The 140,888-nt window shown below is 50.9% G+C and overlaps 3 protein-coding genes and 2 long non-coding RNA genes across 6 annotated transcripts; all 5 read right to left on the reverse strand.

The window, feature by feature from the left end:
- Positions 1–41,273: 41,273 nt before the first annotated feature.
- On the reverse strand, positions 41,274–44,194 carry LOC137467642 (uncharacterized). 2 transcript variants are annotated; one of them, XR_010995577.1, is made up of 3 exons: positions 44,058–44,194; positions 41,971–42,095; positions 41,274–41,837 (listed from the first exon to the last, which is right to left on the reverse strand). It is a non-coding gene; the product is annotated as an uncharacterized lncRNA (long non-coding RNA). The 2 variants fall into 2 exon arrangements; XR_010995578.1 differs by lacking the exon at positions 44,058–44,194 and adding an exon at positions 43,944–44,004.
- A 13,488-nt stretch (positions 44,195–57,682) lies between these two features.
- Positions 57,683–58,764, reverse strand: LOC137467641 (uncharacterized). The gene is made up of 3 exons (XR_010995576.1): positions 58,645–58,764; positions 58,373–58,493; positions 57,683–57,774 (listed from the first exon to the last, which is right to left on the reverse strand). It is a non-coding gene; the product is annotated as an uncharacterized lncRNA (long non-coding RNA).
- A 319-nt stretch (positions 58,765–59,083) lies between these two features.
- Positions 59,084–76,050, reverse strand: LOC137467637 (hydrocephalus-inducing protein homolog). The gene is made up of 15 exons (XM_068179097.1): positions 75,135–76,050; positions 74,056–74,192; positions 73,294–73,415; positions 73,028–73,206; positions 71,063–71,222; positions 70,786–70,958; positions 70,434–70,629; positions 69,659–69,758; positions 69,018–69,117; positions 68,362–68,530; positions 67,837–68,075; positions 67,140–67,200; positions 66,333–66,523; positions 59,807–59,954; positions 59,084–59,347 (listed from the first exon to the last, which is right to left on the reverse strand). Exons 1-15 carry the CDS (start codon positions 75,731–75,733, stop codon positions 59,084–59,086), a joined length of 2,838 nt encoding a protein of 945 aa, XP_068035198.1. The 5' UTR covers positions 75,734–76,050.
- Positions 75,934–87,097, reverse strand: LOC137467638 (hydrocephalus-inducing protein-like). The gene is made up of 8 exons (XM_068179098.1): positions 87,090–87,097; positions 86,662–86,783; positions 85,048–85,261; positions 83,322–83,481; positions 81,847–82,170; positions 80,861–80,989; positions 76,715–76,892; positions 75,934–76,208 (listed from the first exon to the last, which is right to left on the reverse strand). The coding sequence occupies exons 1-8, from the start codon at positions 87,095–87,097 to the stop codon at positions 75,934–75,936; spliced, it is 1,410 nt and encodes a 469-aa protein (XP_068035199.1).
- Positions 87,098–88,645: 1,548 nt separating this feature from the next.
- Positions 88,646–99,114, reverse strand: LOC137467644 (hydrocephalus-inducing protein homolog). Its single transcript, XM_068179103.1, has 8 exons — positions 98,991–99,114; positions 97,377–97,576; positions 97,151–97,269; positions 95,630–95,834; positions 92,615–92,807; positions 91,432–91,531; positions 90,140–90,258; positions 88,646–88,953 (listed from the first exon to the last, which is right to left on the reverse strand). Exons 1-8 carry the CDS (start codon positions 99,099–99,101, stop codon positions 88,726–88,728), a joined length of 1,275 nt encoding a protein of 424 aa, XP_068035204.1. The 5' UTR covers positions 99,102–99,114; the 3' UTR covers positions 88,646–88,725.
- Between the last annotated feature and the right edge of the window lie 41,774 nt (positions 99,115–140,888).

The raw sequence follows: 140,888 nt of genomic DNA on the forward strand, positions 1-140,888 counted from the left end.
GGCAACCATACCTCCAAGTGGGTTATTCAATTGGACATTCTGCGTACTGCCTTTGTGCAATGCCTCACTGGCATTTGGCTAAAAGGAAAAAGATATTTTCTGTAAAAACTTCAGCCTACTCTCCATCACTGCTGATTAACTAGGCCCTTCACTTTAAACAAGAGCTGTATTTGCGAAGGCTTGCTGCACATCACTAAAAAGGGCTGCTTTGACACAGTTCTCCCTCTGCAAGCAGCCGGCTACAAAACTGCCCTGAGAGAGCAACCCTCCCTTAGCCTCTAATGCAGCCAAGCGTTCAAGTAGCAAGTCATCCATTCCCAATTGCTGGAATTTATAGGCACAGGCTTCCCTTGGAATCAAGTGCCTGAGTACAACTGAACTGGCCAGTGTTCAGCTAACAATCCAGGTGAGAGTGGTTGACAAAAATACAAGAATTTTGGACACGACCTGATGCTGGGATTGATTTGGTACTAAGGAAGCACATCCTGGAGTCAGCTCCAAGAAGAATTTCACCTGCATAAGGTGAATTTTGACTCTCAACAGGCATGAGAACCCTTTCTCTTGTCCTCAGCTCTAGATGCAATTCTTTGCAGGTGTGAAATGGAAGCAGTTTATCCTAGGTTAATCAGATATTACAAAATTTGGGTTGCTTGGCTGATCTCATCATTTAGTACAGAGTGCATTGCATTCCGCTGGAGGTTAAAATGTTCATCAGCCTAAGTACATTTTTTAATGAAAACAACTACTGCCATCCAACTGCTTCATTCCGTAGGCAAAATTGCCTGAGAAAAAATCTGAAAAGCTATGATAAATGGACTGAAAGATGTGCACTAATTACCATGTGAAGGGAGACATCAATACCGAAGATAGAATATTACTTAATTGAAGAAATGATGTTATTTAGAAACAATGAAGATTCATGTCTTTGGCTGCTAGAAATGCTGAAATTTCTTTGTTTGGAAAAGCTTTGAAAGTGGTGTGCATGTAGCTGGAGCTCTCCACTATGCATCACAGCTGAGAATAAAGAAATGGCTACTCCTAATAGTAAAAAATACTGTTAGAGCGTTTCCTTTCTCCTGACATGTTCGGTGAGTGCAGGGCAAAGACAGAACAATGAGAAATCTATGCATTTTGACCAAGAGCCATGCCCAGAGCATGAATTTCCTGAGTGTCCCAGCATGGAGAACATCTGACTTTCACCATTGGCACCTCCTCAATGACATCCCTGAGAACCCTTTCCATCAGAGAGCTTCCCACTTCCGCTGGCACCTCCTCCGTGTCATCCCTGTGAGTCGTTTCCACCGGGGCAGCTGCCTCAAAGGGGCCCTTGGAGCACCAGTGGGGCCCCAGCCCTGCCCGACAGGTCCCGCGGGCTCAGCAGCACCTGACACCAACACCACGGCCAAGCCCCCACCCGCTGGCAACCCGCAGAGCCCGACAGCTGCCCCTCACCTGTTGGTCCTGGGACCCCTGGGTCACCCTGACGGGCATCGCAGTGCTGTTGGGGGCCCTGCGGGACGCCGTGCGGGTTGGGGCCCTGCGGAACGCTCTGGATCGTGCCCAGGCCCACAGCTCCGCCATCCCGCTCTGCCTCGGGTGCTCTGGCTCCCACACAGCCACTGATCCTGCTGAAAAATCTGCAAAACGCAAAATATTTGTTAGGAAAATGTGTTCTTTGATGTTTCTCCTTTGTGGCTTTCAAGGCTCATCAACAAGGAGGGAGATTATTCCCATGAAACAAGAAGTAGCCAACAAGCTCTAAGTGATGGCCAGGCCTTTGAAAGGCAGGTTGCTTCTGGGCTGAATGGCCTTGTGGAGGTGCAGGGCTTGACAGGCTTCAGTTTCCTCAGACACAGGGGAGGTTAGCAAGGCTTGGGAAGAAGGATGTACCACTAATGGTGGACACAAAGAATGGAGAATTTATGGGCACAAGGACATTTGGCAGAATCCCCAAGGAAAGGAACAAACTGATAAAGCCAATGCAGAAACTGTGCTGAATCACCTCCTGTGAGGTAAAAGGCCATTCCAGCAGGGGCAGACCACGGCTATCTACTCAAGAAGCCTCTCACTAAGAAGAAGGGAAAGTCTGAGCATGCAGACTATTGAGCATGAGAAGTGAGAGGATCATTACCCAACAGCAGACAGAATACTAATTATGAAGAGAACTAGGGAACTTGCAGTCAGTGAACACTAATTCCTTTCTTTGCTAAAATGTAGAAATACAAAGACACTCTGGTTCTTTGTGTGCTGGCTTTGTGATTTTGTCCCTGAACCCCCCCCTTTCTGCACAGAACTGTAAATAATTACCTCCACTCAGTGTGTGGATCAGCCTCTTGAACAGCGTGTGCTAGAACCAACCAAGCTGGAGCAACACTCGCTATCGCTCTGACACCTCCGCTCTCGACGCAGCTGCTGAAGGGTCTGACCGGTCCTGCTGTGTGCTGGTGACAATGGCCACGTGTCCTTGGAAACGGGGAGTTCCGTGTTCCAGGCTGGGCGGGATGTCACTGAGGAGCAGGACGCGACACAGTCGGGGCACAGGGAATTCACAATGGGCACACGTGGGGAATGCCCTGCCTTGTCCCATGACTGACTCCACTCATTTCCAAGTGCAGAAAGGGGTGCTCTGGCCACACCAGTTGCTGCAGTAGCTTTGCAGACCAGGGCTAATGAAGTGTTTCTGCACACAAGTGCTGCACTTGGCCCTCTCTTAGGCAAAGGAGCAGCTTAACACCCCTAACCAGGGCAGCAAGGTGCAGCCCCCTCCTCCCCCAGCACTGGGTGATCCTGTCGTGGGCCAGTCAGTCTGTGAGGCTTCCAGCACATACACGGTCACTCAAATATTATCTCTTTGACAAAACCCCCCAGCCTTTCCTCATCCCAGTCTCCTAAAAGGAAACAAGCCAGCAGCAAGCCCAGGCCCCCATGTGCTGTGCAGGAGGAGCTGACGTGGAAAGGCCCACGCTGGCCCTGAGCACAATTACAGGCTGATAATTGTGCTGACTGCAGCTGGACATTGGAGTTACTGACACATGTAGATAAACATTTTATACTCAGTTTATGATGGTTTCATTGTCATTTCCCCCCTACCCAAGATTATTCCTGATTTAAGTCAGCTGGCACCAAAAATAAGTGTTGTCCAGTCATTACAGGGAGAGGGAATAAGAGCATGCAGTTGAGAATGTGTTGAATATTACCATCCAAAGAACATTTTCAATGACATCCTGCATTTGTTTTCAAGACCATCTCTATACCTACTCATGTCTGATTTCCTGGCTGTCCCAATCACAAGGACAGTGCAGTTTGGGGAAAGAAAGGGAGGAAGCAATTTGTCAAACACCAGAGCCCACAGCTGTGTCCCTTTTTGGGAATGACTGGATGGTGTTGATTATGGATCCCCAGTTAGGCACTATTGGAAAAGCCTGTGTAGGAATCATTAGAGGAATCCATGGAGGTGTTACACTGGACTTCAGAGTGTCCAACAGCCTTTCTATATCTTTTAAAGGTTATTGGTGACAACCCCTGCTCTGCAGTTACCAGATTTGACTGACCCCTTTGCACTGCTCACACGTGAGTGCCTTTGCCTTGCACAGTAACTCCATATTTAGCTCCAAGCATGAAGGAATGAAGGAAGTAACCCTGTGGCATTTTGAGCCTATTTCTCAAAAAAGATCTAAACAATGTACTAGAGGGATGGCCAATGCACCTCAGAGCAGGAGCCACCATGGTCCTGATTGAGAGAATGTACTTGAAAATAAATGGGGAAAAAAAGTGACAGTTTATGTGCCACACATGGTTTGTCTGGTGTAGAGCAAAAAGGAGGTCACTGGTTATCCCTGAGCAGAATCTGAAAGTAACAGGTGGTGCTCCTGGAACAAAAGACCTTGAGACCCAGGCCCCTCAAAAACTTTCTTTGTCCTTGCTGCCTAGAGTGTGCCTGGAGTGACATGTGGGTCACCTTCCTGCCAGTTCAGTATGTGCAGGGGCAGAGGGGGGAATGTCAATAAGTGATCGGTTGTCCTGAAGTCCCTTTTGCCGGGGCAGATGCCATGGGGGTCTCTCAGCCAGAGAAAGAGCCAGGACCCGCAGGGCAGATCCTGTGTCCTGGATCCGGCCAGGACAGGGGTAATTTTTGCAGCAGCCAGGAGGAGCACGGCCAGGACCTTGGGGTAACTGGCTATCACCTGCCACGTGGCAGGGGGAAATGGAAGGGGTTTGTTCTTTTCTTTCTTTTCTTTCTTTTCCTTTTCTTTTTTTAAACAAAGTCTTTTCCCATTCTTTCTATTAGAAACCATTAACATTTTGTTATAGCCTTTCCTTGTAACCATAACCATTCCAGTATTCTGCATTTCCTTACTTTTCAAAAGTTACTTTCTCCAAGCAGAATCTTTGCAAGCTCACTTTGAACCCAAAACTGGTGGTACACCTCCTGCTCCAGCTCCTGTTCCTGCTGCTGAGGGTAAGTCTGCTTTTCAAGCAATTGCAGTCACTGGGATGTGGGTCCCCAGCCAGCATCTCCCTTCATGCTGCACGGCTTCTGTAGGCAAACAACACTTAAATATAAACATCAGGCGTAGGAATGTGGCCCCTGTTGACGGAGTAAACAAGTTACCCTTTGTCTCCTTAAAAAAGGAAAAAAGCCCAGAAGGTTCTCTCCTCAGTTTGGTTAAAAGACACCTCATAGGACCTTGGGGACTTCACCTCAAACTTAAGGATAGCTAATTGGACAGGAGCCAAAAAGTCCCACCTAAGCAATTCCCTAGAAAAAGAAGAGAACAAAAGAGTTCATCGCTTTTGTGAAGTGTTTTCGCAGGAGCAAGAACCTCTTGCCCTGGCTCGGGTTTTCTTGGTAAAGAGCTTTTTTATTTTGCCTTTTATTAAAACTTTTTGTTTCCAACACTGTCACAGGAGCCATCCTGCTTCTTTATGCCACCTGAGGTAGCTGAGCTACCAAGGGTATAATGCTTATCTCTGAGAGCTTAGGAGACCTGGCTTGAAGAGAAAAGCATTAATAAGGGAACATTAAAACTAGTGCTAAGAGAAACGTTTTCTGAGCCTTTTTTCAAAAGAGAAAGGGGATGGTGAAAGCTAGCACAGGGCTTAAAATTACTACAGTAATGTTATTTTTGGTTTTTTTTTTTATATTAGTCCCTACTTCCTTGGATATATTTGGTTTTAGTTTGGGTTTGGTACCTTGGTTGGTTGAATTATTTTTGTTTTGGGGAGTGATGGTGGTGGATGGGTGCATGTTTGGTTTATGGTTGTTTTTGGGTTGTTTCTTATTTTACTATTTCATATATCTTTCTTTGTTAGTTTTTTTTTTAACCAAAGATTTTTCCTTCCTTTATATTATAAACCAACATTTGTAACAGCGTTTCCTTGCAACTACAACCATTTCAGTGTTGAGCCGTTCCTTGTTTCTTAAAATGAAAACATTTTTGAGGTTGAAAATTACTTTCTTGGGATAGAATCTTTTTGGGGTCGAATTGGACACCAAGTAGCCAAAGCACCTCCTGCACATGCTCGTGACAGTGACGGTAAGTCTCCTTTTCAAGCAATTGTGGTCCCGGAGCCCTCTGTGGTCCCTGCCTCAGCCCCGCCACGCTCTCGGCAAAGCCCCAGCCCCCTTCAGTTTCTTCAGCCCCTCACAGTCCTCTCAGCCCCTCAGTCCCTTCTGACCCATCCCGTCCCCCTAGCCCCGCCACCCCTCGGCCTGTGCCACTTCCCTGTCACCTCAGTGCCACCATCGCCCTCGGCTGCCCCACAGCCCTCAGCCCCAGCAGCACCTCAGGGTCACCATCCCTTCAGCGTCACCGCCCCCTCAGCCCCCTCAGTCTCACCGTCCTTCAGCAGCTCCTCAGGGGACACTGCCTGGGGCCACCGGCAGCTCCCACCGCTCCAGGGACACCCGGGGCTGGAACTGCTGCTCCGCCCGGCCCGGCCGCCAGCTCGGACCCAGCACAGGGAGAGGGGACACAGGGGGCACGGGGGAAAAGCAAGAGGTGAGGGAGGAAGCAGAGCAGGGGAAGAGGTTAAAAAGAGGCCTATACCTGTACAGATATCAATCTATGTAACTAAACCCCCATATATCAATATAAATATGCCTATCTACAAATATAACTATTTATATGTAAATATAACTGTACACATATATAAATGCAACTACGGACATCTACACCTATAACTGCACATCTAAAAATATAAATATATACACCTAAAACTAAAAATAAAATAACTGGACAAATCTCTGTCTATGTAGATAGATAAATATAACTACATAAACCTATAAATACAACTACATATATCAATAAATAGAACTATACACATCTAGAAATATAACTAGAGACAGAGGAATTCTACCTGCCCAATGGTCACAGGCTCTCCCTCTGTCTCTTCCTGGCACACAGGGCAGCCCTCCTGGACATGTTGATCACACGGGATCTGGGAAGCAAAGGGAACACTGAGACAATACTGGCCCTTGTGCAAGCGCCCCTTGAGCACCAATTGTCCTTCTATCAGGGACATTAAAAGATGGCCTGAAAGGCAGACTCTCACTTGGCAATTTGAAGCCTGCTCTATAAAGAACAGGGATCCTTCCAAGTTTTCAAAACGGAACTGTGTAAATATTTAAGTATTCTAATAAAGTCTCAGCACCCACAGTGCAAATGGCACCCACGAGAGCTTGAAACACAGACAGTCCCAGTGACAGAGAGACCTCAGTCCTCACTGAAATGGCTGAAGGCTGCTGGGGGCTGAGGTATGAACCAGACTGGGACACCCAGCTTGGTGGCACAACTCCCACAAGGTCAGGTTTATTCCCTGCTCTCTTGCCACAGCAGAGGACTCAGTGCCCAAGCCTCTGGCGAAGCGTGGAGGGCAGAGCTCGGGCAGGTTGTGCATGTGCCTTTGAACTAAAGGCACCAGGAAGCACCAACCCTGCAGACAAGAGCTCAACTCTTCTTGTCTCCCTTCCTGCCAGAGGCAGGCTCAGAGCAGCCGTCTCACACCTCTCTAAACCAACGGGGCTCTGTCCTTACCAGGCTCCTCGGGCTCTGGGGAACTGTTCTCGCAGCTCTCGGTGCCAGATGAAGTTTCCTCTGCTGCAGCCCGGTTCACAGGCTCCCCTCCTGAAGACTCAGGGGCAACATTCATATTGCCCTTGAAAGAACAATAGAAAAAAAAAAGAAAACTAAAGATCATTCAGTATTTTGCTGGAATCACTTCAAGGATATGGTTACTCTCCTTCTCCATGTAACAGCGTTCAAAAGCTTTCAGCCCAGCCTCTTCCATTCCCCTCCAATGGGTTACCTGAGCAGAGGGAGACCTTTCAGGCAGGGATCTCCTGATCTCCCGGATCATTTGCTCGACGGCAATGCCAAGATCCCCTGGTGGCAATTGCTCTTCACCAGGTGCATTCCAGGCTGAGCCGGAGGCCGTCGATGCTGCACAACCTGCACTGCCAGGTGGAGCACTGGGGGCTGAAGTGCCCGAGGTGGCTGCAAGAATCCAAAGACATTGGTCACACTCCACAATGTGGCTCTGGGACACAGATCTCTGTTGCTGCCTTGGATCAACCATCACAGGAAGCAGGCAGGAAAACCAGGCAGAGAATCTTTTGCCTTTCTAGGTGCCCCTTCTAAATAAGCTGGAGAATTTTGGGCCAAGAATGACAGAGCCTTGTGGAAAAATACTTCAAACAGTCACTTTTCAGGACCTTTTGGGGAAAAGCAAGGCTACAACTCTTTTCCTACCTCGCGGGTCGTGTGCTGGGGGCTGCTGCTCCCTGTGGAGCTGCTGGGAGCCGCAGGGCTGGATCCCGAGCACCTCCCGGTCGATCAGAGGCAGCTGCCCCCCGTAGAGTTGCTGGAAGCGGCTGCGAGGCCCCTCCCGCCCGAGCGGCAGCAGCGGCTCCCCGTAGAAACCGAAGAAGCCGCAGGGCGGGATCCGCAGCAGCTCCCGCTCGGCAGGCGGCAGCCGCTCCCCATAGAGCTCCTGGAAGCGGCTCGGCCCCTCCCGCCGGGCCGGCACCGGCCGGTCCCTGTGCAGCAGGTGGAAGCCGCTGGGCGGGCGCCCGGGCGGCAGCGACGGCCGCTCCCTGGAGAGCGGCTTGAAGCGGCTGCACCCGTTCCGCCCGTGCGGCAGGGGCCGCGCCCCGGGGAGCTGCTGGGAGCCGCGGCCCTCCCGCCCCGCCGCCGGCCGCTGCCTGTTGGCCGCGCTCTGGCGCCTGATGCGGAGCAGGAGGTCGGGGCCGTCGCGGCGAAAGCAGGGGTTGCTGTAGTGGAGCCAGCTGTCGGCATCGCCCGGCACAACCGAGCCAACCCGGCCCGGCACCCTGTGGAAGCCGTAGCGGTAGAGCTGCCGCACGAAGCTGCGGAACTGCGTGGCCCTGAAGGTGTGTGGGGCCGGGCCCCGGGCGTCGCCCAGGTTGAGCAGCTCCCGCTCGAAGAGGGAGCGGTGGATGAGCAGCCCCCGGGCCCGGCTGTCCCAGCGCACGGAGCGGACGCGGGGGCTGTTCACCAGGCGCCACAGCTTGGCGGGGAAGGCGCTGGCTCTGAGCCCGGCGGGCAGCGGCAGCTCCGCCATGGCGCTGCTCGCCGGCTGTCGCCACAACGGCCCCGGCGCAACGGCCGCGTGGGGATACCATAGGGACAGAGCCAACGCGTGGATTTGGAGCCTGGGGGTGTTGGCACCAAAGTCCTGCTCTTGAGAGGGGTGCAGGGACACAGGGGCTGTCAGAGGACAATGAGAGACAGGGGACAGGAGGCCATAATGGGCCAGGCAAGATCCTGCCCAGCATGGCAGCAAAGACATTTCCTCCCCGTGGCCTTGGCACTCCAGGGCACCCCAAAAAGGGCCGAGGAGTCCTATGTGTAACCAGGAGGGATGACTGACATCACTGTGGGTCCCAGCATTCCCCAGTCCCTTGCTGGCCGTTCAGTGCACACTGGGGCCGCTGGGCATGTGTGGAACATGGGGATGGGGTGCACAAAATTAAAGGGGGACCCCAAAGGGGAAGGAGTGGAATCCAAAATCGCTGGGTGGGTGGAGACCCCCAAAACGGAGGTGTGAAATCCCAAAATGGAGGGAGGAACCCACAAAATTGGGGCAACGCCCCAAAAACCACATGAAGCTGTTCTCTCCCTCCATTGTTTACCAACAAGATTTCCATCTACCAACTCTAATTTCAGCAAAGAATTCCAAGTGTTTTAGCTGAAACTCATTCTGAGCAAACTTTGTAGAAGTGATCACAGAATCACAGAATGTTCTGTGTTGGAAGGGATCCACCGAGTCCAATTCTGAAGGGAATGGCTTGCTGGCAGGGTCAGCACCAAAGACACCCACCCCAGCTTAAGGAAGAAGTGTCATTGACTGTAGGGCAAAGCAGCACAGAAGTACAAAAGGATAAGCTAAGCAATGCACCTGATCATTACTAGAAAAGAGTGCCTGTAGGGATTCAGAAAGATACATCACCAGTTACCCTCATACTTGACCATTGTCCTGACACACACGTCAGCTGGGGATGCCCTGTCACACCAAGGGATTGAAGAGCACTCCCAGTCACTGGGAATTCCTATGTGGTTCGCCCACCCTCAGGCGAGGCCGCCAACTTTGCTGTGAGAGGGCCCAGATTTTATACTGTTGAATAAACAAGCTACCATAACTTCTAGTGCGGGAAGATCTGGTTTCATCCTCCTCTTGGCCAGGGCTCAGGGAGGAACTAGGGGAGTTTGCTTTGAGCCTACACCTTCAAACAAAGCCAGATAGAGATGTGATAAATGAATATGATTTGTGCCAATAATTGTAACTATATCGATATTTTAGAAAATATTTGTTAAAATGTAGTAGAGGAAAGTGATATGTAATTAGCATCACAAAACAGCTGTTTGCAGATGTTCATGAGATCCAGGATGGAGTATTGAGATATTATAGCACAAACGGCCTTGGGAAGGACAAAGCTGGGAAAAACTCCAAGAGTGGAATTGACATTGAGACGAATGAAAGTCCAGGAAACTTCTTCTTAGGCAAGAATGGCCTTGTAGACAATTAAGCTGCCCATATGGCCCTGGGCGCAAGGCTGGTGCCCCACAGGACATGGGTGCCACCCACGGTGGGGCACAAGGGGAAGGCTGAGGAAGCAGAGCGCAGAGACTGTTTGGAAGAAATAACAACAATTTATTTTTCTAAAAAGAAGGAGTTGAAGAGCCTTGCTAGTTCTACTGGCAGGGGGGCCTCTTGCAGGGGTGGGGAGAGTTGGAGGCCTTTCTCTTTAGGGACCGCCGGGGCCACCCAGGCAAGCAGTGCCTGCCTTGGGTGGGACCAGAGGGTCTGAGGCTGGTGCTCTGGACAGATGGATCAGAGGGACCTGCCTCATCCTGGGGCTGGTCCTGCTCTGGGGACACCGGCACAACTGGGGGATGGCTTTGACCCCTGCTGGGGGTGGCCTCCGTTGTGGCAGCTTCCTCTTCTTCCTCTGTGGGGACTTGAGGGCTGCTGGGTAGAGTCCAAGAGCTGGGTCTGGGGCTGTTAGAGCTGGAGGAGTTGGGGTTGTTTGGGCTGGAGGAGCTGGGGGAACTGTGGCTGTTGGGTCTGGAGAGGCTGGGGGAGCTGGAGAAGATGGAACTGGAGCTGCTGGAGCAGCTGCTGGCTGCTGGGCTGTCATCCTCATCTGCGGCAGCGTGGGAGTGCAGCAGACTCTGCGCCCCTGAGCTGCAGTGTCTCACAGTGATGTCGATGGTGCCCTGGACCAGTGGCACTGTGTGTTCCTCCAGGAAGCCCTGCAGACTCTGGATCATGTCCTGCTGGTCTGGCCCACACACACAGAGAACATACAGGATGGCACTCTGTGCTCCTTGCCATCCACCACTGCTTCCTTTGGATGGCCTCCATCCTCTGGTTCAGCCAAGTCCGCACAGGGTCCAGAAGTTCCTGTCGTCGACGGAAAAGTCCTGCCCAGACCTTGGGCAGGACACCGCCGACAGCTCTGGCTGGTGTCTCCTGAGGAGAAGAGGGATGGGCCAGCACAGGGCCCTGGGGGCTGATCTCGTCCTGGCCGCCGGGAGCTCGCTCTGATGAGCTCGTGGCTGCTGGCAGCTGCTCAGGGGCTGTGATGACAATCTCTAGAGAGTCACCGGCATCATCAGAAAACCTGATAGTCTCTACTGCTCCTCTGCACAGTGGGCATGATGGATTTGTCTGTGCCCACCACAGGATGCAGCTCCGGCAGAACTGGTGGCCACAGGGCAGAGTAGAAGCCACGTCATCCCAGGTGTCTTGGCAGATGGCACAGTTGCCATCTGTCTCTGTGGCCATATTTGGCTGCTGCAGCACGTTGGGGAGGGCTGAGGATCTGGAGCTGCTCTCTGTTGCCGGTGTCACAGCCTGCAGGAGAGGGGAGGAAGGAGGACACCCTCCCACCTCCCTAAAGCCCTGTCACCTGCCCACGTCTGACCAGGGGACGTTTCCTCTCTGTGCTGCAGGTACGCTCTGCCCCAGCCAGGCAGGGCTGGGGAAACCCTGCTGGTTGCTCTAGGACTGGCACTGGGACCTGCCAAGAACAGGCACCACTCAGCACCAGAGAAACCTGGCTTGACCCTCACACCTTGCAGTCAGGCTCGGTAGGATTTCAGGCCAGAGCCAGACTGGCACCGGCTCTGCCCACGTCTGTATTTAAGCAGCGAGCCGGGACATGTCACAATCCTGCGCTCGGTGATGTCACCCTCCATCAGGAGGCCATGTCCATGCCAGTGCATGTTGATAGGAGAAAGAAGAAAACTTCTGCACTTCCATATTGCTCTGCCTTGGCCACCTGTGTCATGTGTCCATGGCCGTGTCTCATCCCTGCTCCTGACACCTTGCCAAGGTTTTCTGTGAGGAGCGGAGTGGTGGGAGCTGCCAGCATGAACGGCCTGTGGCTGGATGATATCCCCTCCTGTCACTGCCTTTCCATGGCATTGCTGGGAGTTGGAGAACCTGGGTGCTGGTGGCCAGCCCGGGGTGAGAGTGTCCCCCCCCCGTGGGACAGGGTTGTGTCCCTGCTTCAGGGAGAAGCAGGAAGGAATGTTTTTCTCCAGCCCCATCCACTCCCACTGGCACTTGCCCACAGTGCCGGGTCCCTCTCCACTTGCCAAGTTTCTGTGTTTCTGGAGTTCAGTGCCTTTGTGCTCCTTTCCAGAGCCTCAGGAAGGACCTGGAGTTGCTGTCCCAGCAGAGTGGGGTACAAGGGCCAGAGGAACCCTGTCGTGACTCTGGAGAGCCCAGGACCCATCACCGTGTGGGCCATGCTGTGCCATCATCCCTTCCTGCCTCTGGCTATTGTCATCCCTGAGAGTCATCAGCCCAAGCAGTTCTTTCTTCACTTGGAACTAACTTCTCCTGGTTTGAGGCTTGGCTGGTGTGAGGCAAGGATGCTGTGTGCAACCACCATGTGGCTCTGCCTCAGGGTGCAGAGATCTCTCTTCAAACCTGTGCAAATGGAGGATGTCCATTGCCATACTTTGGTGCTTAACAATACACATGGAAAAAGACAGAAGTTTGTTCATCAGGACTTCTTTGTCTTGTTATGGGGAGGGTGTATCTCCTTGCTTGAGAAAGTGCCTCCTAAAATATGCAGTTATATTCCATTTCATTTGGAATTGGACTTTTAACGGTCTAAATGTGCAGGCAGCAGCTGGAATTTCAGAGTACCAAAATATTCCCTTTTCCCTGGGGTAACTAATGCACCCCAGGAGGTGCATTTCATGCTTCAAGAGGACTCTTGGCCAAGGTGCTGGTTTGATCTTGACTTCCTTGCACATCTGTGGCCCAGAATATCCCCCCATTAACTTGCTGCCATGATCCCATTTCATTTCTTTTTCTCTCCTGTCCCGTGGGCCCTGAAATGATGAAATGACAGAAAGGGTGGGGATGGAAGGGACCTTTAGAGATCATCTAGTCCAAGACCCCCGCTATGCTCGGGGCCACTCTTCACTAGACCTCGCTCCTCAGACCCTCATCCAACCTGACCCTGAGCACTCCCAATGAGGGCACATCCACAACAGCCATGGGCATCCTGTTCCTGGCTTTCCCTCGAGCAGAGGGGCAGAACTCCCTCCCTTGACCTGTTGGACATCCCTCTTTAGACACAGCCACAGAGGGCTTTCAGGGCTGCAAAAACACAGCTCATAGCCAATGTTTCCTTCTCAAGGATCTCCCAGTCCTTCCCCACAGGGCTGCTCTCAATCCATGCATCACCCCTGCTGTTCTGCTAAATTCTGGAATATGCCTTTCTAAAGAGCAGGCATTTCACACACTGGGAAAAAAAGTTGTAGGTCTAAGGAAAGGAGGCTGAGCCAAGTGGTGGCATAGAAATACAGGTGAGGTAGACATTCCTCTTTGATGAGAGGAATGGTTTTCAGGTTTGGGGTGCAAAATGTAACATTTGGGGAAGGAGAAAAAGGCACAGAAATTCAGGCTTTCAGCAGCTGAGAGGTGGCAGTATTAGAACACGCAGCAGTTGGTGAAAGCCATCTCTCTCCTTCAGGTTCCTGCTGGGTGGGAAGGTGCTGGGAGTTGTGGTGGCTGCACTCACCCTTTGCTGGGAGGATGATCTGTACCAGGGGAGAGCAGAAAGCTGCCATGGTGAGCAGAACATGCGCAGAGCATTGCAGTTCAGAGAATGATACTGCCCCTGAAGAGCAAAAAGCTTGAAAGCATCTAATTCTGTGCAGCACTGGTGTCCAAATTTTCTCTTTTAGAACATGCCCCTTTTCCTATTCTGCAGATGAATTATCTGGTTTTTATTGAATACATGGGGTATTTTTCTTAAGGTTTTTGGGAGAACTCTCAAGTTTATTTTTATTTGCAATTTACATCCAGCATTTATACAGGTTTTTTAAATCGTTCCTTTGTAAATACTTGGAGAACAAATACCCAACCATTTTTTATTCCTTTGGGATATTGTGATTAGTATTCTTAGAAAGAAAACTTGCTGAACAAGTGTGATAACACAGAGAGCGGGAAAACAGAGATTAAAAGGAATGAAGATTGTAAAATTGCGCTGTGCAGAAGAGACCCACAGACAACCACTGTAAACACAGCTGAGAGATTCAGCCTGGAGTAGAGTGGAACTCATTCACTGAAGATCTCTGGTGCACAGGAATGCAAAGACTGAGGAGAAAAGGAGAGTCGTTCAGTCATTTAGACTCCTGGAAGCATTGTCTAGAGATCTAAAAAGCTATTACATTACAAACCTAAAACATCCCCAAATGGATTGATAAGTGTGATGTGCACATCTCTGCTGTTTTCAGAGTTAATGAAACTGACAATTAGGAATGGGAACCCAGATGTTTATCTCCATTACTCTAACAACACCTTAACAAGGCACTTGAGGAGCTGAGCACTAACATTCTCACCCTGCTCTATTTCCTTTACATTTGAATACAGGCTGGTAGAAGAAGAGATCTGGCTCTAATTTCTCCCCAAGTTGGCTGTTGCACTTTCAGGTTAGGAGTACATGTAAAATTCAGCTAATCACTCTCTCTATCCATGAATATTCCATTACTGAACTGACATGCAGAAACATCCTTTTTCTCTTTGTACCTTCCTAAGTGGTGCCCTAATTAACAGGAGATTTGTGTAAATCACACAGGGAATCACCAAAATTGCTGAAATTGACTCTCAATTTCATTAAAAAGGCTTCTGAGAAAAGGCTTGACAGGATCACTAAACAAACTGAAACTTGGAAGAGAAACATGCATTTTAGCACTGATCAAGAGAAAATAAGAATAAATCCTGTCAAAATTCAAAGTAGAAGATAAGGAGAAAGACAGGAAGCACAGGGAGAAAAAGGCACTGTCAGATGACCTGTGGAAGGTAACTTGGTGCCCCAGCACTGTTGAGGACGTTCCCTGCCATTGGTGCAAGCAGCTGGAGACATAAATACTGATGGATTTGGGGGCCACAATCTTGGTAGAGCAGTGTCGCCGTAGAGCAGGACAGGAACGAAAATTACTCCAAATCAAAGGCAAAGAGAATGAACTCTGATTTATTTCAAATGCACCACTCTACTTATAGAGAACATCGTGCGGACTAATTTCATTGGTCCTAGAGTAAAAACATCTCACACCATTAGTGTGCAGTGAATGACGCACTGTGGCAGAACATATCTATCAACCATGTGAACAACAAGAGAGATTAGAGAATTATTTACATTCTCTCCCAACTGTCTCCCAGGCTCTCGCCTGGTTAGAAAACATTCTCTTTTTCTCTCTGACTGAACTGAGAATATCCACAGAGGACATCGTTTGGGACCAGCTTCTCTTCCAGCGGGGGATGGTGTCAGGTGGGTCCCGTCTGCTTGGCATGGTGGGATCAGAGCTTTGGGGAGATGGCAGCGAGCACGGGAGCATCCTGCTCTGGGCAGCTGCTGAGGGCTGGATGTGCCGTGGCCGGCTGCAGGCTGGGTGCATGTCCTGCCCTCCTGCTCTGCTCCCACAGGCAGCAGGGATGGGCAGCTCTGGGCACAGCTCTGGGCACGGCCAGCATGGCCTGGGCACCGCGGACGGCTGGGACAAGGGGACAGGAGCCTTCAGCTGACAGGCCCTTTCTGGTTTCTCTCCTTGCAGCCGGGCTCTGCGGGTGCTGAGGCTGCTCTGGGCTCTGCCAGGGCTCTGCTGGAGCTCAGCACCGGGCCGCAATCAGCCAAAGAAGAAATGGGGTGACCTGCAGCACAGACCTGCTGGAGCATTTCAGCAACACAGCTCAAGGTTGCAGAATGTACACCTCCCAGGGAAAACATGACACCACCCAAAAAATAAACTTGTTCAATAGCTTCTGAAAGGAAATCAATCTGGGATGACCCCAAATGACATTTTGCAGCTTGCTCATGCTGTATCTCAGCCCTTCTCTGAACAGTTCTCTCCCCCACCTGCCTTGTACTTCCCAACTGCTCCCTCTTTTCCCCCAGTGAGTTCCCAGCCCATGGCAGTCCCCATCACACTGTTGTTTTCCTTGATGCCCCTTACCACGAGGAAGGCTGAGCCCCAGGCTTAGGGACTCATCCTGTCACTGGCTGAGGAGCAGCAATGTCTCAGAGGTGCAGTGGGATTTTAGTGTCATTCAGAGCTGCTCTCCAGCCCTCAGCTCTCCTCATTGCTGAGTTCCCACTCCCTTTTCCTTGTCCTTGCAGCAGGATGAGCTCTGTGAATCCCCTTGAGCCTCCCCACTCTTCCCAGCCCACGCACCCCCCTCAATTAGGCTGAAGCTGCAGCTTCTCTGTCTCCTCTGGCACACCAGTCCAGTCCCCTGTGCGGGGAGCCCCAGCCCCAGAGCACAGCACTCAGCAGTGCACTCCGGGCTAGAGCAGCTGCCCTGCAGCCCTGGCTTGGCTGTTTGTGGCAAGGGAATGCTCCCTGTTTGCAGCTGTCCCTGCAGGATGGCCCCAGGGCAGAGCCCGGCCGGGCTCCCACTGCAGTCCCTGGAGCTTGGGGCAGACAGTGGTCCCAGAGCTGAGGTTCATGGGGAGCACCCAGAGCTGTGGCTTGCAGTCAGTGTTGGCAAATGTTGTGTTCTAATCTCCTGCAGCCTGTGGGGAAATCAACCTGTGCTGCCAGGCCTGTGTGTGCCAGGGGCTCTTGGATGTCTCTGTACCCATGGACAGAAGGCTCTGTGTGTGCCAGGGGCTCTTGGATGTCTCTGTACCCATGGACAGAAGGCTCTGTGTGTGCCAGGGGCTCTTGGATGTCTCTGTACCCATGGACAGAAGGCTCTGTGTGTGCCAGGGGCTCTTGGATGTCTCTGTACCCATGGACAGAAGGCTCTGTGTGTGCCAGGGGCTCTTGGATGTCTCTGTACCCATGGACAGAAGGCCCTGTCTGTGCCAGGGTTTCCATAATGTCTCTGTACCCATGGGTATGGAATAGCATGGACACTGAATGTGTCAGTCCTGTTGCTTGCACGCTCCTTCCTTTGTATACAAGACACATCCATGCACACCCCCATGTACAGATACATTCAAACGTCAGGGAGGGAGAGAGATTTCCCACAGAGCTCTAACTTGGGCATAACTCACCTTTTAGCCGGTGGCCGGGAGATTTTTTTCCCATCTCTGTGTGAGAAGGTGTCCAGGAGCTGAAGGAGCAGCATTTAGAAGCAATTTCAGGATTTCTAGGCAGGAAGTGGAGCTGACAACCATCCACGTAACTCGCCGTATTCATCAGGATGTGCTGCTGGTTCTTTGGGAATATGGCCCAATGGAGACACGAGCCTTGGAAAAATCCCAGCGCTCTGTGGATTTGTGCAAAGGGGGAGCAGCAGAAACACTTTGTGTCTGCTCTGGGGACACAAGGCCCAAGGAGCTGCGGTGGCAGAGGGTGACCTGGGCTGGTGGCAGGTGAAGTCCTGGTTCATGACATCCCAGAGTGGCACAGGACAAAGCTCCAAGCACTCCCAACCCCACTGATGAAGTCTTTGTGATGCTGCACATCCTATAGGAAAAGCTGCTGTCACACAATGCACTGGGATTTGTAAGTTTCATTTTCAATACTTTAGGTCCAAGTTTCAAACTGCAATATTTTTGTTCTCAAGACACAGTTGTGCACAATCCATCTCTCATCCTCCTATTGCTTCAACTCCAATTTAAAAAAAAATAAATCTTAATATAGGGAACAAAACCAAAAGTCTTTAAAAAACAGATGCTGAGGTCAGTCCGTAAGATGGATCCAGGCCATCAGAACATGCACAAAGTAAATGAGTTCTCCTTTTAAATAGATCAGTTACCTCTTAATCCAAATTACAAAAGATTTTCACTACACATTTGTTTCTTTTTTTTCTCTTTCATATTTTTCTCGGGTTTTTTTTTCTTTTTTCTTTTTCTTTTTAAGCAGATAACACGTCCTGAAAAAGAAATGTTCAGCAAAATGAGATACATTTCTGATAAACAATGAAAATATTTACTCCTCCGTTTACTTTTCTCTGGATACCCCGAGGTAAAAAAATCTAGCAGATATGAGCAGAGGTGTCAGGTGTTTGCTTTGGACTAAGCTGGAGTTCAGCACTGCTGACATCCCGGTCCAGCCAAGAGTTGCAGAATTCTTTTGCACATCTCGAACCATGTGTTTGCAGGCACATCACCTGCAGAGCTGACACACCCGTGCACGTGAATAACTCTGTTACTCCCTCACAGCATTTGGGCTCTGCCCCAGAACGAGGTGCTCCAGCCCTTGGCTCCTGGTTCCCGTGGGGAGCAGCTCCCTTCCCTCTGGCTGAGCTGCTCAGGCAGAGCCCGGCAGCTCCTGGCCCTGCAGGGCTGAGGCTTTTCCCCGTTGCTGGGCACAGACTGATGGAGCAGCACTGCTAAACACGGGGGCACACAGGGGGACCAGCAGCAGCGGCCTTTGGCCACCTGAGGCTCCAAGGCCCAAACTCAGAGCAGACAGGGCTGGAAGAGACTCGCAGGCTCCCTGCTGGCTCTGCTGCCCCACTTGTGCCCACCTGGGAGCCCCCAGGGCCGGCAGGGACTTGAGATGGCAGCCCTGGGCTCCTGGAGCTTGTGCAAGGAACGGAGCTGGGGACTCCCTGTCCATGGGGAGCTTCCAGATGGAAAAGGCAGCTCCAAGGGCAGAGAAAGGAGGGACTCGACCCCTGGATCCGTGCCAGTCCCACAGTCCTGGGCAGCAGCCACCGAGCCCTGGGGGAGCAGAGGGCACAGCAAGAGGGACAAAAGCAGGCAAGGTCAGAGACTGGAGAGAGCCAGACCCGGCAGCAGGAACAGCTGCTCCATTGCACTCTTGGAGAAAGCTCTTGGCTGGTTCAAAGCGCTGAAAGGCGTGCAGGGCAGAGAGGAGTCCACACCAAACACTGCTCCTGTTTCCACAGCCTCCCCTCTCTGTGTCCCAGAAGGAATTGGATGGACTGTGTTCTTCTCTCCGAGTCGTCTGGTTCAGCACGAGCAGCTGAGCACCAGGAGCTGAAGGAGCTGAAGCCTCAGGCCACAAGAGCTGGGCCTGAGGAGACTTTGTGAGCAAATGAATGCTGCTAACATGGACCTGGCTGAATGCAGATAGACTCATGGAATTGTTATGTGTATTTTAGATAATTCGTGCTTGTGAGAAATAGATGTATGAAATATGTTATATTGGTAAGAAATATTCTGTAAGTTTTTTTAAGCACCCCACCAAGGACGGGAAGGTTGCTTCACAGTATTTCAAACCCGCAGCTGGCAGCAGGGAGAAAAGGACCTAATTTGCAAACGAATGGACGTGGCCGGCTCGGAGATGGGTGCTTTTCAGCACTGGTGGGTTCCTTTGTCTCCCTGGTGCTACACTGCAGCTCCTGGCATGTAGATGTTAGCAAAAAGGATTCTCTTTGAGGAAAGATCGAATACTCAGATCCTTTGGCATTCATCATTTTTCAAGTATCTTATGTTACATTTTACATATTTGTCGTGGTTTGACATGGAAGTGAATTTTTTCAGGAAGTTGGGTCAAACCAATCAGTGGTCAGGTTTGGATATTGGCACACTCTTTTGAATTCTTCTGATGAAAAGCACCTACTTGGCTGCAGGCTCTTTACTGCCAAGCTCTCAGCAGGGTGGCTGGCTGGAGGTTTGCTTTGTCCCTCATCAGCTTCAAGGAGAAACCATCTCACCACCACAGTGACTGCTCAATGTCCCAGTGCAGAATTTTTAAAACACGGGGCTTCTGTTCCCCTCCTATTCTCCAGCATTAGCCAAGGTATTTCAGAATGTTTGTACTGATTTGCTGAATCCCTCTGGACATTTAGAAAGTAAAACATTACTGAACTGCTTTGCTGGCTGCTTTTGTTTTATTGGTAGCTGCACATTTGAGCTGGTAAAACGGTTTGCTGTTGCTATTCCAAAATTTGTTCACTAACCTACCATGCTATTCTATATGCTAATCTTTTTGTTTCTCTCTTCATTCTCTTTCCCTCACGCATCTCCATTCTCGTCTTTTTCTCATTTTATGAGCTAATTCCCTTTCTCTAATTCCCTTTTTCTGCGTCAAATCCCATATATAACAAAGTGTCCGAGATTTTACTCTGCAAGTTGTTGTATGTAATAAACTTCTGTATATCTTATCCAGCTGAACACAATGGCACCACTTACACGCCCTAAGTGACAGGTACATGTTTGGAACGCCCAACGAGAAACACGCTGTAAGTAGTTGAGAGTGAGATAACCAGAACCATCAGGGAGATACATCTGAATACCGAACTCCAGGAGCACGATCGATCGGACGGGTTCTGTTCAACTTGCCACAGTGAAGGAACTCCACATGAATAGATGCAGCCCAGAAAAGAAGAAAGAGACTTTGCCTCAGGCAAGAAAAACCATCTATAAATCACTTGGACAGAACAGTCAGGGTGAACATAGGGGACCCTATGCTGCAGTGGTCAAACCTGTGTCTCACCCAGCGCCGATCCCGGGCTCGGCACTGACCTTTTTTTGATAGTGGCTTTTCGTTGTTATTCTCTAAATTTATATTTGGACAATTTAATAAATTTTCTTTAATTAATAAATTGGAGCATTCATTTATAACAATCTTGAATCCATCTATAACATACTAAAAATCCTAAAGCCTTAATTTCTTACCCATGTGACATACTAAACTCCTCTCTACAATCTCTACAATCTATTTCACACTTTTGTGGTTTCTAGTTTACCTTGAGGCTTTGGAAGTTTTCTCCATGAATGAGGGTCAAAGTCAGTGCTCCCCTGGGGGTCAGGACACCCCAGAGCAGACAGAGAAATACTCCCGGTGTCCTGGGTTTCCACAACATCCCTTCCTCCTTTATTCATTATACACAATTCACAAAGTTCTATTGTGACATTTGGGTCTTGGCCAGTCCTTTTCTGTAGGGTATTCAGTGTCACAGTGAGCAGCCAAAGGTGACATATTAGCATTGTCAGCCTTATTTCACATTATCAATTTTTAATTCTATCTGAAAAAAATGTATAATCATGTTCTATTTTTATATAACTGTTATTAATGATGATAATAATAATATTATATTTCACTTGCACAAACGAACCTGAGCTCAAGTTTTAACCTTCCTCTGTCCCTCCATGTGGGAGCATTCCAAAAGCAATTCATCCTTCTGTTGGTGCTGTTTCCAGTGTGCCATTTACAAACTTCACCCACATATTCCCAAACCCACATTTCTTTTCCTTCTTCCACATGCAATTTTTGGATGCATTTGAAGACATCCAGGGGTTCAGCCTCTTTTAACAGAGTGCCCCACTGCTCACAGGGTGCTCTGACCTCAGCCCACTCCAGAGCCAGGGAACTCCAGGGAAGGGCTTCCCATCTGGGAATTTCTGATGGGACTGATTCCTCACATTTACATTTAAAAAGGGACATTTTGTTGTGATCTGGCCAGACTGTGCCAGTTTTGTTTCCCCAGTGGGCAGGGTCAGCACCAAAGACACAGACACCAACTGAAGGACTCAGTGTCATTGACTGTAGCTCAAAGCAGCAAAGAATCACAAAAGGAACAGCTCGGCAATGCACCCAGCCATCAGCACCAAAGATTGCAGCAGTGATTAAGAAAGATCCAGCAGCAGTTACCCTCAGGCTTTACCATGCCCCAGATCCACACAGCAGCTGGGGAAGCTGGCACAGCCAAGGGCTGCAGAGCCACTCCTGGACACTGGGAATTCCTGCAGGTGCCTCCAGCCACAGGTGGGGCTCCAGCCTCGCTGGGAGAGGGCCCAGCTCTGACAGTGCTGAATGAACAAACTGACAGCGCTGCTGGTGCGGGAACATCTGGTTTCATCCTCCTCCTGGGTTCCTCCCAAAGCCTGGCCAGGGCCCCAGAGGAACCAAGGGAGGTGACTTTGACCATTCAGCCCCAGACAAGGCCAGATGTCAGATTTCATGGCCTTGCCTGGCTTCTAAACACAGAAAGGTCAATCCATGTTTCACTAATGAGTGGATACATCTATCACAGTGCTAATGACCATGCATATTTCATTAGTGAACAGATACAAAGATAACCTTTGGTTGGAAGGTTCATCCCGAGGCCACCTTTGGCTCAGGGCCTCACTCAGGGCTGTTGTCCAGGCCTTGGCACTTCAGGGACGTGGTTTAGTGCTGGGCTCGACACTGCTGGGTGACCGGCTGGACTGGATGAGCTCAGAGGTCTTTTCCAACAGAAAGGATTCTGTGTTTCCATTATTCCATCTGCTGCATTCAGCCAGGTCCATGTTAGCAGCATTCATTTGCTCACAAAGTCTCCTCAGGCCCAGCTCTTGAGGCCTGAGGCTTCAGCTCCTTCAGCTCTTGGTGCTCAGCTGCTGGTGCTGAACCGGACGACTCGGAGAAGAGCACAGTCCATCCAATTCCTTCTGGGACACGGAGAGGGGAGGCTGTGGAAACAGGAGCAGTGTTTGGTGTGGCCTCCTCTCTGCCCTGCACGCCTTTCAGCGCTTTGAACCAGCCAAGAGCTTTCTCCAAGAGTGCAATGGAGCAGCTGTTCCTGCTGCCGGGTCTGGCTCTCTCCAGTCTCTGACCTTGCCTGCTTTTGTCCCTCTTGCTGTGCCCTCTGCTCCCCCAGGGCTCGGTGGCTGCTGCCCAGGACTGTGGGACTGGCACAGATCCAGGGGTCGAGTCCCTCCTTTCTCTGCCCTTGGAGCTGCCTTTTCCATCTGGAAGCTCCCCATGGACAGGGAGTCCCCAGCTCCGTTCCTTGCACAAGCTCCAGGAGCCCAGGGCTGCCATCTCAAGTCCCTGCTGGCCCTGGGGGCTCCCAGGTGCCTCAGGCTGCTGTGACTCCGCTGCACACGGGAGGCAAGAGTGGCAGGGGCTGTGCTGAAAGTCAGCTCCATGTGCTGCTGCTGCTGGGGGTCATTTGTCCAGCCCTGCCCCAGAGTCAGGGATCAGATCCAGGCCCTGCTGCTGCTCCCTCGCGATAAGCCCCAGTTTGGGTGTTGCTGTCAGGGCCAGCAGAAGCGGTGGCTGGAGCAGCGGGTGCTGACAGTGCCTCAAGCCCCGGGGCTGGAGGGGTCCCTGGCCTGGGGCTGGGAGGGAGCTGCTCCAGCCCGGAGTGCACTGCTGAGTGCTGTGCTCTGGGGCTGGGGCTCCCCGCACAGGGGACTGGACTGGTGTGCCACAGGAGACAGAGAAGCTGCAGCTTCAGCATAACTGAGGTGGGTGCGTGGGCTGGGAAGAGTGGGGAGGCTCAAGGGGATTCACAGAGCTCATCCTGCTGCAAGGACGAGGAAAAGGGAGTGGGAACTCAGCAGTGAGGAGAGCTGAGGGCTGGAGAGCAGCTTTGAATGACACTAAAATCCCACTGGACCTCTGAGACATTGCTGCTCCTCAGCCAGTGACAGAATGAGTCCCTAAGCCTGGGGCTCAGCCTTCCTCGTGGTGAGGGGCACCAAGGAAGGCAACAGTGTGATGGGGACTGCCATGGGCTGGGAACTCACTGGGGGAAAAGAGGGAGCAGTTGGGAAGTACAAGGCAGGTGGGAGAGAGAACTGTTCAGAGAAGGGCTGAGATACAGCTTGAGCAAGCTGCAAAATGTCATTTGGGGTCATCCCAGATTGATTTCCTTTCAGAAGCTATTGAACAAGTTTATTTTTTGGATGGTGGCATGTTTTCCCTGGGAGGTGTACTTTCTGCAACCTTGAGCTGTGTTGCTGAAATGCTCCAGCAGGTCTGTGCTGCAGGTCACCCCATTTCTTCTTTGGCTGATTGCGGCCCGGTGCTGAGCTCCAGCAGAGCCCTGGCAGAGCCCAGAGCAGCCTCAGCACCCGCAGAGCCCGGCTGCAAGGAGAGAAACCAGAAAGCGCCCGTCAGCTGAAGGCTCCTGTCCCCTTGTCCCAGCCGCTCGCGGTGCCCAGGCCATGCTGGCCGTGCCCAGAGCTGTGCCCAGAGCTGCCCATCTCTGCTGCCTGTGGGAGCAGAGCAGGAGGGCAGGACATGTGCCCAGCCTGCAGCCGGCCACGGCACATCCAGCCCTCAGCAGCTGCCCAGAGCAGGATGCTCCCGTGCTCGCTGCCATCTCCCCAAAGCTCTGATCTCACCACCATGCCAAGCAGACGGGACCCACCTGACGCCCTCCCCCGCTGGAAGAAAAGCTGGTCCCAAACGATGTCCTCTGTGGATATTCTCAGTTCAGTCAGAGAGAAAAAGAGAATGTTTTCTAACCAGGCGAGAGCCTGGGAGACAGTTGGGAGAGAATGTAAATAATTCTCTAATCTCTCTTGTTGTTCACATGGTTGATAGATATGTTCTGCCACAGTGCGTCATTCACTGCACACCAGTGGTGTGAGATGTTTTTACTCTAGGACCAATGAAATTAGTCCGCACGATGTTCTCTATAAGTAGAGTGGTGCATTTGAAATAAATCAGAGTTCATTCCCTTTGCCTTTGATTTGGAGTCATTTTCGTTCCTGTCCTGCTCTACGGCGACACTGCTCTACCAAAATTGTGGCCCCCAAATCCATCAGTATTTATGTCTCCAGCTGCTTGCACCAATGGCAGGGAACGTCCTCAACAGTGCTGGGGCACCAAGTTACCTTCCACAGGTCATCTGACAGGGCCTTTTTCTCCCTGTGCTTCCTGTCTTTCTCCTTATCTTCTACTTTGAATTTTGACAGGATTTATTCTTATTTTCTCTTGATCAGTGCTAAAATGCATGTTTCTCTTCCAAGTTTCAGTTTGCTTAGTGATCCTGTCAAGCCTTTTCTCAGAAGCCTTTATAATGAAATTGAGAGTCAATTTCAGCAATTTTGGTGATTCCCTGTGTGATTTACACAAATCTCCTGTTAATTAGGGCACCACTTAGGAAGGTACAAAGAGAAAAAGGATGTTTCTGGATGTCAGTTCAGTAGTGGAATATTCATGGATAGAGAGAGTGATTAGCTGAATTTTACATGTACTCCTAACCTGAAAGTGCAACAGCTAACTTGGGGAGCAATTAGAGCCAGATCTCTTCTTCTACCAGACTGTATTCAAATGTAAAGGAAATAGAGCAGGGTGAGAATGTTAGTGCTCAGCTCCTCAAGTGCCTTGTTAAGGTGTTGTTAGAGTAATGGAGATAAACATCTGGGTTCCCATTCCTAATTGTCAGTTTCATTGACTCTGAAAACAGCAGAGATGTGCACATCACACTTATCAATCCATTTGGGGATGTTTTAGGTTTGTAATGTAATAGCTTTTTAGATCTCTAGACAATGCTTCCAGGAGTCAAAATTACTGAACGACTTTCTCCTTTTCTCCTCAGTCTTTGCATTCCTGTGCACCAGAGATCTTCAGTGAATGAGTTCCACTCTACTCCAGGCTGAATCTCTCAGCTGTGTTTACAGTGGTTGTCTGTGGGTCTCTTCTGCACAGCGCAATTTTACAATCTTCATTCCTTTTAATCTCTGTTTTCCCGCTCTCTGTGTTATCACACTTGTTCAGCAAGTTTTCTTTCTAAGAATACTAATCACAATATCCCAAAGGAATAAAAAATGGTTGGGTATTTGTTCTCCAAGTATTTACAAAGGAACGATTTAAAAAACCTGTATAAATGCTGGATGTAAATTGCAAATAAAAATAAACTTGAGAGTTCTCCCAAAAACCTTAAGAAAAATACCCCATGTATTCAATAAAAACCAGATAATTCATCTGCAGAATACGAAAAGGGGCATGTTCTAGAAGAGAAAATTTGGACACCAGTGCTGCACAGAATTAGATGCTTTCAAGCTTTTTGCTCTTCAGGGGCAGTGTCATTCTCTGAACTGCAATGCTCTGCGCATGTTCTGCTCAGCATGGCAGCTTTCTGCTCTCCCCTGGTACAGATCATCCTCCCAGCAAAGGGTGAGTGCAGCCACCACAACTCCCAGCACCTTCCCACCCAGCAGGAACCTGAAGGAGAGAGATGGCTTTCACCAACTGCTGCGTGTTCTAATACTGCCACCTCTCAGCTGCTGAAAGCCTGAATTTCTGTGCCTTTTTCTCCTTCCCCAAATGTTACATTTTGCACCCCAAACCTGAAAACCATTCCTCTCATCAAAGAGGAATGTCTACCTCACCTGTATTTCTATGCCACCACTTGGCTCAGCCTCCTTTCCTTAGACCTACAACTTTTTTTCCCAGTGTGTGAAATGCCTGCTCTTTAGAAAGGCATATTCCAGAACTTAGCAGAACAGCAGGGGTGATGCATGGATTGAGAGCAGCCCTGTGGGGAAGGACTGGGAGATCCTTGAGAAGGAAACATTGGCTATGAGCTGTGTTCTTGCAGCCCTGAAAGCCCTCTGTGGCTGTGTCTAAAGAGGGATGTCCAACAGGTCAAGGGAGGGAGTTCTGCCCCTCTGCTCGAGGGAAAGCCAGGAACAGGATGCCCATGGCTGTTGTGGATGTGCCCTCATTGGGAGTGTTGAGGGTCAGGTTGGATGAGGGTCTGAGGAGCGAGGTCTAGTGAAGAGTGGCCCCGAGCATAGTGGGGGGCTTGGACTAGATGATCTCTAAAGGTCCCTTCCATCCCCACCCTTTCTGTCATTTCATCATTTCAGGGCCCACGGGACAGGAGAGAAAAAGAAATTAAATGGGATCATGGCAGCAAGTTAATGGGGGGATATTCTGGGCCACAGATGTGCAAGGAAGTCAACATCAAATCAGCACCTTGGCCAAGAGTCCTCTTGAAGCATGAAATGCACCTCCTGGGGTGCATTAGTTACCCCAGGAAAAAGGGAATATTTTGGTACTCTGAAATTCCAGCGGCTGCCTGCACATTTAGACCGTTAAAAGTCCAATTCCAAATGAAATGGAATATAACTGCATATTTTAGGAGGCAGTTTCTCAAGCAAGGAGATACACCCTCCCCATAACAAGACAAAGAAGTCCTGATGAACAAACTTCCGTCTTTTTCCTTGTGTATTGTTAAGCACCAAAGTATGGCAATGGACATCCTCCATTTGCACAGGTTTGAAGAGAGATCTCTGCACCCTGAGGCAGAGCCACATGGTGGTTGCACACAGCATCCTTGCCTCACACCAGCCAAGCCTCAAACCAGGAGAAGTTAGTTCCAAGTGAAGAAAGAACTGCTTGGGCTGATGACTCTCAGGGATGACAATAGCCAGAGGCAGGAAGGGATGATGGCACAGCATGGCCCACACGGTGATGGGTCCTGGGCTCTCCAGAGTCACGACAGGGTTCCTCTGGCCCTTGTACCCCACTCTGCTGGGACAGCAACTCCAGGTCCTTCCTGAGGCTCTGGAAAGGAGCACAAAGGCACTGAACTCCAGAAACACAGAAACTTGGTAAGTGGAGAGGGACCCGGCACTGTGGGCAAGTGCCAGCGGGAGTGGATGGGGCTGGAGCAAAACATTCCTTCCTGCTTCTCCCTGAAGCAGGGACACAACCCTGTCCCACGGGGTGGGGGACACTCTCACCCCGGGCTGGCCACCAGCACCCAGGTTCTCCAAATCCCGACACTGCCACAGAAAGGCAGTGACAGGAGGAGACATCATCCAGCCACAGGCCGTTCATGCTGGCAGCTCCCACCACTCCGCTCCTCACAGAAAACCTTGGCAAGGTGTCAGGAGCAGGGATGAGACACGGCCATGGACACATGACACAGGTGGCCAAGGCAGAGCAATATGGAAGTGCAGAAGTTTTCTTCTTTCTCCTATCAACATGCACTGGCGTGGACATGACCTCCTGATGGAGGGTGACCCGCGGAGCCAGACTCTAAAACTCAGAGACAGAGTGAGTTTTAAAGTAGGTATGTTTATTCGGCCGGACGCATGTGGGACATTTCCCAAATACATGCGTGCCCCTTGCTTACACACGTGTTCTTTTATCCCCTGGAGTGTTACATATGCATTAAGTTTCCCCATGGGTCATTTCCTGGCTCCCCTCCCTCTCCGCTCTCTATGCTAATCAGCTTGTCGGTCCTCTGCGCCTGCGCAGCTGTCTCTGGTGGTCGTCCCAGGCTTCGGGGGTCATAAAAGGGATGAAGTAAGAATGGTCTTCTTCAGGCTGACTTTTCGACCCCACTGCTTTGCACATGCCCATTGATTCCTTGGCCACGGTCCAAGCCAGGGGCCAGGATCCATCTGTTTCCAGAACATAAGGGGCCCCATTTTCAGTTGTCTTTACACCCTGTATCCTCTTTTCCAGATACATTCCTTCTCCTTATCAGGTCTCTCCTTGCTGCTCGGCATGTAGTCTCTTCCTTTCCCATAGGCCAGGATACGGTATATTCTCATGTAACATAAGGATGTGGCCCTAAGCAATATCCATTATTTTATATGCCTATTACTATTCAATACCTTCTAATTTCTATGATTAATATCTTCTAGTTCTAACCCCATGTTTCAGGGTGACATCACCGAGCGCAGGATTGTGACATGTCCCCCCTCGCTGCTTAAATACAGACGTGGGCAGAGCCGGTGCCAGCCTGGCTCTGGCCTGAACTCCTACCGAGCCTGACTGCAAGGTGTGGAGGGTCAAGCCAGGTTTCTCTGGTGCTGAGTGGTGCCTGTTCTTGGCAGGTCCTAGTGCCAGTCCCAGAGCAACCAGCAGGGTTTCCCCAGCCCTGCCTGGCTGGGGCAGAGCGTACCTGCAGCACTGACAGGAAACGTCCCCTGGTCAGACGTGGGCAGGTGACAGGGCTTTAGGGAGGTGGGAGGGTGTCCTCCTTCCTCCCCTCTCCTGCAGGCTGTGACACCGGCAACAGAGAGCAGCTCCTGATCCTCAGCCCTCCCCAACGTGCTGCAGCAGCCAAATATGGCCACAGAGACAGATGGCAACTGTGCCATCTGCCAGGACACCTGGGATGAGGTGGCTTCTACTCTGCCCTGTGGCCACCAGTTCTGCCGGGGCTGCATCCTGCGGTGGGCACAGACAAATCCATCATGCCCACTGTGCAGAGGAGCAATAGAGACTGTCAGGTTTTCTGATGATGCCGGTGACTCTCTAGAGATTGTCATCACAGCCCCTGAGCAGCTGCCAGCAGCCACGAGCTCATCAGAGCGAGCTCCCGGCGGCCAGGACGAGATCAGCCCCCAGGGCCCTGTGCCGGCCCATCCCTCTTCTCCTCAGGAGACACCAGCCAGAGCTGTCGGCGGTGTCCTGCCCAAGGTCTGGACAGGACTTTTCCGTCGACGACGGGAACTTCTGGACCCTGTGCGGACTTGGCTGAACCAGAGGATGGAGGCCATCCAAAGGGAGCAGTGGTGGATGGCAAGGAGCACAGAGTGCCATCCTGTATGTTCTCTGTGTGTGTGGGCCAGACCAGCAGGACGTGATCCAGAGTCTGCAGGGCTTCCTGGAGGAACACACAGTGCCACTGGTCCAGGGCACCATCGACATCACTGTGAGACACTGCAGCTCAGGGGCCCAGAGTCTGCTGCACTCCCACGCTGCCGCAGATGAGGATGACAGCCCAGCAGCCAGCAGCTGCTCCAGCAGCTCCAGTTCCATCTTCTCCAGCTCCCCCAGCCTCTCCAGACCCAACAGCCACAGTTCCCCCAGCTTCTCCAGCCCAAACAACCCCAACTCCTCCAGCCCTAAAAGCCCCAGACCCAGCTCTTGGACTCTACCCAGCAGCCCTCAAGTCCCCACAGAGGAAGAAGAGGAAGCTGCCACAACGGAGGCCACCCCCAGCAGGGGTCAAAGCCATCCCCCAGTTGTGCCAGTGTCCCCAGAGCAGGACCAGCCCCAGGATGAGGCAGGTCCCTCTGATCCATCTGTCCAGAGCACCAGCCTCAGACCCTCTGGTCCCACCCAAGGCAGGCACTGCTTGCCTGGGTGGCCCCAGCGGTCCCTAAAGAGAAAGGCCTCCAACTCTCCCCACCCCTGCAAGAGGCCCCCCTGCCAGTAGAACTAGCAAGGCTCTTCAACTCCTTCTTTTTAGAAAAATAAATTGTTGTTATTTCTTCCAAACAGTCTCTGGGCTCTGCTTCCTCAGCCTTCCCCTTGTGCCCCACCGTGGGTGGCACCCATGTCCTGTGGGGCACCAGCCTTGCGCCCAGGGCCATATGGGCAGCTTAATTGTCTACAAGGCCATTCTTGCCTAAGAAGAAGTTTCCTGGACTTTCATTCGTCTCAATGTCAATTCCACTCTTGGAGTTTTTCCCAGCTTTGTCCTTCCCAAGGCCGTTTGTGCTAAAATATCTCAATACTCCATCCTGGATCTAATGAACATCTGCGAACAGCTGTTTTGTGATGCTAATTACATATCACTTTCCCCTATTACTTTTTAACAAATATTTTCTAAAATATCGATATAGTTACAATTATTGGCACAAATCATATTCATTTATCACATCTCTATCTGGCTTTGTTTGAAGGTGTAGGCTCAAAGCAAACTCCCCTAGTTCCTCCCTGAGCCCTGGCCAAGAGGAGGATGAAACCAGATCTTCCCGCACTAGAAGTTATGGTAGCTTGTTTATTCAACAGTATAAAATCTGGGCCCTCTCACAGCAAAGTTGGCGGCCTCGCCTGAGGGTGGGCGAACCACATAGGAATTCCCAGTGACTGGGAGTGCTTCTCCAATCCCTTGGTGTGACAGGGCATCCCCAGCTGACGTGTGTGTCAGGACAATGGTCAAGTGTGAGGGTAACTGGTGATGTATCTTTCTGAATCCCTACAGGCAATCTTTTCTAGTAATGATCCGGTGCATTGCTTAGCTTATCCTTTTGTACTTCTGTGCTGCTTTGCCCTACAGTCAATGACACTTCTTCCTTAAGCTGGGGTGGGTGTCTTTGGTGCTGACCCTGCCAGCAAGCCATTCCCTTCAGAATTGGACTCGGTGGATCCCTTCCAACACAGAACATTCTGTGATTCTGTGATCACTTCTACAAAGTTTGCTCAGAATGAGTTTCAGCTAAAACACTTGGAATTCTTTGCTGAAATTAGAGTTGGTAGATGGAACTCTTGTTGGTAAACAATGGAGGGAGAGAACAGCTTCATGTGGGTTTTTGGGGTGTTGCCCCAATTTTGTGGGTTCCTCCCTCCATTTTGGGATTTCACACCTCTGTTTTGGGGGTCTCCACCCAGCGATTTTGGATTCCACTCCTTCCACTTTGGGGTCCCCCTTTAATTTTGTGCACCCCATCCCCATGTTCCACACACGCCCAGCGGCCCCAGTGTGCACTGAACGGCCAGCAAGGGACTGGGGAATGCTGGGACCCACAGTGATGTCAGTCATCCCTCCTGGTTACACATAGGACTCCTCGGCCCTTTTTGGGGTGCCCTGGAGTGCCAAGGCCACGGGGAGGAAATGTCTTTGCTGCCACGCTGGGCAGGATCTTGCCTGGCCCATTATGGCCTCATGTCCCCTGTCTCTCATTGTCCTCTGACAGCCCCTGTGTCCCTGCACCCCTCTCAAGAGCAGGACTTTGATGCCAACAGCCCCAGGCTCCAAATCCATGCGTTGGCTCTGTCCCTATGGTATCCCCACACGTACTTGATGGACGAGAATACCCCTTAATTAATCTCATAATTGATACCTGGGCAGCAAGATAATGACCCATCTCCCTCACTGGTTTGCCCCCTCCTCCCTTCCTTCTTTTGGATGCCGAGGCAATGAGATTGTGCTTGAGCTATGCTGAAAGCTGTAGCTGTGCAGAAAGAAGTAGTTACTTTGTACCAGGGGATGGGAATGAAGCACTTTCTAGAAATCAGCAAATTTAGCAGAACAAGCTAACTGCAAAAGGCTAATTAACCACTGGCTATTTGAGCAGACAATCTTGTAGAGCATGTGCAGAAACAGAGGTAAAAAAGTTGAAGACACAGGAAGCCTTGTGAGCCTTCATCCAAAACGACCACCAGAGGCTGACAACTGTCACCATTAAGTCCTGAGTGACACAAGCTCACCAGAGACTGAATTGCAGAAGAAGAAAGTTGAATACAAGTGCTCTCTCTGTTATAGACAGGTTTGACACATTCTACTTGATTGGCTAATTAACAAAAACATCTTTCTCACAAACAGTCCTTGAGAAGAACAGAAAAACAGAATAGACAATTGCACCTGCAAGTTGTTTATACTAACAAAGTTACCATCATTTGTACAACTCCCTAAAAGGTCTCACAAGCTGCTGGGAGAAACGAATGTCGTTTCTCTCTCTCTGACCAGGCTGTCACCCACAGATGACCACCTCGTGAAGAAACTGTACATGTGCTACCAGGGCTTACATAATCATGTCATTAGAAAATATGTTGCAATATGAAGGTTAGGAAAGTACCATGTGTACATTAAGTTGAAAAAGTTTAAAAGCTTGTACTGTGCAAGGAATGGACAAGTGAGTTTGTGGTGGAGCTATTGCCCTCACTCTGCTGTCAACTAAACCAAATACCTGCTCTACAGGCCCTACACTATGGAGTACTGTTTTCTGGCCTACTTTTTGGGGCATCATAATCACAGTATGTCTCTATTCTCTTCTTAGAACCTTCTAAGAGTAAAGTGAGTAAGACAGCAAGTTGTGTATTGACAAGGCCGAAGCAGGGTAAGTCAGGGCAGAAGAAACATTTCCAAGTGCCCTCCTGGGAAAGGAAAAGTTGGGAAACAGTTCTGGGGAAGGGCGTCCCTCCCAGAGCCCTCAGCGCTGCCACCACGCACAGGATGGCGGCCGGGGCTGAGGCAGCCACGCACAGGATGGCGGCCGGGGCTGAGGCAGCCTCTGAGCGAGCTCTGCGGCCCTGGTGGCCCAGCCCCGGCCCCCGAGCAGCACAGAGCTGGCAGAGTCCCCCCTTTCCACCGCCAGTCTAAATGGACATTAACAGAGAGCCGGGGCACGGACACAATGTGGCACCTTTGGTCTGTGCACACAAACATACACCAGCCAGGTTGTAATGTCCGGGGGCAGTGTTTTGATGTCAAGGCAGTTCAAGTAGGTGAAAGTAGGAAGAAACTCCAGGGTTTGAATGTTTTAAAATAAAATATTTTATTTGCCAAAAAAAAGGACCAAAAGCAGAAAGCAGCATCGCAGCCTGTCTCTTCCATGCAGGAGTCATAGCCACTGTGAGGTGATGAAGACGGAGATGAGATCTATGAGATCTACTTGGAGCTGTGCAGTGGGTGCTCGCCTGGAATGTGTACCCCTCAGGGTACCTATTTATTTAGAGCACTATGAAGACTGCCTAGGAAGGGGAAAACAACCCAAACTGCAGCAGGAAGTCCGTTGGGGTTTTAGTGAGATTCTTCAAGTTGAGCACAGACTTTCTGTTCAGCAGATGCACAGGCAGGGGCTTCTTGGGCCACTACTTTGGCAGCCATAATTTTGAGTAGGGGATTGCAGGAAAAAAAGAAGAGAAGCCCATCAACTACTGAAGAGAAACAGCCACTGACAGGAACCGGTGGGTGAAGAAATGTAAGGGGAAAAAAGGCAGAAAACAGGAGATGACAAGTTGTCTTGGTTTAGGGTAAATTTGGAAGAGAACTTTTGAAGGGGTTTTTTTAGAAAGCAGATTTAATTAGCGGCAGTTTTTGTTAAAGGTTTTAGGACAGATTTTGGCTCCCGGCTGTAGAGTAGAGTACGTTTTTCACATTTGGTCTTGTTTTGATTGGGTTGAGGGTTATTGTCTGTTTAGCTGCAGGCTTAGATTCACTGTTTGGTTTAGCTAGAACCTGAGTAGCTGGGGTGTTGGCTGCAGCCTGAGTTACTGGGGCAGCTTTTGATTTGTCTCCCTGCCCCCTGCTTCTATCTGCTGTTCTACAGTATTCAGCAGTGTGCGATAAGCAAAGGCTAGGGCCTGGCTTTTTGCAAGGATCTTTTTCTCCGTAAAGTCATCACGGTAGCTCTCTTCTAGATACTTCCCCACCTCATCTGTATTCTGAATTTGTTCACATGAAGATTCCTAGGCTGGGGGATCAGAAAATTCTTTCAGGGTTTGACTCATTCTCTCTTATTTTCTACGCTACTCAGAATTCTCCCCGTTTGGGTCGACTTCTGGGTTAGGGGTCACATCAGCTCCTCTGGACAACTCAGCCCTCCGTCTAGAGAAGCTGTAGACTGTATAGAGGAACCTTACTAGATTAAATGTGAGGAAAGTGGTCTCTTTAACATTCGGGGAAGCCAAACATTTTCAAAAAGGGACGCAACAGATTCAAAGGAGAAGAAGGAAAGGAAAGGCTGGAAAGCTTCATCCCTTGTTTTTCCTCTAAGAAACTGGGTGTAGTTTCTAATAAACCCCCAAAACATGCTACTGGAACTGGGGCGTAGGGTAGGATGAAGAAACTATAAACCAAATACATCTTGAACAGCCCTCAGTCCTTTTGTAAACTCCCTATAAATTATTATTACTGAGCCTAGCACAATAGCTATTCAAACCCATGCCCCTCTACTGTAAAAGCTATGTGTTAGAACAATAGTGGAGCTAGTTTTAGATAAGAAAATAATCCTAGTGACTAGAAAGGTATTAAAACTTCAAACAAGCCTTGGGACTAGAAACACATGAAGGCCCCCACCCGAGAGTCATTACCACTTCAAGTAACATGGGTACTGACTGCTTTGTGCCACTGCACAGTAAGCACAACCAAAATGCAATCAGTACAGGTTTTTCTTCTTTCTTGGGCCTCACATTGGGTGCCAAAAATGGTTGGTTTAGGGTAAACTTGGGAGAGAACTTTTGAAGTGGTTTTTTCAGAAAGCAGATTTAGTTGGCCCATCCCCCAAACGGTATGGGAAAAAATACTTCTTTAGGGAGAAGTGACAATAAGAGAGGGAGTTAACGATAATGCAACTTCTTTATTGCTAAAGTTCAATACTGAATGCTGTACTCTTAGGCTAACTAATCCTATGTTTTGGACAAATAATCATCTACTCAATCCTAACTGGAAGAATCCTCAAAACTTAATATTCTTTCAAAATCCAACAGCCCGAGTTCATCAATGTTTCCTTGCTGAAGCAGACAACTGGTGCCAGGACTGCACTTGCTGCTTGCCAAATTCAGATACTCCTTGCTGAATGGGGGACAGCTTTTTGTGGAGGTACTGGCACCTGCTCTTCATCTCAGAGTAGCTTGGGCCACCCTATGAAGGAGAAATCAAAAGAAAATTAGGGTATGTCAACATTTCGGCAGAGCTTAGAATTTCATGACCTTTTCTTTAAAATAGCCTTGAGGCAGACTCAGAGGTTACCAAGCCAGGCCAGTCTAGTTTTATTCATGTAAACCAGTAAAAATACTCTCAGTTTGACTTTGGAGGCATTTTTCTCTGTGAGCCACCATCCTTCTGAGAAGTTTGCAAACTGAGGCTGTTGTATTACAGACCTAAAAACAAACTCTGGACAAGTCTGAAACCACAACAACAACAACCCCAAGCACAGCAGCTCCTAAAGAGGGCAAAACTCATTAATGCTTAAAGCCACTGAAGGCAGTGAAACCTTCTTCAATCCCTTCTCCCTCCAATCAACAGGTGTGAGGTTTATCAAGCTCATGATACAAATCCAAGATGAAGTGGCAATGAGAAGAATAGATGCCACATCCCAACACTGTCACACCAAAGCTTCTGCTCCTCTGGGCCTGAAGATCTGGTTCTCTTTGGAATGACAAAAACTCATTCCACGTGGGAATAAACACTTCATACCATCCTGAGATAAATACTTACAAGCAATAAATCTTTAACAAGTTAAAATTCAGTACAAGGACAGAAAACAACATATGCCAGGGATGCATCCCAGGCCAGATGCACCTGACTGCTGTGCAGGATAAGTTTGAAAAGAAAACCACAGATGCCTTTCAACATTTTGAGAGGTTCCCGAGAAGCGGGAGCTTGGACTACTGGCCCCTGCCCAGTGACATTTGCTAGCAAGAGCCCTAGCACAGGCCTCACTCCACTGCTCCCCTGCAGGGCCAGGCTTGCCCTCAGCCTTCCACGGAGCATCCCTGGCTGTATCCAGTGTGACCCAGGGCCCTGCCGCGCCTGCTCCAAAGGCCACGGCTGCCCCAGAGCCCCAGAGCTGCAGGAGGCCTGACTGCCCTTGCCAACATCACTGCTCTGACACAAGCTGGCAGCAGCTTCCAGTGTTTTATACCACACACACACACACACACACACACACACACACAATTCTCCCTCCCCTCCTGCCCTGCAAATACGATGAGGGGATGCAGCACCACTGCTGCAGCTGAGCCTGTGCAACTGCACTGCAGGAAGGGAGGGCCCGTCTGGGCACAACCCACCTCGGTGTTCATCTCAGCACTTCTCCCCACCTGGCCCATCTCCTCCTTTAGCTTTCTGTCTCCCTAGTTCACATTTACTATTAAATAATGTCTGTGCTATTGACTCTGGCATATGGTCTTTCTTGCACCTGAATTCATGCAGAGGCTTCTCTTAATCATCAAATCTTTACTCCATCATTATCCACACTGGAGTTAGGAAAAGCTGCACATTGATACCTTCATTGAGATCCAAGGGACACAAGTGCTTCAGCCTCCCAAATTCTCTTCACATCTTTTTTGACATGGCAGTCTTCAGCACATGAGTGCTGTCATTGTAGAACTCAGAAATTTGTGTCTTTCTTGAACCTAAAGGGTGCAGGGGAAATGGAGCCGACATTTGGAGACAGGCAGGAAGTAGAATGGGATGTCAAAGCCAGCACCCAGGAAGAAGAGTGGCCACCAGGTGCTGGCTGGAGGTAACTGAGCTACTGCTCAGTCCTCTGCTTCTTGCTCATCACAGGACTGGTCAAGCCAGAAGCCCAAGGCCGTTTCTAGAACAATAACAAAACAATTCATTAATCTCTGACCCGGATCAGGTTTTGCTCCTGTTCTAAAGAAGCAGGATTTGTGAACTGGCAAAGGTTGAAAACACATGTTTTTTAAATAAAAATAGCTGTCAAACATGGAAGACCTCCAGGTAAATATCGGCTCTATTGCATTCCTAGTTTCTCATCTTAGCACATAGCAAGTCCTTCTCCAAGTCTACTGCTAAAAGGCTTTGGGAGGTAGACACTCCCTTCAGCAGCTCCAGCAAAGCCTCCCCCAAAGGGCAGGTCCAGTAAGTTTTGTCTAGGTCCCAGTTTCTGCTTGCACACACCAGGAAAAGACTCAGCTTTTGCTGTCAAACACCCACATGATTTACTGAAGAGGCACCTGGCTGTTTTAGAGTCTCATGTGTTAGAAACGAGATTAGTGCTTCACTATTAGAACCCAGGAGTACAGGGTGTGATGGTTGGTTGTGAATTCTCATCAAGATTAACAAAGACAGCAGCCACACGTCAAGAAACTCTTGTGCTTCTAGGTACAGTTGTCTTAAATCCAGCAAGAGTACAGGGTGTGATGGTTGGTTGTGAATTCTCATCAGGATGAACAAAGACAGCAGCCACATGTCAAGAAACTCTTGTGCTTTTAGGTGCAGTTGTCTTAAATGCAACAGGCTACCTGCTGTGCAGACTCAAAAGCTGTTGGCTAACAAGCCCTTACATCTGTACAAGAGAGTTTCACAAGGGGTCACCAAGGAGCCCTCACTGTTGCTCAGTGCCCTTCAATCATCTCTCAGCTCCTCCCAAGGACCTTCTCAAAGCTGCTGACTCACAAGCCACAACACATAGCCACAAGCTCCCCACACCCCCAGCAAACTTCCCAACTGAGGATGGAGTAGAACAGGACAGCCGTGTGTGCCCTGGCAGAGTGAGGGAGGAGAGAAAGAGAGGCAGAGGAGGGACTGAGGGAATATCACCATTCTGCAGATCCTGTGTTGGTGCAGCCACGTGGATAGTGCAGAGCTGGAGTCAGCAATGAGAGTGACAGAGAGACAGGGACAAGAGAGCGAGAGGGCCCCATCTGCCCCGCCCTGGTGCAGCCTCTTATGGACAGGAGATTTTTCCTGCAGAGCCAGCCCTTGGAGGCCTTCTCCAGGGAATGGGTTGAGGGGGGGGACTGAGCTCAAGTCTTCAGGCAGAGCAGAAATTTGGCTCAGGACAGTGCTGCTCCACCCCTGCAGGATCCTCTCATCACAGCCTTCCTGTCACAGCACTCAGAAAGTCTGAGGCAAAACACGCTTAGGCCTGGTCCTGCACATTCACATCACAGCTTTTATACCACCAGCAAGTCTGCTGAAACTTCATACAGAGTACAGCATGTTAAAAATGCACAAAATACCTGAGCAGGTCTTGCTGGGGCATCTCTCTCAGAAGGCCCTGGAGATGTCGCTTGGCTGCTGCTGGTGGGGTTCTGAGATGGAGCTGTTTTTCTGTAAGGATGGTCCAATACTTCAAGTTACAAGGCTGAAATATCAACTGCCATAGTCCTTTCCTTGCAGACCTTCAGTGCCAGGACTCAAGGAAGCAGCATGAGGCTGAGTTGAGGGAGCTTTAGGCAGGATATCAGGAAAACATTTGTGCCCCAGGGGGTGCTTGAGCATTGCAACAGGCTCCCCAGGCCAGTGGCCACTGCAGCAAGGCTCCAGAAAGTGTTTGGACAGCACTCTTGGGCACCTGGTGTGATTCTTGTGGTGTCCTGTGCAGGGCCAGGGTCCTGGCAGGTCCCTGCTATCTCAGCATATTCTAAGAACCTAGGCTTCATTTCCCAGGGCTTTCTTCTGAAAAGGCTTTTTTCCTTCCCAAAAGACTGAACTTACCTAGAAAGTATTAACTTCAAATTCGCTCGATCGGTTTTACTGTAGCCAGGCCAATCAGTCTGAAGGGCTTGAAACAGATGTTCCTTCAGACTGAAGGAATTATCCTTTGCATTCAGGTCGGCAACCTACAGGCAGACATTTCGGAGAACAAATGTTCATGACACCTCTATGCAAACTACAGAAATCTAAATGGGCTACTTCAGTTGGGATGGCAAAACATGGCTCTCATTATATTGTGAATGTCTTCAGGGGGAAAAAATCCCTGCCACTGCCCTGGGCAAACACAGCAACAAACTTCACAGGGTCAGGCAATCAGTTCCTTAAAGCCACTGTAGGATCAACTGAAAGTGTATCCATGTGGAATTGGAGTCCTTTGACTAGGTTCCAAAATGCTTTTCCCTAGCTAAAGAGGAAATATTCCTATTTGATATATTAATGCTTGCATTATTCAGCAAAAGCCTATGTGGATGGGGAATATTTAGAAAGGAAGGAAGGATCGACTGCATCTTTCAATGGGCGTGCATTGTACGAAAGCCTATGAGAAGGAAATCCCAGTGGAACTTAACTCAAAAGAGTATTGGAAAAGTCTCTAATTTAAACAGGTGAGGAAGCAGTAAAATGATGAACAGCAGAATAGCATGATGGAAGAGGTGCTGGCACAAGTTCTACGATCTCACCTCTTGAAGGATTTTGCCCAGGGAATCCTTGTCCTTTTGCCTGACTCCATCTCTCTGCAGCCGAGCGAGTAACTCTGGCTCCTTGTAATCCCTCAGAGCAAGTAAATGAATCACCCTGTCCCTGTAGGGTCGGCCGTAAACAGCAGCGCAACCGCTCCAGTCAATGTCTGCAAGTCTCACAGACATCATCCTCTTCTTCTCAGGCACAGGACCTGAATGGCTTTGTTGGGCTCCTCTGACCTCTGCTTTTCCTCCTAAAGTGAGGGAAAACCAGAAACCAATAGTTCAAATTGGAGGTTTGGAGAAGGCAAGGGAGTAGATTCAAAAGGATGTACCAAGACTTTTGAGCCTCTATTTGTTCGGCATTTACAGATCTCCAAGAATCCAAACAGTAAAGCATTAAAAAGAAACAGTCATTAAAAGCTGGTAAAGGAGTGATGCTGGATGGGAAGGTTTTATGAAAAATTATTTTTATGCATGATGCTTTAATATGATTTCCCCAGTTTGTAAGCTCAAGCACTGAGCTATGTCTAGAATGACACAGACAGTGGGATTAAGTGCACCCTCAGCAAGCTTGCCTAATCCAGAGGCACGGGATGCCATCCGGAAGGACCAGGAAGTGGGGCCCTTGCAACCTCATCAGATTCAACAAGGCCAAGTGCAAAGTGCTGCATCTTTGGGGTTGGGGCATTCCCTGGCACCAAGACAGGCTTGGGGATGAAGGTGGGGAGGACTTGGAGGTGCCGGTGGATGGGAGGTTAGATATGTCTAAAAAACCATACAGATATCCAGTAAAAAATGAAATGGAAGCATATCTAAAAGTGGTCCATCGCTTTAATACCCTTTGCACTTGGACCGTGTGACTCCTCTTCTGCTTGGGTCCTGCACTCTCTGCTCATCTCTTTGTCTTTGCTCATGGCAAGCGAATTCCAAAGGATGGAGTTTTTTCACTCTGTCTAACTCTGTTTTCTCACCTTTGGAGTTGGGAGTCTTCCCCTGCACCCTGACAGGCACTGGGATTCCAGACGGAGTCCGAATTTTATCTTTCTCTTGTAGCTCACGGGTGGAGGTGGAAATGGAGCTGACACTTGCAGACATGTTCAAAGGTGAGCAGGATGTGGAAGGCAGGTCCAAGGAAGAAGGAGAGCGGCCACCAGCTGCTGGCTGGATATCACTGGGCTCTTGGTCAGTCCTCTGCTTCTTGGTCCTCACAGGACTGATAAAGGCAGAAGCCAGAGGCTGTTTCTGCAAAGATGATCCCAATTAGTTTTGCTCTGAAAAAGCAGCATTTCTGACCTGGCAATGGTTGAACACACACCTTTCTTACCTAAAACGGCCTGTCATACAAGGAGGTGCTGCAGCTAAATATGTTCACTATTTCATTCCTACTTTCTCACCTGAGTATTCAGCAAGTCCTCCTCCAACTCTGTAGTTAAATGGCTTTGGGAGAAAGACATTCCCTTCAGCACCTCTATCAAAGGCTTCCCCAAAATGAGGAGCTCAGGTTGGCTTTATCTTGCTCCCTATTTCTGCTTAGACACACCAGGAACACACTCAACTCTTGCTGTCACACACCCACACGATTCACTAAAGCAGCCCCAAGAAGCCGCCGGTGCGGTGCTGATCACAGCGTGTCCAGTGCAGAGATGATAACAACAGAGAGAAGCCCCAGTCTGGCTGCAGGTCTCATTCCTGCTGCTCTCCAGAGGAAACCCTGGGTCACAGCCTCTTCCCTACCAAGCACACGCTGCTCCCACCCGTGCACATCAGCAGCTCAGAGCAGGACTGCCAGACACGGCTCTGTGCCAGCCTGCTGATAGAAATGCGGTGGGCATGGAGATAGGGCATAAGAGGATGCTGGGCCCTGCAGCATTTCCTGCTCTGGCTGGGAAAAGAGCTAGGGAAAACCAGAGCTGTGTCCTCCCTCCTGTTTAAAGAGAATTCTTTTAAGGTATAGAAAATATGCCTTTCATGCAGTGTTTTCCAAGATTCTTTCAAACCTTTTTCCTTGCCCTCTTGTACTGGCCATCTCTTGATTTTAAGCCTGACAAATCCAAGTTATTCCGTGATGATTCAGAGTCCCCTCCTCACACATGGGATAGCCTGAATCAAAATGGGAGCCTAAATGCTGCTTAGGACAGAAAAACAAGTTTCCTACAAATGCCTCAGTACTGGAATTTGTCCTCATGCTAGACTTCCCTAAGATTTCTCTTCAAACAGTAGCACTGGCATTACCGTGCATGATTTAGGTACTAGAGCTGCCATATCATCAAGAACCCTGCACAGACACAGCTAGGTACCAAAAACATGTCCACATCTTGTCCTTAGCAGAGTTTCCTATGCACCATAAGAAACAAGTCATGTGTGCAAGCTTGTTGCAGGCTTTGACATTGTAAGCATCTTGAAAAGTATACAGGAATCCCATTAGAAGTACACACTTCAGGTTTATAGGATATAAAGACAACACTACTGCTTCATATCACAGCTTGGACCCCAAGAGCAAGTGGGATAAAACATCATCTAGGGTAGAGAATGTTTAAAAATTCACAAAATACCTGAGCCGTCCTCGGTGGAGCATTTCTTTCAGAAGGTCCCAGAGACGGTGACTGGCTGGTGCTGGTGGCATTTGGAGATGGAGCTGTTTTTCTGTAAGGATGGTCCAACATTTCAGGTTACAAGGCAAAAATATCAGCAGTCATCGCTCTTTCCTCACAGCAAGAACAGACCTTAATTTCCCAGAGGGTTTTTTTGAAATGGCTGTTGTCCTGACTGAACTTACTGAAAAAGGGTCACCTCCAATGTCTTTCTATCTCTTTCACTGTAGCCAGGCCAATCAACCTGAATGTCTTTGAAGAAATGTTCCTTCAGGCTGAAAGAATTCTCATTTGCATCCAGGCTGGCTACCTACGGGCAGACATTTAAAAGGTCAATATTCACTACACCTAAAGGCAGACTACAGATGTAAAACTGGTAGCGCAAAGCTAAAGCAAAGCTGAAAAGAAAATCATGCACCAGTTTTCCAGGACTTTTGTTTGATGTGAAGAACAAAGCAGCTGTCATGTAAGACATGTAAACAAGATTAAACAGGTGTGGTCCATTTGGGCTGTAGAAACTTGGATGTAAGAAAAGGCCAAAGTGCTGCAAGCATGGAAGAAAAGGGACGCTCTGAAAACCTCTCCCTGCACCAGGGATCCAGGTTTTTTGGTCTTTAACGCAGCTTTGAGAATCAAGGTACACTATGCCAGAACTCTCAGTCTTCACCATTTGAAATACATGGAGGGGCCAGGTTTTTCCTTCCTGTTTTCATTTTCTTTTGAGTAGGACCTGGAGAACATCATCTCCATGAGCAAGTCCATATTTTTCCACCCTCAGGAGGACTCCTGCTGCCCTCTTGTTTCACCCAGCTACATTGCCATGGCAGAGCACAGCCTGGACCTGTAACGGGGCATGTTTTCATCATCCCATGAAGCACCACAGGAGGCTGGCATTTGTCTCTGCAAACAGAACTGCTTTTCTTTCTCAAGTGTCTGCTCAGAGGAAACTACAGCTTCCTATGGAACTCTTACAGGAGAGAACCTACCTAGAGCTACACTTCAACAGCTTAAAAGTAACAAAGATACCCAGAATCAGGAATTCACTTCTTAAAAGCAGAACTAAGGCTGTGTTGGAAGAGAAGGAGGGCTGTGAGTATAAGAGCTCAGCAAGTTCTCCCTACTGGTTTTTCATGTATAGGAAAAATAACACAACCTCCCTATGAAGTTAAGAAAAATGTGAATAACCGTTTTCAGGATGCAGTGCTGTTCACAAAGCCCTTTCAGAATGCAAACCAGTATCTTGAGGAAGTTCACACTGCAAACAAGAAACTACTCCTTCAAAATCTCCTTAAACATTAACAAGAAGAAAGAGAAAGGAGAATTTTCTTTCATCTCTTGCCCTCTAAGGAGCTGAGCTTTGAAATCTTACCATCGCTTTTTTCCTAGCTAAAAAGGAAATATTGCTGCTTGATACGTTAATGCTTGCATAATTCAGCAACAGCCTACACTGACGGGGACTATTGAACAAGGAAGGAAACAGCCACTGCATCCTTCAGTCAATGTGAATCGTATGAATGGCTGTAATAAAGAAATACCAGTGGCACTCAAAGGACAACTGGAAAATTATGAGAAATAATAGGTGCCAAGGAAGTTGAAGACTCAATCCACACAAGAGCAAAGAAACTCTGTGCTCAAAGTTGGGCCACCACCTTTCTCATGTAGGATTTGCCTGGAACACCCTTCCCTGGAAGGCAACCCCCACAGACCCCAGTAGAAGCAAATACCATTGAGAGGCCACCACGTCCGTTCAAAGGAAATACTGCCCTGTGCAGCTACCAAAATTCTCTCCTCTGAAACTTGTCCCAGGGTATTTAAGGACCTCAGCTAAATGTTTCACCCAGCTGAGAGTTTCACCCTGTGAAGTTACTTCATGAAGCAGTTTAACAGTGCAAGGAAAAGAGGAAGGGTTCAAATAAGACATGAGAAGCAACAACATTACAAAGAATTAATCACTGCCAGCTATTCTAGAAAAACAACAACAAGTTTTGAGGATTTCTTTCTTTTTGTCACATGGACTTGCAGTTGGGTGGAAACTGGGTAAAATTGATGGGAAAATGTAAACAAGGAGCATTTCCTAAGCCTCTCATTAGATTCTAATTGAAACCTGAAGTAAGGCTGCTAAGAGTTAGCATTGCAGGCAGCAGCTCCAGGATCTCACCTCCTGAAGGATCTTTCCAAGGGATTCCTTGTCCTTTTCCACAAGTCCCTCTCTCTGTAAGCAGGCGAGTAGCTCTGACTTCTTGTAATTCTTCAGAGCCAGTAAATGAATCACCCTGTCTCTGATGGGTCGTTGAGAAACAGTACTGAAAGGTCTCTGGAAGAATTTTGCAGGGTTCGTGGGCATCGTTCTCTTTCTCTCAGGCACAAAATCTGGAGAGCTGTGTGGGGCCCTCCTGAGCTCTGGTATTTTCACTTCAGTAAAGAAAAAACAGAAAACAAATTGTCAAATGGGGAGTGGGAGGAAGCAAGGTAGTTGACTCAAAAGGATGTACCAAGACTGTTGAAACTCTATTTGTTCAGAATTTATAGATCAGTACGAATCCAGACAGTAAAGCATTAGGAAGGAAGAGTCATTAAAAATACCATGTAAAGGAGTGATACTGGAGGGGAGGTATTTATGAAAAACTCTTTATATGCATGGTGGTTTTCATATGATTGCATATGATGTCCATAAGAATGATATGGACAGTGGGATTAAATGCATTTTTGGCAAGTTTGACAACACCAGAGGCCTGGAAAGCCATCCAGAGGGACATGGAGAACCTTGGCAAGTAGGGCCCTGGGAACCTCATCAGATTCAACAAGGCCAAGTGCAATGTGCTGCATCTTTGGGGTTGGGACATGGCCTGTCCCTGCTGGGCAGGGATGCTGCGATGGGATGGGGCGGCTGGGATGAAGGTGGGGAGGACTTGGGGGTGCTGGTGGATGAGAGGCTGGGCATGAGCTGGCAACGTGTGCTGGCAGCCCAGAAAGGCAACCGTGTCCTGGGCTGCATCAGGTGAAGCATGGCCAGCAGGTCAAGGGAGGGGATATGACGCAGCAGGCGCTGTTTTGAAACCAGGAACTCCTGCTTAGTGGCTGATGGAGACTTCATGCGTCTTGGTGAGAAATCCGGGAGCTTTGTCCCTGCCATCACACACACGGAGACTGACCTTTCTTTACACGCTCCTTCAGTCTTTCAATGTTGGTCAAATTTTTAATGCCTTTCTCCACTTCCTGTTCCTTGGACCATGCCTCTCTGGTATTTGTCTGCAATCCTAATTGCACAAACATCACACACTTCAATTATTGAGAACACTGTAAACATGCCAGTTGTCGAGTGAAGACACTACTAATGTTTGAGAAGTTCAATCCAATGTGGATGGAGAAACTTCCCACAGCATTCAAACAAAACACCTCCTAAAACCATACCCCTGAAGGACTTCTAAAGAAAATTACCTGAAACCGTAACCAAGCATTCAGATGAAAATTAGGTAAGAGCTCTTCACCCAGAGGGTGATCAGGCATTGGGACAGGCTCCCCACAAGGCTGCTCATGGTACCAAGTCCACCAGAGCTCAGAAAACATTTGGACAAGTTCCACAGGCACCTGGTGGGATTCTTGGGGACAGAGCTGCACTTGCATGTCCTTGTGGATCCCTTCCAACTCTGATTCTGATTCTCTGATTCTGTGACAAAGCCCAGTCCCTAACTGGTACTGCATGGAGCATGTTCAAAGGCACCCTGTACCCTACCAGCAACCAGACCTTTCTCACCTGAGTTTCTCTGTGCCAGCCTAAAGCCAAAGCGGCACCAAGTTCCACAATTGTCTCACTACTGCCAGTCCTCACACCCCAGTTACTGAATGTTAAGTATTCCCTTAGGATCTGTGTAGACCACCACCAAGAATCACACAAATCATCATCCACATGTGAAACAGAACGTCCCCAGGGAGAAATCTGAAGTTTAGCTTTGTCTCTCCGGAAAGCCACCATGATGCTAGTTTAAAATGCTCTGCGCTAGGCTAAGGCAGAGCAAGAGCTGCACCTGCAGTGGCAGGGAAGTCCCTGCAGGCAGGTGACTGCAGCCACAGCCAGGTGAGAGCCTGCTTTTCTCAGGGCAGCTGGCTGTACCTGGCTCAGCTCACTGCTGCAGGCAGCACCACTGAGTGCCTGTACGGGGAATGTGCACCTCGAGTCTGCCTGGAGCCAGGCTCCTTGGGGAAACAGCACTGAGAGCAGATCAATAACAAATGACATCACCCAAGCACGTTGTGCTTTGTGGGAAATTATGGAATCCGTGGGGAAGATGACATTAGTATCTTCCTTTCCATTTCCTTGAAAAGAACCCAGCACAGTGTTGTGGCAACACTCGCTTATCAACGACCAAGACAAAAAATTAAATCAAGCGAAGTTTCCCATGCTGACCTTGTGAAATTCTCTACGCAACTTCCTCAAGGTCATTTTCTTTCAATTTCCCAATTAAATTTAAAGGATAATGACAGTGCCTAGATACTCCAAAATCAAAAGCTTAGCTACCAAGGCAGTGAATTTAGGTGCATGGAGCGATCCAAACCTTGACCTCAATGCTCCAAATTGCATCCCATCAAGCAGTATGGGAACAAGGAAGGACTGGCAGGCTTTCTCAGAGGAAAACAAACCAGTGGCTACATGCAGTGACAAGAGACTGCAAGCTTGACCTGAGGGCATACCACCTCCAGTTGAGATCTCTGAACACAAGAGATCCCCTGTCCCGAGAATATGCTGCAAAAATGAATTACCAAGTTGAAAGTCTTACAGATATTGAGCAAAATGTGAAAGGCAACCATACCTCCAAGTGGGTTATACAATTGGACATTCTGCGCACTTCCGTTGTGCAATGCCTCGCTGGCATTTGGCTAAAAGGAAAAAGATATTTTCTGTAAAAACTTCAGCCTACTCTCCATCACTGCTGATTAACTAGGCCCTTCACTTTAAACAAGAGCTGTATTTGCAAAGGCTTGCTGTCACATCACTAAAAAGGGCTGCTTTGACACAGTTCTCCCTCTGCAAGCAGCCGGCTACAAAACTGCCCTGAGAGAGCAGCCCTCCCTTAGCCTCTAATGCAGCCAAGCGTTCAAGTAGCAAGTGATCCTTTCCCAATTGCTGGAATTTATAGGCACAGGCTTCCCTTGGAATCAAGTGCCTGAGTGCAACTGAACTGGCCACTGTTCAGCTAACAATCCAGGTGAGAGTGGTTGACAAAAATACAAGAATTTTGTACACGACCTGATGCTGGGATTTATTTGGTACTAAGGAAGCACATCCTGCAATCAGCTCCAAGAAGAATTTCACCTGCATAAGGTGAATTTTGACTCTCAACAGGCATGAGAATCCTTTCTCTTATCCTCAGCTCTAGATGCAATTCTTTGCAGGTGTGAAATGGAAGCAGTTTATCCTAGGTTAATCAGATATTACAAAATTTGGGTTGCTTGGCTGATCTCATCATTTAGTACAGAGTGCATTGCATTCCGCTGGAGGTTAAAATGTTCATCAGCCTAAGTACATTTTTTAATGAAAACAACTACTGCCATCCAACTGCTTCATTCCGTAGGCAACATTGCCTGAGAAAAAATCTGAAAAGCTATGATAAATTGACTGAAAGATGTGCACTAATTACCATGTGAAGGGAGACATCAATACCGAAGATAGAATATTACTTAATTGAAGAAATGATGTAATTTAGAAGCAATGAAGATTCATGTCTTTGGCTGCTAAAAATGCTAAAATTTCTTTGTTTGGAAAAGCTTTGAAAATGGTGTGCATGTAGCTGGAGCTCTCCACTATGCATCACAGCTGAGAATAAAGAAATGGCTACTCCTAATAGTAAAAAATACTGTTAGAGCGTTTCCTTTCTCCTGACATGTTCGGTGAGTGCAGGGCAAAGACAGACCAATGAGAAATCTATGCATTTTGACCAAGAGCCATGCCCAGAGCATGAATTTCCTGAGTGTCCCAGCATGGAGAACATCTGACTTTCACCATTGGCACCTCCTCAATGACATCCCTGAGAACCCTTTCCATCAGAGAGCTTCCCACTTCCACTGGCACCTCCTCCGTGTCATCCCTGTGAGTCGTTTCCACCGGGGCAGCAGCCTCAAAGGGGCCCTTGGAGCACCAGTGGGGCCCCAGCCCTGCCCGACAGGTCCCGCGGGCTCAGCAGCACCTGACACCAACACCACGGCCAAGCCCCCACCCGCTGGCAACCCGCAGAGCCCGACAGCTGCCCCTCACCTGTTGGTCCTGGGACCCCTGGGTCACCCTGACGGGCATCGCAGTGCTGTTGGGGGCCCTGCGGGACGCCGTGCGGGTTGGGGCCCTGCGGAACGCTCTGGATCGTGCCCAGGCCCACAGCTCCGCCATCCTGCTCTGCCTCGGGTGCTCTGGCTCCCACACAGCCACTGATCCTGCTGAAAAATCTGCAAAATGCAAAATATTTGTTAGGAAAATGTGTTCTTCGATGTTTCTCCTTTGTGGCTTTCAAGGCTCATCAACAAGGAGGGAGATTATTCCCATGAAACAAGAAGTAGCAAACAAGCTCTAAGTGATGGCCAGGCCTTTGAAAGGCAGGTTGCTTCTGGGCTGAATGGCCTTGTGGAGGTGCAGGGCTTGACAGGCTTCAGTTTCCTCAGACACAGGGGAGGTTAGCAAGGCTTGGGAAGAAGGATGTACCACTGATGGTGGACACAAAGAATGGAGAATTTATGGGCACAAGGACATTTGACAGAATCCCCAAGGAAAGGAACAAACTGATAAAGCCAATGCAGAAACTGTGCTGAATCACCTCCTGCGAGGTAAAAGGCCATTCCAGCAGGGGCAGACCACAGCTATCCACTCAAGAAGCCTCTCACTAAGAAGAAGGGAAAGTCTGAGCATGCAGACTATTGAGCATGAGAAGTGAGAGGATCATTACCCAACAGCAGACAGAATACTAATTATGAAGAGAACTAGGGAACTTGCAGTCAGTGAACACTAATTCCTTTCTTTGCCAAAATGTAGAAATACAAAGACACTCTGGTTCTTTGTGTGCTGGCTTTGTGAATTTGTCCCTGAGCCCCCCCCGTTTCTGCACAGAACTGTAAATAATTACCACCACTCAGTGTGTGGATCGGCCTCTTGAACAGCGTGTGCTAGAACCAACCAAGCTGGAACAACACTCGCTATCGCTCTGACACCTCCGCTCTCGACGCAGCCGCCGAAGGGTCTGACCGGTCCTGCTGTGTGCTGGTGACAATGGCCACGTGTCCTTGGAAACGGGGAGTTCCATGTTCCAGGCTGGGCGGGATGTCACTGAGGAGCGGGACGCGACACAGTCGGGGCACAGGGAATTCACAATGGGCACACGTGGGGAATGCCCTGCCTTGTCCCATGACTGACTCCGCTCATTTCCAAGTGCAGAAAGGGGTGCTCTGGCCACACCAGTTGCTGCAGTAGCTTTGCAGACCAGGGCTAATGAAGTGTTTCTGCACACAAGTGCTGCACTTGGCCCTCTCTGAGGCAAAGGAGCAGCTTAACGCCCCTAACCAGGGCAGCAAGGTGCAGCCCCCTCCTCCCCCAGCACTGGGTGATCCTGTCGTGGGCCAGTCAGTCTGTGAGGCTTCCAGCACATACACGGTCACTCGAATATTATCTCTTTGACAAAACCCCCCAGCCTTTCCTCATCCCAGTCTCCTAAAAGGAAACAAGCCAGCAGCAAGCCCAGGCCCCCATGTGCTGTGCAGGAGGAGCTGACGTGGAAAGGCCCACGCTGGCCCTGAGCACAATTACAGGCTGATAATTGTGCTGACTGCAGCTGGACATTGGAGTTACTGACACATGTAGATAAACATTTTATACTCAGTTTATGATGGTTTCATTGTCATTTCCCCCCTACCCAAGATTATTCCTGATTTAAGTCAGTTGGCAGCAAAAATAAGTGCTGTCCAGTCATTACAGGGAGAGGGAATAAGAGCATGCAGTTGAGAATGTGTTGAATATTACCATCCAAAGCGCATTTTCAATGACATCTTGTATTTGTTTTCAAGACCATCTCTATACCTACCCATGTCTGATTTCCTGGCTGTCCCACTCACAAGGACAGTGCAGTTTGGGGAAAGAAAGGGAGGAAGCAATTAGTCAAACACCAGAGTCCACAGCTGTGTCCCTTTTTGGGAATGACTGGATGGTGTTGATTATGGATCCCCAGTTAGGAACTATTGGAAAAGCCTGTGTAGGAATCATTAGAGGAATCCATGGAGGTGTTACACTGGACTCCAGAGTGTCCAACAGCCTTTCTATATCTTTTAAAGGTTATTGGTGACAACCCCTGCTCTGCAGTTACCAGATTTGAGTGACCCCTTTGCACTGCTCACACGTGAGTGCCTTTGCCTTGCACAGTAACTCCATATTTAGCTCCAAGCATGAAGGAATGAAGGAAGTAACCCTATGGCATTTTGAGCCTATTTCTCAAAAAATATCTAAACAATGTACTAGAGGGATGGCCAATGCACCTCAGAGCAGGAGCCACCATGGTCCTGATTGAGAGAATGTACTTGAAAATAAATGGGGAAAAAAAGTGACAGTTTATGTGCCACACATGGTTTGTCTGGTGTAGAGCAAAAAGGAGGTCACTGGTTATCCCTGAGCAGAATCTGAAAGTAACAGGTGGTGCTCCTGGAACAAAAGACCTTGAGACCCAGGCCCCTCAAAAACTTTCTTTGTCCTTGCTGCCTAGAGTGTGCCTAGAGTGACATGTGGGTCACCTTCCTGCCAGTTCAGTATGTGCAGGGGCAGAGGGGGGAATGTCAATAAGTGATCGGTTGTCCTGAAGTCCCTTTTGCCGGGGCAGATGCCATGGGGGTCTCTCAGCCAGAGAAAGAGCCAGGACCCGCAGGGCAGATCCTGTGTCCTGGATCCGGCCAGGACAGGGGTAATTTTTGCAGCAGCCAGGAGGAGCATGGCCAGGACCTTGGGGTAACTGGCTATCACCTGCCACGTGGCAGGGGGAAATGGAAGGGGTTTGTTCTTTTCTTTCTTTTCTTTCTTCTTATTTTCTTTTTTTAAACAAAGTCTTTTCCCATTCTTTCTATTAGAAACCATTAACATTTTGTAATAGCCTTTCCTTGCAACCATAACCATTCCAGTATTCTGCATTTCCTTACTTTTTAAAGTTACTTTCACCAAACAGAATCTTTGCAAGCTCACTTTGAACCCAAAACTGGTGGTACACCTCCTGCTCCAGCTCCTGTTCCTGCTCCTGAGGGTAAGTCTGCTTTTCAAGCAATTGCAGTCACTGGGATGTGGGTCCCCAGCCAGCGTCTCCCTTCATGCTGCACGGCTTCTGTAGGCAAACAACACTTAAATATAAACATCAGGCGTAGGAATGTGCCCCCTGTTGACGGAATAAACAAGTTACCCTTTGTCTCCTTAAAAAGGAAAAAAGTCCAGAAGGTTCTCTCCTCAGTTTGGTTAAAAGACACCTCATAGGACCTTGGGGACTTCACCTCAAACTTAAGGATAGCTAATTGGACAGGAGCCAAAACGTCCCACCTAAGCAATTCCCTAGAAGAAGAAGAGAACAAAAGAGGTCATCGCTTTTGTGAAGTGATTTAGCAGGAGCAAGAACCTCTTGCCCTGGCTCGGGTTTTCTCTGTAAAGAGCTTTTTTATTTTGCCCGTTATTAAAACTTTTTGTTTCCAACACTGTCACAGGAGCCATCCTGCTTCTTTATGCCACCTGAGGTAGCTGAGCTACCAAGGGTATAATGCTTATCTCTGAGAGCTTAGGAGACCTGGCTTGAAGAGAAAAGCATTAATAAGGGGACATTAAAACTAGTGCTAAGAGAAACGTTTTCGGAGACTTTTTTCAGAAGAGAAAGGGGATGGTGAAAGCTAGCACAGGGCTTAAAATTACTACAGTAATGGTTTTTTTTTCTATTAGTCCCTACTTCCTTGGATATATTTGGTTTTAGTTTGGGTTTGGTACCTTGGTTGGTTGAATTCTTTTTGTTTTGGGGAGTGATGGTGGTGGATGGGTGCATGTTTGGTTTATGGTTGTTTTTTGGGTTTTTTTTATGTTACTATTTCATATATCTTTCTTTGCTATTTTATTTTTTTTTTTAACCAAAGATTTTTCCTTCTTTTATATTATAAACCAATATTTGTAAGAGCCTTTTCTTGCAACTACAACCATTTCAGTGTTGTGCAGTTCCTTGTTTCTTAAAATGAAAACATTTTTTAGATTGAAAATTACTTTCTCGGGATAGAATCTTTTTGGGGTCGAATTGGACACCAAGTAGCCAGAGCACCTCCTGCACATGCTCGTGACAGTGATGGTAAGTCTCCTTTTCAAGCAATTGCGGTCCCGTGGATGTGGTTCCAGGACAGCATCTCCCTCCATGCTGCACGGCTTCTGTAGGCAAATACAGCAGTACTTACATGTCAACATAATGGAGCAATACAGAAGCAAACAGAAGCATTCTGAGCCATTTTTCAGAAGAGAAAGGGGATGGTGAAAGCTAACACAGGGATTAAAACACAGTGATTTCTATGCAACAGGGTTGATAAAGGACAGACCCAAATTTGTAGAGAGCGCGGGACTCCAGGGCGGTTTGGATGGATGAGAGATCTCTGAAGTCAGGTCTTAGAAGATGTGGTTTATTAAAAGGGGGGAAAGGTCCTGCTTGGAGTTGCCAGGCGCAACTCGTGGCAGGCCCAGGGAGAGAGGGAGAGGGAGAGAGAGAGGGAGCGAGGGTTCCAGGTGAGGGTCCCAGGGGAAGGTCCAAGAGAGCGTCCGGTCCCTCGGGCACACCTTATCAGGGGGCTTCAAGGTGGGCTGGAGCAGGTCTTGGGCCAATGGGGTCCCAGATACCTGATACTTCAGGGGAGGGTCACAGGTGTGGGATGAACCATACATTGTGGGTGAGACAGAGCATTCCATTTGACCTTTGGACCCATCTGCAGGTAAAGGGCATTGTTTAATCAGAAGGGGGGATTGCTTTCAACCTGGCTATACTATTGCTTTCTAGTTATTCAGTAGTCAAGGTTTGCTATTTCAAATCTAGTTCTCATCTCAGTGTCTGTATTTTCCAAATCTTTTGCCAGGCAATCATTTTTATAAGGTTTTCCTATTTCATCATCCCCAACACAAATTAACAAGAGGGATATTTGTTAGAGCTACCATTACTCATCACACACTTTAAGCAACCCGTACCATCAAGCCCAAAGCTAATATGGCTCCGTGTTAAATATTCCTGATGGATTACACATCCTTGTGTGAAGATGGAATTAGGATTTAAAGCCAGTATTTATGCATATACAATCATTGTGCAAGAACATTGCAGATTCCAAATGGAAACTAAATATCACCTGTACAGCATAAACACTGCAATAACATGAGTACACTTCTCCCATCAGGTTCACAGGCAGCTCAACCAATTCTGTGCTTGCAAATAATCTCTTCTGGCATCTTTTGGGGCCCTGAACCAGCAAAGTCACACCTAAAGACTGTGGGACCATGAAAATTCCCCCAGATACAAACCAGTCTCCAGGTGACACAAGTGACTACGGCAGCCTCCAATAATGTAGCGGGACCCAGGTTTGCTGTGTTCTCTTTGTCATTGTGGGTTTGTAATTCAGACTCACAGAGGGGCTTGAGTCAGAAGGGACCTTAAAGACCCTCTAGATCCAACCCCGTCTGCCACGGGCAGGGACACCTTCCACTGGAGCAGGTGACTCAGAGCCCCTCCAAGCTGTGGCAAATACCCAAGGACCCCTTTTTCTCTGTTTTGCAAGGTCAGCTTTCCATGCTCACATTCACAGATGGCTCCAGTCTCACACAGAGCATTGCTGGCTGGTCACTCTTATCTCCACAGCCCAGTAGAGATCCTATTTTGGGTGGCTCTCACTGCTCCCAAGGCCCCAGGGAGCAGCCACTGCCTCTCCTCTGTCACCCGAGGACACAAGGAAAAACGTTGCACTCAGCTTTGGTCACAATGAAGAGACTAATTTATTTCTTCTGACTCCAATCATTTCTAGTTTTCAAAAGGTGCCAGTGGATTGGAGGGTGAATGTGCCACGTCTCCAGCTACACTGGACAAACTACCAGTCTATCAAATTTCTTTGCCTCTATGAAGGAATGCAAAACAAGAGGTTGTTTACAGCAAGTTGCGTGAGAAAATTCTCTACAAGAATGTAAACTCAGAAGGCTTTAGAAAATCCTGAGAAATCAAGGCAACACTCCTCCTTCTGCTTTCCCTTCCAGGATCAGTGATTTCCCGCCACTTCCTCCATGTCTGAGACAACTGAAGAGATAAGGGGCTGAGGATGCAGCTTCTGGCAGAGTTGATAACACTCAGCTGAGTATTTTATTCTCCTGCCACTGAGCTGTCAGGCTGCTTACACAAAAAAATTCCTCCTGGTGTGGAAAGGGGCTGGTGTGAGCAGCAGGAATTGTTGCTGGCTGGAACATTTCAAAGAGCTGGACAAAAGAAGCATTTTGTGGAAGGCCACCAGCTGCCCTCTGTCAGCAGCACAAGGTGAGAGGTCCCCCTTGAAGGCCATCCCTGCACAAGGACAGCCTGGCCTCCTCCAGTACCCAGAACACCTTTCAGGCTTTCGGGCTGGCCTCGTCCCTCACTCTGGAGAAGCAGGTTGCTGTTGGAACTCTCATAGCCACAGCTCCCGGCTGGATTGCTGTGTCTTACCACAGACAGCCCTGGAGACAACAGTACAGACAGGCTCCATCTGCAATAAAAGGGGACTTGGTTCCAGCTTTTCCCTTGGACCAGCATGCAGCAAGCACACCTGGGCCTCATTCAGGTCTGTGTGGGCTGGTAGTCAGCTTCTGCTGGGAATTTAAAGCTTTTACCCTACTTTCCACAATAAAGAATGGAGCAAACTCAGCTGCACCAAACCCCAAATTTCACTCTAGCAATCACAATTTTCATTTTCCTCTATTCAAGCCTTGAAGAAAACAAACTTGACCTGAGTGAGCTGGAGGCACAGTGTCCTCCGAGATCATTCTTGAGTAGGACAACATTCCAGGGGAAGCCTGGCAAAGCCAGAGTTTACTGATGCTCAGGAAGCTTTGCAAAAGCTTCCACCTGCAGTGCTCTTGCACCCTCCAGAGCTCCTGGAGCCCTCAGTCACCCCAGGCACAGTTTGGACAGCAAGGGCATGGTTCCGTTTGGGACATGTGGGGACAGGAGGAGGGAAGACTTTGCAAACACTGTCACGAGGGCAGGGCTGTTTTCCTTTATGGTGCCAAGTGGTAGTACATAATCTTGGAGTAAATGTCAGGTGCTGAGAGGCACAAATTCTCCGTGAGAAGGACAGAGTGTCTCCACTCACACAGCAAGGTAAGTGAAGGGGAAAGCTCAATCTTTCATGGGAGGTGTTCAGTTTTTAACAGAATATTTTTGCAGGAGACGTGCCTAGGCAGCGGTGATTGAGAGCATTTTATCAGACTCACAGAGCATCCCCACATCTGCTTTGCCACATTTGCTCTCTTTTTTTCATGGTGAATGATTTCTGCTGCCAGGGTGGCTCCTGCTCGGAGTTCTACTCCCAGTGGAGTCCCGGAGTCTCCTCAGCAGGCCTTTGCAGCGAGTTCTGAGCCAACGTGTGGCTCTGCTGCCATCCCAAATCTGCCCTTCCCTTGCCCAGCCTGAGTGCAAGTGGGGCATGTGCTGGGCATGGCTGAGATTTTCATGGCCAAAATCCTCCTGCATTTACATCTGCTCCTGGCTTTGGGTGGCACAAATCACAAAACACCCACTGCAGTTGACAAATGGCATTTCCTGCAGATTGCTACAGCCGCACTGCTGATCGACAAACACACGAGAATCCATTCCATCCATTGGAAAATGTCATTCATCACAAATTGCTACACCCACACTGACAATACAGAACTTTACAAATCTCAATTTAGGTTAAAACCAAGAATTTATTAGATTATTACAACCAGTCTAGGTAAAAATATACAAATACCAACTTCAGTTAATAAAACTTAATTTATTGCCAACCTCTACAGCAACTCACTATACACAAAGGTCAATTACATTTAACAACTTAATTTATTACATATTACTACAAGTGTAGAGCCCATACAGAAATACCGAAATATGGATACCCTCTCTAAATAGCCCTACACTAAGAATTCAATCAATAGACTTATACAACAATGCCCTCCATACATCTTTAAATAAATTAAATACATATGTATATGCACATATATATAAATGCACATACAAGTATAACAGTCTACAGATGTAAATATAGATTAAACATCACATACTACATACAACAGACATACATACATATATATATATCAATAGATTAGATATATAAACCAAACCTGTCTATAAATATACAAATATCACTGTGCTAAGGTAAATACCCATCCAACTGCATCAATACAAACAGAACTGCAACATAACTTTAAACAGAACAGCAAGCAGAGGGATCCCAGCTGCCCCATCTTCAAAGCCTCTCCCTCGGGCTCTTCCTCCCGTGCAGAGCAGCTCTCCTGCACAGGGACGGCAGATGGCACAGCCGGGAGGCAAAGGGAGCACTGAGTCAGTATGGGGACGTTTTCCTTGGCAGCAGCTGCACTTCCATCAGGGAAGGGAAGATCTCAGAGCCTCCCCAGGAGGGTTAGAAAGAAAAAGCAGCCGAGCGGGCCAGGCTGTGGTGAGCGCAGCCGCGGCGGGACTGTCCCGCAGCCCCGGCAGCCCGGCACAGCCGGCACAGCTCCCGGGCCCTGCCGGCACAGCTGCCTTGCCCAAGGACAGCCCCTGTGCCGGCCGGGGCAGCTGCGCTGAGCAGCCCCAGCACGGGCAGGGCCCGCTGCTGCCCCGCCGGGCAGTGCCCACGGCCACAGCCCACGCCACCCTCAGCCCCACCCTGCCTCCCCGGCCCTGTGGCCTCAGCCGGGCTCTCTCCAGCGTGGCAGCAGCAGGTCCCCGTTCCCTGCTCTTGCTGCTGGCCTTCAGCTTCTCCCTGCTGGCTCCCGTCAGTCTCCGGCTGTCCTCAAGGTCTCCACTGCAGCTGTGGCAAAAGCGGAGGCTCTGCAACTGGTTCCAAGGCCTGGCAGAGCTGCAGTCCCGGAGCCCTCTGTGCTCCCTGCCGGCCCCCTCCATCCCCTCAGCCCCACCACGCTCTCGGCAAACCCCCAGCCCCCTTCAGTTTCTTCAGCCCCTCACAGTCCTCTCAGCCCCTCAGTCCCTTCTGACCCATCCCATCCCCCTAGACCCGCCACCCCTCGGCCTGTGCCACTTCCCTGTCACCTCAGTGCCACCATCGCCCTCGGCTGCCCCACAGCCCTCAGCCCCGGCAGCACCTCAGGGTCACCGTCCCTTCAGCGTCACCGCCCCCTCAGCCCCCTCAGTCTCACCGTCCTTCAGCAGCTCCTCAGGGGACACTGCCTGGGGCCACCGGCAGCTCCCACCGCTCCAGGGACACCCGGGGCTGGAACTGCTGCTCCGCCCGGCCCGGCCGCCAGCTCGGACCCAGCACAGGGAGAGGGGACACAGGGGGCACGGGGGAAAAGCAAGAGGTGAGGCAGGAAGCAGAGCAGGGGAAGAGGTTAAAAAGAGGCCTATACCTGTACAGATATCAATCTATGTAACTAAACCCCCATATATCAATATAAAAATGCCTATCTACAAATATAACTATTTATATGTAAATGTAATTATACACGTGTATAAATGCAACTATGGACATCTACAACTATAACTGCACATCTAAAAATATAAATATATACACCTAAAACTAAAAATAAATTAACTGGACAAATCTCTGTCTATGTAGATAGATAAATATAACTACATAAACCTATAAATACAACTACATATATCAATAAACAGAACTATACACATCTAGAAATATAACTAGAGATAGAGGAATTCTACCTGCCCAATGGTCACAGGCTCTCCCTCTGTCTCTTCCTGGCACACAGGGCAGCCCTCCTGGACACGTTGATCACACGGGATCTGGGAAGCAAAGGGAACACTGAGACAATACTGGTCCTTGTGCAAGCGCCCCTTGAGCACCAATTGTCCTTCTATCAGGGACATTAAAAGACGGCCTGAAAGGCAGACTCTCACTTGGCAATTTGAAGCCTGCTCTATAAAGAACAGGGATCCTTCCAAGTTTTCAAAACGGAACTGTGTAAAGTATTTAAGTATTCTAATAAAGTCTCAGCACCCACAGTGCAAATGGCACCCACGAGAGCTTGAAACACAGACAGTCCCAGTGACAGAGAGACCACAGTCCTCACTGAAATGGCTGAAGGCTGCTGGGGGCTGAGGTATGAACCAGCCTGGGACACCCAGCTTGGCGGCACAACTCCCACAAGGTCAGGTTTATTCCCTGCTCTCTTGCCACAGCAGAGGACTCAGTGCCCAAGCCTCTGGCGAAGCGTGGAGGGCAGAGCTCGGGCAGGTTGTGCATGTGCCTTTGAACTAAAGGCACCAGGAAGCACCAACCCTGCAGACAAGAGCTCAACTCTTCTTGTCTCCCTTCCTGCCCGAGGCAGGCTCAGAGCAGCCGTCTCACACCTCTCTAAACCAACGGGGGCTCTGTCCTTACCAGGCTCCTCGGGCTCTGGGGAACTGTTCTCGCAGCTCTCGGTGCCAGATGAAGTTTCCTCTGCTGCAGCCCGGTTCACAGGCTCCCCTCCTGAAGACTCAGGGGCAACATTCATATTGCCCTTGAAAGAACAATAGAAAAAAAAAAAGAAAACTAAAGATCATTCAGTATTTTGCTGGAATCACTTCAAGGATACGGTTACTCTCCTTCTCCATGTAACAGCTTTCAAAAGCTTTCAGCCCAGCCTCTTCCATTCCCCTCCAATGGGTTACCTGAGCAGAGGGAGACCTTTCAGGCAGGGATCTCCTGATCTCCCGGATCATTTGCTCGACGGCAATGCCAAGATCCCCTGGTGGCAATTGCTCTTCACCAGGCGCATTCCAGGCTGAGCCGGAGGCCGTCGATGCTGCACAACCTGCACTGCCAGGTGGAGCACTGGGGGCTGAAGTGCCCGAGGTGGCTGCAAGAATCCAAAGACATTGGTCACACTCCACAATGTGGCTCTGGGACACAGATCTCTGTTGCTGCCTTGGATCAACCATCACAGGAAGCAGGCAGGAAAACCAGGCAGAGAATCTTTTGCCTTTCTAGGTGCCCCTTCTAAATAAGCTGGAGAATTTTGGGCCGAGAATGACAGAGCCTTGTGGAAAAATACTTCAAACAGTCACTTTTCAGGACCTTTTGGGGAAAAGCAAGGCTACAACTCTTTTCCTACCTCGCGGGTCGTGTGCTGGGGGCTGCTGCTCCCTGTGGAGCTGCTGGGAGCCGCAGGGCTGGATCCCGAGCACCTCCCGGTCGATCGGAGGCAGCTGCTCCCCCGTAGAGCTGCTGGAAGCGGCTGCGAGGCCCCTCTCGCCCGAGCAGCAGCAGCGGCTCCCCGTAGAAACCGAAGAAGCCGCAGGGCAGGATCCGCAGCAGCTCCCGCTCGGCGGGCGGCAGCCGCTCCCCATAGAGCTCCTGGAAGCGGCTCGGTCCCTCCCGCCGGGCCGGCACTGGTCGGTCCCTGTGCAGCAGGTGGAAGCCGCTGGGCGGGCGCCGGGCGAGCAGCGGCCACTGCCCGGGGGGCGGCTGGAAGCGGCCAGGCCGGGGGCTGCGCCGCTCCCGCCCGTCCGGCAGCGTCCGCTCCCTGTGCAGCAGCAGGAAGCCGCTGGGCGGGCGCCCGGGCGGCAGCGGCGGCCGCTCCCTGGAGAGCGGCTTGAAGCGGCTGCGCCCGTCCCGCCCGTGTGGCAGCGGCCGCGCCCCGGGGAGCTGCTGGGAGCCGCAGGGCGGGCGCCCGTGGCCCTCCCGCCCCGCCGCCGGCCGCTGCCTGTTGGCCGCGCTCCGGTGCCTGATGCGGAGCAGGAGGTCGGGGCGGTCGCGGTGAAAGCAGGGGTTGCTGTAGTGGAGCCAGCTGTCGGCATCGCCCGGCACAACCGAGCCAACCCGGCCCGGCACCCTGTGGAAGCCGTAGCGGTAGAGCTGGCGCACGAAGCTGCGGAACTGCGTGGCCCTGAAGGTGTGTGGGGCCGGGCCCCGGGCGTCGCCCAGGTTGAGCAGCTCCCGCTCGAAGAGGGAGCGGTGGATGAGCAGCCCCCGGGCCCGGCTGTCCCAGCGCACGGAGCGGACGCGGGGGCTGTTCACCAGGCGCCACAGCTTGGCGGGGAAGGCGCTGGCTCTGAGCCCGGCGGGCAGCGGCAGCTCCGCCATGGCGCCGCTCGCCGGCTGTCGCCACAACGGCCCCGGCGCAACGGCCGCGAGGAGATACCATAGGGACAGAGCCAACGCGGGGATTTGGAGCCTGGGGGTGTTGGCACCAAAGTCCTGCTCTTGAGAGGGGTGCAGGGACACAGGGGCTGTCAGAGGACAATGAGAGACAGGGGACATGAGGCCATAATGGGCCAGGCAAGATCCTGCCCAGCATGGCAGCAAAGACATTTCCTCCCCGTGGCCTTGGCACTCCAGGGCACCCCAAAAGGGCCGAGGAGTCCTGTGTGTAACCAGGAGGGATGACTGACATCACTGTGGGTCCCAGCATTCCCCAGTCCCTTGCTGGCCATTCAGTGCACACTGGGGCCGCTGGGCGTGTGTGGAACATGGGGATGGGGTGCACAAAATTAAAGGGGGACCCCTAAGTGGAAGGAGTGGAAGCCAAAATCGCTGGGTGGAGATCCCCAAAACGGAGGTGTGAAATCCCAAAAAGGGCCATGGGGGCTGATCTCGTCCTGGCCGCCGGGAGCTCGCTCTGATGAGCTCGTGGCTGCTGGCAGCTGCTCAGGGGCTGTGATGACAATCTCTAGAGAGTCACCGGCATCATCAGAAAACCTGACAGTCTCTATTGCTCCTCTGCACAGTGGGCATGATGGATTTGTCTGTGCCAACCGCAGGATGCAGCCCCGGCAGAACTGGTGGCCACAGGGCAGAGTAGAAGCCACCTCATCCCAGGTGTCCTGGCAGATGGCACAGTTGCCATCTGTCTCTGTGGCCATATTTGGCTGCTGCAGCACGTTGGGGAGGGCTGAGGATCAGGAGCTGCTCTCTGTTGCCGATGTCACACCCTGCAGGAGAGGGGAGGAAGGAGGACACCCTCCTAAAATCCAAACAATGGGGACTAAAATTGCCTCAGATGTTTTAAAAGAAGCATGAAATAGCTTCAAATCACCCTTAAATCTCTCAAATGCACCTAAAATCCACCCTGAATGTACCTGGTTCGGCCTAAAATCACCCTAAATGGCTTGGTTTGATCTAAAATTGCCCAAAGAAGCAAAAAACCTACTCAAATGGGCCCAAAATCACAAAAAAACGTACCTAAAATCCCCCATACAGGATTAAGAGTCACCTATATGGACCTAAAATCACCCAAAGGGATCTGAAATCCCCCCTAACCCCACCAGAGTCGGCCTCAAATCAGCCACAGGGGCCGAAAATCCAGCCGAAAAGGCTCGGGATCCCCGCAAGGGATCTGAAGCCCACCCTGAACCTGCCCGGTTCGGCCCAAAATCCCCCAAAGGGGCCGAGCCCGAGGCCAAGCCCGGGATCGGCTCCGGGGCCGCTCCGGGACCTCCGCGTTCGCTCCGGGCAGTTTTGGCCGCGGCCCCGGACGGGCCTGGGCAGGACCGGGAGGGACGAGGGAGGGCTCAGGAGGGCTCGGGGCATTTGGGGCTTTTTTGGGCTTTGGGGAATTGTGTTGGGAGTTTACGGGGAATTGTTGGGGTTTCCGAGGAGAATTATTGGGTTTGGGGGGAGGTTTTACTGGGATTTTGTGGGATTCTCTGGAATAATTTTTGGGTTTTATTAGGATTTTTAGGGGATTTGGAAGCATTTTATTGGAATTGTGGGGGCATTTAGTGGGATTCTTTGGGGATTTGGGTTTTTTAGGAATTTTAGTGGGGATTTGGGGGGGTTGTGGGGCTTCTTGTGGCTTTGGAGACATTTTGGGGTGGGATTTCTGGGGCTTAATTGGGATTTTGTGGGCTTTTATTGGGATTTGGGGGTGTTCTAATGGGATTTTTTGAGATTTAATTGCGATTTTGTGGGGTTTATTGTTACTTTCAGGGGTTTAAAGGAGATTTTGGTGCCTCTCAACCCTTCCCTACACCCTGGGACAACTCCAAAGCCCCCGAAAATTCCACTAAAACCCCCCAAAATCCCCCAAAAATCCCAATAAAACCCTCCAAAACGCCAAAGAATCCCAGAAAATCCCAGTGAAACCCACCAAAATTAAAAAAAAACCTCCCAAAATTTTCAATAAACCCCCCAAAAAATAACCCCCCAAAACCCTAGAAAAATTCCCCAAAATCCAAAATCCTCAAATTCCACAAAACCCTGCAAAGTCCCGTAACCCCCAAAACCCAGTAATCCTTTCCAAAATCCAATAATTCCCCCTAAACTCACAACAAAATCTGCCAAAACCCAAAAATGCCACCAAAATCCTCCCAAAATCCCCCCAGAGCCCCCCAGACTCACTGGGGGCCGTCCTGGATCAGGGGGCACCTGCCGGTGGAACAGGAGCCACTTCAGGGGGCCCTCGGAGCTTTTTGGGGAGGGGGCACCATGGGAGACCCCCAAAAATGGGGGAGGGGAACCTCTGCGCGGCTGCTCTTTACTTTTCTCAGCCCCGGTCCGCTCTCGAACGCCCGGCTTGGGCGTCTCAGCTTTTCGTCGGGGCCGGGGCTCGCCGCAGTTCCCAGGCGCTTTTGCTGCCGTGCTTCGGGGTGGGCTGTTGGCCGCGCTTCGCCGTCAGCGCGAGGGAAGAAACAAAGAGGCAGGGAATTCGTCTAAATGCATCCGTGTGGCGGTTCGATGCTTTATTGGCTGCGAGAGCTGCGGTGGAAAAGTTGCAACCGCTCCCCGCTTCGCACGGACGCAAATGGCCTCGAGCATGCCGAGGAGTGGGATGAAATAGGGAAGGGACAGGGCGCACGGGGAGCCCTCCCGCCCAATGGGTACAGACATCACGGTGATGACGTGTACTGCAGCAACCAAAGGGAACACGGCAGGGGCGGACACGGGGCTTTGGGGTGAGTGGGACCGCGAGAACGGGGAGACGGGCACGGAAACCGCACTAGGGGAAAACCCGGGGGATGCACGAGGGCACAGAGAACTGGAAAACTAACAAAGAAAAAACCCATAATTTGAACCCAAACCCAGGATGCAACAGTTCTTCAGCAGAAACTCCACAAGAACCAAAATATTCACTTACAACCAGCAAAACCCTCAAAATGCAATTTTGGACTCCCATCGGAATTTCACCAGGGAAATTTGTCCCTTTTCCTGAAGAACATCTGTCCCTTGGACAAAGGCAAATCACACCTGCAGAGTCTTCTTCAAGCGCTGAGGTTGAGGTGGACCTGGATGTGGCAGGTCGGTGCAAGGGACAGGATTCCTGCTTTTCCCCATAAAATCAGAGGTCTCTTCAGGGATTTTGCCCAGATTTTTGGGTTACTGATGTCTGCCACCATTTAAAAGTAAACCGGTGGGAGAAATGAATCCCACTCCGCTGCCTCAAGAGAGATTGCAGGTTGGAGTTACAATTTACTGAAGAAGATTACTGTCAAAAATGGGTTAGAAACTGTTGTAAAACAGTTGATAATTGTTAAGCATGTACTGTTGGTTTGGTTATTATAGTGTAAATGGGGTTAAAAGGGGAGTTGTAAGAAATATGGTGCTCAACTTACTGTATTACACCTAAAGTAAAGTGCATCCCACCAAGCAAAAACGAGCCAGCCTGGACAGAACTGTAAGGGCCAATCAGCGCCTTAACCTTCGTGCAAATGAAGGATCCCAACAGAAACCAAGCCAAAGGAACAAAAAACAGTATAAAAAGGGGGCATCCGCGTCGGTGGGACTGTGCCGCTCCACCTGGACCATCGGGAACATCGCTGCTCAAGAAAGGAAGATCCAGCACCAGCTCTGCAGCATCCTTGCTCAGGAACGCTCCTGCTCTACCCACGGGCCCCCTCTGCTTTAGGCCTTATCATAAATGCTGAAATCACTTTAGAACCGGGAGTGTGTTCCCGTTTTTAACAGTGTGTCAGTTAGACACCAAAAGGGAAAACCTGCATCAGCAGCAGCTGAAAACAAAGCTAGAATCTAAGCTGACACATTTCAGATTTTAATTTCTGGGCTTTAAAAGTCATTTGGCTCAACCCAGAACTCTATAAAGCAGTTTTGTCTCCTATTGAAAAAATAAATATTGTCATTAGAACACATTTTCCAGTGATGCAGCTGCTGTTAGACAACAAGGTCGAAACATAAAGGCAGGCAGATTCCTTGCTCCTCTCTCATCTCAATAAATTTGCCACCATTAGGATAAATCATGAGAACACAAAATTATCTTCAAATTACATACGTAAAAAGATTTTTTTATTTATTCTTCCCAAGTTAATTTGTGAGGTTTTCATAAAAGACTGGAATTATGGTCTTTTCTATTCCAGATGGACAATGTTTTATTAGACTAATTCAAGACAAGGCTTCACTTTCAACTCGTAACACGTGGGAATGTCACATGAGAACCAAGAAGCAGATTCTGGCCAGAGCACTGGTTTGAACCTGCTTCGGGCTGGAGTCACCTGACCGAGTTCTTTTGGCGTGTATTTTGAGTGTCTTGCATTTAAACCATGCAAGAGCAAGTCAAAGGCAGGAATCACAGAAATAGCCACTAAATACATAAAGGTAACAGATTTATTTATAAAAACTGTGCTTTTCTAAGCGGAAAATCTTTTTGCTGAGCTTGAGACTACACTGCGTGACTGACATGAGGCTTTGGTCACAGATTATGCATGAACAATCCAGAACCTCCTGACTTCATGGATTTGTATCTTGTGTATTTTGTCCTTGCCCACACTAGCTAGAAAATTAAGGAAAACATGCACAACCATTAAGAAAACACAGTGCAATTTAGGAACCATTCAAGAAAATAATGGTTAAATTGCCTATATGTTATATCCAGAGATGACCCAAACAATTGCTGCTGAAGAACTTACACCATTAACTTTATTACAAATTTTCAAAGGCAGGTGGAGTTGCTCTTCCTGCTCAAATAATTGAACAGGATTCTTGCTATTGGCAATTAAATTATTATTTGATTCCAGCTTAATATGCTTTCAGAGATTCATTATAGCTCTAAAACTGTAGAATACTGTGTGCTTTGTGGATGAAAAGACCAGAGAACTGTTAACAATTCTAGGGATTTATGTCTACTGTGTCCTCTTGTCCTGTCACTGTTCGTCCGTGAGGAGAGCCCGATCCCCATCTTACTACAACCTCCTGCCAAGCTGGTGTAGAGTGACAACGTTCCCTGTTGCCCTGATTTTTAAAAGTGTTAAGTTTTCCTTTATAGTCCTTTTGAAAGTTTTAATGTTCTTTTAACAGTTTTCTATGCCTTCTGATGTTTGCGTATTTCTACTGGAGTTCTCATACACTGTTCATGTAAATAATGATTGTTTTGCACTCTTCCTTGTTGGAGGAGAGAATTGATGGACTGTTAGTTTGACCAGTGTGGCTAGAAAGGTAGCAATTTTACCCTCCAATCCACTGTCACTTTTAGAATTCTATTTATTGCAAAGTCAGAAATAAAATTGGTTCTTTTTCTCTTTTGAACTTACCAAGCTCCTGTGTACTCATTTCGTGTCCAATAGCGACAGTTCCCCCTGGGCCTCCTTTGCTCAAGACTGAGCCCTCCCCAGCTCCCTTCGTTCTCTCAGCCATTTCTCATCAGGCTTATTCTCTAGACCCTTAATCAACTTCCTTTCTCTTCTCTGGACCTGCTCCAGCACCTCAATGTCCTCCTGTGGATGACACCAAGCCGGACCTGCTGGAGGACAGGAAGGCTGCAGAGGGCCCCGGACAGGCTGGATCCACGGGCTGACACCACTGGCATGAGGTTAAACAGGACCAAGAGCCGGCTCGTACGCTTTGGCCACACTAACCAGCTGGGAAGCTGATTGACAAGGGCTGGACCTGAGCCCAGGTGTGCCCAGGTGGGCAAGAAGGCCAATAGCACCAGGCCTGTCTCAGCGATAGTGTAGCCATCAGGACCAGGGCAGTGATTGTCCTTCTGTGCTGGACACTGGTGAGGCCACACCTCAAGGGCTGTGTCCCTCTCTGAGCCCCTCAATAATAATTAAAGTTTCTCTAGCTTTATTCATTATTTGCCTCCTTTCCCTGCCCGGCTGTGACTGGAACTACACCGAAGGGAAGGTGCCTGCAGCCGAGGGAAGGCTGTGGTTGGGTATCTGGTTCTGTTTGTCGTTGCTGTTGTTTGTTTGCCTAGTTGTACATACTGGTAAAGAACTGCTGCTCCTTTTCCCCATATCATTGTCTGAAAGCCCCTTAATTTCAATATTATAATAATTTGGAGGGAAGGGGGTCCCATTCTCTATTCCAGAGAGGTCCGGCAGACACCTGTCTTTCAAACCAAGACAAGCTGACAATTAACAATTTATTAACAATTGTTTATTAACAGTTAACTGGGAGGCAGGACTCGGCAATCAGGGTAAAGGGAATGCCGAGGGGATTGTCCTTGGGGTGTCTGCCCGTGATGTCAATGTAGAGCTGCTCCTCACATGTCCCCTCCTGCTCGGCGAGGCATTCCACTGTGATCTTCTGCTGGCCCCAGGGATCGATGGAGCCGGAGCAGGGGGACACCGTGAACATGCCAACATTGAGGGGACTCTGCAGAAAAAGTTCCAGGAGAGGCTGACGGCTAATAGCTGTGCCTCGAGCACCCCACAAAGAGTATGTCCTGCCTTGGCCTCCAGCTGGGCCCAAGCACCCAGTCCCAGGGCAGGGAAGGATGACTCCACGGCCCAAAGGCAGCCCCAGGCTGAGAGCAACAAGCCAAGAGGAGCTGCAAGCCTGTCCCAAGTGGCAGAGAGAAAGGAGTTTGAGTGTGAAGACTGAAGGTGGTAGCTGTGATCCTTCAACCTCCAGAGGTAACACAGGAGAGCAGAAATAGCTGTGAGAAATGATGGGAGGGAACTGGGAAGAAGAAAAAGCAATGTTGTCTGAGCTCTGTGGACTGGGAGTTCAGTGGGGGATGTTTTTGCTTCTGTGGTGTCCACAGACCTGTGCTGGCTTGCAGCTACCAAACACAGGACCTGCTCTCCTCTGTTGACCCCACAACTCCAGGTCAGAGGCAGAGTACAGGACTGCCAGGGGGACTGAGCAGATACTGGACTCCATCCTGCAGACCATGTCCCACCCTATGGCGACGAGCCCCCAGCCCGGGCACAGCGGCATCTTCTCACATCCCCTGCAGCAGCACTGCTGGGGAGCAGGAGCCACCCACCTGTGTTGTGCAGCTCGATTTCCTTCTCGCCGAGCGCTTTGCAGATTCCTCTTGCTTTGAACTGAGGGGAGAAAGCAGAGGTATCTGTGGATATTCTCAGTTCAGTCAGAGAGAAAAGGAGACATTTCTACCAGGCTGGGCCTGGGAGAGAGTTGGAAAAGAACGTAAATAATTCTCTATCTCTCTTGTTGTTCACATTGTTATATATATATGTTCTGCCATCGTGTGTCGTTCACTGTGCACCAATGGTGTGAGGTGTTTTTACTTTAAGACCAATGAAATTGGTCCGCATGATGTTCTCTCTAAACAGAGCAGTGCATTTGAAATAAATCAGTTTTCTTCTCGCCTTCTGAACTGGAGTTCTTTCATTCCCGTCCTGCCTCAACAGCGACAGGTATCTGTCATGCTGAGCTCCCCTACCTTCCTCTGAGGCCAAAGCTGGCCTTCTTCCTCACAGAGGAAAGCCTTCGTGCTCCTGATGGCTCCCAGAGAGCAGCCTGCAGCTCCCAGTGCTGGACAGAGCAGCTCTATCACCAGCTTCATACTACACATGGGGATACCGAGGTGGTTTTTTGCTCCCTCTCCCCAGGCCAGGGATGCAAATGAACGATAGCCCAGGTCTCCTGGCTGCCTGCCACACTGCAGCCGTGGGGTGGTGCCTCCTCACACAGGAAGGGTGGTGCAGGGCTTCTCCTACCTTTTGCTTTCCAATGCGGATGCCTCCTTAGGTGCTCGGCGGATGCGGAATTTGAAGCTGAGCATGCCTTTGTTCTCCAGCACGATAGTCCGGGTCTTCTTGGTGCCCTTGATCACGGCTCCGAAGTCGATGGGTGAGGCAGGCTCAATGCTGTACTTGCTGTACACAGCTTTCGCCGACACCCTCACTGGGACGTCGGCGAGAGCCTGGCCTCTTCCACCTGAGCTGGCATCTATCACCTGCGTCCACAGGAAGGGTGGTAACCAAAGCAAAGAGGCCAGCCTCTACCCCAGCCCCCAGCCTCCACCCCAGGCCTCCATCCCTTTACCCCTCCCTGTTTAAGCACCTCCTCCAGAGTCAGATTCTCAGCTCCACTTAGGAAGCCTCCCAAATGGTTTTGAAAGCCTTTGTTTGTGTATGTAGGAGAGAGGATTCTCCAGTTAAAGCCCTCCTTCCATTAGACACCTATCCTGTTTACGCTCCCAGAACACCGTGCGATAATGCAGCCTGGACCAGGCAGCTCACCTGGCAGTACAGGATGGGCTTGTTCTTGAGGACGATTTCACTTTTGGGGTGGAAGAGCATCTCAATATTCACACTAGGCTGGGAGGCAGTCAGCATGCCTGACTGAGGCTCAACAGTGAAGTAGGATGCCAAGTTTTGCATCCTGGGACCTGCACCCTTCACTGTGAAACTGGGGAGAAAGGGAAGGAATGGAGATCTCTGCAGTTAAAAGTATAGGTGCCACCAGCACAGCCAGGACTTTGCATAGGACCAGAAAAAAAGAAAGGGAGAGTCCAGCTCTGCTCAGGGAATCCTGGATCTTGACAGAGAGTGCAGACAATCACGAGGTTGCTGCAAGAAATCTTGGCACTGAAAGTTTTCATTCACTCCTTTACAAAATCTCAGAAAGAGAAAGGAGGTGACCGTCAAAGAAAGGCAATGCATCTCAGCATTTCAGTGGCTGAAATGTTGGGGCTTTCCTTTGGGCTCCAGCTGAGCTGTGCAGAACTGTTGGTTTGGGGCTGGATTCTCTGGTAAAATAATTGATATTAATGAGAGCCCAGGGTTTGTATTTACCACGAGGCAGCCAGCATGGAAACAGGTTCTAGCCATTCACAGAGGGAGAATTCAGGCCTGGGAACCTGAGGAAATGCTCACTACCAGGCAGCTGGACTCACCTGTACCCAACGTTGTATACCCCTTCGTTCGTTAAAATCACGACTTTCTTCACATTATCCCGGACATTAATGGTTCCAAATTCCAAGCTTCCATCTGGAGCTGCAGAAAACCCACAGAGTGAGGTCAAACATGGTATTTGTGAGCTGCTGCAGAATACACCAGGTCACAAACTACACGGAGGTCTCGGCACAAAACCCTTTTCAGCAAGTTTCCGTTCTTGGAAGTGTTTTCCAGCTACTTGTCTGCCCTTTCTCTTCCCACTCAAACTATCTGCAGGCTCAGTAGCTAAGGAGCTCAGCTCCCATTTCCTCGCTTCCGAGCACAAATCCAATTACTTTAGATGCTGTGCTGAGCCTGAGGGGGTTGCCAACTGCCTGTTCACGTCACTGTTGTTTCAGAACCCCCAGATCCAATCTGCACAGGAAGCTGCACACTTCAAAGTTCAGAGGGGAGAGACTTAAGGCTGTCAGTGTCCTGACAATGCTTTATGCCACACAGCTTGCAGGGTATGTGCTTTATGTACCCATGCCATCCTTGCATGCTGTCCCATCCCATCCCATCCCAACCCATCCCAGTGCTTTGGTCACCCAAAGGTAATGCAGTGCACCTGGACTGCTTTGTTTGGGAGGCATCCACTGACCTTCAGGCATCTCAATGCTCAGAGAAACATCATAGACCTCTGCAGAGATTTTGATGTTTTCAGCCTGAACAACCCCCAGGATGTTTTCTGTATCTGAAACCTGAGGCAGCAAGAAACAAACACTGTTCAGATGATTCTTTTGGTAGACAGCCTGTAAGTCCTTGTCTCTGCTGGCTGCTTCCCCTGTGGCTTCCCTGGCTTCACAAGCGTTGGAGGACTCCCAAGCTTTGCTAACCTGTTCATCTCATGGGCTGCCCCAGCAGGATTCTGCTGCAATAAAAAACCCTATCAGCCCAGCTCTGCACTCTACAGCAGGGAATGCTCTCTTGGAGAGGCACAGAGATGTAAGAACAACCACAAAAAGTGTGATGTGTCTCAGAGCAGGTGGCATTGACAACCCTCTCCAATCACCTAGCACCTTCTTTGAAATGCAGCCCCTAAACCATGGAGAACAAAATCCCAGGGGGAGAGTTTGCTGCACTATGCAGGAGCTTCAGACAAAGTCCAATGTGGAGATCACGCTGCAGGCTGCACAAGCAAACAACAACCTTCAAGCACCCACAGGGCAAGGTTGTGGAACAGGCTCAGGGTGCAGCGTCTGGTTATCTGGGGGGACGTGGATGCACTGCACGTTCTGCAAACGCTGTGTAGAGGCAGAAGTTGGGGTCACAGCACCCTTGTTTCTGTCAGGTGCAGCTCTTCCTGACCCTGCCCCCAGCAGCACACGGCTGCTCACTGTGCCCTGCTCTGCCAGGCAGGGCACAGCCCCTCTCACCTCTAGTCGGAGGGTCTTCTCAATGATGCCAATCTGCCCGGCCTCGAAATGCACTGTCACTTCGAACTCTGAGCGGGGATCGATGGTGCCGTTATCTTGGGACAAGGAGAAGCCCTCAACGTCATCCAGCCCACTGAGCTGCCAGGCCACGGGCAGCAGGGTGTTGTTTCTCAGGAGCAAGGTCCTGCTGTCAGTCCTGCAGAGACAGGAAGGCACTTGGCATCAGCTGCTGGATGGCCACACCAGCCTCGCCACTGAATGCACCTTGGAGCAGCTCCATCCACACCCTGGAAACCAGAGTCAAACGTTTTCTCTTTGTCACAAGTCTTGGAGTGCCTGTGGGATGACTGACCTGTACCGAAATAGCTTGTCAAAAGACAGCTCCAGGGGGCTGACCTCCAGCTTCACGTGCACCCCATGGCAGCACAGGCTGAAGACCACTGGGTCCGAGTTCTCCCCAATGCTGCAGATGAGTTTGTCTTCCAGGAAGCCAGGGGAAGTGGGGTATGCCCAAATGGTCAGCTCCTGGAGCCAGCCCCACAGGAAGAAATCAAAGAGCTCTGTGTGAGAACAGGAGAAGCAGCCCCTGGGCACTTCTACGGTGCCTGCCCTGCCTGCCCTTCTCCTACCTGCTTCTCCTTTGGTTTCAGTGCCATGCTGGGAGGGTCCAAAAGGAACGTCTCTGCTCCCCCAGCATTCTCAAAGGAGAACTGGACCTCTATGTCCGCGGGGGAGTTGTTGAGGATGGTTAAATTCTCCGAGTTGCCGGGACAGTTCTTGGCCTTGTACCTGTCCACAAAAGGGGAAAAGGCTGCAGAGCAGACTGTTGCCTTTGCCACACAGCAAGGAGAGCACCATGTGTGCCGGATCGGTCCCTGTCTCACAAACGGGACGGGACCCTGATTGGTCTCAGACTTAGGATTTATTATCTGTCTGTATCATACAAACAAGAAGCAAGAGGCACAGGAAAATAACAACATCCATGTAAACACAGATCACAGATAAGATGGCAGCTTATGTAAAGCCTTTATCTACATATTCTTTGAACCAACAGCATAAAAGAAAAGGTCTAAAGTCATTATACTCTAACCAATTAGAAAAGGACCCACGTGGGTTTTACATTAACAAAAGGACTTCTATGAACCTCAAACAATACACAATAATTTATAATTTAAGATGGAAACTTTTTCTATATTTGCAAAGCATATATCTAGGACTTTTCACATCTTGAGCTAAGAGTAAGTTCTTGTTCTTTCTTGTTCCTTATGAGAAATATAAATGTATTTACTCGGTTCTTAACTTCCTAGCTTTCTCATGAGAAGGTTTAGAAATGTCCTAGCTTTTCTCAGCTTTATGTCTACTTTCTGGGGCCTTTCTGCACTTTCTAAAGTCTTTTACCTTTTAATATTCCTACACGTGTGCACCCAAGGAAGTGATGCTGCAAGACCCTGCTCTAAAAAACAAGTGAGGGAAATGGATCCCAGTCAGGGGCATGGGCGTGTGCTCATCCTTGCCCTACTCTGATGCCTTCCCCTGGACTTGGTGCCTCCAGCCCAGAAGCCTGATGATGCTCAGGCCACTGCAAGAGTTTTTATTACAATGTAAATTCAAAGGTGCCTAGAAAAATAACACTACACCAGGCACGTGGGTTCTTTCCCCTTCTTTTTTGAGGGGCCTTCCCTGCAGGGTCCCTAAAGAAAGGCTTTTGAAAAAAGAGTTTAGCTAATTTCTTTCATAAAAGTCATGAAACTGCTGTGGATTTTATGGGTTAGCTCAAAGTCTGAGAAAGCATCCATTCCCAAGAGGAATTGAGGCAAAAAGATAACAAATGATCCTTCTCTCAGGTGTGGAAACCACTTTGGAGTGAAAGGGTTAAAGAGGCAAAGAGAAATCCCAGACCATCCATCAGTCTGGCTAAAGATTGTCTGTTTTCTAAACTACTTTGATTTCATTTACTTGGGTTGTCAAAATAGCCCTAGCCCTCCAGAGCTCCCATGGAGACAAGAACTAATGTTAAATGTCATTAAAAAGAAGTGACAGTAAAATAGAAATACACAATAGCTTCAATGACAAGTGTTCAGGCAGACTTTATCCAGCAGTGAGGATGCAAGGTCATTACAGGAAAATGTAATTCCTGCTGTACGTTACCCCCAACACCTACTGGCAGGTCAATAATAAAATCTTATTAATAATGACAGATTAATGAAAGGTTTACAAAACCATCTACAGAATGATTGCTCAATCAGGCTACCTGCAGAGCTCAAAGCACTTCAAAAACCACCATAAAGTTCATTTCCTAAGGGGTGAAGCTGAGACGTGGAGGGGGACAGAAGCTGCCCCCCAAGTCACCTTTGGACTGGCAGCAGCTTGCGGCTCTGGCCACCAAGGCGGCCACCAAGGCACCCACTGGGTAGGCAGAGCAGCTCCTCCAAGGCTCATTTGCCTCTTGTCTGCTCAAGTTGACACATCTGTGGTCCTTCAAACCCATGTGTCTCCCAGCACTCTGCCGGGGACTGCCCTGGGTTGTGCCACCAGGACAGCCTGCCTCTCCAGGCGTGTCCACAAAAGTACAAGGCCCAGCAGGGAGCACATACCACTCTCTTGATTTCCCACACAGCAGCGGCCCAAAGTGGAATCGCTTTGTGCTCTCAACATATTCCTTGAAGATGACTTCATCTTCCTTCACGGTTTTCCTCCACTGTGGAAACACCACCCTGGGCACTTCCAACACAGTGGCGCGGAGGCGGATGTGAGACGTGGGGCCTTTTGTCACCTGGAGAAGGACAGAGAATTCAGTGGAGGGTGCAGGTGACATGTGCTGCTGTGCCCAGCCTGCTGCCTGCCCCAAGAGCTGTGGCACCTCTATGGGCAGCAGCACATCCACGTCACCCTGCGGCCAGCGGGCACTTTCAAAGCACACGTCAAACGCCGTGGTGTGGCTGGGGGGCAGGCTCTTCATCAGGCCCAGGTCCACGCTGAAACCTGGAACAGATGAAAACAAAGCAGCTGAGATACACGAGGAACACGAAATGTGCCATGAGCACGTTAAGGCCTTACAGGTGTCCTGGCTGAGAGGTCTGGGGAAAGCCCCACGCCGTGCTGTGACCTGGATAAAAACTTGGAGTGCACCTGAACACCCCTCAGACACAGTGAGCCACTGTGATGGAAGCGCAGCCTTGCCTCAAGGCCTCTTCTGGAAGCCTCTTTTGATCCACCAGAGGATCTCACAGGCTGTTTCCTCAATAAAGGCTGACCACAAGTGCTGTGACACTGTGAACTCCAAACAAAGCATTTCCAAAACACAGCAGACCCCACTGGTTGCCAAAACAAGCCCACAGAGTGCCCAAAGAAGCTTGATGCTCGTGGGAGCCAAGGGCAGAAGATGCTGAGAGGTCACCAGGGTGATGAGCCCATCCGGCCCCTGCACTGAAGCGTTAGGGCAATCACAGGCAGGCCAGGAGAGGTCCCTGGGCATGGCTGGCCAGGAGAGTTCTGCTTCTAGAGCTCCCAGCAGGGGCACTGAGAAGAAAAAGCTCAAAAACCTCCCCAGGTTAGTGGCTTCAGCTAATCTGTCTGAGACACCTCCTTCAAGGCCACAGGAAGGGTCTCCAGCACTGCTTACCTGTGTCCTGCAGGACAGATTCATCGACCTGGAAGGACACTGGCATCTGCCCAGGGTTGCTGATCTCCAGAGTGCTTCTCCCAGTGAAACCCTTTAGGACAGTGCCCATGTCCAGAACATACTCGGGCAGCTCAACTCTGCAAGGAGGAGTAAGGACAGTCCTTAAACCACAGCCTGGCTGCATGTCCAAGAGGACAGCCATATTTAAAGTGGCTATTTCTTTATTCACTGCTGTAAAAACTCAGCTCAAGCCCATGAAACCCATGGCCTGACCACCTGGCAAAGAGTTTGGGAAGCCAGGAGGAATACAGGTGCTAGGTTGTATCAGCTACTAATGGTACCTGAAAATAAAATTATTTAAAATGGCCACAGCTGCTCTGCCATGAAAAACCAGCACAGGTGAGTCCACTGGTCCTCCACTGCTCTCAGTGAAACTGCTTAGCCTGGTGTACAGCCTGAGCCTGAAATTGTTTTGGGCCTAGGAATATGATTTGCCTGCAGAGGAAATCTCCTTTGTTCTGCAACCAGATCGCATGATCTGTTCTGCAGAGCTTCTGCTTCCTGAATTGAAGCCTCTGGTGCTTGTGCTGCATCATGATGGTGCAAAGGGACCCACCAAGTTACCTAGATAAGTCCTGCCATCCCACCAGGATTCAAACCATCTGATTTTGGGGTTTTAAAGGGTTTGCTGACATGTGTGGTTCCCTTCTCCTTTTGTTGAGTGTGCTCTGTTAGTTGGAACCAAGACATCAGCTGGGAGCTGTCTGTTTCAGAGCTAGCCAGCAGGGACAGAATTTATGCTGTCTGGAAGGGCGTGAAGGTCTGCACTGGGTCCCCCAGCTCCAGGGACAGAACCCCACACCTGTGGGGAGCTGAGCAGTCCAAAGCTCAGCGTGGTGCTGGGGAAGGGAGGACACTTTGCTGCTCCCACGTAGCGTGTCACAGCCACCGGGACCAGACCCTTTCTGAAGTCCAGGCTATTCCCAGCTCTGCAGGCCCAAGGAGCTCTCAGGAGAAGGGGACACGGCTGAGTGCTCCCCACGGGGTACCTGGAGATGGGGATGGGAGTCCCTACTCACTTGACAAGACTCTGGCACAGCTGCTTGTCAGGGAACCTGCTCTTCGGGGGATGGCTTGTGAGCTTTTTCTGCAGCTCCAGAGCAGCCTTCTCTATCAGCATCCTCACCGTATTCACCTGCAGCTGAGGGCTTGGCTGAGGAAAGGGAAGACAGTGGCTGCTTAGCAAAGGTCCTTCCCAAGGCCCAGCTTGCACCTGAGAAAGGATCCCACCCTGCTCCAGTTGAGAGGGGGTGTGGGGTCCTCCTGTCTGGCTGCTCAGTGTCTGTGACACCTCCTGCTCTCTTAGGCAGGACCTCATCTCCAGGGAAGTAACTCCAGCATCTTTGCCTGCCCAGACACTGTTAGCAAAGCTGCTCTGGCCAGGCAGACAGACCAGCCAGGAACCTTCCAGAGCTCCAGACACTGGCCTGCCCCCAGCCAGTACCAAGGCAGCTTGGACAAAAACTGTCTTGAAAGGGAACCAGGACCAAGCTGGTGCCTCCTGGAGATGAGCACTGCCAGCACAGCCCCAGGGCACAATCAGGCAGCTGCTGTTAAGGTCTGTAACTCTGGCAGGGCTTGGGTTGGGACCAACAAACTCCCCAGCAATGACCTGCATCTCCTTCAAGACACCATCCCTGGAGCATGGCCCTCAGGACCTCTCCCTGGGGTAGCCAGGAAGCTGGTGCAGCCCCAGAAGAGACCATGACCAGAGTGGCAGCCCTAGGGGCAATGCTGAGGTGACACAAGGTTGTAGGTGGGCAGGGAGGTCCCAGGTGCCATCAGGGCACCGGGAAGGTGCTGTGGGCTGCAAGGGGCTCAGGTGACACGGGGAGGGTGGCGTGTGCCAAACGGGGCTGCAGCCGTTCTTACTACAGTGCCAGAGCCAAGCACACGGGGCTTCAGGTCCTGAGTCTTTGGATCCCGAGTCACCGAGGTCTGAGTCTTTGGAGTCTGAGTTGTCAGGGTCTGAGATTTCAAGGTCTCAGTCTTCAGGCTCTGAGTCTTCTGAACAACTTTTGATTTATTCCTCTGACTGTACTGTTGCAGGTGTTTTACACGCTGTTTCAGTGGCTTCTCATCTTTTTCATTTTCTGAAGGAAGAAAACATCCACAAAGAGAAGTGTGAGCAAAGTGCCAGTCCCATTTAAGCTGGCAAGTCCCCACCTCCCAACATTGGTTTCTTCCAGAAAGAAGCCCTCAAGCCATCTACGGGAAGTGGATGCTGCTGCTGCTCTCTGAATCCTCACGTTCTCTCCCTCCCCACAGAGGAGCATCTCGTCCCCTGCAATGTCACACAAATCCAACCCTGCCTGAAGCCCTGCCAGCCCCTCTTACAGCTTTCCCAAGCCCTTCAGTCTAGCCGTCATCCTTCAGGACCCTGCCAGATGTGCTGGCAAGCTCTGCAGGATGGTTCCTGGGACAAAGCCCACAGGGGATCCTCTGCTCAAGACTCATGAAGCAACCAGGGGGCTTGACTTGGTCTGGGAGTCCTGCAACCCTCCAGGCTCGGTGGAGGTTGGCATGAGCTGCCCCATGGGCATTTGGTAGGGAACAAAACCAGAGGGGCCCTTCCTGGGGGCAGACAGGCAGTGCCCACCTTTGGCGTTCCAGGGCAGGTTCACAGTGATCATGGGAAAGGACGCTTCTCCTTTCAGGAGGATATTTTTTGGGTCCAGGTCACCCACTTTAAGCTGATAAATCCTGCTGAAAGCTCCTGGTAATCCCGGCATGTAAGAGAATTTCAGCACTTGCTTCTCGCCAGGTGCAATGGAGCCCTGCAGGGACAGGAGAAGAGGGAGGGAATGCATCAAAGTGTTTGATGGGAGATGGCTCAGGGGACAGACAGGCTGAGGACACAGAGTCTCATCTAGAAGAAACCATCAGACCACATCACCTGTGTGATAAATGCATTACAGTGCTGGCTTTCACAACTGTTAGAGTAAATACTACGTGGTTTATAATGCTGACTTTTGTAAAAGAAGTTTTGCTAAAGTTTAGAGTTCTTTTAATGCGAATGTTGTGTTGTGATACCAATGTTGGTGAAGAGTTGTTGTAATATTAACATTTAACATTTATATAATGTTAAATTATAACATAGATATAATATATATAATATTTTATAACATATATTAAAAGTATATAACACACATAGATACAAATTATATCATATTAATTTATAACATGTATATATAATATTAAATTTAACATTTAATAGTGAAGGAATGGAAACCTGTTGAATATGTTGAAAAGTAACAAATGACCACCACTAGGACAACTGCACATGCTCCATAAAGGTGGGACAGAGGAGGAACTATGTTAAAATTTTTGAATATATATAACCATTTGTAAATATGTATTAGGCTGATGCAATACCCAGGGGATATAAGGGGTGCTGCTGTGTGGACTGGTGTGCCTCTGGCTGCAGCTAAGCTGTTAACCCTCTTAAAGCTGTTAGCTAAGCTAACCCAGTGCTGTTACTTCTGCTTTATTGACTTTGTCCCCTATTGTCCCTTATTAAATTTTCTTTAAATTTTAACTGGGGAGTGGCTTTTGTTTCTCACACCTTCCACCTTCCTTGTGCCCAAAAGGTCAAGCCTCCGACCCCGGGGTGCCGTGTGTCCTCCCCAGGGCTCACAAGGCTGCAGCCCCAGCACAGCCTGATGCCAGCACAGCTCTGCTGCTAATGGGCTGTGCCCTCTGCCAGCAAGAGCCTGCCTCATCAAAAAAAGGCTCTTCTGCTGCTGCTGGGGAGGAGAAGTCCCTGCTCTCAGCAGGGCCAGCAGCTCCTCTCGTCCCGTGTAGGAGACAGGCATGCAGAAATGGCAAAGCCAATTGGCTTCCTCTTCCCACTGCAAGGAGGGACAAAGGCAGGAGTGCTGCTTCGGCTCAAAGACATCCAGGCAGGACGGAGAAGCTTGGGCAGTGGTGGGATGCTGCTAATCTTTCTCCTTGCTCTTCCAGCCCCGCTGCTCCCTGGCCCCCTCACTGCCCCACAAAGCCGCTGCACAGCAGCAAAGCTGGAGGAGGCAGGGAGCAGCAAGCCTAGCAAGGGACACGTAAGTGGTGCTCAGCTGGCAGTGGGGAGGCAGGGCCAAGGACAATGTCCTGTGTGATCACACAGCCTGGCTAAGGTGACCCTCAGAAACGCTCCAGTGCCAGCACAGACTGAGACCTCAGCCGTCGGGGTCCCCAGAGTGACTGTGAGGAACCAATTAGATTTTTAGTTATGCCTCAGCATCTGCTATAAATCCATTTTCTGACATGGGGTGAAAAATTACTGTAGGGGCTGTCCACGTGCTGGGAGCCCTAACACATCCCACGTGTAAAGGAGGCTGCTGGCAGACAATGCAGGCAGGCTCCGTGTCTGGGGGGCTGCAAGCGACCTCCCCCTTGGAGGCGGGCAGACCCCGAGCCCAGGAGAACTTTGCCCACCCGACCAAGTCTTCCTAAAAGGGCTGAGTTATGGGAGTGTGAAAACCACGTTCACTCTACTGTGAAGATTTAAAAAGTTTAATAAAGGACAATAAGAGATAAAGACCCCAGAGCAAAGGTTATTACAGGCGGGTGCCTGTTCTCTTTGGGGATCCCCCTTAAATACCTTTGCCCTTACATCAGCCTGCTGCATATTCATAACCCTTATGCGTATCCATAAACTAGTTTACATTTTCCAGGAACTATTTTACATGGCCCCTCCTTGGGTCTGCATTTTTAGGGCATGCGTGTTCCTTGGCTGGGGTTTGGCTCCTTCTCTTTATCCCTTCCAGTTCGGGCCTTGGTCCTCACTGCCTTCTGACGATGAGTGCTGATCGTTGGCAGAGCTGTACAGGTGTCCTCATCCTGTGTTCAGTGGATGTTATCCCATCCAAGCAGGCATTTTAACACAAGCATAGCTATTTCACTACTATGTCTAAGCTTAAGTAGCAGCAGAAATACAAACTACATCTTTATAAGAGAGTGACTTTAACACCACACATATAAAATCCATTTAAGTATGTGGTATTCACATTCTCTGAACAGAGAGAGACATGATTCTCTCTCCCAGGATTTTTCCGGGAAGTTGTGAGATGCAGTGAGAAAGTTCAGAGAAAGAAGAAAACAATTCTCTCTATTTGCTGCCCCTGTTGTTTGGCATGTGTGGAATGTGTTATGGAAATTGTTTAGCAAGGAGGGATTTGTTAATTAGACACCGGTGATGGTTGTTTGGATTGATTGGCCAGTTGGGCCAAAGCTGTGTCGTGACTGTCTGGAGACAGCCACGGGGTTTTCTTTAGTATCTTTTTACTATGATATAGTTCTAGTACAATATAGTATAAGATGATAGAATAGAGCAATTATTCAGCCTTCTACAACACAGAGTCAGAGCGCGTTACTCCCCGCACGGGGGGGTCGCGCTCGATATTAATATTTGCGAAAAGCCGATATTATAATTTGTATCTGTAACAGGAGGAATCTTAGCACATAAAAGCAGCTACCACTGACAGTTTTCCCCTGCCATTTTTGGTTATTTTTTGTTGGGCTGGGAGCACCTGGAGGGCCTGGCTCCCTGCAGAGCCACTTCTTCCCTGTCTGTCTACCCTGCTGTCGCCGCTTCCCCGCTCGCCACGGCAAGCTGGCGCTCCGCTGACTCCAAGAAAAACATGAAAATGGATTTTATATGTGTCATGTTCAAGCAACTTTGTTGTAAAGATATCGTTTTTATATCTGTTGTTAATTAAGCTTGGTGAAATAGCTGATTTAAGTGTGCTTGGGTTAAAATGCCTGCTTGGATGGGATAGCATACGATGAACATATGAAGGCACCTGCTACAGATCTGCCAACTATCAGCACTCACCGTCTTGCAGACAGCGTGGGCCAGGGCCAAAACTGAAGACGATGACAAAAAAGGACTGAAACAACAGCCAAGGAATCCACATGCTCCAAAAAGGGCAGATCCAAGGAGGAGCCATGCTAAGCAACTCTTAGAACATGTAAACTAGTTTAGGGAAAAAGTTTCCTATGCATTAGAGTCTATGAATATGCAACAGGCTGATGTAAGGGAAAAGGTGATTAAGGGGGATCCCCGAAGGTAACAGGGTGCTCTTGGCTGAGTGCCAAGATGCACCTGGCTGTAATAACCTTTGCTCTAAGGTCCTTGTCTCCCATAGTCCTTTATTAACCTTTTTACACGTTCACAGGAGAGTGAACGTGTTTTTCACAGCGCGGCTGGCAGCACACTTGCTCCATCTGCCCAGCAGGATGCCGACAGAGCCTCCCAGGGTTCCAGCGGTAACGCTCTGTCCCTGTCCTCTGTTACTCTCTCCGTTTCTCATTTTCTCTCTCTGCTCTCTCTTCTATCCTTTCTGGTCAGGACCATACCCTCTCTTTATCAATACACAATTTTCAGATATAGTACTTGCTGCGTTTGTGCCTTATTTTTGTCCGAGAAATCTGCCAAAAAGAATTCTCCTCTACTCCCCTGACAGCAGGACAGGACAGTGACCAACACACTCGTGCCTCCCGCCGGTGTCTGCCTCTGACAGCAGAGCCACCCACCAGCCACGGCCGTGGGGGAGTCTATCAGGAGAGCCCTTGTTTGACCTTCTCTGCCCCCAGCAGAAATTGCTTACAGCCCTCTCTCTCTCATGGCTGGGTTTGTGTTTTCCCCTCTGACTTCTTTCCCCCTTTCCCCGCCCCTCTTTTCTCTCTTTAACACTCTCCTGGGCCACCTGGCACAGGGCTGGGGTCGGTCACTTGTGCTACTTACAGTGGTGGGCTTGACCAGAAACACGCCAGGCAGATGCTGGCTTGCAGGGCTAGGGTTTAGCACCCACTTGAATTCAATCCTGCCAGTGTTCTCCAGGGTGACCGTGCTGTGACCAATTTCGTTAAACATCTGGAGAGAAGGCACAGGAGAGGGAAGTTACAGACCCAGGCCTGCTGCTGGGAATCTCCTTCCTCTCTCCTGGGGTTGGAAGCAGACACATCGTGGGAGCAGGGACCAGGGAGGAGATGGGGGCACTTGGGAACCTGGGGAACCCCCAGGCACAGGGCACCTGCACAGGACCAGGGAGCTCTGGCAGCACACAGAGGTGTGGTAACAACCATGTGAGGGCCAGCAATGAATGAACCAGGGGACACAGGCCCTCTGCACTCTGAGGGGTCACCAACAGCCAGGAGAAACAGAGACAGCACCGAGGCATTCCAGGAGAAAAGGCACCTGCATGCAAGTATTGGCAAGCAACACACATGCAACAAGGGAGTCACACAGGGCTACACAGACAGGGCCAGCAGCTGGAAATATCTGTGGGCTTTCAACTGGAAAAGAGTGAAGAGGGGATTATTCTGGGACAGTCTCTCCAGCTATAGTGACTGCAAGCCCAACTTCTTCCCTGGATTATCTGTGGATCAAGCAAGAGCTTTGGACAAGAGCATCTCCTTGGGGGTCAGGCTTGAGGCGTGGATCAGCAGAGGGATGTCTCAGGGACACACCCCTCAGAGCACCCCCACTGGGACCCTGCCTGGCCCAGGAGGCACTGTTAGGTACCCTGAAAAAGAGGCATTCCCAACATTTTTGGAGATGGCCATTCTAAACCAGCTTGGATGCCGGGTGTGTCCCTCAAAGGTTGAGCTTCCAAGCCCCAGAGCCAACAAAGGGGCTGGGAAGGGGAGGGAGCCCTGGGCCGAGGTGGGCAGGAACCCGCTGGCCGTGGTTCTAGGGCAAGGAGCTGTGCCAGGGGCCGTGTGTGGTACCTGAGAGCCACAGTTGATCTCCTGGAGGCTCAGGGAGTAGCTGACGCGTGAGGCGATCAGCCCCACCTCGTAGGTGGGGCCTCCCTCCACGTGGCACAGCGCCTTCACACTGCCGAGGACGTCGCGGTGGCCGGAGAAGCTGAAGGAGACCTTCTGGCTCTGTCCTGGCTGCAGCACACCTGACAGCGGCAGGATGCTGAAAGCCTGGATGGAGGACAGCAGAGACTGAGGTGTTGAGCACGGACATGGATGCAGAAGAGCATCTTGGAGCAAAGTGCAGCTGTAGCCAGAGGGGCCTATTCCCCAAACACAGCCGGAATCACCCTGATCTCATCCTGCTTCCGTGCCACTGACCAGTGGAGGGACCATGGGGAAAATCTTCTCCCATACTCACGGATCAATGCAATAACTAATACACTACATTAAAGTGAACCGGGATGTCTCCTGGCAGTAGAAATTCTCTCTGATGCACAGCTTGCCTTTAAAAAGCATTTCTTACTGCTTTTAGAAAAGGAGGAGACTCAGAGTGAGAGCTCTTGGAGCTGAGCAAAGGACTCCAGCCCAGCTCATCTGGCTCCTGAGGCTTTTCCCCTCTCTCTCTGATTTATAGCCTGCTTTCTCCAGGTGCCTCAGCAAAAGCTCCTGCACAAATTTCCTATGGACCACCTGATGAGGTCCAGGGGGAGCAAAGCCCTCCACAGGTGCTGCACAGCATCCTTGGGCAGCCCTACATGTCCTGCACGGCCTCTCCAACAACCAGTGGCTTCAGCAGCACTTGGTGATGGGCCTGGAGGGACGTGAGGCCCCTCTGTGGGCAGTGCTGAGGGCCACCAGTGGGAGTGGGAGCTACAGCCCTGCTTGCCACACTGACAATGGGCAAGTGAGACACATTCCCTCTTCTCCGCTTCGAGGGGAGCGTGCGGTACATCCACGGAGGACGCGATTCCTGCCAACCCTAGTGGGAGGTGAGGGGCTTCAGGAGCTTGTGGCAGCACCTGAAAAACAAGCCATTTTCTACGCCAGGAGCAAGAGACAGCCACGTGGCAAAGCCTCGGTTTGTAAGACAGCTTCAGGGCCACCAGTGCAATACCAGCTCTCGGGTGAAAGCAGAGACCTGGGAACAGGTAGTCTGGCTGGGCTGGGAAGAGGGTACATGGAGATCAGGACTCAGCACTGCTTGCTCTGGGAAGGAAGCTGGAGGTCTTACCATCATGATGCAGATAAAAGCCTCATCTTACATTGTGACGAAAACCAGGCCAAAAAAAATCCCACACTCAACACAGGTCTGTAGGATCTGAGCAGGCTTCTCCAAGGAAAACTGTCCTGTTTCTCCCTCCCACACACCCCATACCCAGCCACAGGCACTGTCAGGGCACAGGACAGCAGGGCAGCAAAAGGGGAGGTCAGCACGAGGGTGACTTGTTGGTGGCAAGCTGGGGAGGCAACACAAGCAGTAGGTGTACAAGAAAATCTACCTCTGCTCCTAAAGACTGGGCAAAATCCTGCACTTCTTTCAGGGCTCTGCCTGCCTCCTCCTTTCTAATCTTGAATCTCCTTTTATATGCCGAGCAATCCAAAGAGGTTCTCTGCTCCTTTGGTGGCTGGGGTTTGAATTTAGGTGGGTAAAGCTCATATCTGGAAAACAACAGAACTGTGAACAGGGACCTGCAGTGGGAGGGAGGAAGGGACACCTGCACGAGCAGCTCCTGGTCAGGATGCAGCCCCTGGGTGGGTGCTGGCCCGTTGAACTGAGAAATGGTTTGATCCAGCCCTTCCCACTCCAGGCTGGAGCAGGTCTGTTCTAAAGGCAGCCCAGGGATGACACTGAGGGAACAGTGGTGCAGCAGCTGCAACTGCTTGCATTGAGCAACTAGAGAGGACAGGGATTAACACCTTGTGGGGATGCAAAAAGCACAGTGGGAGAGGGAAAGACAGAGAAGGAAAGCAGAAAGGTGAGATTTGAGGCACCGAGGGGCAGACCCGGCCAGTGACGAGCCAGCCCAGCAAACCCCAGGGCCCAACGCCAGAAACTCTGCAGCTCCACCAGGTATTTATCAGGAATGTTTCCCTGACAGTGTTGGGGGGCTTGGTTGACATTTTCCAACACTCCCAGGTGACTCAGGTCACATTCTCCATTTTAAATTGAAGCAGGTGCTCGGGGCAACTCTGCTTGTGTTTCTAATGGCACGTGAGGGACACAGTCGAGCCGTGCCTGCCTGTCACCCTGCTGAGCTGCAAGTGCTCCCCACACAGCCAAACACGACCTGGGTGCTCCATTCCCAGACAGGCATTCAGGGCCTGTAATGACCTGCTCCCCAAAGATTCACTGCCTTTAGCTTTGTGGCTTGTTACCTAAGGCTGGGTTTCATTTCTGGATGAGGGGCAGTCTCACCACAACCCCCAAGAGATCCCTAATCATCTCTTCCACTGTCTTTAGTTTTAATGAATGGTTTGAAGCAACTTCCCAGGACTATGGTGCCCAGACAATGACATTTTTCACTCTAAAGCAGAAACTCTTTGGGAGGCAGGGATAGGAGATGATGTGATGAACAAGTCCTGCTGTCAAGCAGTTCAGAACCCATAAGGGACATGTTGCAGGGGAAAAGTCAAAATGAGCAACAAGTGTCACAAAAAAAAGGGAGTGAAGAATGAAAGCTGACCCCTAGGAAAGAAATCGTTCTGCCAGTAAAGGAGTTGTCTCAGAAAAGAAGGAAAGGGAAGGTAACAAGATGTTCAGCATCAGCTCAGGCACCAGGTAGCTCTTTCTCTGGTGTTGGGACTTTCTGGGCATCCTCCAGCACAATGCAAGGGAGGAAGGCAAGGAGCAGAGAGCAGCTCCTGCAGAGAGGACCCATCCCAAAGCAGAGGGGCCAGAAGGGCCTCCAGCAGCACTGTGGGAGCTGGGACTAGGAGCCTTCATCAAGGTGGACATTGCCTCGGGCCACAGAGGTCTGAGAAAGCAGCTTTCACCCCAGCTTTCCTTCCCAGGGGAACCACTGTGGGGGCTAGGCAGCACCAAATTGGTGGAAAACCTATTTCCTGAGCATCCAGCCTGACCATGGCTGGTCAGTGTTATTTGAGCAAGGAAAAGCCAGAAGCTGACAGACTTGTCAGCTCCTAGGCAAACAGCTTTGTTCTTTGCCAAGTACAAACAGGGCACCAGGAAGAAGAGCTTCAGGGAGAGGGCAAAGGTGCACATACCCCAGCTTGTCCACCGGACGCAATGACCAGCGGTACTTGACGGGAAGAGAGCTGCAGCTGGTCATCTCCAGAGAGCACACTTCTTCAGTGCCACCCGCAAACGCCAGGGTGCTGGGCTGGATTTGGAGATTCGGGAAGTGGGCTTCTCCCCGAAGGGCGATGTGGGACACCGAGGAGGTGTCAGTGAGGCAACAGGTCTTGGTGTGGAGAGAGCCTAGGAAAAGGACACAAATGTCCATTTAGGCACCAATTATGGCATGACTCCTGGTGTGAGTATCCTGGTAGGATGAAAGTGTGATTGGACTTTAGCTCTTTATTATCTGAACTACAGCTCACCGAGAAGCTGCACGAGGAGTTAATCATCACTTGGCTCCCTTCGACACCGATTCCAGACTGCAGCCTTGAAAATGCCCACTCTTAGCCCTGCTGAACACTGCAAGCTTGTCTCTCTCTGATGGGGAGGAGCTCCCTCACCTGCCCCAAACCAGCACCAGTTATCTCTCAGTGATGAGTGTGCACCCAGACCGAGCATTTACTCTGAGAATTCAAGCTGCAAAATTCCCTGTAAAGGCTGCCAACACTCCCACCGTTTTCAAGCTACATAAACAGTGAGTCAACACGAGTTCACATCCATGCTGGCCACTGTGATTACTGTTGCTTTTCTTGTTTAATTTATTCAAAAGGCAACGTAACAAGTGCCTCAGCGGTGATGCAGGGTGGGGAAGAATCAGCTCACAAAAGGTAATTCGTTTTCTTAAAAAGTTCATTAACTTCGTTGTTATGGGGTTAGGGTTTGAGTGAATTTTCCCCTTGGTTTGGGAAGGGGGATAGGGGTTTTGGGGGGTTTTGGCTGTGGGATGGGCTTTTCCATTCAGGGTTTTTTGGGAGCTGTGCTGTGATGCCGTGGGCGGTTGTGAAGTCAGACTTGAGGTTCGGCAGGGAGGAGACCTTCCCTTCCTTCTGCTCGGGGATTGAAGGTCGGCCGCGTGCTGCTGCAGGAGGTTGTGTGCTTGGCCCCGGGACTGCCCTGGCTGCGGCTCAGCACCGGGATCCAACCTGTCTTCCTTTCCCTTTCCCTTTCCACTTTCCCCTTTCCCCTTGCCTTGCCTTCCTGCCTTGTCTCCTTCCTGCCTTCCCTGCCCTGCCAGAGCCCACAGCTCCTCCTGCCTGTGATCATAACTACACCAAAGGGGAAAACCAGTACTTGGCGGGTTGGAAACTTCTGTTATCGTGCTGTTGTTTGTGCCAATATATTCTAGTAAAGAACTGTTATTCCTTTTCCCATATTTTTTCCTGGAAGCCCTGTGATTTCAAAGGTGTAATAATTTGGAGGGAAGAGGTCATCTTTCCATTCCAGGAAGTTTCCCGCCTTCCTTGGCAGACATCTGTCTTTTAAACCAGGACAGGGACATCCGAAAACACTGACTTTCTATTCCTTGATTCTATTTGATCCCACAATGGCAAAAGGCTACCTGAGGCACCAGCAGCCCTGGAGTTCACACCCTGAAGAGGCTGCTGTGGCAGACCATGAGTGAGGGATGCTTTTACGTTCCAGTGCTCCATTTTGGAACGCTCAGATGCCCCACGCTGTGTCCAAGCCCAGGGAGCACTCACCAGAGGAGGTGTCCTTGAAGTAGAGCTTCTTGAAGTGTGTTGAAGAGCTTGTTGAAGTGTGTTGAAGTCTTGAAGTCTTGAAGAGCTTGTTGAAGTGTGAACTCCGTCTGGTGACACACCCCCTGCCATGGCGAGCACAGAGGAGGAAATGGCTTGGTTAAAGGGAATTAAAGCAAAGAGGAAATGGCTTGGTTAAAGGGAATTAAAGCAAAGTCTTGGCTGTCGTGGCTTGGGGGTGTAAAACCTGGTGTCAGGGCAGGTTTCAAACCAGCACACCGCCATGTGCTCAGCACAGTGCCTGTGTGGACAGGAGGCAGCTAAAGCCAAGCGGCCAGCAGCCAACAGCCACTGATGGGGCTTTGGGCACAGGGCAGGCAGGAAAAGCCCCCGGGTTGCTGGTGGTCCCATGAAGGACCCTGAACACACACCCAGACATGGTTCCGTGCCTCAGTTTCCCCATCTGTAAGGTGATGGACATAAAGGTGTCCCCACAAACCTCTGTAACCAGCCTTTCCTGCTTTGCTACTTCCTAGCTGGAACTGGTGCTCCCATGGAGGAGCTTTCTCCGGAGCTTTTGACCCACACAATCATTACAGACAGAGTTTTGAGACATGAAGCCAGGGGAGCCCCAAACACCCTCTGAAAAGAGCAGCAACAGTTCTACACAGCGGACAGATGAATCCTAGAGGAAAGGACCAGCTTGTCACCAGTGCACCAGCTGGCACAGCCAAGAGCAATAGCTTAAACAGCCAAACAAGGGTGTCCTGAATCTAGCACACCACCTCACCTGTCCTTGAGCTCAGCAGACAGGCTCCAGAAGTCACCAACATCCACTGAAATCAGCACTTGAAGCTGCACAACACTCACGAGTTTATTTCATGGCTGATGCCAATCAATGCCCACTGTGTCTTTTGGTTAAAAATCAAGAACTGTGCCTTCTGTTGTATTCACAGGACTGCCACTGGCTCTGCTCTGCACCTCTCAACAGAGGCACAGGCCCTTGCTCAAGGAGAAAGCTGCTTATGTAATAAAACCCCATGACCAATCTGGGGGAGGGACAGAGGAGAATCAATTATTTGATGGTGAAAGGTTCCCTCTTGATTTCCAAAGTAAAAAAGCAGCACTTTTCCTCCAAAACCAAAGCCAGCATACTTGTTTCTCTACTGTGGGCAGACCTACTCACCACTTTTCTCTTGCTAAGTAATAACTTTCTTTTTCTTAATCCCTGTCCTTCATCTCATTGGTGAAATCCACTGCAGATTGCTTTGATTTCTTTGCTGCCTCGATTCAGTGCCTCCCAGCAGCAGCAGCCTAGCTCCAAAGCTCCAGAGCAGCCAGCATCAGCTCTCCTGCTTACCCTACGTTATCCTAGCAGCACGTGGCTCAGGCTAGCAGGGACAAGCCCTCATGTGCTGTGGTCCTGAGGACTGAGCTCTGCCTCCCCTGTCATCAGCCCTTCTCCCTTCTGCTGGGCCAGGATTATCTCTTGCCATGGCACCAGCCCACGGGATGACGCCCAAGTCCTTGGGACAGCTCCTGCTGCACAGCTCCCTGTCTCCCACATCAGCCCTTTCCCAGCTGTGGAAAGGAGGTAGCGGAGCACTCTGTGCACAGGAGCTGGGAGCACGGCTTGTGCCCCACAGCATGGCCGTGAGAGGTGAGGTGGGGCTGCTGCTGCCCATCTGGGATGGATTATTAACAAGATTTTTTACAAACACTGCTGCTGGTGCAGAATCACCCAGGCTGGCCCACCTCCAAAGCCCTGGGGACCTTGCTGGGTGTTCAGGGGGGACATCCCAGAGCAGCTACTGCCCAAAGCTGATCCATCCCACTGCCTGCCATGGCCCAAGGCAGAGGGAGATCCCTGCAGGGAGGAGTCGTTCCAGCTCCAGGTTACCCACACAGGGCAGGAGGCATCCTCACACTAAGGCAATTCCAGGATCAAAGCAGAGATTAAGACCTCAGGAAACACCTGCACAACCTGCTCTGCTCAACCCCAAAATGAGGTAGGTGGGGGATGTCCCAGAGACAGCCACAGATGTGCCCACCAAGCTCCCAGAGTCCTTACTTGATAGTCAGGATCGCAGACATAGGAGATCCAGCCACACTGAACTGGAATTCTTCCTCAAACGTCCCCAGCACGCTGGCACTGAAGGAGACCTGAATCGTCTGGGTCCCACCAGGTGCAATGATGCCTTCCTCGGGTGCAAACTTGAAGCAGAAGCCCACGTTTGCAGTTGAAGGGATATAGGTGAAGGGAGCATCAATAGCTCCTCGGTTAATCAGCTTCACCTGCAGCAGCAAGAGAGCAAAATGGAAATACATGTGGAATCTTCCCTTCTGGTGAGTTGTTGTCTAATGATGCAATTCACACCCAGAAAAGGCAGAGGATGCTTTGTGCTGCTGAATGGCAGAAGCAACAACAAAAAAAAACACAACAGGACAAGTTCTGCCTTTGGGTTTTCATGCAAAGCCGTGGTAACTCCACAGAAGTGGAGTCCATAACCCTGGGGTTATCCCATGGACACAGAGCACTCCACCTCTGGTCAGCATCACCAAGCTCATTCAGACCTGGCCCTGAGAGCAACGTGGGGTGATTGCAGCTGCGTGGTGAATCACCACAGAGCTGCTGCTGCCCCAGCCAGCACAGCTCCAGCAGTACCATCTACTCATTCACCTTTTCCCACGTCATGAAAACAATACATTGATAATGAGGGATCAGCATCTAAATGTATAGACAGCACCATCTTATGGTAGGAAAACTCAGCGTGTCTTTCCCTTCCACAGCCAAGCTTTTGAAAGTGTCTGGCATGATGCAGTGCCTCATTTTCCACCTCTTTCAGTTGCTCTCTCTTTTTTTTGGTTTTTTTTTGGTTTTTTTTTTTTTTTTTGTTTGTTTTTTTTCAAACTTGACACTATTGTGGGGGAGGCAAATAGGTAGAAAAATCCTTTGCTTTATTCCCAGGAGCACTTTTCTCTTTCTGGAGTCAGAGATGCACCAAGGTGAAGTGTGGTGAGGGACTGGCCAGCAAGGGAAAGAACTCCCAAGCCCTTTGCAAGGGCCAGCACTGAGCCAGGAAGCTGGATGGCTTTCCTGTGGCTTCCAGGAATAAGCAGGAGACACTTGACTGGAAGCTGTTTGCAGTGGACTGAAGCTCAAACACAGCCAGGTTGTTCCAGCTGCTTCTGAGCAGCCCAGTACAAAGGTGCCTTGTGTCTGCCACTGCCACAAAAGCCTCTGAACATGCAGCTTTTTGACCTAGTGTTGGTTTCACATGCCAAGGGTTGTTCTGCAGGAAGCCTCCCAGCTGATCCCCAGAGAAGGGACTGGGGCTTCATGAACAACAGACACACCTTTCAGACGGCCCCAGATCTGAGCAGAACATCAAATATTCCCTGCTCACAACTGCCCAGGTTGGCAGGAATTCCACAGCCCCACCAGGAGCCATCAGGATCCATCCCAAGCCCTGCTGCTCACCTCATAAACGTGGGGGGTGTTGACAGAAACGTTCCCAAAGTTCAGTGTACGACAGCTGAGTTCAACCAAGGGTCCTTGGCCCTCCCCTGTGAGGCGCAGGGGCAGCCTGCTCTCACAGCCTGGGGAGAGATGTCCATTTCAGTACAATAATTCCCTCCGTTACACTGCATTTTCCAGGCTGCCTCAATGCTAGTCCCTGACTCTGAGCTGGATGCAACCGGCTCCTGATGCTGCAGGAGAAGATATGGACCCTTCTGTTCCCTCAGGAGATAGCCCTTGCGGCTGACTTGCAATTTCTAACCCATTCCTTGGGCTGGTTTCCAATCCTAGCCACCAGTCTGCCGAGTTTCAAACATCTCTGATGTCCTCTAGTGACAGGCCAAGGAGTAACGGGTAGAAATGGAAAGAAATTTTTGAGAGGGTGGTGAGACACTGGAGCAGGTTCCCCAGGGGCGTTGTGGAGGTTCCAGCCCTGAAAGTGTTCACAGCCAGGCTGGATGGGCTTGGAGCTCCCTGACCTAGTGGGAGGTGTCCCTGCCCAGAGGCCTTTGAGGTCCATTCCATCCTGAACTTACTATGATTCTGAGGTTTCCTTCCCATGCACTTAGAGGAGCTCTGAATTCCATTCAGTGCAGGCACAAAGCTCATGAAGAGTTTGGCAATTGCCAAACTACCTGGCCCAGAAGCACACGACTTTGTTGCCAAAGTCCTCAACTTCTGGCACTCAGCATTGTGTTCTATTTCCACAGACTGAGCTGCAAGGTGACAACTCCCACCCAGGGACAGAAGCAGGTGCTGGCCAAGGGTGCTCCTTCCGCAAACACCCAGGGCTCAGCGGGGCTCAGCCACTCTGGTCTGGCGGTGTCTGGGCAGTGGGAGTGATCCAGGGTCAGGGAGCACATTTCTAACTCAGCTCCTACCACCTGATGATGGAGCCATGTCAAATGGACCCATCCTGGAGGTCAGTGGTCTCTAGAGGGGCTTAGTGCTTGTTCACTAAAGCTGTTCTGCTCTGTAGCTCTTTGGCCTTTGAGGGAATGCTGGCAAAGCCATGGCATGAAAACCTCTCCCTGCACTGCCTGGGTTGTTCTGGGGTCAGTAACCCACACACGGCTGTTCTGAGCCCTGGCCTTGCACGGGAGACTCCCTGGGAGCTGCAGGGCCAGTGGGGATGTGCCAGCACTGCCCTGCTGACCAGGGACTCTTCCCAGCAGTTACAGGGGAGCCCAGTGGGCTCAGGCTTGCACCGTGGCTGCACTGAGGGTGAGAGAGGCAGGGGAAAGGAGCTGTACCTGAGATGCTGCAGTAAGCCACACTTTGGTACTCCAGTGCCTCTAGGGGTTTGAAGGTCACCTTGATTTCGGCCGAACAATTCGGCCCAATTTCTCCCTCCTAAAACAGAAAGGGACAGCAAAACATTTATCTTCAAACTTCACATTTCTTGTTTTCAACCACAGTCCTGCAAGCCTTTATTTAGAGCATCAGTGATGAGTGAACAACACAAAGAGCCCAAGGAAACACTCCAAACCCAGCTCAGCACACCGCTGGAAGCTCTCAATGCTCAGCTGATCAGCTCCCACTCTCCACAATATTGCTACTGCTCTGACACAAGCCCTTGGTCACATCATGCTGCTGTCAGCTACAGTGGGATGTAACTGCCACTGTGCACTGGTGGCTCTTCACAGGAAGAGACCATGATCCCCTTCCTTGGAAATAAAACTATTCGTGTAACCTGTTTTGAAAGGAAGCAGAGGTGGGGATTATTCTGGGGTTTACTCCAAGATGAGAAGGGATTTTGCTCTGTGCAGACTCCAGGCATCTATTGTCTCTCACAACGCCAGGACTCACAATCAGAGCTCTGGTTGGTGGGAGGATGTGGTGGTTTGCTTGCACACGCAGAAAAGGAAAAGGTTTTCTGTCTGTGTGTGCAGGAGAACTCAAAAGGCCCATTTAAACCTTCCACCCTTGTGTCCAGGCTGTCAGAGGACACTGGAAGGGACACTCAGAAATAGTGCAAGGCGTGGTTACAGGAGGGGATTGGCATTTCTGTGATCAACCTTGGGCTGGATTTGGCCTCCTTTTCCCAGCCAACCATGGCAAGCCTGAGGTCAGTATGTGAAATGGCAGAGCTCCAACACCCTCTGCTGAACCCCAGGCACCACGGGGGAGCCCCTGCCTACAAGAACTGCTCCCTGTGGGCACTGCAAGGACACGCACGGAGCGCCCTTGAGCTCGAGCCCTGGCAGCAGAGCTCGGCTTTGTCAGGCTCCCAGCCCTGCCCTGAGCCTGCAGGGCAGAAACGCTTTTAGCAGCGAGCTCTGCAGCTGCACCAAAACTCCACATCCTTCCTCCCAGCACATCGGGCCAGCTGAGCATCTGCCGAGTGACCGCATCCGGGTGGGTGGGAGGAGGAAGGGGGGAGAGGAGGAGGAGGAGGGGGAGGAGGAAGAGGAGGAAAATGCAGCTACCACTTACCACTGGCTCAATGAAAAAAATGTCATCGGAGAACAGCATGGGGTCTTCTTGCACCTTTGCTATCTCCTCCTGGACCGTGTCGCTCAGGAGGGCAGTGCAATCTTCACAAGAGCCCTTCTCCTTCTCTGTTTTTTCCTCCTCCGTTAAGTTTTCCAGCCACGTCTCTGTCCACGGCTCCAGAAAACGACACTGCCTGCAGCCACAGGAGAGACAAGGCCAGCAGATAACTGAATAAGCCACATATTTGCAGAGGGAAGTGTGAGTGCAGGAGGGCAAAGCACTTGGGGGAGGAGCAGCAGCAGCTCCCCAGCAAAGGCTGACCCCAAGCCGTGGGGTCCCACACGGATCAGAGGATAACTTGCTGCTCACTGGCACAGCAGGTAGTTTTACTCCACACCTGCAAGCTCAGGAGAGGTTTCCAAAGCCAGCAGCCCTCAAGAGAACCTCCTGGCTCAAAGGTTCTGCCAAAACTGAGGGAGAATCCACCAGCCACTTCAAGTGGCTTTTCCTACCACTGAGCTGCTCGGGGGAGGCAGATAAAGATCTCGGAGCAGGACTTCCCTGGGAAGGGGAGACGAAGCTGGGTTGCAGCTACATGTTACCAGCATCACTCTTTGTTTCTTCCATTTTGGACCTGCCCTGTTCCCTACTCTGCCTTTCACAGGAGCATCCCAATGGAAATGGATGAATTCAGGCACCGCACCCCTTCAGTGACATTCAAGGTTTTATGCATGAAAGCAGAGGCTCTGAGAGGGGAAGGGACTTTGTTGTGCAGGAGGGAGACAGCAAACTCCTGGAGAGGCCTTTTCATGATCCAGAGCTTTTTGGGCCCCATCCCAGTGCATGGTAGCAAGAATGTCCTGAGAGGGAAAGGGTCCTGCACTATCTCCTCTCATAAAAAAGTCCTCTCTGCTCTGAGATCTCAAGAGCTGCTCTGACAGCAGGACAGGGGCCTTGGAGCTACAACCATGCCTAAGACTGGAAGTAAGGAAGAATAAAATGTCCTGGTGGCAGTCTAGGACACAAACTGGCATGAAAACAGATGTAATTGGGAAAAAAAAAAACAAAAAACAACAACAAACAAACAAACAAAAAACACAAAACCAAAACCAGGTTGAAGTTTACTTTGGGGAAACCTAGTTGGTTCTGAGGGGACAGTGGATCACCTGGGGTCCAGGCTGAGGCAGGCAAGTGGGAAAAAATGGAAATAAACAGCCCAGGGAAGTAGCCAGAGAGGGTCATGGGGTTTTTTGTTAACACACAGAGTTTGTCTGGAAGTCAGACACTGTGTAAGGAGATAGAGAACACTGGAAAGCCAAGAAGCCCAGGGCACTAAAGGACCCTCTCACCAGCCATTCAGGTGGGCAAGGGTCGATCTCCTGGTCCTTTGCAGGCAATTTAAAATGGCTCTGGGGGCTGCAAGCGACCTGGCCCGCAGCAACCAGGGGCTTGCCACGGCAGTTTTGGCCCAGCAGTTTTGGCCCGGCGTTTTTTCAGTTTTTGCACAAGCAGGCTGAGCAGAAAGGGTGCAGCCACCCACCCTCCTTGTGTAGTGGCTTGTGTCTTTTTGCTGGTTGCGAGGTGCTTGCCTTTTTTTTTTTTTTTTTTTTTTCTTTCTTCTTTTATATTTCCCCCAGCTATGCTTTACAAATGATGACAAGCCATTGCTGCTGCTGCTGCCAGCAGGAGTGTACTAACTCAAACAGAAGCTCCCAGGAAGGACGCAGCTCTCCAGGCCCCTGGCTGCAGGGAGGGTCTGAGCCTGGTGTTAATATCAGATGAGGTGCAAAAGACACCTGCGTGTGGTGTGGGCAGGTGAATGATCTGCTCTGCCCAGTGGCAGAGCTTAAGGAAGAAGTGGAAAGGCTGAGGAGCATTAGGGAGAGCGACACAGAAATAAACTGGTGGAGTTACACCCGTCCAACCCTGAGAGAAGCTCAGCAGGAGCCAGAGGAGCCCGGCCCTTCTTGGGATCAGGCAGAAGGAGGAGGCCTAGGAGACAGTGGGGAATGGAAGTGGGTCTCTGCTGGGGAGGTAATAAAATTCCGTCCTGACCCCCATCACCTACCCAGGTGCCCTGACAGAATAGGTATGAGGCCTGGCTCCAGCGGGGCAGGCAGATGACACTAAAGAAAAAATTCTGTCTGGAGAGTCTCCCAGCTGCACTTGGTCTGTCAGACAGATCACAGCCTCAAGAGTTAAGAAGAAAAGAAGGGCAGTGGTAGTAGGTGACTCCCTTCTAAGGGGAGCTGAAGGCCCTGTACATTGACTGGATCCATTCCACAGGGCAGTGTGCTGCCTCCCTGGGGTCCAGGTACGGGATATCACCAGGAAATTCCCTAATAACTAAATGAACTTCATCTGTTCACCACTGTCTGGGGTACAGTGACCGTGAAATAATAAGAGTTCTCAATATTCAGTGAAACACGGAGGGGCATCAACGAAACTTCTACTCTGGACTTCTGGAGGGCAGATTCGGCCTGTTCAAGAGACTGATTTAGGGAGAACCCTGGGAAACAGCCCTTAAAAACAAAGGAGTCCAGGAAGGATGGACATACTTCAAGAAAGAAGTCTTGAAGGCACAGGAACAGACTGTCCCTGTGTGCTGAAAGGCGAGCTGGCAGGGAAGACAACCAGCCTGGATGGGCAAGGAGCTTCTGAAGGAACTAAGGGAAAAAAAGAGTGTGTATCACCTTTGGAAAGCGGGCGAGCTGTTTAAGGATGTTGCCAGGTCATGTAGGAAGAAGATTAGAGAGGCAAAAGCCCAATGAGAACTTGAGGAAATCCAGTCATTGCAGCCAACATTTCCTTCCCAAAATGCCATCCTTGGCTGGAGTTTAAGTGGAACTGGAATGCCTAGTGCTGAGCTCCTGAAGCCAGCAGGGACACACACCCTAGTGCCAGGCACGGTTTACTTGGCCCAAACCATTCAAAAGCACCAACACCCCCCCGAGGCCACACGTCAGTTTTAGCCTTGGGCCATGTATCTCAGTGAAATGCATCTGTCAGACTAACCTCCTCTTCTCTTTATTCTCTTCTTCCTCAGTAGGAAAAGTCTTCCACTGGAAGTGGGCCGTGACGTTACTTCTGTTTTCAATGAACACGGTTGTGTGGTTTGACATGGTGATGAAAGTCTTCTCAACCTCCACAAAATTTGTGCTCAACCCAGCACGGACAGCTCCAGCTTCTCCATGGAGCTCTGTGTGGATGCTTTCTTCACCTGGAACAAAGCAAAGGGGAGTCTTTGCTCAGCTCAGTTGCTGATGGAAGCACAAGGAACAGAGCAAACCACGGGTCACAGAAGAAAGTGTCACAGCTTTTAGCTGAACGAGCAGTTCCATGGATCAGTACATTTATCACATCCTGACAGCTCTGGGTGTACGGCGTGAGGATGTCCTGGGCACCTCCTTAAACACCTTATTTCTGAGAGTGTTTGTGCAGATTTGGCCCCAAGGTGACAGTATGTGCAGTGAGATTTGTCAGTGTGCTCCGGTGACCCACTCAGATCACGGGGATTTCTGCATCAAAGTCCTTCAGGTGACGCTGAGGAGCTCTGTTCAGTCCTGGCTTGCCCAGGGTCTCCCTGGGCACCCCACCAGACTCCTGTCTCTTCTGATCCCTTGGATCCCTTGTTGCTGACAAAAAAATACACCTGGGGGCATGTGGGCAGCAAAAGGAGGCCCAGAGGAACAAGTGAAGTGACAGCCCACAGCAGGAGGGGACACAGGTGAGGAAACACAACCAGCCTGGCTCTGCAATATGCCAAACCACTACAAAACAAACACCGTGAAAATCATCATCATCTCCCTGTCCAAACCCACAGCCACATCAGTCTTGAAAGATTTTATATTGTTCTGATCTCAAAAACCAAGCTGGAGCATTTCAAATTAAATAAAAAAGGGACAAAGGAAAGATTAATAAGTACAGAGCAGCTTCTGTATGAAGGCTGAATGGGATTCCTCAGTCTAGAAATCAAATGGGAGATAGATGTGAGAGGTTGGCAATAGCATCAACAGTCTGGGAAATGGGGACAGGGAAAAATTTGTCTTGATTTGTCACCAAACAGGAACTCGAGGGCCTGGAAATGTTATTAGACAGAAACTAAATATATGTGTAAGGGCAACATAGCAAAAGGGTCTGTGACAAGCCAGTGGAGAAGCAGCATATGGGATAGAGGTGTGCAAGAAACACATTTGCATTGGAGAGAGTCTGATGGAAACCTCACACCTCACATACAGCACTGCCCAGGAATAAAATAAAATTAATAAAATTTCACCCAGGCACAGCCACAGGGTCGTGGAGAGTCAGGGTTCCTCCTTCCTCCACTCAGCAACTCCCAGAAAAACAGGAGTCCAAACATCTTAGCCCTGTTAGAGGGGATCCACTTTATCAACCCCCTAAACACCAGGGAGTTCTCTGTTTTCTTTGGGGTAAAGCTGAACAGGGGAGGGACCTCTAGAGGGAATGGAGGGGGATGGGACACAGGGAGCGCCGGTGGAGAACTGTCCTGTGCCCCGTGCAGGGCCCAGCACTCACCTGTGCTGCAGCACAGGGACCCGGAATGGTCACCGGTCGTCAGCGGGTGAAATCCCACTGTCACCTGCATGCTGTCACCAGCGCCCAGAGTTCCCATGGCCGGAACCACGGAGAAAGGACTGCAACACAGAGAGAGAGCAGCAGCTGCAATGCTCTGGTTCCTTTTGTTGCTCTTTCCCAGCCCTGTTATCACCCAAAGGTGTTTTGCACAAGGACAGATCCTCACCTCTGGGTGCTCAGCTGGTAACGAGCTGCCCGGTTACCGACATTGCGAACCAGCAGAGTCTTCTGGGTGCTGCACTTGACCGGACAGCCCGAGAAGTCCAGCTGCTCAGGGAAGTCCAGGATAGCTCGGGCACCAATGGCCCGAATTGGCACAACTATCCTTTCGCTTGGAGTGATGCAGACGAGCTCGTGGGAATAATCCTGCAGGAAAAGAAACTAGCTCAGCACGGGACATTTAGTGCCATCCCCATGGCAGAAGAAAAACCGTTTCCTATAACCCTTCAAGGGCATCAATTTACCTATTCCACCCTAAAATGAACACTAAGTTCTACTAATATGTCACATTTTAAAGGCACCAGTGCACTTTGCAAAACCTATCTCAGCGGCATTAAGTTCTTTTGTCACTTGGGTCATCCAGAGAACAGCCCTAGGACACCCTAATTTTTACTCTAAATTTTAATGATGTTAAATAATTCCTAAGCCCCTTCTAGGGAACATGGAGCTAGGGAACACAGGACATTCCTCTTTAGGTTTCTATATTCCCACTGTTGGAGAATAGGACAAAGTGTTATAGTGACTCTAAGCAGCAAAAAGATGAGAAAACAGCTGCACCCAAAAAGCTCCTGCACCTCTGGCCTGGTGTAGAAACATCAGATGGCTCAGAACTGCCCTCTAACTTTGCCTCTCCAACCACGTCAGGAGAAGAACAGTGCTAAGAGGTGGCAGCATGCTGTTGGAAAGAGCCTCTCTTTGCTTCCCTGCAAGGCTTCCTCCCTTCCATGCCATGTCCTAAACCCTTCTGTATGAACAAGCCTCCAGATCACAGCACTGAGATCAGACTTGCCAGGGCCCCAGCACTGGTGTTCAAACCTCCCCACAAAAGCACCTTTGGCAGGGAACGGGTGCCAGCTGACAGAGCCACCACAGTGACAGGCGTGAAGACAGAGCCACAGCAGTGTCACTGCCACAGGCTCTGGGGTCACAGCTCTGCCTGCAGGTTGTGCCTGCCCTACACGAGCTCTTTCAGGGAGGTGACCAAGGCCCCTGCAGCTCACCAACCTCCTGCTGGCTAAGGGCACCTAGAGCCCCGTGTGCCTGTGCCAGGCTGGGCTCACGGGCACAGCACATCCTCTGCCCTGGCCCTGCAGCTGTATCATGGTCAGCTGTGCTCTGGGACAGCACAGCTGCAAGGCTGGAGAACACAGGGTGTGAAAAAGCACTGTCTTTGCTCCAGCCCAGGGTGAGGCAGGGAAGCTGTTGCCAGCCAGGAAGGAGGAAAGCCCTCTGACCTCTCTGTTCCTCTAGTGTTTTCCACAATAATGAAATCCCTTCCACTGTACCTAGAGATGGCGGAAGATCTATCAACGCCCCTCTGTCATTTTCACTGTTCCCCGTGCTCTTCCCTTGGGAACGCTCAGGAATGTGCAGGGAGGGGCAGCAGAGCCTGTCAGGCCCGGGCGCAGTGCCTGACAGCGCGTGCCAGGCTGTGAGTGGCTGCAGGCTGCCTGCCCACGGCCTGGAGCCAGGCTCACAGCATGGAATGTGGGGGTGCACCGAGGACAGGGAAAACAGTGGCTTCGGAGAGAATTCTGTGGCTTGGCTCCTCCAGTCTCACCTTGTTCTCGTCGGGGGTGAAGCGGATGCGCACAAGGGCGGACGCGCCCGGCAGCACGACGCGGTACGCGTCGTTGGAGCACGTGAGCTGGAAGTAAGGCGAGCTCTCCATGGAGACCTTCACCACCCGACGAAACTGCAGGAAAAACATGAAACGATGGTTTTGCTGCTTGTGGACACAGGATGAAAGGAGACCTGTCCGTGCCCTGGTGACATCCCTCCTTGACCCCTTTTCCAAAGCACTTTCAGCTGTGGAGGTACAGGCACATAATTCCCGAGGGTGAACTCGAATCCCTTCTGTCTGGGTCCAGCATTTTGGCCAGCACTGGGGCAGTAGGGCAGTGCCTGGTGGGAAGGAAGGGCCGAGCAGGTCAGCACCAGCAGGATGGAGACAGAGCACTTGAACCAAGTCCTCTGCATATTCAACAAGGCCAAAAAACCTGCTGGCTCCTGCCTGCACACAGCCATGCAGTAGTCGTGTTCCAGAGGGGGAATGTGCTGCCTGAAAGCAAAACAGCACGTTATCCTGGGGGAAGGAAGAAATTCCCTTCTAGCAGATGAGGTTTGGGTAGGGCAGTTCTGGGGATACAGCCATGCAGGCAGACCAGCAAGAGAGGAGACCAAACACTGTGGCCGTACTGGGAATAAAAGCAAACCTGAAAAGCAAAAGGAACACAGCAAGACAACCCCTAAAACAAGGAGATGGCAAAGAGAATTTAAATGAGCAGTAAAGCAGCAAGGAAGAATCATGAAACCATGAGAGCAATCAGCTTGCCAAAAGTGACAGAAACACAGACAGGCTGTGCCTACCAACTATGGACTTCGAAGGCATTTTCTGCCTGGAGAAACAAAACCAGCACTGACTCACAGTGTGGTTCCAGTATTAAAAGCCAATCTTGGCTCTCCAGGGGTTCTTGCTGCCTGTGCAGGCAAGCTGAGCTGCTGGGCATTCCTGCCTGCAGCCAGCAGGCCAGGTTCTGCCCTCTGGGAAACACAGACACTGCAAATGTGCATTTTCTAGCACATAGATATCAACCCCTGAGCACCAAAATGCTCTCAAAAAGTCTAAACCAGATGATTTTGACTCCCTCCCGTCTCTTGCCATCAGCCTGCTTTTGGCACAAGGCTCATTTGAGAAAATGCTGCCCTGACTGAAATTCAAATGGTCTCAGTTTTCCTCTTTACAGCGGAACACAACTGCTGACATTTTTCAGCTTTGTCCCTCTCCACTCTCTTGGGAAACTGCAAAACAATCACAATTTCTTCAAGTGAAGGTAAAAACCTCCAGGAGCACTTGGCTTTGGATGTGCTGAGGTTCTCCAAAGGAAAAGCAGAGCACCATGGTGCTTTTGGAAAACCTGAGCAGAGCTGGATGAAGCCTAGCAGGAGCCCGAAGTGGCACCTGAAGCCTCCTGCTGCTTCTGCTACATCAGCCTGATTCCAGGGCTGTTTCAGAAGACACTTCCTGCAGTGCCAGTGCCATTAATGAAAAGTGATTCCAGCACAAAGTGGAGAAGACTCAGCCCCTGAGCTTTGACTGTGAGCTGCACAAAGGGAGCCAAACAGGCTGAGAGAGGCAGAGGAGCCAAGATGAACCAAGGAGACACAGGATGTGGTGTACACTCAAGGCAAAGCTTGAGAGCAGGTAAGAACTGTACAGCCCTCAACATTCCTATCAATCCAGAGCTTTCAAGAGAAGGCAGCTCCTTTGGGATAGATACCATCAACACATGGCCAAGATCAGGGGAGAATTCCCAGCACAGGAAGATTTCCACCATCTTGCAGAACAAAGGTGCTGAGACATTTTCTTGTGGATGTGCTGCAGCAGATAACTTGCTTTGCTGCACACTCTGGGAATTACACCACTCTCCTCTTCCAGCACAGTGTTAAAGCTCCACGCCCCAGCACTTACCTTGTCCTTATTCGTGACAGACAGCACCATCTCAGAGACCTCATGGGCGACAAAGTTCTGAAATACCACCTCTGGTGGGGAAATCTGAAACAAGTTCTGCTTCAGGGGAACTGACGACACCTGGAGAGGCGAGAGAGAGCAGGGAGAGGTTCAGCTGCTGGGAGGAAGGCTCATGAAGGATCCCTGACACTGACCCCCAGTGAAGTACAGGCCCTGGGTGAGCACCTCTGCCCAGCCCACACTGGGCAAGCAGTGGCTCACCCACCTCTGCTCTGAGCTGACCAAGAGCTGCTGGGCCACACAGAGCAGGCTCAAGCCAAGCTGCTCTTTTGGCATGTATTTCTCCAGGTTTCCTTCTCCAGAATGCCAGGCAGCACTTACCTTAAGCACAGCCCTGTGCCCATGTGGTCACAGAGCTCTGGGGCACTGAGTGAGCACTCATGGAGTAAGAAAAACCCACAAATTTACATCAGACTCCGTGGGAAACAATTCTGGGATGTCCTTTACTCTGAGACAGGGAAACCAAGGCCCACACAACTGCAAATACCTTTTTTGATCTAGAACTTAGACATCAGTAAGAAAAGAACAGTACCAGAGGAGGTGTGAGAAATAAGGTGATGTTTTGCTGCAGCCAAAAGGTTATTAAGTGAAATAATGGAATTTGTTGGTTCTGTGTGTTGTTTGTGGTTTGGATTTGTTCAGGTTGGTTTGCTGGGTGTTGCTGTGGGAGGGATGGAGACCTGACCAAAAGGAAGCAGGATGAGAGGGGAGGGGACAGAAGAGCTGGCAGTTGGACAGAATGGAAGTTCCCAAGTACCCATCCAAGGGGAAAGGGGACAGGGACCTCCCTGGCCAGGTATAAAGGGGATAGAAAGATTGCCTTTTCTCTGAGAGTGTGTGTGTTCATGTCTCCTCAGCTGAATCTTTACTAATAGATAGTTTTCTTTTGCTTCGATGATTTTGTCCCCTTTAATTGTATTTAAAAGTTAGTGCGTTTCAAACAGAGGTAAAGCAAAAATAAAGTAACACAGAAGTTAGGAAAAAGACAAATGAGGTGAATGCTGAATAAGGGTAACGTTCAGTTATTTTCTCAGCAACATGGGTGAAAGGAGAGTTGGTATCTCCTTTTTCCATGTGCTTTAAATGGGTGCTTTCTTGTAATTATTGCTATCTTACATGATACCATTGTAGAGGCATGTCTGGAATGACACAACAACAGCAAATGCTTCTGGAGCAGAGGCATTGCTTTGAGAAAACTCTCCCTGCTTTGTCTGCCTTCTCCAGACACACTGCTGTCACTCCAGACACACAAGCAGGTCTCCTGTGTGACTCCACAGGAGACAGTCTGCTGATGGGAGTGGCTGCAGCCCCCTGTCCCTTAGCTGTGCCCTTCTCTGAGGTGTTCCCAACGCCCCTCTCCAGGGCAATCCTTAACCAGTGTGTCACAGGTCTCTTGCTGCCAATTTCCTGCTCAACAGCCCACCTCGGTCACCTACCCCCTTGGACTGTGCTTTGTACTGAGCCAGTCCTGCCAGAAAAGCAGCTTTAAACACACCTCTACGTAGGCACTGATACACATAAAGCACATCCATTCCCCTCTGCCCAGGGCGAGCCCCCTGTACATCTGGCAGCCTGCAAAATCTAACACCCCGTCAGGGTCCAACACATTGTTCCAACCCAAAGCACTCGTGCAATTCGTTTTGTTAAATCTGAAGTAATTACTGCAGGTCCTCGGCCTTCAGAGGCCAACGCTGCCACTCTGGAGGGAATCCTGTGACCCCGAGCATTTGATGGCGACCACACCAAAGCAAGAGGTGGCCACTTCAGCAGGAGAATGGCAAATGGCAACTTTGTGCCTTTGTGTCCCCAGCCTTCCCCCCATTGTTTTAGCAACGGCAGCTTCAGCAGAGGTTATTTGTGCTGGCTTAGTGCAGATCAGGACTCCCCGTCCACCACTCCCAGCAGTTTGCACTGACAACAGGACCTGGACACGGAGGTATTTTGCTGGAGGCAAGCCTGTCACAAGCACACACCCTCTTCAAACGTCACATCAAACAGAAAGGAAAAGAGCAGGAAAAGGCTACCTTTTGATCAGGCTCACTCATGTCCAGAAATGGGCTGTCAGTTCTGGGCAGAATACTCCCCCCAGTGCTGGCCTTCTTCTTCATGCTGAGAAACTTCTCCCGCAGGGACTTAGCTGGAAGCAGCTGAAAGGCAAAAATAAACCAGCTGGAGCCTCAGAGATGTGCTTGTTCAGAAAGGCTTTTCTTGAACGAGTGGCACTGGTGAACAACTTGTGATCACATAGTCTAGGACAGTCCTGGAAGCCCTGGAAGTTACTTGCTGAAATACTTAGCACCAATAAATTAATAATACAGAGTGGAATACACATACTCCAACCACAAGGCTCTGTCCCATTAGCTTCTCCGGGATTAAAAGTGACATCTTTGGGGATTTCTGCTCTTTGGGCATTGGTTTCCTCTTCAGTTCATTGGATTGAGGCAGTGACCTTTTCAGAGAGTGGGGAGGAGCTCTCAGAACTCCCCTAACTCCATCCCTGCACAACACTGAGAACTCACAGTGAGGAGATAGCACTGCTGGGCGAGTCCAAGAGAAGCAAGAAAGGAACGTCGTACCAAGAGTGAGGTGCACAGGAATGTGCCCAAGATTTCCTTCTCTCTGTTAATTAGCATTTGTTTTCTCTGTCTGGGCTCACAGGCCCCTGCACAGAAGAAAACAGAGGGATCTCCTTGACAGAGCCTCAGCAGTGGGGCATCTTCAGTCAAGTGAGCTCCAGACACCAAGGGACCTTTGTGGCCCTGACTCCAGTGCTGTCTGCAGGGCTGGATCTGCACCCACACGGGCGATGAGAGAGAGCAGCTGGCTTGGAAGCTCTTCCAGCTGGGACCAGCCGTGTCTCTCAAGGCTTTGGGCAGAGCTTGAGCTTCCCCCCCCTCAACATGCCCAGGTGCCCAAGGGCAGGTTGGTCAGAGCAGCACAGGTGAGTGCCCAGCCTGACAGGAGGAACTGCTGTGGCAAAGGGAAAGGGACAGAACACACGCTCAGGGCTTCAGCTGCACATTGGTTTCTCTTGGCTATGGTGGCACAGCCAGGCAAGACCCTGAGTGTTGTAAAATGTAGGTGAACTTAATGGGAAGAAATGATGATGTTTAACATTAGTTTAGAAGGTTGAATGATTTATTATAACTATGCTATAATACATTAATATACTATGTAAAGGAAGATTTTAAAACTACATACTTTTCTAACGGCTATATCTAACTAACTAACAACTTGTGACTTTGTTTTTGAGAGTCTAGACACAGGTGGATCTGATTGGTTATTAGGTGCAAACCATTTTCACTAGACTCTAATTAAGTATTCACTCTAGGTAAACAATTTTCTGAACACATTCCACATAGGAAAAACAAGGAGCAGAAATAGAAATTGTTTTCTCTTTTTCTCTGTGCACCTCTATGAAAAATCTTGAGAGAGAGAGAAATGTGCTTACTACACAGCACAGGTGAGTGCCCAGCCTGACAGAAGGAACTGCTGTGGCAAAGGGAAAGGGACAGAACACACGCTCAGGGCTTCAGCTGCACATTGGTTTCACTTGGCTCTGGTGGCACAGCCAGGCAAGACCCTGAGGCAACACACGGCGTTCCCTGCTGCACCAGGACAGCCCCCACCAACAGGAGCAGGGCACAAAGAGGTGGGGAGGGGGTCTGCAGCTTCACAGCGCTGCTGACAACAGGGGCAGGGAGAGGAGGGACACGAGGGGAGTTTCCAGCCTTAACACAGCCCCCGTGGGTACTTACAGTAAAAGACTTCAGCATTTCCCTGGACCAAAGACGAGGTGTCCGGATCTTTTTTGGGAATCCAGAAGCCATTTTGAAGGGAGGATATCCCAGATGAGCGACAATGCCTCAACGAAACTGGAAGGAGCAACAATGGAACTCGGAAAATCCAGAACCCAATTCATGGCAGATTCAAGGCATTATACTGGTGCTAAAAATTTTATAGTATTTGAAAGTAGCTAAATGCTTGTTTGGTGTAAGTAGCTAGTATTGTTAGGCCTCTAGTTGGACTTTATTTGGACTATATGGCTATGTTGTGCAATTCAGAGATGGATCATACTGAAACCTGGAGCTAAAAATCTGAACATTAATAGTTAGAATGGACAAAGCTGTAGCTTAAATATTAAATACTTAAAAATAGCTGGAGTGGGTCTCCTCTTCTTTAGGCTAAACCACCCCTGCTCTCTCAGCTGTTCCTCACAGCACTTGTGAGAGACTGGAATGTTATGGCTAATGGCTTAAGTGTTGTTATGAAGGACTTTCTGCCCATTGTGACAAAACTGTATAAAGAAGCTGCGACCACCCAAGCCCAGCCTTCCCTGAAAATGCCTCCTGACTGGAACTTTGGACTGTGAGTTAAGCTGCCTAAGGGAACGTGAAACAAGACAAAGGTGACACTATTGTCTGGTTATCTCAGGTCTGGGGAGAAGTAAACAAGGCTGAGGAGAAAAACCTATCCACCACAAAGCCAAACCCAGCAGCTGTCCTGAAAATCAGCTCTGTCTGGGTTCAGGGTGGGGAATTCACAGCCACAGACTCGTCTGCTGAGGCCAGGCTTGCACACAAACCTCCTATCAAAGACCTCCAAAGTGCCCCCAGACCCATTCCTGAGGCCTCGCACCAGGTGACTGCAGGGCATGCAAAGTAACACAACAGATCTGAAAATCCAGAACCCACTTCATGGCAGACTCCAAGGATATACTGGTGCTAAAGATTTGATATTATTTGAAAGTAGCAATAGACAGAGTCAGACTTGCCCTGCCCCAGGGAGGTACCTGGGCAGTCCCACCTTGCCCAAATCTGCATTAATCCATTGGAGTCTTACCTTTTGCAAGACCTCACCACAGAGAAGACCAGAAGAGGATTTTATGGTATGCTGATGGGATCCGTGGAATGGTGACATTTTTTACTTAATCTGTTTCTGTCACTCTCTTTCTCCTCCCTCTTCTCAACCCCCCATCGCTCCCCCTCCCCCCCACTTTTTCTCTTTCTTTCTCTCTCTCTTCCTCACATTTACTGTTACATAAAATCCAGACTATTGACTTTGGCACATGGTCTTGTTTGCACCTCAATTCAGAGGCATCTCCCTAATGATTTTAATAACCAGATGATAACAACCCACTGAAACTTGACCAGAACTCATTCACCTTTAAGTCGTTTAAGCAATCACTATAGGAAAAAAAAAAAGTATTGATTAGTACATTTAGAAAATGTTGCATTTCTTCCGTGAAAAAAAAGCACAATCAGTAGACTATATGCCATTCATCCACTCAGCTGTGCATGCCACTGAAATGCTGCAGCAGAAGACTGGCATTATCACATCCTGTACTTCCCTTTGGCATTCCCCCTCAGAGCACAGATGAGACAAAACAAAAAAATTCAACTTTAGTCAATCCTTACCTTCAAAGGAAATTCAGGACTCTCTAGCAGAGATTAATGCTCTGCGTGTTCAGGAATCCCTGCAGAGACCAATGCTCTGCGTATTCAGGAATCCTGTGCAGAGACCAATGCTCTGCGTGTTCAGGACTCCTGTGCAGAGACCAATGCTCTGCTAATTCAGGAATCCTGTGCAGAGACCAATGCTCTGCGTGTTCAGGAATCCTGTGCAGAGACCAATGCTCTGCGCGTTCAGAAATCCTCCACAGAGAGCAATGCTCTGCGAACAATTCGCCTGGCGAATGGCGAGTGTAGCCGCCTGCACGAGCCCAGGCTGGCACACCCGAGCGGAGCGCGGTCTGCGGCGCCTGAGCTGTGCCGCAGCGCAGCAGCGCAGCAGCGCAGCAGCCCCGCACGTCACAGACGCCGCCGCCGCTGCCGCGTTCCCGGTTACCAGGCGCCCACGGCACCCGATTGTCGGGGCTGGGCGGGGCCGGGCCGGGCGGGGCCGAGCCGCAGCGATTTTCCAAGGAGATTGTCACTTGAGCTGCTGACTTTGGTGCTTTCTGAAGAGTTCTTCTGTTAAGTATTTATGAAAGCTTAAAATGAGGTGATAAAGGCACCCGTGTCAGGCCTCTACATTGCTCTTGGTGTAGCACTAGTATTCTGCCCTGGCTGGAACACCAGGAGGGGCTGAGGGAGCTGGGAAAGGGGATCAGCCTGGACAAAAGGAGGCTCGGGGGAACCTTCTGGCTCTGCACAACTCCTGACAGGAGGGGACAGGAGGCTGCTGCGAGTTCAGGAAGCGCCGGAGTGGCGTGGCTCCCCCTGTCCCCTCTTCCGCAACTCCCTACAACTCCCTTCTACCTCTCCACGTCCCTGCCCCCCCCCCCATTTCTGTGACCCTGAGACCCCCCTGCACTCCCATTCCTGAGAACCGAGACGCCCTTTTACCCCTTTGCCCGGCTGGCACTGAGACGCCCCTGTCCCTCGGCTGTGCCCTGTCCCTGTCCTCTGTCCCTCGGCTCTGTGGGCCGGGGGTGGCAGCAGGACCCAGGGCAGCCCTGGGGGAGAACAACCCTGAGCCCCAGACCGACCAGTTCCCCCAGTTCCCTCCAGGTCATTCCCAGCCACTTTCAGTTACCCTCAGTATGATCCCAGTATCATCCTGGTCACTCCCAGAATGATTCCAGTTGCTCTCAGTGGCCCCTACCATAGACCCAGTCACTCCAAGTATGATCCCAGTTGACCTCAGCATACTCACAGTACCTCAGCGTACTCCCAGTCACATCCACTCAGCCCAGTGAGGTTCCAGTTCCCACCAGTATGATCCCAGTCACTCTCAGTCACTCCCAGTTGGTCCCACTATGATCCCTGTTGCCCCAGTTCTGGTCCTGCTGGGTCCCAGTGAGCTCTGATCCTGCTCCCCGTGTGTGGCGTCCCGGACCTAAGTCCCGCGGGGGAGCCCGCCGGTCGCAGGAGCCCCAGATGACTAAAGCTCGAATCCACCAAATAGGCGGGTCGGCACACGGAGCGCTGCAGTTCTCAGAGGTTTAGTCAAGGCAGGAAAAGGTAAAAGGAGCAAAGGGAGACAACCTCTTGAGAGGGGAGCTGCCCTGAGCGCCTCAACAAAAAGTCTGAGTGACCAGAGCCCTCGGAGCCCCGCCGAAGGAGGGGATAGGGGTTATATCCGAGAGAGAGGAGGTGGGGTCGGGGTACATACCTCCAATGGGGTGAGATCTTGTGGGAGGGATAGGGATAGTACGAACCAATGGAAGATAAGGGAAGGAGTGGTTACAAGGAGGGAACCAATAACAGAACTTAGAACAAAGAACTTTCCAGAACCTGGGATGGTACCATTGCTTAACTGACATTAACTGGGGAGGGTACACCAAATGATGGACATAGGGAACGGCGGGAATATTACTACCATGCCCCTACACCACAGTAGTTTCCCATGGTAATCCCGGTAGATCTCTTCTGAGACCTCCTCCCACACCCGTGGGTCCCAGTCCTGGGTGCGGTGTGTCCCGGTGTATCCCGGTGTCCCAGTCCATCCCAGCCTGTCCCAGTCCATGCCGATCCCTTCCCGGCAGCTGCTGCCACTTCCCAGATCCTGCCTCTCCCGCCCCCGGAGCTGCAGCCGGATGCCCCCCAAGGTGCTGCCAGGGCTCGGGGGCTTCGTGTTGGGCTTCGTCTGCAGGGCTGGGGCTCGGCCTCCCCTGCGGGAGAAGGGGAGGAGGGTCCGGGGGTCGTGTCCCCCCTGGGAGTGCGTGTGACTCCCCCATGTCCCCCCATGCCGGGGTCACCTCCTTTTCTCTCCCCAGAGTCCTGCCCCAGCTCCTGCTCCCCTCTGGGAGGGGCTTTGGAGAGCCCCCCCGGGACCCCGTTGGAATCCCCCCCGCAGCTCCTTCCCCATTTCCAGGACCCCCTGTACCCCCTTACCCTGCTTTGACACCCCCTGCACCCCCTTTGCCGGCTCTCCTCCTCTGGCAGGACCCTGGATCCCCCGTTTCCCTGACTCCGGGGACCCCCGGGCCCCCATTCCCGGCCAGCCCGGGGCACCTCACCCCCAGGCCTCCCTTTGCTGGGAAACCCGGCCTGGGCACGGGGCTCTGCAGCCGCTCTGGGACCTGTGACCGCCCCAAGGAAAGGGAGAGAAGAGCGAGAGAGAGAGAAGGGGATGGCCAGTCAGGGATCGCAGTCCCAGCGCCCGCTCCTGCTCCGCCGGGGCGGGAGCCGCGGCCGCAGGCAAAAATGGATCCGCGGATCGCGGGCCTTGCCCCGCTTCGGGCCGAAGCCGGCGGGTTCCAGGCACGGTTGGAGCGCAGGGCCCGGGAGCTGAGCCCAGCCCGGCCCGGCCCGGGGGTCCCGCAGGGCGCGGCCGAGGAGCTCCTGGGGGATGCCAGGAGGGGATCCCGGGGAATTCCCTGGAATTGCCCCGTCCCCTCGCTCCCTCGGGCACTTTCGCTCCGGCCTTTCCCGCCCTGCGCCGCCGGGATCTGCCCGGCGACCGGTGACATCATTGGAGGCTCGGGCTGCCATTGGCGGGCAGCAAAGAGCGGCGCCAATGGCGGGGCCGGAGGCGGCTCTGGGGGCGGGGCCGCAGCGGAGCAGCGCGATGGCTCCGGCGCTGGGGCTGGGGGCGCTCCTGGGGCCCGGGGGGGCGGCGAGAGGTGAGGGGGACCCCCGGCACCGGGACTCTTTGGTCGCCCATTCCGGAGCACCGAGGGGCCCCTGAACCCCCATTCCCGGGCGCCGCCATCCCCCCGCACCCCCATTCCCGGCATGGGTTCCACCCCGCACCCCCTTATCCGGCACCGGCAACCCCCGCACCCCTTTCCCGGGCATCCCGCCGCTCCCAGCCCCCAGAGCCCCCTTTTCCTTCTCCCAGAAACCCCCTGGACCCCTAATCCTGCCTTTCCCAGCGCCCAGCCCCTCCTTTCCTCAACACCGAGGACACCCGGGACCCCTATTCCCAGCCAGCCCGGGTTTTCCCACCTTTTGCTGGGAATGGGGACACCGGGGACCCTTGGAGTCCCCTTTCCTGACGATAGTGACACAATTAAGCTGGCCCAAACTCCTCCTGGATCTCCCCTAAGCCCCCAGTGGGAATTCCTGGGAGTTCCCGTGTTCCCTCTTTCCCAGGACTTTGGGGGTCCCCTCGACCTGTCCGTGCACCCCCAGATTTCTTCCACAGCCCCCTGTGATGGTGGGGGGTGGGGGCCGAGTGCTGGTGTCCCCCTGCCTGCAGTAGATCCAGCGGTGAGGGGAGTTTGGGGGGTCCCTGAGCATTTGGGGTCCCCTAGGGTTTGGGGTGACCCCCGGGACCCCCAGGATCTCCCTGAACACGCTGACACTGCCCGTGCGCAGTGAGAAGGTTCATACCCGGCACGGGGTCCCAGCTCTGTCACCGGCATCGCCCAGGAACCCCCAAACTCTCACGGGAACCCCCAAACCCCCCGGGACACCGCGACCTCCCCGAGACCCCAAAACCATCCCTGAGCCCTCCAAAAACTCCCCAAGACCGCACAACCCCACACAGACCCCCCCCCCAAACCCTCCCAGGACATCAAAATTCCCACAAGACCTCCCAGCACCCCCCAGACCCCCCTGAGAAGGTTCATACCTGGCAGGGGGTCCCCATCTCTGTCACCGGCAGGTACCCCAAACCAGCCTTGGGTTCCCCCTGGGATCGCCCAATCCTCCCCTATGGGAATCCTGAAAACCCCCCTGGGAACCCCCTAAAAATCCACTGGGACCCCAAAAACCCTGGAGATAGACAAACCCCCCCCAGGAATTCATCATGAAATTTATACCCAGCACGGGCTCCCCATCGCCATATCGGCATCACCTGGGTACCCCCAGATCCTCTCAGGACTCCCAAACCCTCCTGGGACCCCCAAACCCTCCCAGGTACCCCTAAATCCTCCCGGGACTCCCAACCCTCCCTGGGCTCTGCTGCCGGAATCAGCGGGAGTGGTGTTGGCCTCTTAAGGGGAGTTAGAGCGGGACCCGACCAGAGCGGGGGCCCTTAAACCCCAAAAATCCACCCTGGGGGGCAAAACATCCCCTACAGCGGCTTGGAGTGAGTCCCCCAGAAAAATGTCACTTAAAGCCGTCATGATCGCCCCTGAAAAGGGGCTTGTGGGGCTGCGGCCCCACAAACACCTGAAAATGGGGAGGAAAAAACACCCTTGGAGTAGTGAGGTCCCCCCAAAAATCCCTAAAAAGAGAAAAACTCCTCTTCAGAGGGGCCTGAAGAGCCTTCAGGGCCCTCGAGGAGGGACAAGATCCCCTCCTCTGCTGGGGCCTCTCTGAGCCGGGAGCTCTCCCGTGGGGAGCCCCGAACGACGGCGGCTCCTGGGCTGAGCCCCCTCAGCCGGGGCTGCGGAGGGAACTGGGGGGGTTGGGATGGGGCCTGGGGGGACCTGGGGGAGCCTCAGGGGGTCCCACCTCCCCCTGTGCCCCCTCTCCCACCCCCTTCCAATTGTTCCCCCCAAACCTCCGCTCCCCCAGCTGGGTTTGGGGGTGCTGCTACCAACACCCTGACCCACAGGGTGTCAGGTTCTATTCTGACTCTGTCAGTAGTTTGGGTTTTTTGTTTGTTTGTATTATTGCAGTTATCTTTTTAATTTTCCTAGTAAAGAGCTGCTATTCCTATTCCCATATCTTTGCCTGAGAGCCTTTTAATTTCAAAATTATAATAATTTGGAGGGAGTGGGGTTTACATTTTCCATTTCCAGGAGGGCTTCTGCCTTCCCTAGCAGACACCTGTCTTTTGAAACCAAGACAGATTTTGGTGCCCAACGTGCAGCACGAGGGCATCGAGAGGAAAAGGGAATAACAGTTCTGGAGGAACCTAATTTTTGTGTGCTGCTCTAGAAACCTCGTTAAGCGACACCATGTGGTCCAGCTTACCCTGGTTTGGGTAGCAGCACATGGTTGTGGCTGTGCCAGCTCCCCACCGACCTCCAGCCCTGGGAACCTGGAGCAAGCGGAAACCACAACCTTTGCAAATGCTACCTGTGCCTGAAGCAAATGGAAAGAGAACTGGGGTGTGAAAAATAAAGCTTGTTTATTTTCAGAAAAACAGCAATGAAAACACAGAACACATTTGCATTATAAGAATATTTGTAACAACAACAATCTATAGAACGTATATACCTAAGAACATATCTAACAAAAGTCAATGAAATGTATTTACAGAAGACAAAAAGAAGCCCTAAAACCTATAGCCTAAAGACAACAACAAACTCTACAACGTATGTACAAAAGGGTGGCATCTCTGTCCGGGATCTCCATCGGTCCTTGAGGAAAAGCAAGAGGCACGGTCACTCCAATCAGGCAGAGAGGGCTCTTCTATGTGCCCCCGGGCTGGCCCAGCAAGCGCAGCACAGGCTGGGGATGGCCACCAGAACCCAATGCACCGGGTCCCACATCCCTGAGCAGGGACCACCCAGCCCAGTCCCAGCCTGGCAGCAGGGGACCCGCTCTGCCTGTGGGGACCACATGCCTGTCCTGCTGCTGGTATTGGTCTTCATCCCAAGATCATGGCCTCTTCCTCATCTTTTTCATCAATGTCCATGTCCTCAGTGTACTCTTCCATTTCCACGTCCATCTCCTCTTCCACATCTACCTCCATCTCTTCCTCTCCAGTCTCTTCTCCATCCACTTCCATCTCCTCCTCTGTATCCATCTGCATGTCCACCTCCATCTCTTCCTCTCCAGTCTCTTCTCCATCCACTTCCATCTCCTCCTCTGTATCCATCTGCATGTCCACCTCCATCCCTTCGTCTCCACTCTCTTCTCCATCCACTTCCATCTCCTCCTCTGTATCAATCTCCATGTCCACCTCCATCTCTTCCTCTCCAGTCTCTTCTCCATCCACTTCCATCTCCTCCTCTGTATCCATCTGCATGTCCACCTCCATTTCTTCATCTCCACTCTCTTCTCCATCCACTTCCATCTCCTCCTCTCTATCAGCCTGCATGTCCACCTCCATCTCGTCCTCTCTGTCTGTGACAGCCTGCAGAGGTAGCAACACCTCAGAGTGGGGTCTCTGTCCCACCCCATCCCCACAGAACTCCAGCCCAGCCGGGCAGCTGGGGGGTGTCCACCTCCATGGAATGGCACTGTACCTTCCTCAGGACAAATGTGAGCATCCTGCAGGGACGGATGACAAAATCCAGGCAACAGAGAGCTTTCAGGACTGATGGGAGTATCAGGGCGCAGGTGACGAGAAGAGTGACAGGGAACATGGTGAAGGGTGAGCTGGCACGAGGGCTGGCACAGGGTGGGCTGACACAAGGGCCAGTGGTTGTGTTGTGCTCTTTGCTGGACGCTGGAAGTTCCTGCTGGAACATCACATCTGTGACATCACAGTGGATCTAAAGAGCATCTTGTTCCGAGCTGAGCAATCTTCCCCAGCCCATGCTGCTCACAGCCCTGTTGCCAAGGATGGGGCATCCACAGCCTGGGCCAGTGCCTCAGCAGCCTCCGTGTAAAAGAGCAGCTCCCTCAGATCCAACTTCAATCAGCCTCCTGCAGTTGAAAGCCATCCCCCCTTGTCCTGTTGCCACGGGCCCAGCTGAACACTGTCCCCGTCTTTCCTGTGGGACCCTTCCAGTCCTGCAGAGCTGCAGGGAGGCCTTCCCAGTGTCTCCTCTTTCCAGGCTGAGCATCCCCAGCCCCACTTGGACGGCAGTCAGGTAGATCAGGGGGAGTCAAGGCTGAAGTCAAATAGCATCAGGAACTGAGAGGTGGAAGCTTTAGGCCCAGGTTTGCCTCTGTAATAACAGTGGAGGGGAAGATGGTGGGACACTGCCTCTGTTCTAACCGGTGAATATTTTCTTTTTTTTTTTTTTTTCTCCTTTTCTGTCATGCTGATGCAGGTGTTGCTGTTTGCAAGGAAGCTTGGCACAATATCCATTGTCTTCTCCATTTGTGAAACACCGAGCAGAGTCTGGGCAGGCTGATGATGCAGAGCAAAACCTGCAAATACACCGGTGATCCTGAGCCTGGAGGATGCAGCTAAACCCGGCCAAAAATAATTTCTGGAAAGTCAAGCCTGGTTTACATTTTCCTGAGTTTGGCTATGCCTGTACTGGGATCTGGGGCTTTAGGGGGAGGAGGTACCACAGGGGTTCCCCTCCCCCGTTTTTGGGGGGTCTCCCATGGTGCCCCCTCCCCAAAAAGCTCTGCGGGCCCCCTGAAGTGGCTCCTGTTCCACCGGCAGGTGCCCCCTGATCCAGGACGGCCCCCAGTGAGCCTGGGGCGCTCTGGGGGGATTTTGGGGGGATTTTGGTGGTATTTTTGGGTTTTGGCGGATTTTGTTGTGAGTTTAGGGGGAGTTATTGGATTTTGGAGAGAATTACTGGGTTTTGGGGGGTTACGGGACTTTGCAGGGTTTTGTGGATTTGAGGTTTTTGGATTTTGGGGAATTTTTTTAGGGTTTTGGGGGGTTATTTTTGGGGAGTTTATTGAAATTTTTGGGAGTTTTTTTTTTTTTAATTTTGGTGGGTTTCACTGGGATTTTCCGGGATTCTTTGGGGTTTTGGAGGGATTTATTGGGATTTTTGGGGGATTTTGGGAGGTTTTAGTGGAATTCTGAGGGACTTTGGAGTTGTTCCAGGGTGTAGGGAAGAGCTGAGAGGCAGCAAAATCTCCTTTAAACCCCTGAAAGTACCAATAAATCCCACAAAATCTCACAATTAAATCTCACAATTAAATCTCACAAAATCCCATTACAACAACCCCAAATCCCAATAAAAGCCCACAAAATCCCAATTAAGCCCCACAAATCCCCCCCAAAATGTCTCCAAAACCACAAGAAGCCCCACAACCCCCCCCAAGTCCCCACTAAAATTCCTAAAAAACCCAAATCCCCAAAGAATCCCAATAAATGCCCCCACAATTCCAATAAAATGCTTCCAAATCCCCTAAAAATCCCAATAAAACCCAAAAATTATTCCAGAGAATCCCACAAAATCCCAGTAAAACCCCCCTAAATTAAAAAAAACCAAAAAATTTCAGTTAATCCCCAAATACCCCCAGAAAAATAACTTCCCCCTTAAAGCACCAATAAAACCCCTCAAAATCCAAACTCCCCAAAATTCCCCAACTCCCCCCAAACCCAATAATTCTCCCCAGAAACCCCAACAATTCCCCGTAAACTCCCAACACAATTCCCCAAAGCCCAAAAAAGCCCCAAATGCCCCGAGCCCTCCCGAGCCCTCCCTGGTCCCTCCCGGTCCCGCCCAGGCCCGTCCGGGGCCGCGGCCAAAACTGCCCGGAGCGAACGCGGAGGTCCCGGAGCGGCCCCGGAGCCGATCCCGGGCTCGGCCTCGGGCTCGGCCCCTTTGGGGGATTTTGGGCTTAACAGGGCAGGTTCAGGGTGGGCTTCAGATCCCTTGCGGGGATCCCGAGCCTTTTCGGCTGGATTTTCGGCCCCTGCAGCTGATTTGAGGCCGACTCTGGTGGGGTTAGGGGGGATTTCTGATCCTTTTGGATGATTTTAGGTCCATATGGGTGACTCTTAATCCTGTATGGGGGATTTTAGGTACGTTTTTTGTGATTTTGGGCCCATTTGAGTAGGTTTTTTGCTTCTTTGGGCAATTTTAGATCAAACCAAGCCATTTAGGCTGATTTTAGGCCAAACCAGGTACTTTCAGGGTGGATTTTAGCTGCATTTGAGAGATTTAAGGGTGATTTGAAGCCATTTCATGCGTCTTTTAAAACATTTGAGGCAATTTTAGTCCCCATTGTTTGGATTTTAGAGCCCTTTGGATACTTTTCATCCCATTTGGCTGATTTCAGGCCAAACCATGTGGATGTAGGCTTCATGTGATGCCCTTTTGGGTGATTTTGGGCCAAACCGGGCTTTTTTAGGACCGCGCGTCCCCTTGGCCCCGCCCCTTTCCCCTCACGGTTCCGCCCTTTCCTCGCCCCCTTTCCCCTCACGGTTCCGCCCTTTCCTCGCCCCCTTTCCCCTCACGGTTCATTCATCTCCTGAGAGGTCCAGCTTGTTCTGGTGCTTTCCATGAACTGATTGAACTCTTGATTTATGAACCAATGCACTAGATGTGGAATCCTCTACACTGAACTCAGAAACAAATGCCCTCTGTCTGAGCATTTTCATCTTCTAGATCACTTTCAAGATGCCCATGGGGATGTTGCAATGATTATCCCACAGCTCTCCATTTCTGGCTGCAGGCTCTGCAGATTCTTTCTCTGCATTCAGTCCGGCTTGCATTCCCTGACAATTCCCGGTAGCCCGTCTTGGTTTCTTAGGGCAGAACAGTAACAATGAAAACCTTACCAATGGCACAACTGCCCAGCCCACAAGGAAAAGAAAGAACAAGCTGTCAAGTTCTTCAAACATTTGTCCTGCTGTGCTGCAAGAGTTGAGCTGCACACAAGGTGTGGAAAGCCAAGAGAAGCTGCAGTTGGTGGCACATCTTGTGACAGGAGCTGCACCTCGTTCTGCAGGAAAGGTTCTTGGAAAGAGCAAACAGGAGTGTGGAGAAGATTCTGGGAAAACTGAAACAGCTTTTAAGAAATGAAATGAAAATGGAAAGAAACAACTGAAGATGTTTTTCCCTGTTTATTTCTATGCTCCTCTTTTCCATCTTGAACTACTGCTCCATCCCCTTAATCCAAATAGATCTCATCTCTAAGATCCATGACTTGGCGAATTTTAGACACTCTAAAATACCATGAGCTACACACAGTTTGCCTTCCCCGTTTGGTTTTTCTTTTTCTTTTTTTTTTTTTTTTAATCATTGCTGGAGCTGTAAGTGCAGTGCTTGGGTCAGGTACAAATTCTGCATTCAGGGAATGTGCCCCGATAGGGTTTGATCCTCAGTGGGGACAATGCACGGCAGCGACCGAGGGGATTCCTCTTCCCCCGTGCAGGAGTCCAGACTCTGGATCTGGGCTGACCAGGGCAAAGTTCCCGTGTTTGGACAGGCTCAGGGGCTGCCCCCGGGGAGCGGGGGGCTGGGCGTGGGGGTGAGTGGGCAACGGAAAAACGGACACGGGGACAAACGGCCCCGGAGCTTCAGTTGCAGCGACAGCAGCGGCAACAGCAGCAGCAGCTAAAGCAGCAGCAGCTCACGCAGATACTCTATCGAGTCCCTCTCGCATCTCCTCTCCCTCTCCCGCTCTCCCTTTCCCGGTGTCCCCTCCTCTCCCAGTCTCACTCTCCCCCTGCGGGGCCATGTCCCCAGCCTGCCCCCGGCCCCGGGCGGGGCTGCCCCGTCCTCATCCCCATCCCCATCCCCATCCCCGTCCCCGTCCCCGTCCCCTCCCCCGGCCATCCCGCCTGGGTCTCGCCTCCGCCCGGCTCTGGCCGTGCTGGCGGTGGCGCTGCTAGGCGGGCATCAGTGGCTGGGGCTGGGGCGGCATCGCCGTCCTTTGGCTCCGCCTGGCCCGAGCCCGGCCCCGGCGCCGGCCCCGACGTGGGCTCCAGTCCCGGCCCCGGCCCCGGCTCCTCCCGGGCCCCGCGGAGGACACACGCGGCGCGGCCGCTCCCGCCGCCTCCGCTGCGGCTTCCCCGGCCCGAGCTCCGCCCCTCGGCATCGCGGCCGCCGGACCCGAGCCGCCGCTGTCCCGTTCCAGGGACAGAACGCCTGGGGAGGGCCGGCCCGGGGCGCTCGGGGGGCGGTCGGGGGCCGCTCCTGGCCCCGGGCCGAGCGCTGACAGCCGTGTCCCGCCCGCAGGGAAGGCGCAGGAGGAGGCCCTGCAGGAGCGGTACCGGCTGGGTTCGCTGCTGGGCAGCGGCGGCTTCGGCAGCGTCTTCGCAGCCACGCGGCTCTCGGACGGCGCCCCGGTGAGCGGCGGGGCCGGCGGCGGGCGCAGGAGGAGGGGGCGGAGGAGGAGAAGGAGGAGGAGGGGAAGCAGGATGGGGCTCGGCGGGGCCGGCGGCGAGCTCAACCCACTGCTCTCCTTTGCTCGCAGGTGGCCATCAAAAGGGTGCCACGGAACCGCGTCCGGCACTGGGGCGAGCTGGTGAGTGAGCGGGGCCAGCGGCAGAAGCCGGGCCGTGCTGTGCGGCGAGGAGCCGGGGCCCGGCAGGGTGGGAGCCGCCGGGAGCCCTGCAGGGAGAGCGGGCATGGGCTGAGCGGGGCATGCAGAGCATCCCGGGCTGGCTGAGGGGTTCCCCAGCCCCGGCACGGCCTCAGCCCCATTGACCATCGCGCTCCTCCTGCAGCCCGACGGCACCAGCGCACCCCTGGAGGTCGTGCTGCTGGCCAAGGTGTCCTCTGGCTGTGCTGGTGTCATTCAGCTCCTGGAGTGGCTTGAGCTCCCCGACAGCGTCGTGCTGGTGCTGGAGCGTCCGGAGCGGTGCCAGGAGCTGTCGGGTTTCCTGGCGGAGCGGAGGTTCCTGCCGGAGGAGGAGGCGCGGGGGCTGTTCCGCCAGGTGCTGGAGGCCGTGTGGCACTGCACCAGCTGCGGGGTCCTGCACAGGGACATCAAGCCCGAGAACATCCTGCTCGACCTGGCCACCGGGCAGCTGAAGCTGATCGACTTTGGCTGTGGTGCCTTCCTCCAAGACACAGCCTACACCCAGTTTGCAGGTGAGCCCTGCCAGGGGATGCTCCTGGGCATCTCATGGGCCAGCCGGGGTGCAGCCCCGGGGCTCTCCCTATTGCAGCCGGGATGGGATTAATGCTGGAGGCTGGTTGATTTGGGTGGGGGTGTGAGGGGGACCAGCTCCCAGCACTGCCCACAGCCTTCAGCACCCACTGTGGCCTGGGCTGGGGCTGGAGCTGGGGCAGCCAGCCTGACAAAAACCCCAGTGGGGGTAGCAGAGAGGGGGGTCTGACCCCCTGCCCTGGATGGTTTGGTGTGCCGGTGAGAAGGGCTTGGACTGCTCTGCTCCCATTGTTTGCCTTGGCTTGTTAACATTTTTGGGGGGCTGTGCAGGCGGGGAGTAGAGCAGGCTTTCTCCATCACTGGATGAGTTTTGCTTTTGTGTGTCATGGTTGGGCCTTCCCAGGGTTTCTGCTGCCCTCTTCAACCCCAGTTGCTTCTTTTCCAGCCCCGAGTTTGTACACAAGTCCCAGCTGCTGGCGAGAGGGCAGCGGTTCCCCCCGTGTGCCACTGGGGCAGCCCCCACATGCCATGGGGTGCTGGGGCCAGACTCTGGGAGCAGCAGCATCCCCCTGCTGAACTCTGTCTGTGTTCCACAGGAACCCTGTCCTACAGTCCACCAGAGTGGATCCAGCACCAACGCTACCACGGCCAGGCAGCGACGATCTGGTCCCTGGGCCTCCTGCTGTGCCACCTGGTCATGGGGAAGCACCCTTTCAGGAGGGGCCAGGAGATCATCTGGGGGCGGATCTTGTTCCCTCGACGCCTCTCTCAAGGTGGATCCTCATCTCTGGGCACGGGGGCAATACCAGTGCTGGGAGACAGCAGCAGCTCGTGGGCATCCTGCTCTGGCAGCTGCTGAGGAGGTGGCACATGTCCTGCTCTCCTCCAAACAGAGAATCCATGGGGAAGTTTAGGCCCAGCTCTGGGCACACCCAGCATGGCCTGGGCATGGGAACAGGGGGGGCAACTTCTCCAACTGACTGGTGATTCCTGGTTTGTTTCCCCAGAGTGCCAGGATGTCATTAAGAGGTGTTTGTCCATGCAGCCCTCGGACAGGCCCTCATTAGAAGAGCTTTTCAATGATCCTTGGGTGCAGGGTGTTCCTCTGCCCTAGAGGATGGCAGAGATCCACGTGCACAGTTGGATCCAGGGGCCTGGCAGGTAACAGCTCCACACATCTCTTGGCAATCAGTGGCAAAACCAACCAGACTGGTTTTGTCCTGCCTGTAGCTCTAAGCAGGGGTCAGCAGAAGGGAACACGCAGCTCTTGGGCTTGAGCTGAGCTGGACACCTGGTGTGGCAAGTACTGGTGGCCACCATCCAAGCTGGTTATGCTTGTCTGGTTCCCTGACAGCTTGGGGCCCTGGGCGGAACCCGGACAGCCTGGTCTGGCCCCAGGGAAGGAGAAGGAGCCCCTGGAGTAGCTGTAACCAGGTGGGGCTGCTGCTGCTGGGGACAGCGAGGACGACATCAAGGATGACAACCTCTTCCTCCACCTGGTCACCAGCAAGCTGAAGATGATGGAGTTTGATTCTGGCACCTTCTCCAAAGCCAGGCTCCACAGGGAATTTGCAGATGAGTCCAGACACAGGGGGATGCTCCCAGATTTGGGCATTGCACAGCCTGGCCAGGAACCAAAGGTTCCCCCTTTGCTGGGGCGGATGCAGCTGATCCTTCAGTCGGCTGCCAGGCTGCTTTGGGCAGGGCTGGGGGGTGGGCTGGGGTGGTGATGAAATGGGAGTGGGCTCCTGGCCCTGCCAACAGCCCCCAGCACCCACCGTGCCCCGGGCTGGGGCTGGGGCTGGGGCAGCCAGCCTGACACAAACAAACCCCCATGGTGGGAGCAGAGGTGGGACTCCAGAACCTGTGCAGGGGTTGCTTTGCTTTGCAGGCAAGGAAGGGCTTGGGCTGCTCCACTGCCCCTGTTTGCTTTGGGGTCACCGTTATTTTGGGGGCCAGTGCAGGGGGGAAGGGAGAGAGCCTGGGCTTCCCTCACCTGTGGGTGGGTTTTTCCCTGGCATGCAGGGGCTGGGCCTTCCTTAAGCCCCTGACTGAGATAAGAGTTTTCACCTTTTTTCTTGTTCCCCTTTTTGTCTGTAATCTCTTTTCAATAATTTGTTGTGTGTTTTCCTAGAGGAAGCATTCCAGGTGGGGCCCAGTCTGGATGGGGAAGTGCTTGGGAGCAGCTGTGGCGTGGATGGGCCGTGCCCTTGGAGAAGGCTGAGGACATCGTTTGGGACCAGCTTTTCTTCCAGCGGGGGATGGCGTCAGGTGGGTCCCGTCTGCTTGGCATGGTGGGATCAGAGCTTTGGGGAGATGGCAGCGAGCACGGGAGCATCCTGCTCTGGGCAGCTGCTGAGGGCTGGATGTGCCGTGGCCGGCTGCAGGCTGGGTGCATGTCCTGCCCTCCTGCTCTGCTTCCACAGGCAGCAGGGATGGGCAGCTCTGGGCACAGCTCTGGGCACGGCCAGCATGGCCTGGGCACCGCGGGCGGCTGGGACAAGGGGACAGGAGCCTTCAGCTGACGGGCGCTTTCTGGTTTCTCTCCTTGCAGCCAGGCTCTGCGGGTGCTGAGGCTGCTCTGGGCTCTGCCAGGGCTCTGCTGGAGCTCAGCACCGGGCCGCAATCAGCCAAAGAAGAAATGGGGTGACCTGCAGCACAGACCTGCTGGAGCATTTCAGCAACACAGCTCAAGGTTGCAGAGTGTACACCTCCCAGGGAAAACATGCCACCACCCAAAAAATAAACTTGTTCAATAGCTTCTGAAATGAATTCAATCTGGGATGACCCCAAATGACATTTTGCAGCTTGCTCAAGCTGTATCTCAGCCCTTCTCTGAACAGTTCTCTCCCCCACCTGCCTTATACTTCCCAACTGCTCCCTCTTTTCCCCCAGTGAGTTCCCAGCCCATGGCAGTCCCCATCACACTGTTGCCTTCCTTGGTGCCCCTCACCACGAGGAAGGCTGAGCCCCAGGCTTAGGGACTCATCCTGTCACTGGCTGAGGAGCAGCAATGTCTCAGAGGTCCAGTGGGATTTTAGTGTCATTCAGAGCTGCTCTCCAGCCCTCAGCTCTCCTCACTGCTGAGTTCCCACTCCCTTTTCCTCATCCTTGCAGCAGGATGAGCTCTGTGAATCCCCTTGAGCCTCCCCACTCTTCCCAGCCCACACACCCACCTCAGTTATGCTGAAGCTGCAGCTTCTCTGTCTCCTGTGGCACACCAGTCCAGTCCCCTGTGCGGGGAGCCCCAGCCCCAGAGCACAGCACTCAGCAGTGCACTCCGGGCTGGAGCAGCTGCCCTGCAGCCATGGCTTGGCTGTTTGTGGCAAGGGAATGCTCCCTGTTTGCAGCTGTCCCTGCAGGATGGCCCCAGGGCAGAGCCCAGCCGGGCTCCCACTGCAGCCCCTGAAGCATGGGGCAGACAGTGGTCCCAGAGCTGGGGTTCACGGGGAGCACCCGGAGCTGTGGCTTTCAGTCAGTGTTGGCAAATGTTGTGTTCTAATCTCCTGCATCCTGTGGGGAAATCAACCTGTGCTGCCAGGCCTGTGTGTGCCAGGGGCTCTTGGATGTCTCTGTATCCATGGACAGAAGGCTCTGTGTGTGCCAGGGGCTCTTGGATGTCTCTGTACCCATGGACAGAAGGCTCTGTGTGTGCCAGGGGCTCTTGGATGTCTCTGTATCCATGGACAGAAGGCTCTGTGTGTGCCAGGGGCTCTTGGATGTCTCTGTACCCATGGACAGGAGGCTCTGTGTGTGCCAGGGGCTCTTGGATGTCTCTGTACCCATGGACAGAAGGCTCTGTGTGTGCCAGGGGCTCTTGGATGTCTCTGTACCCATGGACAGAAGGCTCTGTGTGTGCCAGGGGCTCTAGGATGTCTCTACCCATGGACAGAAGGCCCTGTCTGTGCCAGGGTTTCCATAATGTCTCTGTACCCATGGGTATGGAATAGCATGGACACTGAATGTGTCAGTCCTGTTGCTTGCACGCTCCTTCCTTTGTATACAAGACACATCCATGCACACCCCCATGTACAGATACATTCAAACGTCAGGGAGGGAGAGAGATTTCCCACAGAGCTCTAACTTGGGCATAACTCACCTTTTAGCCGGTGGCCGGGAGATTTTTTTCCCCAACTCTGTGTGAGAAGGTGTCCAGGAGCTGAAGGAGCAGCATTTAGAAGCAATTTCAGGATTTCTAGGCAGGAAGTGGAGCTGACAACCATCCACGTAACTCGCCGTATTCATCAGGATGTGCTGCTGGTTCTTTGGGAATATGGCCCAATGGAGACACGAGGCTTGGAAAAATCCCAGCGCTCTGTGGATTTGTGCAAAGGGGGAGCAGCAGAAACACTTTGTGTCTGCTCTGGGGACACAAGGCCCAAGGAGCTGCGGTGGCAGAGGGTGACCTGGGCTGGTGGCAGGTGAAGTCCTGGTTCATGACATCCCAGAGTGGCACAGGACAAAGCTCCAAGCACTCCCAACCCCACTGATGAAGTCTTTGTGATGCTGCACATCCTATAGGAAAAGCTGCTGTCACACAATGCACTGGGATTTGTAAGTTTCATTTTCAATACTTTAGGTCCAAGTTTCAAACTGCAATATTTTTGTTCTCAAGACACAGTTGTGCACAATCCATCTCTCATCTTCCTATTGCTTCAACTCCAATTTAAAAAAAAAATCTTAATATAGGGAACAAAACCCAAAGTCTTCAAAAAAAAAAGATTCTGAGGTCAGTCCGTAAGATGGATCCAGGCCATCAGAACATGCACAAGGTAAATGAGTTCTCCTTTTAAATAGATCAGTTACCTCTTAATCCAAATTACAAAAGATTTTCACTACACATTTGTTTCTTTTTTTTTCTCTTTCATATTTTTCTCGGTTTTTTTTTTCTTTTTTCTTTTTCTTTTTAAGCAGATAACACGTCCTGAAAAAGAAATGTTCAGCAAAATGAGATACATTTCTGATAAACAATGAAAATATTTACTCCTCCGTTTACTTTTCTCTGGATACCCTGAGGTAAAAAATCTAGCAGATATGAGCAGAGGTGTCAGGTGTTTGCTTTGGACTAAGCTGGAGTTCAGCACTGCTGACATCCTGCTCCAGCCAAGAGTTGCAGAATTCTTTTGCACACCTCGAGCCATGTGTGTGCAGGCACAGCACCTGCAGAGCTGACACACCCGTGCACGTGAATAACTCTGTTACTCCCTCACAGAAGTTGGGCTCTGCCCCAGAACGAGGTGCTCCAGCCCTTGGCTCCTGGTTCCCGTGGGGAGCAGCTCCCTTCCCTCTGGCTGAGCTGCTCAGGCAGAGCCCGGCAGCTCCTGGCCCTGCAGGGCTGAGGCTTTTCCCCGTTGCTGGGCACAGACTGATGGAGCAGCACTGCTAAACACGGGGGCACACAGGGGGACCAGCAGCAGCTGCCTTTGGCCACCTGAGGCTCCAAGGCCCAAACTCTGAGCAGACAGGGCTGGAAGAGACTTGCAGGCTCCCTGCTGGCTCTGCTGCCCCACTTGTGCCCACCTGGGAGCCCCCAGGGCCAGCAGGGACTTGAGATGGCAGCCCTGGGCTCCTGGAGCTTGTGCAAGGAACGGAGCTGGGGACTCCCTGTCCATGGGGAGCTTCCAGATGGAAAAGGCAGCTCCAAGGGCAGAGAAAGGAGGGTCTCGACCCCTGGATCTGTGCCAGTCCCACAGTCCTGGGCAGCAGCCACCGAGCCCTGGGGGAGCAGAGGGCACAGCAAGAGGGACAAAAGCAGGCAAGGTCAGAGACTGGAGAGAGCCAGACCCGGCAGCAGGAGCAGCTGCTCCATTGCACTCTTGGAGAAAGCTCTTGGCTGGTTCAAAGCGCTGAAAGGCGTGCTGGGCAGAGAGGAGGCCACACCAAACACTGCTCCTGTTTCCACAGCCTCCCCTCTCCGTGTCCCAGAAGGAATTGGATGGACTGTGTTCTTCTCTCCGAGTCGTCTGGTTCAGCACGAGCAGCTGAGCACCAGGAGCTGAAGGAGCTGAAGCCTCAGGCCTCAAGAGCTGGGCCTGAGGAGACTTTGTGAGCAAATGAATGCTGCTAACATGGACCTGGCTGAATGCAGCAGATAGACTCATGGAATTATGTGTATTTTAGATAATTCGTGCTTGTGAGAAATAGATGTATGAAATATGTTATATTGGTAAGAAATATTCTGTAAGTTTTTTTAAGCACCCCACCAAGGACGGGAAGGTTGCTTCACAGTATTTCAAACCAGCAGCTGGCAGCAGGGAGAAAAGGACCTAATTTGCAAACGAATGGACGTGGCCGGCTCGGAGATGGGTGCTTTTCAGCACTGGTGGGTTCCTTTGTCTCCCTGGTGCTACACTGCAGCTCCTGGCATGTAGATGTTAGCAAAAAGGATTCTCTGTGAGGAAAGATCGAATACTCAGATCCTTTGGCATTCATCATTTTTCAAGTATCTTATGTTACATTTTACATATTTGTCGTGGTTTGACATGGAAATGAATTTTTTCAGGAAGTTGGGTCAAACCAATCATTGGTCAGGTTTGGATATTGGCACACTATTTTGAATACTTCTGATGAAAAGCACCTACTTGGCTGCAGGCTCTTTACTGCCAAGCTCTCAGCAGGGTGGCTGGCTGGAGGTTTGCTTTGTCCCTCATCAGCTTCAAGGAGAAACCATCTCACCACCACAGTGACTGCTCAATGTCCCAGTGCAGAATTTTTAAAACACCGGGCTTCTGTTCCCCTCCTATTCTCCAGCATTAGCCAAGGTATTTCAGAATGTTTGTACCCATTTGATGAATCCCTCTGGACATTTAGAAAGTAAAACATTACTGAACTGCTTTGCTGGCTGCTTTTGTTTTATTGGTAGCTGCACATTTGAGCTGGTAAAACGGTTTGCTGTTGCTATTCCAAAATTTGTTCACTAACCTACCATGCTATTCTATATGCTAAACTTTTTGTTTCTCTCTTCATTCTCTTTCCCTCATGCATCTCCATTCTTGTCTTTTTCTCATTTTATGGGCTAATTCCCTTTCTCTAATTCCCTTTTTCTGCGTCAAATCCCATATATAACAAAGTGTCCGAGATTTTACTCTGCAAGTTGTTGTATGTAATAAACTTCTGTATATCTTATCCAGCTGAACACAATGGCACCACTTACACGCCCTAAGTGACAGGTACATGTTTGGAACGCCCAAGGAGAAACACGCTATAAGTAGTTGAGAGTGAGATAACCAGAACCATCAGGGAGATACATCTGAATACCGAACTCCAGGAGCACGATCGATCGGACGGGTTCTGTTCAACTTGCCACAGTGAAGGAACTCCACATGAATAGGTGCAGCCCAGAAAAGAAGAAAGAGACTTTGCCTCAGGCAAGAAAAACCATCTATAAATCACTTGGACAGAACAGTCGGGGTGAACATAGGGGACCCTATGCTGCAGTGGTCAAACCTGTGTCTCACCCAGCGCCGATCCCGGGCTCGGCACTGACCTTTTTTTGATAGTGGCTTTTCGTTGTTATTCTCTAAATTTATATTTGGACAATTTAATAAATTTTCTTTAATTAATAAATTGGAGCATTCATTTATAACAATCTTGAATCCATCTATAACATACTAAAAATCCTAAAGCCTTAATTTCTTACCCATGTGACATACTAAACTCCTCTCTACAATCTCTACAATCTATTTCACACTTTTGTGGTTTCTAGTTTACCTTGAGGCTTTGGAAGTTTTCTCCATGAATGAGGGTCAAAGTCAGTGCTCCCCTGGGGGTCAGGACACCCCAGAGCAGACAGAGAAATACTCCCGGTGTCCTGGGTTTCCACAACATCCCTTCCTCCTTTATTCATTATACACAATTCACAAAGTTCTATTGTGACATTTGGGTCTTGGCCAGTCCTTTTCTGTAGGGTATTCAGTGTCACAGTGAGCAGCCAAAGGTGACATATTAGCATTGTCAGCCTTATTTCACATTATCAATTTTTAATTCTATCTGAAAAAAATGTATAATCATGTTCTATTTTTATATAACTGTTATTAATGATGATAATAATAATATTATATTTCACTTGCACAAATGAACCTGAGCTCAAGTTTTAACCTTCCTCTGTCCCTCCATGTGGGAGCATTCCAAAAGCAATTCTCCTTCTGTTGGTGCTGTTTCCAGTGTGCCATTTACAAACTTCACCCACATATTCCCAAACCCACAATTCTTTTCCTTCTTCCACATGCAATTTTTGGATGCATTTGAAGACATCCAGGGGTTCAGCCTCTTTTAACAGAGTGCCCCACTGCTCACAGGGTGCTCTGACCTCAGCCCACTCCAGAGCCAGGGAACTCCAGGGAAGGGCTTCCCATCTGGGAATTTCTGATGGGACTGATTCCTCACATTTACATTTAAAAAGTGACATTTTGTTGTGATCTGGCCAGACTGTGCCAGTTTTGTTTCCCCAGTGGGCAGGGTCAGCACCAAAGACACAGACACCAACTGAAGGACTCAGTGTCATTGACTGTAGCTCAAAGCAGCAAAGAATCACAAAAGGAGCAGCTCAGCAATGCACCCAGCCATCAGCACCAAAGATTGCAGCAGTGATTAAGAAAGATCCAGCAGCAGTTACCCTCAGGCTTTACCATGCCCCAGATCCACACAGCAGCTGGGGAAGCTGTCACAGCCAAGGGCTGCAGAGCCACTCCTGGACACTGGGAATTCCTGCAGGTGCCTCCAGCCACAGGTGAGGCTCCAGCCTCGCTGGGAGAGGGCCCAGCTCTGACAGCGCTGAATGAACAAACTGACAGTGCTTCTGGTGCGGGAACATCTGGTTTCATCCTCCTCCTGGGTTCCTCCCAAAGCCTGGCCAGGGCCCAAGAGGAACCAAGGGAGGCGACTTTGACCATTCAGCCCCAGACAAGGCCAGATGTCAGATTTCATGGCCTTGTCTGGCTTCTAAACACAGAAAGGTCAATCCGTGTTTCACTAATGAGTAGATACATCTATCACAGTGCTAATGACCATGCATATTTCATTACTGAGCAGATACAAAGATAACCTTTGGTTGGAAGGTTCATCCCGAGGCCACCTTTGGCTCAGGGCCTCACTCAGGGCTGTTGTCCAGGCCTTGGCACTTCAGGGACGTAGTTTAGTGCTGGGCTCGACACTGCTGGGTGACCGGCTGGACTGGATGAGCTCAGAAGTCTTTTCCAACAGAAAGGATTCTGTGATTCCATGATTCCATCTGCTGCATTCAGCCAGGTCCATGTTAGCAGCATTCATTTGCTCACAAAGTCTCCTCAGGCCCAGCTCTTGAGGCCTGAGGCTTCAGCTCCTTCAGCTCCTGGTGCTCAGCTGCTCGTGCTGAACCGGACGACTTGGGGAGAAGAGCACAGTCCATCCAATTCCTTCTGGGACACGGAGCGGGGAGGCTGTGGAAACAGGAGCAGTGTTTGGTGTGGCCTCCTCTCTGCCCTGCACGCCTTTCAGCGCTTTGAACCAGCCAAGAGCTTTCTCCAAGAGTGCAATGGAGCAGCTGTTCCTGCTGCCGGGTCTGGCTCTCTCCAGTCTCTGACCTTTCCTGCTTTTGTCCCTCTTGCTGTGCCCTCTGCTCCCCCAGGGCTCGGTGGCTGCTGCCCAGGACTGTGGGACTGGCACAGATCCAGGGGTCGAGACCCTCCTTTCTCTGCCCTTGGAGCTGCCTGGGCACAGCAGCCTTTTCCATCTGGAAGCTCCCCATGGACAGGGAGTCCCCAGCTCCGTTCCTTGCACAAGCTCCAGGAGCCCAGGGCTGCCATCTCAAGTCCCTGCTGGCCCTGGGGGCTCCCAGGTGCCTCAGGCTGCTGTGACACCGCTGCACACGGGAGGGAAGAGTGGCAGGGGCTGTGCTGAAAGTCAGCTCCATGTGCTGCTGCTGCTGCTGGGGGTCATTTGTCCAGCCCTGGCCCAGAGTCAGGGATCAGATCCAGGCCCTGCTGCTGCTCCCTCGGGATCAGCCCCAGTTTGGGTGTTGCTGTCAGGGCCAGCAGAAGCGGTGGCTGGAGCAGCGGGTGCTGACAGTGCCTCAAGCCCCGGGGCTGGAGGGGTCCCTGGGCTGGGGCTGGGAGGGAGCTTCTCCAGCCCGGAATGCACTGCTGAGTGCTGTGCTCTGGGGCTGGGGCTCCCCGCACAGGGGACTGGACTGGTGTGCCACAGGAGACAGAGAAGCTGCAGCTTCAGAGTAACTGAGGTGGGTGCGTGGGCTGGGAAGAGTGGGGAGGCTCAAGGGGATTCACAGAGCTCATCCTGCTGCAAGGACGAGGAAAAGGGAGTGGGAACTCAGCAGTGAGGAGAGCTGAGGGCTGGAGAGCAGCTCTGAATGACACTAAAATCCCACTGCACCTCTGAGACATTGCTGCTCCTCAGCCAGTGACAGAATGAGTCCCTAAGCCTGGGGCTCGGCCTTCCTCGTGGTGAGGGGCACCAAGGAAGGCAACAGTGTGATGGACACTGCCATGGGCTGGGAACTCACTGGGGGAAAAGAGGGAGCAGTTGGGAAGTACAAGGCAGGTGGGAGAGAGAACTGTTCAGAGAAGGGCTGAGATACAGCTTGAGCAAGCTGCAAAATGTCATTTGGGGTCATCCCAGATTGATTTCCTTTCAGAAGCTATTGAACAAGTTTATTTTTTGGGTGGTGTCATGTTTTCCCTGGGAGGCGTACATTCTGCAACCTTGAGATGTGTTGCTGAAATGCTCCAGCAGGTCTGTGCTGCAGGTCACCCCATTTCTTCGTTGGCTGATTGCGGCCCGGTGCTGAGCTCCAGCAGAGCCCTGGCAGAGCCCAGAGCAGCCTCAGCACCCGCAGAGCCTGGCTGCAAGGAGAGAAACCAGAAAGCGCCCGTCAGCTGAAGGCTCCTGTCCCCTTGTCCCAGCCGCCCGCGGTGCCCAGGCCATGCTGGCCGTGCCCAGAGCTGTGCCCAGAGCTGCCCATCCCTGCTGCCTGTGGGAGCAGAGCAGGAGGGCAGGACATGTGCCCAGCCTGCAGCCAGCCACGGCACATCCAGCCCTCAGCAGCTGCCCAGAGCAGGATGCTCCCGTGCTCACTGCCATCTCCCCAAAGCTCTGATCCCACCATGCCAAGCAGACGGGACCCACCTGACGCCATCCCCTGCTGGAAGAAAAGCTGGTTCCAAACGATGTCCTCTGTGCATATTCTCAGTTCAGTCTGAGAGAAAAAAGAAGGTTTTCTAACCAGGCGAGAGCCTGGGAGACAGTTGGGAAAGAATGTAAATAATTCTCTAGTCTATCTTGTTTTTTACATTGTTGATAGATATGTTCTGCCACAGTGCGTCATTCACTGCACACCAATGGTGTGAGATGTTTTTACACTAGGACCAATGAAATTAGTCCACATGATGTTCTCTATAAATAGAGTGGTGCATTTGAAATAAATCAGAGTTCATTGTCTTTGCCTTTGATTCGTTCCTGTCCTGCTCTACAGCGACACTGCACTACCAAGATTGTGGCCCCGAAATCCATCAGTATTTATGTCTCCAGCTGCTTGCACCAATGGCAGGGTACGTCCTCAACAGTGCTGGGGCACCAAGTTACCTTCCACAGGTCATCTGACAGGGCCTTTTTCTCCCTGTGCTTCCTGTCTTTCTCCTTATCTTCTACTTTGAATTTTGACAGGATTTATTCTTATTTTCTCTTGATCAGTGCTAAAATGCATGTTTCTCTTCCAAGTTTCAGTTTGTTTAGTGATCCTGTCAAGCCTTTTCTCAGAAGCCTTTTTAATGAAATTGAGAGTCAATTTCAGCAATTTTGGTGATTTCCTCTGTGAGTTACACAAATCTCCTGTTAATTAGGGCACCACTTAGGAAGGTACAAAGAGAAAAAGGATGTTTCTGCATGTCAGTTCAGTAGTGGAATATTCATGGATAGAGAGAGTGATTAGCTGAATTTTACATGTACTCCTAACCTGAAAGTGCAACAGCTAACTTGGGGAGCAATTAGAGCCAGATCTCTTCTTCTACCAGCCTGTATTCAAATGTAAAGGAAATAGAGCAGGGTGAGAATGTTAGTGCTCAGCTCCTCAAGTGCCTTGTTAAGGTGTTGTTAGAGTAATGGAGATAAAAATCTGGGTTCCCATTCCTAATTGTCAGTTTCATTGACTCTGAAAACAGCAGAGATGTGCACATCACACTTATCAATCCATTTGGGGATGTTTTAGGTTTGTAATGTAATAGCATTTTTAGATCTCTACACAATGTTTCCAGGAGTCTAAATGACTGAACGACTTTCTCCTTTTCTCCTCAGTCTTTGCATTCCTGTGCACCAGAGATCTTCAGTGAATGAGTTCCACTCTACTCCAAGCTGAATCTCTCAGCTGTGTTTACAGTGGTTGTCTGTGGGTCTCTTCTGCACAGCGCAATTTTACAATCTTCATTCCTTTTAATCTCTGTTTTCCCGCTCTCTGTGTTATCACGCTTGTTCAGCAAGTTTTCTTTCTAAGAATACTAATCACAATATCCCAAAGGAATAAAAAATGGTTGGGTATTTGTTCTCCAAGTATTTACAAAGGAACGATTTAAAAAACCTGTATATATGCTGGATGCAAATTGCAAATAAAAATAAACTTGAGAGTTCTCCCAAAAACCTTAAGAAAAATACCCCATGTATTCAATAAAAACCAGATAATTCATCTGCAGAATAGGAAAAGGGGCATGTTCTAGAAGAGAAAATTTGTACACCAGTGCTGCACAGAATTAGATGCTTTCAAGCTTTTTGCTCTTCAGGGGCAGTATCATTCTCTAAACTGCAATGCTCTGCGCATGTTCTGCTCACCATGGCAGCTTTCTGCTCTCCCCTGGTACAGATCATCCTCCCAGCAAAGGGTGAGTGCAGCCACCACAACTCCCAGCACCTTCCCACCCAGCGAGAACCTGAAGGAGAGAGATGGCTTTCACCAACTGCTGCGAGTTCTAATACTGCCACCTCTCAGCTGCTGAAAGCCTGAATTTCTGTGCCTTTTTCTCCTTCCCCAAATGTTACATTTTGCACCCCAAACCTGAAAACCATTCCTCTCATCAAAGAGGAATGTCTACCTCACCTGTATTTCAATGCCACCCCTTGGCTCAGCCTCCTTTCCTTACACTTACAACTTTTTTCCCAGTGTGTGAAATGCCTGCTCTTTAGAAAGGCATATTCCAGAATTTAGCAGAACAGCAGGGGTGATGCATGGATTGAGAGCAGCCCTGTGGGGAAGGACTGGGAGATCCTTGAGAAGGAAACATTGGCTATGAGCTGTGTTCTTGCAGCCCTGAAAGCCCTCTGTGGCTGTGTCTAAAGAGGGATGTCCAACAGGTCAAGGGAGGGAGTTCTGCCCCTCTGCTCGAGGGAAAGCCAGGAACAGGATGCCCATGGCTGTTGTGGATGTGCCCTCATTGGGAGTGTTCAGGGTCAGGTTGGATGAGGGTCTGAGGAGCGAGGTCTAGTGAAGAGTGGCCCCGAGCATAGCGGGGGGCTTGGACTAGATGATCTCTAAAGGTCCCTTCCATCCCCACCCTTTCTGTCATTTCATCATTTCAGGGCCCACGGGACAGGAGAGAAAAAGAAATTAAATGGGATCATGGCAGCAAGTTAATGGGGGGATATTCTGGGCCACAGATGTGCAAGGAACTCAAGATGAAACCAGCACCTTGGCCAAGAGTCCTCTTGAAGCATGAAATGCACCTCCTGGGGTGCATTAGTTACCCCAGGGAAAAGGGAATATTTTGGTACTCTGAAATTCCAGCTGCTGCCTGCACATTTAGACCGTTAAAAGTCCAATTCCAAATGAAATGGAATATAACGGCATATTTTAGGAGGCACTTTCTCAAGCAAGGAGATACACCCTCCCCATAACAACACAAAGAAGTCCTGATGAACAAACTTCCGTCTTTTTCCATCTTTTTCCATGTGTATTGTTAGGCACCAAAGTATGGCAATGGACATCCTCCATTTGCACAGGTTTGAAGAGAGATCTCTGCACCCTGAGGCAGAGCCACATGGTGGTTGCACACAGCATCCTTGCCTCACAGCAGCCAAGCCTCAAACCAGGAGAAGTTAGTTCCAAGTGAAGAAAGAACTGCTTGGGCTGATGACTCTCAGGGATGACAATAGCCAGAGGCAGGAAGGGATGATGGCACAGCATGGCCCACGCGGTGATGGGTCCTGGGCTCTCCAGAGTCACGACAGGGTTCCTCTGGCCCTTGTACCCCACTCTGCTGGGACAGCAACTCCAGGTCCTTCCTGAGGCTCTGCAAAGGAGCACGAAGGCACTGAACTCCAGAAACACAGAAACTTGGCAAGTGGAGAGGGACCTGGCACTGTGGGCAAGTGCCAGCGGGAGTGGATGGGGCTGGAGCAAAACATTCCTTCCTGCTTCTCCCTGAAGCAGGGACACAACCCTGTCCCATGGGGGGGGGGGGACACTCTCACCCCGGGCTGGCCACCAGCACCCAGGTTCTCCAAATCCCGACACTGCCACAGAAAGGCAGTGACAGGAGGAGACATCATCCAGCCACAGGCCGTTCATGCTGGCAGCTCCCACCACTCCGCTCCTCACAGAAAACCTTGGCAAGGTGTCAGGAGCAGGGATGAGACATGGCCATGGACACATGACACAGGTGGCCAAGGCAGAGCAATATGGAAGTGCAGAAGTTTTCTTCTTTCTCCTATCAACATGCACTGGCGTGGACATGGCCTCCTGATGGAGGGTGACATCACCGAGCGCAGGATTGTGACATGTCCCCCCTCGCTGCTTAAATACAGACGTGGGCAGAGCCGGTGCCAGTCTGGCTCTGGCCTGAACTCCTACCGAGCCTGACTGCGAGGTGTGGAGGGTCAAGCCAGGTTTCTCTGGTGCTGAGTGGTGCCTGTTCTTGGCAGGTCCCAGTGCCAGTCCCAGAGCAACCAGCAGGGTGTCCCCAGCCCTGCCTGGCTGGTGCAGAGCGTACCTGCAGCACAGAGAGGAAACGTCCCCTGGTCAGACGTGGGCAGGTGACAGGGCTTTAGGGAGGTGGGAGGGTGTCCTTCTCCTTCCTCCCCTCTCCTGCAGGCTGTGACACCGGCAACAGAGAGCAGCTCCTGATCCTCAGACCTGCCCAATGTGCTGCAGCAGCCAAATATGGCCACAGAGACAGATGGCAACTGTGCCATCTGCCAGGACACCTGGGATGACGTGGCTTCTACTCTGCCCTGTGGCCACCAGTTCTGCCGGGGCTGCATCCTGCGGTTGGCACAGACAAATCCATCATGCCCACTGTGCAGAGGAGCAATAGAGACTGTCAGGTTTTCTGATGATGCCGGTGACTCTCTAGAGATTGTCATCACAGCCCCTGAGCGGCTGCCAGCAGCCACGAGCTCATCAGAGCGAGCTCCTGGCGGCCAGGACGAGATCAGCCCCCATGGCCCTGTGCCGGCCCATCCCTCTTCTCCTCAGGAGACACCAGCCAGAGCTGTCGGCGGTGTCCTGCCCAAGGTCTGGGCAGGACTTTTCCGTCGACGATGGGAACTTCTAGACCCCGTGCGGACTTGGCTGAACCAGAGGATGGAGGCCATCCAAAGGGAGCAGTGGTGGATGGCAAGGAGCACAGAGTGCCATCCTGTATGTTCTCTGTGTGTGTGGGCCAGACCAGGAGGACATGATCCAGAGTCTGCAGGGCTTCCTGGAGGAACACACAGTGCCACTGGTCCAGGGCACCATCGACATCACTGTGAGACACTGCAGCTCAGGGGCCCAGAGTCTGCTGCACTCCCACGCTGCCGCAGATGAGGATGACAGCCCAGCAGCCAGCAGCTGCTCCAGCAGCTCCAGTTCCATCTTCTCCAGCTCCCCCAGCCTCTCCAGACCCAACAGCCACAGTTCCCCCAGCTTCTCCAGCCCAAACAACCCCAACTCCTCCAGCTCTAACAGCCCCAGACCCAGCTCTTGGACTCTACCCAGCAGCCCTCAAGTCCCCACAGAGGAAGAAGAGGAAGCTGCCACAATGGAGACCACCCCCAGAAGAGGCCAAAGCCATCCCCCAGTTTTGCCAGTGTCCCCAGAGCAGGACCAGCCCCAGGATGAGGCAGGTCCCTCTGATCCATCTGTCCAGAGCACCAGCCTCAGACCCTCTGGTCCCACCCAAGGCAGGCACTGCTTGCCTGGGTGGCCCCAGCGGTCCCTAAAGAGAAAGGCCTCCAACTCTCCCCTCCCCTGCAGTAGAACTAGCAAGGCTCTTCAACTCCTTCTTTTTAGAAAAATAAATAAATTGTTGTTATTTCCCCCACACAGTCTCTGGGCTCTCCTTCCTCAGCCTTCCCCTTGTGCCCCACCGTGGGTGGCACCCATGTCCTGTGGGGCACCAGCCTTGCACCCAGGGCCATATGGGCAGCTTAATTGTCTTCAAGGCCAATCTTTCCTAAGAAGAAGTTGTTGCCTGGACTTTCATTCGTCTCAATGTCAATTCCACTCTTGGAGTTTTTCCCAGCTTTGTCCTTCCCAAGGCCGTTTGTGCTAAAATATCTCAATACTCCATCCTGGATCTTATGAACATCTGCAAACAGCTGTTTTGTGATGCTAATTACATATCACTTTCCCCTATTACTTTTTAACAAATATTTTCTAAAATATTTTTTATTATTAAATTAATTTTTTTTTGTTTTTATAATCGATATAGTTACAATTATTGGCACAAATCATATTCATTTATCACATCTCTATCTGGCTTTGTTTGAAGGTGTAGGCTCAAAGCAAACTCCCTTAGCTCCTCCCTGAGCCCTGGCCAAGAGGAGGATGAAACCAGATCTTCCCGCACTAGAAGTTATGGTAGCTTGTTTATTCAACAGTATAAAATCTGGGCCCTCTCACTTGGCGCAAAGTTGGCGGCCTCGCCTGAGGGTGGGCGAACCACATAGGAATTCCCAGTTACTGGGAGTGCTTCTCCAATCCCTTGGTGTGACAGGGCATCCCCAGCTGACGTGTGTGTCAGGACAATGGTCAAGTATGAGGGTAACTGGTGATGTATCTTTCTGAATCCCTACAGGCAATCTTTTCTAGTAATGATCAGGTGCATTGCTTAGCTTATCCTTTTGTACTTCTGTGCTGCTTTGCCCTACAGTCAATGACACTTCTTCCTTCAGCTGGTGGGGGTGTCTTTGGTGCTGACCCTGCCAGCAAGCCATTCCCTTCAGAATTGGACTCGGTGGATCCCTTCCAACACAGAACATTCTGTGATTCTGTGATCACTTCTACAAAGTTTGCTCAGAATGAGTTTCAGCTGAAACACTTGGAATTATTTGCTGAAATTAGAGTTAGTAGATGGAACTCTTGTTGGTAAACAATGGAGGGAGAGAACAGCTTCATGTGGGTTTTTGGGGTGTTGCCCCAATTTTGTGGGTTCCTCCCTCCATTTTGGGATTTCACACCTCTGTTTTGGGGGTCTCCACCCAGCGTTTTTGGATTCCACTCCTTCTACTTTGGGGTCCCCCTTTAATTTTGTGCACCCCATCCCCATGTTCCACACACGCCCAGCGGCCCCAGTGTGCACTGAACGGCCAGCAAGGGACTGGGGAATGCTGGGACCCACAGTGATGTCAGTCATCCCTCCTGGTTACACACAGGACTCCTCGGCCCTTTTTGGGGTGCCCTGGAGTGCCAAGGCCATGGGGAGGAAATGTCTTTGCTGCCACGCTGGGCAGGATCTTGCCTGGCCCATAATGGCCTCATGTCCCCTGTCTCTCATTGTCCTCTGACAGTCCCTGTGTCCCTGCACCCCTCTCAAGAGCAGGACTTTGGTGCCAACACCCCAAGGCTCCAAATCCACGCGTTGGCTCTGTCCCTATGGTATCCCCACACGTACTTGATGGACGAGAATACCCCTTAATTAATCTCATAATTGATACCTGGGCAACAAGATAATGACCCATCTCCCTCACTGGTTTGCCCCCTCCTCCCTTTCCTTCTTTTGGATGCCGAGGCAATGAGATTGTGCTTGAGCTATGCTGAAAGCTGTAGCTGTGCAGAAAGAAGTAGTTACTTTGTACCAGGGGATGGGAATGAAGCACTTTCTAGAAATCAGCAAATTTAGCAGAACAAGCTAACTGCAAAAGGCTAATTAACCACTGGCTATTTGAGCAGACAATCTTGTAGAGCATGTGCAGAAACAGAGGTAAAAAAGTTGAAGCCCGAGGAAGCCTTGTGAGCCTTCATCCAAAACGACCACCAGAGGCTGACAACTGTCACCATTAAGTCCTGAGTGACACAAGCTCACCAGAGACTGAATTGCAGAAGAAGAAAGTTGAATACAAGTGCTCTCTCTGTTATAGACAGGTTCGTCACATTCTACTTGATTGGCTAATTAACAAAAACATCTTTCTCACAAACAGTCCTTGAGAAGAACAGAAAAACAGAATAGACAATCACACCTGCAGGTTGTTTATACTAACAAAGTTACCATCATTTGTACAACTCCCTAAAAGGTCTCACAAGCTGCTGGGAGAAACGAATGTCGTTTCTCTCTCTCTGACCAGGCTGTCACCCACAGACGATCACCTTGTGAAGAAACTGCACATGTTCTACCAGGGCTTACATAATCATGTCATTAGAAAATATGTTGCAATATGAAGGTTAGGAAAGTACCATGAGTACAATTAAGTTAAAAAGTTTAAAAGCTTGTACTGTGCAAGGAATGGACAAGTGAGTTTGTGGTGGAGCTATTGCCCTCACTCTGCTGTCAACTAAACCAAATACCTGCTCTACAGGCCCTACACTATGGAGTAGTGTTTTCTGGCCTACTTTTTGGGGCATCATAATCACAATATGTCTCTCATTTTCTTCTTAGAACCTTCTAAGAGTAAAGTGAGTAAGACAGCAAGTTGTGTATTGACAAGGCCGAAGCAGGGTAAGTCAGGGCAGAAGAAACATTTCCAAGTGCCCTCTTGGGAAAGGAAAAGTTGGGAAACAGTTCTGGGGAAGGGCGTCCCTCCCAGAGCCCTCAGCGCTGCCACCACGCACAGGATGGCGGCCGGGCCTGAGGCAGCCTCTGAGCGAGCTCTGCGGCCCTGGTGGCCCAGCCCCGGCCCCCGAGCAGCACAGAGCTGGCAGAGTCCCCCCTTTCCACCGTCAGTCTAAATGGACATTAACAGAGAGCCGGGGCACGGACACAATGTGGCACCTTTGGTCTGTGCACACAAACATACACCAGCCAGGTTGTAATGTCCGGGGGCAGTGTTTTGATGTCAAGGCAGTTCAAGTAGGTGAAAGTAGGAAGAAACTCCAGGGTTTGAATGTTTTAAAATAAAATATTTTATTTGCCAAAAAAAAGGACCAAAAGCAGAAAGCAGCATCGCAGCCTGTCTCTTCCATGCAGGAGTCATAGCCACTGTGAGGTGATGAAGATGGAGATGAGATCTATGAGATCTACTTGGAGCAGGCTGTGCAGTGGGTGCTCGCCTGGAATGTGTACCCCTCAGGGTACCTATTTATTTAGAGCACTATGAAGACTGCCTAGGAAGGGGAAAACAACCCAAACTGCAGCAGGAAGTCCGTTGGGGTTTTAGTGAGATTCTTCAAGTTGAGCACAGACTTTCTGTTCAGCAGATGCACAGGCAGGGGCTTCTTGGGCCACTACTTTGGCAGCCATAGTTTTGAGTAGGGGATTGCAAGAAAAAAAGAAGAGAAGCCCGTCAACTACTGAAGAGAAACAGCCACTGACAGGAACCGGTGGGTGAAGAAATGTAAGGGGAAAAAAGGCAGAAAACAGGAGATGACAAGTTGTCTTGGTTTAGGGTAAATTTGGAAGAGAACTTTTGAAGGGTTTTTTTTAGAAAGCAGATTTAATTAGTGGCAGTTTTTGTTAAAGGTTTTAGGACAGATTTTGGCTCCCGGCTGTAGAGTACGTTTTTCACATTTGGTCTTGTTTTGATTGGGTTGAGGGTTATTGTCTGTTTAGCTGCAGGCTTAGATTCACTGTTTGGTTTAGCTAGAACCTGAGTAGCTGGGGTGTTGGCTGCAGCCTGAGTTACTGGGGTAGCTTTTGATTTATCTCCCTGCCCCCTGCTTCTGTCTGCTGTTCTACAGTATTCAGCAGTGTGCGATAAGCAAAGGCTAGGGCCTGGCTTTTTGCAAGGATCTTTTTCTCCGTAAAGTCATCACGGTAGCTCTCTTCTAGATATTTCCCCACCTCATCTGGGTTCTGAATTTGTTCACATGAAAATTCCTAGGCTGGGGGGTCAGAAAATTCTTTCAGGGTTTGACTCATTCTCTCTTATTTTCTATGCTACTCAGAATTCTCCCCGCTTGGGTCGACTTCTGGGTTAGGGGTCTCATCAGCTCCTCTGGACAACTCAGCCCTCAGTCTAGAGAAGCTGTAGACTGTATAGAGGAAGCTTACTAGATTAAATGTGAGGGAAGTGGTCTCTTTAACATTCGGGGAAGCCAAACATTTTCAAAAAGGGACGCAACAGATACAAAGGAGAAGAAGGAAAGGAAAGGCTGGAAAGCTTCATCCCTTGTTTTTCCTCTAATAAACTGGGTGTAGTTTCTAATAAACCCCCAAAACATGCTACTGGAACTGGGGCGTAGGGTAGGATGAAGAAACTATAAACCAAATACATCTTGAACAGCCCTCAGTCCTTTTGTAAACTCCCTATAAATTATTATTACTGAGCCTAGCACAATAGCTATTCAAACCCATGCCCCTCTACTGTAAAAGCTATGTGTTAGAACAATAGTGGAGCTAGTTTTAGATAAGAAAATAATCCTGGCGACTAGAAAGGTATTAAAACTTCAAACAAGCCTTGGGACTAGAAACACATGAAGGCCCCCACCCCGAGAGTCATTACCACTTCAAGTAACATGGGTACTGACTGCTTTGTGCCACTGCACAGTAAGCACAACCAAAATGCAATCAGTACAGGTTTTTCTTCTTTCTTGGGCCTCACATTGGGTGCCAAAAATGGTTGGTTTAGGGTAAACTTGGGAGAGAACTTTTGAAGTGGTTTTTTCAGAAAGCAGATTTAGTTGGCCCATCCCCCAACTGGTATGGGAAAAAATACTTCTTTAGGGAGAAGTGACAACAAGAGAGGGAGTTAACGATAATGCAACTTCTTTATTGCTAAAGTTCAATACTAAATGCTGTACTCTTAGGCTAACTAATCCTATGTTTTGGACAAATAATCATCTACTCAATCCTAACTTGAAGAATCCTCAAAACTTAATCTTCTTTTAAAATCCAACAGCCCGAGTTCATAGATGTTTCCTTGCTGAAGCAGACAACTGGTGCCAGGACTGCACTTGCTGCTTGCCAAATTCAGATACTCCTTGCTGAATGGGGGACAGCTTTTTGTGGAGGTACTGGCACCTGCTCTTCATCTCAGAGTAGCTTGGGCCACCCTATGAAGGAGAAATCAAAAGAAAATTAGGGTATGTCAACATTTCTGCAGAGCTTAGAATTTCTGACCTTTTCTTTAAAATAGCCTTGAGGCAGACTCAGAGTTTACCAAGGTAACTGAGCTACTGCTGTGTCCTCTGCTTCTTGCTCATCGCAGGACTGGTCAAGCCAGAAGCCCAAGGCCGTTTCTACAACAATAACAAAACAATTCATTAATCTCTGACCCGGATCAGGTTTTGCTCCCAATTCTAAAAAAGCAGGATTTGTGAACTGGCAAAGGTTGAAAACACATGTTTTTTAAATAAAAATAGCTGTCAAACATGGAAGACCTCCAGGTAAATATCGGCTCTATTGCATTCCTAGTTTCTCATCTTAGCACATAGCAAGTCCTTCTCCAAGTCTACTGCTAAAAGGCTTTGGGAGGCCGACATTCCCTTCAGCAGCTCCAGCAAAGCCTCCCCCAAAGGGCAGGTCCAGTAAGTTTTATCTAGGTCCCAATTTCTGCTTGCACACACCAGGAAAAGACTCAGCTTTTGCTGTCAAACACCCACATGATTTACTGAAGAGGCACCTGGCTGTTTTAGAGTCTCATGTGTTAGAAACGAGATCAGTGCTTCACTATTAGAACCCAGGAGTACAGGGTGTGATGGTTGGTTGTGAATTCTCATCAAGATTAACAAAGACAGCAGCCACACGTCAAGAAACTCTTGTGCTTCTAGGTACAGTTGTCTTAAATCCAGCAAGAGTACAGGGTGTGATGGTTGGTTGTGAATTCTCATCAGGATGAACAAAGACAGCAGCCACATGTCAAGAAACTCTTGTGCTTTTAGGTGCAGTTGTCTTAAATGCAGCAGGCTACCTGCTGTGCAGACTCAAAAGCTGTTGGCTAACAAGCCCTTACATTTGTACAAGAGAATTTCACAAGAGGTCACCAAGGAGCCCTCACTGTTGCTCAGTGCCCTTCAATCATCTCTCAGCTCCTCCCAAGGACCTTCTCAAAGCTGCTGACTCACAAGCCACAACACATAGCCACAAGCTCCCCACACCCCCAGCAA

The sequence above is a fragment of the Anomalospiza imberbis genome, unplaced genomic scaffold (genome assembly GCF_031753505.1).
Source record: "Anomalospiza imberbis isolate Cuckoo-Finch-1a 21T00152 unplaced genomic scaffold, ASM3175350v1 scaffold_72, whole genome shotgun sequence".
NCBI lineage: Eukaryota > Metazoa > Chordata > Aves > Passeriformes > Viduidae > Anomalospiza > Anomalospiza imberbis.

Bases quoted from the DNA above. Each gene is read 5' to 3' on its own strand.
- LOC137467638 (XM_068179098.1), bottom strand. The intron at 85,262-86,661 runs GTGAGTGCTCCC...TCCTTTTCCTAG, and splicing joins CTTCAAGGACACCTCCTCTG to GCTCTCTCCACACCAAGACC. The intron at 80,990-81,846 runs GTACCACACACG...CCTTCTCTCCAG, and splicing joins AGATCAACTGTGGCTCTCAG to ATGTTTAACGAAATTGGTCA.
- LOC137467637 (XM_068179097.1), bottom strand. From the start codon at position 75,733: ATGCAGGTCATTGCTGGGGAGTTTGTTGGTCCCAACCCAAGCCCTGCC. The intron at 71,223-73,027 runs GTATGTGCTCCC...TTTTGTGGACAG, and splicing joins TGTGGGAAATCAAGAGAGTG to GTACAAGGCCAAGAACTGTC. The intron at 59,348-59,806 runs GTGCCGGGCCGG...GCCCGGCGGGAG, and splicing joins ACCGCTACGGCTTCCACAGG to GGACCGAGCCGCTTCCAGGA.
- LOC137467644 (XM_068179103.1), bottom strand. From the start codon at position 99,101: ATGGAGAGCTCGCCTTACTTCCAGCTCACGTGCTCCAACGACGCGTAC. The intron at 97,270-97,376 runs GTGAGGATCTGT...TCTGTGTTGCAG, and splicing joins TACCAGCTGAGCACCCAGAG to TCCTTTCTCCGTGGTTCCGG. The intron at 95,835-97,150 runs GTGAGTGCTGGG...GCTTTGTTCCAG, and splicing joins GTCCCTGTGCTGCAGCACAG to GTGAAGAAAGCATCCACACA.